This window comes from Girardinichthys multiradiatus, chromosome 5, assembly GCF_021462225.1.
Source record: "Girardinichthys multiradiatus isolate DD_20200921_A chromosome 5, DD_fGirMul_XY1, whole genome shotgun sequence".
NCBI classification, from domain to species: domain Eukaryota; kingdom Metazoa; phylum Chordata; class Actinopteri; order Cyprinodontiformes; family Goodeidae; genus Girardinichthys; species Girardinichthys multiradiatus.
Window position 1 is genome coordinate 29031180 of NC_061798.1, and position 129725 is coordinate 29160904.

General features: G+C 40.5%; 5 protein-coding genes across 7 annotated transcripts; 2 read left to right on the top strand and 3 right to left on the bottom strand.

Moving 5' to 3' along the window:
- Nucleotides 1–5748: 5748 nt before the first annotated feature.
- krt98 (keratin 98) lies at nucleotides 5749–8631 on the top strand. Of its 2 annotated transcripts, none has more exons than XM_047365790.1 (8): nucleotides 5749–6168; nucleotides 6636–6718; nucleotides 6875–7031; nucleotides 7574–7735; nucleotides 7817–7942; nucleotides 8049–8269; nucleotides 8380–8390; nucleotides 8484–8631. In XM_047365790.1, the coding sequence occupies exons 1-8, from the start codon at nucleotides 5812–5814 to the stop codon at nucleotides 8579–8581; spliced, it is 1215 nt and encodes a 404-aa protein (XP_047221746.1). In that variant the 5' UTR covers nucleotides 5749–5811; the 3' UTR covers nucleotides 8582–8631. The 2 variants fall into 2 exon arrangements, with proteins under 2 accessions (XP_047221746.1, XP_047221747.1); XM_047365791.1 differs by having other exon boundaries at nucleotides 8487–8631.
- Nucleotides 8632–12712: 4081 nt separating this feature from the next.
- On the bottom strand, nucleotides 12713–14759 carry LOC124868468 (keratin, type I cytoskeletal 13-like). The gene is made up of 7 exons (XM_047365788.1): nucleotides 14248–14759; nucleotides 14042–14124; nucleotides 13800–13956; nucleotides 13550–13711; nucleotides 13343–13468; nucleotides 13023–13240; nucleotides 12713–12925 (listed from the first exon to the last, which is right to left on the bottom strand). Exons 1-7 carry the CDS (start codon nucleotides 14692–14694, stop codon nucleotides 12826–12828), a joined length of 1293 nt encoding a protein of 430 aa, XP_047221744.1. The 5' UTR covers nucleotides 14695–14759; the 3' UTR covers nucleotides 12713–12825.
- Nucleotides 14760–32966: 18207 nt separating this feature from the next.
- Nucleotides 32967–39364, bottom strand: LOC124869049 (keratin, type I cytoskeletal 47 kDa-like). Its single transcript, XM_047366757.1, has 6 exons — nucleotides 39344–39364; nucleotides 39092–39253; nucleotides 38874–38999; nucleotides 36626–36855; nucleotides 36501–36538; nucleotides 32967–36418 (listed from the first exon to the last, which is right to left on the bottom strand). Exons 1-6 carry the CDS (start codon nucleotides 39362–39364, stop codon nucleotides 36312–36314), a joined length of 684 nt encoding a protein of 227 aa, XP_047222713.1. The 3' UTR covers nucleotides 32967–36311.
- Nucleotides 39365–44026: 4662 nt separating this feature from the next.
- Nucleotides 44027–56788, top strand: LOC124868430 (gastrin/cholecystokinin-like peptide). Of its 2 annotated transcripts, none has more exons than XM_047365690.1 (4): nucleotides 44027–44342; nucleotides 56139–56195; nucleotides 56271–56507; nucleotides 56625–56788. In XM_047365690.1, exons 3-4 carry the CDS (start codon nucleotides 56273–56275, stop codon nucleotides 56702–56704), a joined length of 315 nt encoding a protein of 104 aa, XP_047221646.1. In that variant the 5' UTR covers nucleotides 44027–44342; nucleotides 56139–56195; nucleotides 56271–56272; the 3' UTR covers nucleotides 56705–56788. The 2 variants fall into 2 exon arrangements, with proteins under 2 accessions (XP_047221646.1, XP_047221645.1); XM_047365689.1 differs by lacking the exon at nucleotides 44027–44342 and adding an exon at nucleotides 54806–55466.
- Nucleotides 56789–56848: 60 nt separating this feature from the next.
- hap1 (huntingtin associated protein 1) lies at nucleotides 56849–96499 on the bottom strand. Its single transcript, XM_047366760.1, has 16 exons — nucleotides 96487–96499; nucleotides 93572–93862; nucleotides 91217–91405; nucleotides 69190–69266; nucleotides 68926–69042; nucleotides 68750–68844; nucleotides 65645–65753; nucleotides 65437–65515; nucleotides 65224–65354; nucleotides 64953–65027; nucleotides 64580–64791; nucleotides 63439–63657; nucleotides 63023–63360; nucleotides 60810–60998; nucleotides 60538–60640; nucleotides 56849–58237 (listed from the first exon to the last, which is right to left on the bottom strand). Exons 1-16 carry the CDS (start codon nucleotides 96497–96499, stop codon nucleotides 57841–57843), a joined length of 2634 nt encoding a protein of 877 aa, XP_047222716.1. The 3' UTR covers nucleotides 56849–57840.
- Between the last annotated feature and the right edge of the window lie 33226 nt (nucleotides 96500–129725).

A 129725-nucleotide genomic window follows, 5' to 3' on the forward strand; every position in this document is an offset into this window, starting at 1 on the left:
TGAAATGTTAACAGTGATAGGCAGGTTAGAATTCTAACTATGTAGTGCACAAAACAAATAGTTTTTCACCGAAACTGCAAACTATCAGCCACAATATGCATAAGTACATAAAAATATATAAATTAACTACTTTTTTGTTAATTCATCTGAAACCTTTTGCAAGGTGGTATATAAACTCATGTTAAAAACTGAACTAAAGAGGAAGCTATGACTAATATGACAAGACCAATACTGTAGGTACAGAGAGAAAGCATCAGAAAGACACTGCAATTGCAATTTTCTATGCACTATGAATACAGTTTGAAATTAATCACGGTGTGTGTTTTTGTGTCTTGCTTTAGTCTGATCTCTAAAGGGTTCAATTGAGCTAAATGTTAATTTCAGTTAGGTAACATGCATGCGTCAGTTAGCTGTGTTTAAAACTTTTAATTCTACCTGAAAATAATTTAATGCCAATTGTTTTGCAAAAGTCAAAATATAATTTTATTGGTTCACAGGCATATTTCTACTGTTTAATTCTTAATAATAATATCGGTTTTTTTCTGTTAATATGCTCACATTAACAACTCTAATTTGATATTTAGCAGCTATAGCTTATTTTCAGTTGTTTGCATTTAAGAGTTTGCTAATTAGAATTTGGCCTTAACTGTAACCCTGACAGATGGGAATGTCTTCACTATTAAGAAGCATTTTTAATAAGTCATCAACAGTAAGTTATCGTACTTAGTCTGCAAGCTAATAAGTTTATGCTTTGTTCAGTGTGCTAGCATGCCTATACATACCTATATATTATCATTTGCACATTAGCATGCTTTCAACAGCAATACTAATTTCATATTAAGGTGTTTTAACTTGCCTCCTGTAGATTGTTTGACATTTAGAATCTTAGTTTCCTTAAATTCACACCAAGCATAAACTGTAACTGTGCCAGATGGGAATGCATTCATTGTTGCTGGAGCCAAAAATTAAAGTAGAATTTTTATTAACAGATTTTAACTTTTTTTTAAGACAAAAGTACCCCACATTATAAGTGTTTATGTTTTTGCTTCAGTAACATTGGTATGGGTTCAAATTAGCCAAATATCAATGTCAGCCACCTGAAATACACACAGTGACAACATGATTGATGTTTAACAGGTGACAGACACTTTCTGCAGCAATGTGTAAAAGGAATTCATAACAGTTGCGGAGCTAAAAAATAGTTTTCTAATCATTTTTAGATAGTACCAGCTTTCACCTATTAGTGGATCATCAGCTTCCTGACTGACCGGTAGCAGCACAATGAGGCTGTGGACCATCTTCTCCCGCTTAAGAACCATCAGCACCGGCACCCTCCAGGGGTGTGTTCTCTCCCCATTCCTCTTCTCTCTCTACACAAATGACTTTACCTCAGCGGACCCGTCTGTGAAACTTCTAAAGTTTGCAGTTGACACCACTGTTAGTGGACGGATCCAGAACAATGACGGGTATCATACAGAATGAAGGTGGATCGGCTGGTGCGCTCAGAACCACTTGCCGCTAAACCCGTTAAAGACAGTGGAGACGAGGGTCGACTTTCAGAGAACACCCCTCATACTGCCTCTCACCATCATCCTCCTCATCCTGTGTCTACTGTGGACACAGGGTTGTTGTGGACACTTTCAGTTTCTTGGGACCTGAGCTGGTTCTAACACGCTACACTGTTTAGAAGAAGGCCCAGTAGAGACTGTACTTCCTGTGGCAACTCAAGAAGTACAACCTTCCACAGGAGCTGCTGGTCATCTTCTACACTGCCATCATTCTGTCTGTTGTGTGCACATCTCTCTCTGTGCGGTTTGGTTTATCTGCAGGTTTTTGCGCCAAAAGCAAAAACCACTTGCCACGGGGACATTTTGTTCTCCACGCTGTCTCTCTGATGTCTCTCTGATGTCTCTCTGATGAACAACAGTCAGATTGCCCAGATCAATGCCATACATACAGGGGTTGGACAATGAAACTGAAACACCTGTCATTTTAGTGTGGGAGGTTTCATGGCTAAATTGGACCAACCTGGTATCCAGTCTTCATTGATTGCACATTGCACCAGTAAGAGCAGAGTGTGAAGGTTCAATTAGCAGGGTAAGAGCACAGTACCACCAAGAAGGACGAACCACATCCAACAGGATTAACTGTGGACGCAAGAGGAAGCTGTCTGAAAGGGATGTTCGGGTGCTAACCCGGATTGTATCCAAAAAACATAAAACCACGGCTGCCCAAATCACGGCAGAATTAAATGTGCACCTCAAATCTCCTGTTTCCACCAGAACTGTCCGTCGGGAGCTCCACAGGGTCAATATACACGGCGGGCTGCTATAGCCAAACCTTTGGTCACTCATGCCAATGCCAAACGTCGGTTTCAATGGTGCGAGGAGTGCAAATCTTGGGCTGTGGACAATGTGAAACATGTATTGTTCTCTGATGAGTCCACCTTTACTGTTTTCCCCACATCCGGGAGAGTTACGGTGTGGAGAAGCCCCAAAGAAGCGTACCACACAGACTGTTGCATGCCCAGAGTGAAGCATGGGGGTTGGATCAGTGATGGTTTGGGCTGCCATATCATGGCATTCCCTTGGCCCAATAATTGTGCTAGATGGGCGCGTCACTGCCAAGGACTACCAAACCATTCTTGAGGACCATGTGCATCCAATGGTTCAAACATTGTATCCTGAAGGTGGTGCCGTGTATCAGGATGACAATGCACCAATACACACAGCAAGACTGGTGAAAGATTGGTTTGATGAACATGAAAGTGAAGTTGAACATCTCCCATGGCCTGCACAGTCACCAGATCTAAATATTATTGAGCCACTTTGGGGTGTTTTGGAGGAGCGAGTCAGGAAACGTTTTCCTCCACCAGTATCACGTAGTGACCTGGCCACTATCCTGCAAGAAGAATGGCTTAAAATCCCTCTGACCACTGTGCAGGACTTGTACAGGTCCTTCTCAAAAAATTTGCATATTGTGATAAAGTTCATTATTTTCCATAATGTCATGATGAAAATTTAACATTCATATATTTTAGATTCATTGCACACTAACTGAAATATTTCAAGTATTTTATTGTCTTAATACGGATGATTTTGGCATACAGCTCACGAAAACCCAAAATTCCTATCTCACAAAATTAGCATATCATTAAAAGGGTCTCTAAATGAGCTATGAACCTAATCATCTGAATCAACGAGTTAACTCTAAACACCTGCAAAAGATTCCTGAGGCCTTTAAAACTCCCAGCCTGGTTCATCACTCAAAACCCCAATCATGGGTAAGACTGCCGACCTGACTGCTGTCCAGAAGGCCACTATTGACACCCTCAAGCAAGAGGGTAAGACACAGAAAGAAATTTCTGAACGAATAGGCTGTTCCCAGAGTGCTGTATCAAGGCACCTCAGTGGGAAGTCTGTGGGAAGGAAAAAGGGTGGCAGAAAACGCTGCACAACGAGAAGAGGTGACCGGACCCTGAGGAAGATTGTGGAGAAGGGCCGATTCCAGACCTTGGGGGACCTGCGGAAGCAGTGGACTGAGTCTGGAGTAGAAACATCCAGAGCCACCGTGCACAGGCGTGTGCAGGAAATGGGCTACAGGTGCCGCATTCCCCAGACCTGGGCTACAGAGAAGCAGCACTGGACTGTTGCTCAGTGGTCCAAAGTACTTTTTTCGGATGAAAGCAAATTCTGCATGTCATTCGGAAATCAAGGTGCCAGAGTCTGGAGGAAGACTGGGGAGAAGGAAATGCCAAAAAATGCCAAAATGCCAGAAGTCCAGTGTCAAGTACCCACAGTCAGTGATGGTCTGGGGTGCCATGTCAGCTGCTGGTGTTGGTCCACTGTGTTTTATCAAGGGCAGGGTCCATGCAGCTAGCTATCAGGAGATTTTGGAGCACTTCATGCTTCCATCTGCTGAAAAGCTTTATGGAGATGAAGATTTCATTTTTCAGCACGACCTGGCACCTGCTCACAGTGCCAAAACCACTGGTAAATGGTTTACTGACCATGGTATCACTGTGCTCAATTGGCCTGCCAACTCTCCTGACCTGAACCCCATAGAGAATCTGTGGGATATTGTGAAGAGAACGTTGAGAGACTCAAGACCCAACACTCTGGATGAGCTAAAGGCCGCTATCGAAGCATCCTGGGCCTCCATAAGACCTCAGCAGTGCCACAGGCTGATTGCCTCCATGCCACGCCGCATTGAAGCAGTCATTTCTGCAAAAGGATTCCCGACCAAGTATTGAGTGCATAACTGTACATGATTATTTGAAGGTTGACGTTTTTTGTATTAAAAACACTTTTCTTTTATTGGTCGGATGAAATATGCTAATTTTGTGAGATAGGAATTTTGGGTTTTCATGAGCTGTATGCCAAAATCATCTGTATTAAGACAATAAAATACCTGAAATATTTCAGTTAGTGTGCAATGAATCTAAAATATATGAATATTAAATTTTCATCATTACATTATAGAAAATAATGAACTTTATTACAATATGCTAATTTTTTGAGAAGGACCTGTATATGTCATTCCCAAGACAAATTGACGCTGCATTGGCCGCAAAAGGAGGCCCTACACCATACTAATAAATTATTGTGGTCTAAAACCAGGCGTTTCAGTTTCATTGTCCAACCCCTGTATCTTCACAACACATACCTTAATCTTTGGCTGGAGTTCTTTGCAGGTGTGGGTTGAATGGGTTGTGTAAACTGGAACACAAAAAAATTCTGTCTTTGAAAGTGTTTGCTATGGTTACGTTTACTCAACTTTAAGAAATTAATAAAATGCAGATTTTGTGTCACCCGGTTCAGGTGAGTTGAAGTTGTTTGATATTTGTGGTCCTTTTACTCTGAAATCAAAAAGGAACCAAAAGGCATAACTCTTAAAAGATTAACACTTTGTGTTGTTCCTAACATTTTCCATTTTAGGAATATTTTATTTTGTTAGTAAATATTTAACTTTACCTAAAAACAGTCTCTGTCATGCTGTCAGGGCAAATATCTTCCTTTTTAGTATCGCAGTCAGGAGCGCACAAAAATTTATATTACTATATATTATCATCTATAAGCTTAGATATATTACTTAAATGTTAAGATCTGTGATCTAAGATGTTCACAAAAGAAGGAACATTGATGTTTTACTTGTTTATCGCTAAAGCTTTTGTGTTTCTGCTAATAAGCAGTGGAGACAAAAGGCACATGTGGTTGGAGAGATAATTACTACTGTTACTGAGCTACTTGAACGACCATTTTCTTTCTTTCATCACCTAATCCTAAAGAGTCCCTTAAAGATATTTCCCCGAAGCTTATGTGCCTAAAATAACTGCAGCTCAACCTCTCCACCCAGTTTTCACAGAGGTGAAATTGTTACTGGTATGTGCCACTTCTGTCACTACAATGAGCAGTTGGAACACCTAAATACTCTTATAATACAAATATAATGTATAACAGTTACTTGAGTGTCGCTTTAATAAAAACATGTTTGTGGTTTACTGTAGCAACAAAAAGGCTAAAAAAGACTAATACCGGCTGCCCTTGAAGAAACAGAAAAAGTGGAATCACAAGTTTGACTTGATAATGGGCAAAATAACCCCTACCCCCAGGTCACCACACCCAAGTGATGAAGTGATTGTACAGAAGAGTGTGGGGTAATCTGCCAGCTGCATTCCTCCCTTCATCTAAACCTCCAGGCCCTTCCCTCTTTGTTCTTTGTGACAGCTATATAACCAGAGAGGTCCAGTGATGCTTTGCACTGCAGATCATCTCCAGTTATCCTTGCTGGTTCAGAACCAGACTCTCCAAGATGTCTTTCAGTTCCAGACCCTACAGCCAGAGGTCCGTCAGCCAGAAGACCATGAGTGTCTATGGTGGTGCAGGGGATTATGGCACCCGCATCTCCACACCGCTGATTGGCCACTCATACTACTCATCAAGAGGTTTAGACCTCACCGACGGGCTTGACCTCCACGTTGATGCCAACGAGAAGGCTATGCTTCAGAACCTGAATGACCGTCTGGCCTCCTATCTGGAGAAGGTGCGCAAGCTGGAGAAGGAGAACGAACGTCTGGATAGGCAGATCAGTGAGTGGTACATGAGCAAAACTGTGATCACCCATGATTACAGTGCCTACTTGGCCACCATCGCAAACCTGCAGGATAAGGTAAGAGGAAAACACCCAGAAGGCTGCATGTCAGTGCTTTATGGGTATGTAACCCCTGTCATGGACTAACAAAACCATTATGTGTACATGTTTAATGAGGAATCTGATCCCATGTTGTGTCTGTGAAGGCACCACATTTGAGAGCCATTAACATCGATAGGTGTCATTCAAAGAATGCTGTTAAGGAAGTTTAATTACTGTTATTGATTGTCACAGTTACTCGTTCATCAGTCCTTTACTGATTTTGCATTGTTAGTTTTTTTGGACAAATAACGTTTTAAAATTGGATGTACATCATTTTAAACAGTTCAATTAAACTATATTTGTGAAGGAAACACTTTATGTTTTCTACCTTTTATCAACAAGAAACACTGAAATCTGAAGAATAAAAGATGCTCAACGTTCTTAAACACCAGCAGCCTTTTTATGTCAGTGCTTTTTACCCTGATTTGTTTTTTCACCCTCAGATCCGAGCTGCCTCCACTTCCAACGCTAAGATCTACTTGGAGATTGACAATTCAAAATTGGCCGCTGAGGACTTTAAAATGAAGTGAGTTTTTCTCTAAGTGTTTGTTCCCCTGCTACTGTTGTAATATTTCACTCATGCATCAGAGCTTGAACTCTTGCCTAACTGCAAACTTTCTCTTGTGATGTGGCCCAGAAACCTCTCTGACCTGTTCTGCCCTTCTTTGTGAAATCTTCTCAGGTATGAGAACGAGCTAAGCATGAGGCATGCTGTAGACAGTGACATCGCTGGACTGAGGAAGGTGCTGGATGATCTCAATCTGAACAGAATGGATCTGGAGAGTCAGTACGAGTCCCTGAAGGACGAGCTCATCTTCTTGAAGAAGAACCATGAAGAGGTAAGGCTGCAAAGAAAATCAAGAGGCCCTGAAAGAGCAAGAAGTTCAACAGCTTTAGGGTGGCAGATAAGTCAGAATGTCTCTCCACACCATGTCTAAACAGAAACTGAAATGCATTGCTCCTGCTTTGATTAATTAATGCTAGTTTTAAATCATCCATCTGCAGCTATTTACTTTATGAGCTTGACTCATATTTCTGTTGTGCACTAAGCATAAAACACGCATGACCTCTTCCTTCCCCCTGATAAAACAGAGGAAATATTATTTTAGGTCTCTGTTAAATGAATGGCTCTGCTGCATTTAGTTTTATCTGGTTCTGGTCTCTTCTCTCTTCTCATTTCCCTGCATTGTTCTTTTCTTCCATAAGATCATTTCTGCTGTTTGTCCAACACTCATCAACACATCTACCCCACAGTAAAAAAAAAAGAAAAAGTTACTTGCAATACAATATAGCAACACTTTATCTAATCATAATACAGACAAGGAAATATTTTCAGGCTTTGAGCTTATTCAATTTAAATGTTAACAACTTCCCCCTGCAGGAACTTGCTCTGCTAAGGGCTCACATGAGCGGCCAGGTTAACGTGGAGGTGGAGGCTCCTTCTCCTGTAGACCTGAACCAGATCATGACAGAGATCAGAGAGCACTACGAGGGTGTTATTACCAAGAACCGCAAGGAGCTGGAGTTGTGGTACCAGAACAAGGTCAGACGCTAGTAACAGTTTTTACAATTTGACTCAGTTTCACTGGAATCTAATAAAATTTATTATCGTGTTTCTGCCCAGATTACAGTGGTGGAGAAGGATGCAGAAGTACGTTCAACCAGTCTTGAGGCATCCCGCCTTGAGATTAAAGAACTGAAGAGCACCCTGCAGAGGCTTCAGATTGAACAGCAGTCCCATCTGAGTATGGTATGTCTCCCCCTTTACTTGTCATATGTTTACACCAACACATCATCCAGTTTATCTTTTCATGCACAAAACATTTAAAAAATAACGCAAAATCTCTGTACAACAGAAATCATCTCTAGAGGCAACTCTGCGAGAGACTCAGGAACGCTATTCAGCACAGCTGGCAGGTCTCCAGTCCATGGTCACAGGCCTGGAAGCTCAGATGACACTTCTCACCGTCAGCATCAATGAAAACAACCTGAAGTACGGCACACTTCTGGACCTCAAGACCCGTCTGGAGGCAGAAATTGTGGAGTACAGGAGGCTGCTCGATGGGGAGGATGACAGGTGAGACCCAGCTGAAGATAAATCTAAACTAATATTACAGATAATGAGAACATTATGAGTAAGACTAAATAAGCATGAAGTAATGATTTTATTTTTCATCTTCCCTCCAGATCAAAACAAGGTGAGACAGATTTTCTTCTAAAGTCATTGTTTTAAGTATTTTCAGTTTTTAGGACCTCTTAAAATGCATTTATGAATCCTACTTGTTTTTCAGCAGTGATCACAAAGACCATCATTGTGCAGGAGACAGTTGTGGATGGAAAGGTGGTCACTTCTTCTAAGACGGTGGACGTTGATGTGGATCAAGTTTAGTAAAAATATGAAAGGCATCAGAAAAATTCTATAAAGATTTTGCAGTCAAATTGAAGTTTCTTGTGTGTTTTATAATATATATATATATATACAATCTAAACAGCAAATATATATTCTCTTGCTGACACTCACTAACAAACACACTAGAACAAATATAGTTACAAGCGTTAGATCTGCCTCCTTTTTCCAGAGTTACCTCCCAGTTCTTGTCATAGTACACAGTAAATGGTTCAATTCTTCATGACAAAATCCTCAAACATTCAGTGGCTAAAGATATAAGCATGGTTCAGGATTTGGTACAGAGAACAGAGTTTTTTTTCTTGACTATTACTACTGTGACATTAAACAGCTGGTCCAGATAATTTAACACTGGTCCTAATCCAGATTAGGGATCCCTAATTGGCTGCCTGATTTACAGTCCTAGACTGTGAACATGACCCTCTTTCCGCAGATGGAGAAACCGCATAGCAAAGCATATGCAAAACACAGAATTCCCATTTACTCATAGAATATAGCATTAAATGGTTACAAAATATCCTCCCTCACCAAGAACAGTCCCTAGGATTGGTTAACAATCTAAAGACAAAGCAACAAGTTTATCTGCTCAGCAACAGAGTCAAGACAATGTGTGTGTGTCGTTCATTACGTGTTGCAAATACCAACGTTGGGTTCCCTGAGTCATATGGTGTGAGGGAGTGTGTTAATCAAACCTATCTATGTCATTCTGTGAACCTTAAACCATCTGGTCTAAACATCATGATATATACAGAACATCTGCACTCATCAGCGAAACGTAGTTCTTCCTTCTTTGTTCAGCATGTGTCAAAACAAAAACATAAAAAATGCATTAAGAATTAAATAAAACAACATTTTCTAATGTTTCTGCTACCACAAACTCTAAGATCATAGAAGTCAAAAAAGCGCATTTCCCTCAGACAAATCAGTTTGTCATAATATTGTAGATGCCTGAATAATGTTTAAATTACCACTATCGTGTTGAATTTGTAATCTTGAGCATTGCTCTTGTACTTTTCATCTTCTAACTCAAACCCAACTATTTGTCAATATTTTCCTTTTTTTTTCTTTTTTTTTAAACACGTTTTCATTTTCATCTGTGTTGGCGTTTGCAGGTCAGGACATTATGACAATATTCATTTCCCTATACAAAGGGAAAAAAATGTGTAAAAGAAAAAAAATATGAAAGAAAGAAACCAAGCACATGACAGCTTAATTTGAACCTGAATGTCGCTGAAGATTGTTGTTACATATGGGCCATGAAATTTGGGCATCAGCACAACATACAAAGTACATACAAGACAAAAATATCTAAAATCTGGGTTCATAGTGACAATTTATATGGAAATTTGTCCAGTAAGGAAGATGAAGTCAAGGAGACCTAACAGACTCTAGCTCTGGGATTTAAAAGTGCTCTCTGGCTAGCCCAGTCTGGTAATAATTCATCATTGTGAAGAATGTGTTCAGTGCTTTATTGAGAACGCCAGTGCTTGGATTCACTCCTTCATTCTCAATAATACCCCATCTCATCCAGGCTGGTACTGATAGACTGACAGTGTTTGGCTATGAATTCCTGATATTCAGGTGGTCTCCTCACTTGGTAATTTAATTACAAATCACTTGGTTTTATTAATAAATTCCCTTGAGTACTTATTAATAGGAACTGACAGCCAAACAACGCTGTTGTTTACCAAAACTGCTATATAATCACAAGGTAAATGCTCTCAAAGCAATCCAAATTCTGTAAGTCCGTCTAAAGTTAGTTTTTTCACAACATATTATTTGATCCTATGGAGTCCCTTTAAGCTAGCTGGATCAGTACCTAAGGATTTAATGATCTTTGACTAGTTCTTAAGATCTCAATGGAATGGACCTAAAGAGGTTGGTCCACCAATGGTCTATTTCAGCCACTAGTTTATTTAAAATATTTTATTTAAAAAATGGAGTTGGGACTGGGACCAAATCCTGCCGAGTTATTGGAAAAGCTGATGAAAATAGATGAATGGAAATAATTTCTTCTGGTTCATCGTCCTTTTATCAGGATGTTGAGCTTCTGCAGAAAGCGTTTTGGACAATGTAGCAAACCCTGCTTGAATTAAAATTCATTCTAAATTCAAGCAAAACTAAGTTTATGTCACGGAGTGACATTTTTGGACTGTTTGTAGCTTTGTGTTTGTTTACCTTTTGCTTAGATTTTTCTATTTTGGTTTTTGTATCATGTTTTTATTTTCTCCTTCTTCCGCCTCCTAGTGTTTACTACTTAAGTTCTTTTATGGTTGTTTTCTTATTACTTTGTATGGTTTATTATTATTATTATTTTAATTTTATTATTATTATTATTATTATTATAGTTCTTGGTCTTCCCTGGATTCCCTAGTTTTATTTCTCTTTAGTATCTTTGTGGTTAATTGTGTTTTATTTGTTCCTTTGCACTCTTCTTGTTTACTAGTTTATTTTCTGTTTCCTTTCCAGTTAATTCAGTCAGTGTGGTTAGGTTTGTTTACTTTTGTATTCAGGTTTTCTTTATGGGTTCTTTGTTTGTTCTCAGGTTGTTATTTTCGTTCCTATGTTTTGACCTTGTAAAATAAATCTTTGAATTGCAAAGATGATTCTGCCGAGCTCTTGTCTGCACTTTGGTCCGATCCAAAACCACAACGTGACAGTTTACAAATTACTTATTCCTAATTATATAACATTGAACCCAAAATTATTCATACTTCGGATTTATTTAGGTTTGAAGCACTCTTTTAATATTACTAACAAGTTTTTTCTGACTGAAAGCCATGTTAGTGTTTTGGAATCTAGACTTGAACCTGATATCGAATCTAGGGAGGGAGCTACAGATTCGGATGATGTGCAGATGTGTTTCAACCTCAAAATATAGTTTATAGAGGCTTCTGTCATCAGCCCTCCACTGCCCAGTTGGACCTCCACCTCTGCAACAACTCCTTAGACCAGGGGAGTCCAAAATCAGTCCTCAAGGGCCCGTGTCCTGCATGTCTTAGATGGGCTACTGCATACTTTCCTTGATTTTATGGAAGGAATATCAATTTAAATTTTTGTTCAAGCATAACTTTGAAAGATTACCAGCAACTCTGTTTCTTTATCAGAAACTACAGTATATAATATACTAAAGACAAAAAACTGCAGTAATTTAATTTCCAATTTTAAAATATAAAGTATGACATTGAAAATTTAGCTTTTTATCGTTTCGAGGTCATAAACATAAGCATAAGCAGATATTTAAAATTCCTTCAGTTTTAAAATACTAAAAAGTTAAAATCACTGGCAAAGGAACAAAAAAATTGCTATTTTTTACTTTATCAGTGTGCATAATTATTTAGATTTTAAAATTAGCCCTCATTGGTGTTTTCCCACAGATCCCTAAATGTCCTGAGAGGAGCAAAATCAACTTGTCTGAAGACCCAATAATGTTTTTTTAGATATCTTAATATTATCTTTTTCCATGACTTGTTTATGTTCCAGCATGCAGTTTAACTGAGAGCTTTACTGTGAGTCATGATAATTACATTGGTGTACTGATAAAAAATATTTCCCTTCGGGGAACTGAAGAGGTTAACTTATAGGAAAGTAATGCTCAGAGAGGAAGTTGTTGCAATTCATTGTCTATGTTTTCAAGCCAATAAATTTGATGTTGATCTATGTTTTTCTGCGGTAGAAGCTAACATGTTTTCTCTCTTTGGAGTTCATAATTCATCAAACTATTAGTAAAACATCAATGATAAATGGACTGAATTTATGTAGAGCTTTTCCAGTCAGACGACTTAAAGCGCTCTACACTGGAGCCACATTCACCCAGTCTCACTCACAAACTCACACATTTGTACACCGTTCTGCAGATCAGTAGGCAAGTACAGGTTTAAGTGCCTTTCCAAGGGGCACATCGACATGTGGAAGGAGGAAGCTGGAATCAACCCCACAACTTTCAGATTGCAGGGTGACTACTCATCCCGCTGATCCACATTGGCCTCACAGAAGTACATGGGAACAGAAGTAAATTCTTTAGCTAAACATTGTAGGGAAGATCAGTTTAATGGAAGCATATTTTACTTCTGCCATGAAATCATCTAGAATTATGAAGACTCAAACAGGACACAGTGGTAAAGGCTTTTATTGAATGGCATTGGTATATGAAGGATGAAGTGTTGATTCAGATGGTGACATGTATCCTTCAGGTGTTGCTCCTTGTGTTCTCTACATGAAACAGGTTATTTGGAGGTGGTTGAGGACACCACCTTGCCATCTTTAATCTCCTCTGTGACCACGATGACCTTTTTCACACTGGTGGTTTCTGTACCACCAACCAACCTACAAAGTCAACAGAGGGATACAGTGCTTTTATGAAGACCATTATGAGGCTTTAATTTGGTTTTCATGAAAAGTCAGTTTGTCTTGTTTATCTTACCTGGCCTCTCCATCCAGCAGCCTCCTGTATTCTGCAATCTCCATCTCCAGTCGCGTCTTCAAATCGAGCAGCCTCTTGTACTCCTGGCTTTGTTGCTCTATGTCGGCACGCAGCTGCGTCAGCTGGTTCTCAAGAGATGTCACCTTCATTTGAAGCCCTTGGAGCTTCATAGAGTACCGGGACTCTGTTTCAGCCAAAGTGTTTTCCAGACCCGCTTTCTGATGAGAGGAGGAAGGAGGCAAGGATCGTTAAATTTACCAGGCAGAATAACTGCATTCTGTGAATGGTAACAGAAGTACAGCCATGTTATGATACTTTACCATGCTATATTGTGACTGTAACTCGATTTCCAGGCCTTGAAATGTACGACGGAGCTCGGAGATCTCTGACTTGGTTGTCTGCAGAGTTTCGGTGCTCTGCACCACCTCTTTGTTTAGCACCTCTGTCTGCATCAGATATTGGAAAATGTCAGATTCGTAATTCACATCAAAGATTTAAACTGCTTCTCACTGAGAGTCAAGCCTCACCTTTGAGTCGAACCAGGACTGGAGTTCTCTCTGGTTCTTGGCAGCCACACCTTCATACTGCTCACGGATCTCAGCCATAATTTTGGTAAGGTCTACTTGCGGTTTTGCGTCCACCTCTACATTGATCTGGCCACTCATCTGGTTCCTCATAGCTTCCATTTCCTGTACAATGATAATGCATGTTCTGTTGAGTTGGGTTTTTCTGGATTTATACTACATGGATGTAAACTCGCTCATGTTCTAGGCCCACCTCCAAATGATTCTTCTTAAGGAAGATTAGTTCTTCCCTTAGACCCTCTATCTGCATCTCCAGATCAGATCTGCCTAATGTGAGTTGATCCAACACTCTCTTCAACTCAGCAATATCTGCCTCCACTGATGTACGCATGCCAAGCTCATTTTCATACCTGTGGGGCAGTAAAACATATGTCATCTTCCATTTACTTGTTCCTCTACGCATGAACATATCAAATCAAAAACCCCTGTTCTTACTTGATTTTAAAGTCATCAGCTGCCAACTTTGCATTCTCCTGGGCCAAAAAGATGCTTCCATTGACACTAATGGCATCCTGGATCTGCAGGATGAAGAGGCAGCTTTCAATATTGACTGCAATTTATCCATCAGTGATTTTTTTTGCAATGCAATTTGGATGCAAAAAATTTTGGTGTTTTATTCAAAGTTACAGGATGCCACATACCTTTCCCTGCAGGTCGGCAATGGTGACCTCATAAGCTGAGTAGTCCCGGGCAGCAGGGCCGGTTTTGCCATCCAAATACTGTCGGATCTTAAGCTCCAGCTCAGCATTGGCGCTCTCCAGTTTGCGCACCTTCTCGAGGTAAGAGGCCAGACGGTCATTCAGGTTCTGCATGGTGACTTTCTTGTTGGCTCCAACGTGGAGGTCCATTCCTCCACCGGCCCCGAAGCCTTCACCACCCCCAAAGCCCCCACTGGCCCCCATTCCATAACTTCTACCTCCAGCTCCAAACCCTGCAGAAGAAACAGAAATCTTCGCTCCACTTCCACCTGCACCACCATAAACACTGGAAGCATATTGGCTTTGCATCCGGCCTCCACCCAAGCTTCCACCACCAAGGTTGCGCCCAGAGTAAGTACTGGACATGCTGATTCTTGATAGGCTGCTCATTGTTGAAGTTGCTGAGGAGGTCTGCCTGCTTGGGAGTCAAGGAGATGGCTGAGATGCACAGCTCTACTGCTGCAGCCTTTTTATGCGGCACACCGCTGCTGCCAGCGTGGGTGGAGCCGTGAGAGGATGCATGATGTCGTGAACATGATCTGAAAAGGGGTGCAGCGTCTCACCCTTCACACACTGACTTCAGATTCTTCAGTTTCTGCCATCATACAAAGGAGAAACTGAACCTTTCTTTAATGCATTTAGTAAAATTTCAAACCAGCATACAAAACTAACTTAAAAATAAATTCACACAGACTTCATTAGATTGTTTATACTGTTTTTATTTAAACAACGTTTCTATGTAAACCTTTTTGTGTCCGCAACAGGTTGAGTGAAACAGCCACACCTATACTGTCTGTTAGGTTTTACCTCGAACAGGGTTTAATTCCTGCTAAGATTTTGTCAGGTAAAGTAAGTCCCTTTGATTTTCGCCATAGTTAATATGCAGGACACACACACAGAGGGCTGCCCAAACCTGTTTTGTTACCAAGACAATAATCAGAACAAACACAGGAAAATGAAAGACCTTGACATGTATCACAAGTACATTCTCACATTACTCAAAGAAAAACTTTCCAATAAAATCTCCTAAGATATGGTGCACATCTTACATTTCACTCTCTTTTTGTTCAGCAGCAGCCTGTGGTGTTTTTATTTCTGCAACTCTTTCTGGCTTTATTCAACACTTGGCTCGCCAAATATTCGACTGCTTGTTATTTTCTTGGAATTAAATCCTGGCATGCCCGTCATAACCTGAATGAGAACAAGCTCTTGCCTGTTTGCTTCTTTCCATCATGGAGTCTTTCATAATGCACCCTCCAGAAGATTTAGTTCAACTGTGTCACATAAAACATTTGGAAATGAGTATTTAGTTTAAAAAGTGTCACAGTTAACTATTTTAATCCGGCTCTGGATTCATGATGGTAACACCGACAGTTTAAGCAACAGTACCTGTTTTCGTCTCTGAGATTTCCATTTTTCATCACCTCCAACCAATAGATGCCTGTTGCTGACTGTGCATGTACACAGCACAGGAAAACATAAACCAGATCTTTCTTTTAGTTGCTGCTTATCACTTTGAAGGTCTAAACTCAACTCCTCTGAGCTGAACAAGAAACAGATGTCAGGGATTGGATGGACGCAGTTTGAAACTGCATGTCTAAGTCATTGAAGATAAACAACATTTCACACCGGCACAATATTAACATTCCTGCACAACAAAGTTGCTCGGAAAAGCGGTGACATCACCACACAGAAGTGCCTTGAAGAACAACTAAAGAGCATTACCATTACTTCAGAGAGTTCACCAAAGGATACTAGCTTTCCTTAAGGCCCGGTAAATTGCACTTAGGAAACTGCAGTAATAAGCTAACCTGTCTGAAATTATGTACAAGTTAACTTAATTGTTCTTCCTCGGGCAGTGAAGAAATCATCCAACGTGTCTCTTACTGCGCTGCACATTTTAGAAGTGATGGAAACGTGGGAGAGCAGATTAAGAAGACAGATACGCTTTTGTGTTTGGCATTGAATTGCTGCTCTTCAGTTGATGCACTTGAATGGCATGATGTGACCTGTACAAATAAATCAAAGTGAACAACTCAACACTGCTGTCAGGCAGATGAAATGTTTGTAGAGTGTGCTTGTTTCGTTGCCTTGGGTATGTAAAGGGCTTAATAAGACGATAACAGAAGCATCTCTGTACAGAAGTCCAGTAATTGAACATCAGCAGCAAGCAGGACTGAAAATGTGCTAAAAGCAATCAGAACACTTAGGAGACAACATACAGAAATTAGCTTCTGTAGTTTCATTGGCCAGAAAGACATGAATAGACTCGACCTAAATGTGCCTTGCCTTTCGCCCAATGACCACTGGAGATAGGAACAAAACCCCCACTAAAGCTTGCATAGACAAAGGATGGGTGGATAAAATTGGATTGTTGAGGAGATCATTACTAAACAAATTATGATTGCCATTCTTTTGTTGTTCAATTTAATACAATGTGCATTTCCTTGCATTCATATCCCTTAAACCTTGTCACATTTTACAAAAAAAGAACATCAATGTTTTTGTTCGGATTTTATGTGATAGACCATTGCAAAGTAAGGCATAATTGCAAAGTGGAAGAAATAGCAAATCAAAGCAAATCAAAGAAAACATTAAAAACAACTCAAGAAACAAGAATGTATACTTGTTTTATTGAATTTACTTTATAGTGGCAACCTCTTAAACCCTACCCTCTTTTATAATGAAGGATTTATGCAAATAGAAAAAGGTACGTCAAAATCAGCAGAATATGTTATTTCTGCTACTTGCACAAAACAACCTTCTGAGGTAAACTTATAAAAACTGTTCCCACAGCAAAACATGCGCTCTCTTGGGTCACTTCAATCCCTGAGATTTATGGAGCTACACACCAGCAAACAGATGAAAATGCTCACGTAAATAAAAGTTAATAACGTTGCAAGTGCGTTCATCTGACTTCTTGCTGTTTGTTTGTCTTGCACCTTTATGTTTGATGTATGTCTCATTTAATGAGTACTGAATCTTGCACACACTCACCTTTCCTACACTCACAGTGAAGCTATTATATTTTTATGCATGCTGAGTGATTGATGATGATGGTATGTGTGGTGATAAACTAAGGTGTGGTTTTGGTTTTTGTGTGAACAGAGGTTGGAAGCTTTGTATTTGCACGCCCCTTTTGCTGAATGAAATAAATCAGCAAATTGCTTGCTAAGACAATCCAAACCTCACCACAGATTTAAATTGATTTATCACCCGTTAAGTGGGTTATTATTGCACATAAGTTGGAGATGAGCTTGCGGTTGAGGCAAGAAGAATATGCATAATTCTTTTTCACACACTTTCCTGTGCTACACGCTCCAAGGACTTGTGACCAAAGTCTTGTTATCATATGCCTTCCTGCTTTTGCCTGGGCATGAATCACCTATAGGTGGACCAATAAAAAGTAGTATCTCTTTTCTGTTTGTTCTGGAGGAGAGAGTCAGTGCCAATATGACTAACAGCCCAGTAAAGTGTTGCTTGGCAGTCTTCCCGTGTCTTTGTGTTCTTTTGCATGTCCTGTTTCCTGTAGGAGTTTCTTCTGATCCCCTGCAGGGACTGATTACACCTTACACAGGATTTCATGCAAAGGCTGCAATTATTTCAAAGGTCTGGAAAGTTACAGCTATCTGTAAGAAGTTTTTCTTCAATCATTGAGAAGTAAAGTTGATTATTTCAATAAAGAGGCCATGTGGCTTGCTTAAACTCTTCAATTGGGTGGTGCTGTGAGGTGATGATGGAGATAACTGCAATCGCCTGATGGAAAACTTTCATTTCCTGGGGATCTGCACACACACGTAAAGCCAAATACCCCATTGTGCTTCCCTTGAGAGTGGATACGCCATAGCAGAAAACATGTGTTTGACGAGCTCTTTGTATTTACTGTTTCAATCCAGGGGAAGATTCTTTGAAATTAAGAATGTAGCAATCAGAGTTTTGTGTCTGAGGGGTTTTTTTGTACCTGAGAAGTTTAGTCTATTCAAAACGTACACCGGTTTGTTTCCCCGGCTTATTGTGGTTTGCTTGTGTAGATGTGAAAGCAGAAATCACACTAGGGGGGTGACCAAAAACAACCATACCTTCCTTTAGAGGGTCTCAGAACAATTTGTTTGTGGTGTGAACGGGATCCAACCTTGATCCGACACAGCTACCAGGTGTCTGCTGCAAGCTTGAGCCAAACACCTTCCTGCAGCCAGGTTTCGCTGCATTGTTGAATACAGTAAAGTAAACAAACTAATAAACACAGGTTGAACATTTTTTCATAATACTTAAAGCCCCTTGCAACTTTTATCCTCTCAAAAGTGTTTTCAGTGAGTGTTTCCTTATTTTTTACCTCCATCTTCTTCCCTCCCTGTTGGTTGGAGTAAGGGGGAGTCAGGTTTAGCCTGAACCGGCTCAGTTATGGTTGAGGTGCAAACACACCCGCCATTTCTACTACCTGTATGACCCCCTCTCTTTTCCAATGGTTATGGTCAATCTGACAGAGAGAAGTATCCCAATCGTTGTGGTTTTTAGTATAACAATGGCCATCAGTGGGCTCTAGATGGACAAACTGTCTACTTTTAAGGCTAGGCTTAAAACTTTCCTTTTTGATAAAGCTTATAGTTAGAGTAGCTTAGGTTATCCTGAGCTATCTCTGTAGTTATGCTGCTATAGGCTTAGGTTGCTGGAGGACATAATGACCACTTTCACCCTCTTCGCTACATTCTCACACTACTCTCCAATTTTGCATTATTTGCTGTTATTTCAGCTTTTAACTTTGTTCTCTTTCTTTTCTCATCCTAGAAGCTACACCTGGCCTGACTTTGTGTCTACCTGTGACACCTTCCTGGAGAGGGGCATCGTCCAAGCTTCTGCTGGCAACAACTTAATGCTCACCCTCTACCGATGATCCACATGGCCCTGTCTTTCAGTGTTTAACCCTTTCTCTCTCCTAGACATAGCTACTGACTGAGCTTCTACTGTAACTAACTCTATGTGCTCTCTTTCAGACTCTAACCTTGAAAACTGGCTCAGAGTTTATCCGTTCTTTCTTTCTAGGTGAAACGACTAAAGGAGCTACATCCATTAACATTTACTTTTCCTTCCCATAGAAAGTACTCCTGGATCAGTGCTTCTTTGTTCTCTTTGTGTCTCTGCTCTGTTCTCTCAAACCCCCAGTCGGTTGTGGCAGATGACCGCTCACACTGAGCCTGGTTCTGCTGGAGGTTTCTTCCTGTTAAAAGGGAGTTTTTCCTCTCCGCTGTCGCTACATGCATGCTCAGTATGAGGGATTGCTGCAAAGTCAACGCCAGTGACTGTCCACTGTCTCTACATGCTCATCCAGGAGGAGTGAATGTTACAAGTCTCTGACTGGATGCAATCTGCTGGGTTTCCTTAGACAGAAAAACGTTTTATCCAATTTGAATAAATAACTGAATCTGACTGCACTGTTCAATGGTTAGGATTAATTGGAATTGTTGGACCAGCAGGGGTTCCAGGGACAGGAGGAGAGACAAAACACCTTTTGTGTTCAGACACATTTCCCTTCAGCTTGTAAATGCCTTGGGAAGACCACCCAGAGGGGGCAGAAAGGAAGGTGAAAGGTATTGTCATTTCAAACTTGGTCATCACCTCAGAAGCACAAAAGCAATTTACATTTTTACATTACAATCCCACACTTTTTTATCATAAATGAAACGTGTTTCATGTGTGATCAACACCAAGTTAAAGGAAACAAAATAAAAAATAAAAAACTAGAAAATTTCGGAAGAAATTTAGACGGGGCCTGCCTCTTGGTGCGTGCTTCTCGGACCGGAACTTGCTATTTTTTCATTGTCTATGCTATTATCAGCTTAAAATATTACTAGTGACTCTGGAAGACTGAGGCTTTTATTTTGAAATTTTCAGTAAGCCTTATTTTAAATGGGCAACACTGGGTGAGCTCCAACATTAGTGTGAAGCCCAGTCCTGAAATGATCTATTGTTTAAAATGCAAAGGCTTTTATTTTGTAGAGCATGTTTTGTCTTATTTTGAAAGTCCAGCATGGTTGTACTTTCAGGTCTGGGTTAGTTCCATTAGTTAAATAGAACCCGCTTGCTATTTAAAAATCATTTTCTATGCTCTTGTCAGCTCACAGTATCCATAGTAACTCTTGAAGACTGAGGCTTTTATTTTGAAAGTTTCAGTAAGTCTTATTTTAAAAGGGCCAACATAGTCCCATTTCCAACACTTTCTGAGCTTCAAAAATAGTGTAAAGGCCAGTCCTTCAATGAATCTATGGTTTAAAATGTAAGGGCTTTTATTTTGTAGAGCATGTTTTGTCTTATTTTGAAAGTCCAGCATGGTTGTCCCTTCAGGTCTGGGTTAGTTCCATTAGTTAAATAGAACCCGCTTGCTATTTAAAAATAATTTTCTATGCAGTTGTCAGCTCACAAAATCCATAGTAACTATGGAAGATGTGGGCTTTTATTTTGGAAGTTTCAGTAAGCCTGTTTCAAAGGACCAGCATAGTCCCATTCCCATCACTGGGGGATCTCCAACAGTAGTGTGAAGCCCACTCCTGCAATCATCTAATGTTTAAAGGCTTTTCTTTTGTAGAGCAGGTTTTGTCTTATTTTGAAAATCAAGCATGGTTGTCCTTTCAGGTCTGGGTTATTTCTATTAGTTATATAGAACATGCTTGCTATTCTAAAACCATTGTGTATGTTATTATAAGCTTTAAATTATCATTAATAAGCATGGAGGGTTGATGAAAGAAATTGACCTTTAGGGTCAATCACTGTTGTCTGGGTGTTGGAACACCAGTACATGCTGTTTAAGTTCCCCACACAACATGGCCGCCATGTAGTTGCCTCCTATGAAGATGGTCAAAGGGTTAGGGGTCGGGTCATGTTTAAGCCATAGAAATGAATGAAAATCAATGAAAGTCAATGCAAAGTCCCCAGAAAGATAGTAATCCATGTATGTGTATATGTCTGTGGGTGTGTGTCTGTGTGTGTGTGTGTGTGTGGGTGTGTGTGTCTGTGTGTGTCTGTGTGTGTGTGTGTGTGTGGGTGTGTGTGTGGGTGTGTGTCTGTGTGTGAGACACAGAGAGGCAGAAAGAAAGACAGAATCACATCCAGACATATACAGTAGGAGATACACAGAGCTATAAATAGAACAGTGAGGAATGAATCAGCCAATCAGCAAAGAGCGTCAGTGTAACTTGACACCTGCTGTTTCTCACTCACGCAGCACCTCACTCTCTGTCTCCCCTGGTCTAGGCTTTATAACATGGAGGCGCATGCTCCCGAACGACTGGCCATAACTCTGAAACCGTAGGGGCGATCGATGTCATTCTTGGACCATTTTTATCAGAACGGACAGGGGAACATTAATATTCATCCTTTATTTTTGAAAATATAATAATAAAGGCACAACACAAGGTGAAAAGAGAGGGAAAATGGAGAAAAAGACAAAAACGCCTGAACATGCTCCCGAACACAGTCTAATATCTCGGAAACCGTACATGGTATTTGAAATTTTTTTAAACTATGGGCGACAGCTATCCCTCGTCCCCAATCATGGAGATTTTAGTAGCTCTATGTCATTCACAGTATAAAATAGGATGATGGAAAGAAATGGTGTCACTCATGGATTACTGGTCAAACTCATTGAAAATACATGGGAGGCCTACAGAATTCCTGTGACTCTTGGCGATCGAGGGGGTTTTGACAGAAATCTACGAAACCTAGAACAATTTTAAAGTTATTGTGTGAAAGCAGAGGCCCGGCCCTACAAACTGACCGAAAATTGTGACTTTAGAGCGAAATTTGTGGCCGTGAGTGCCAGTTAAAAATCATTTTTCCTGAAAAAATCCCCTCTTTTTACACTCTAGTAACTGCCATCTCCACTGTTAGAGTGTGATTTTGTCGCAAACTTTGTGTCGCTTGAAGTCCAATTGTAGAGAAACCGTAGCAGTTATCAACAATCCGTTTTCATTTCTGAAGAGCCGGCAGATTTTTCTACAAACTGAAAGTCAAACTGTGTTTCTAGGTGAAAGTATGGCGATACAGTAGAGCCTCAAAAACAGTGAATTTTGAGGATTCCTCCGCCCCTGACTCCATTCATTCCTATGGGGATTTTGGGGGGGCGGTTTTTTGTTAATTACGTCGCCATGGTAACTCGAAACGCCAATAAAAGTAATAACACACCTCCCGGGACCGAGCCGGACGTTTTGATATATATATTGTGGGGGTGCACGCTGCGGTTCGGGCCGCATTAATCTGGACGGAAGAAAAATAATAAAGAGTCCAGTTTAGAGGTGAATAGTAATAGGTGCCTCCATGCAATGCTATGGCAGGAGGCAAAGGAGCGCCTAGTAGCCACCAAATATTAAGAAATTATGGAGAATAAGCATCGTGACGCATGTTTGACAGTCTCTCTGTTGCAGACGTCGCCAGTCCATCATCCAGAGAAAGGTTATGTGCAAATGTGTAGAGGTCTTCCTTCTATGTTTCCTATGTGTCTCTCACAGTGGTGTGTGTGCAGTGAGGCAAAGGACCTTATGATTTCTAACTTTCAGGCAATGTGATGGCCTTAAGTAGATTCTGAAATAACGTTGCACTGCCCAAGGAATTATTGTGCCCTTGTAAGAACAATGTTCTTCAACCACCTCTTCAATCACTCGCCAGTGATCAGCTTACAGTTCTTTGTCTTGTGGTGGTCCGCTGTCCTCACACCTTTTAGACCGTGGATGATCCAGTTGGAAGATGACTTGTCCTGGAAGCCAGATGAAGCTGGAGGAGCTGGAGATTTCCTGCAGTGTGATGCATGTAACCAGGCAACACACTCTGCTACCTTGACAGCGGTGTGGGTGACTAGTAGGATCTGATATGGGCCCGTCCAGCGCCTGGCCTTCCAGTGTTTTCTCCTAAAGTCTCTGACCAGGATCCAGTCACCGGGAACAAAGGAGTGGAGGGTGGAAGCGGCTTTTTCTGGTAATACAGCCTTCACCGTCTGTGAAATTTGAGAGAGTACAGTGGACAGGATTTGACAGTAAGACAACATCCTATCTTCACACAGAGATATGGAAGGTAATGGTCTCTGCAACACTCCCATGCCTAAATTAGGAGATCTGCCAAACAGCACTTCAAAAGGACTGAGGTTTGCTCGTGCCCTTTGTCTCATTCTCATGTAAGTGAGAACAATAGGCAGGGCCTTTGTCCAAGGTAAAGCAGTCTCTTCGCAACACTTGGCTAATTTTTATTTCAATGTCCCATTTTCACACTCCACTGCTCCACCACTTTGTGGGTGGTATGCACAGTGTGTTCGTAGGGCAAACCCCAGGAATTTTCCCACCTCCTTCATTGCTGCATTCACAAAATGAGTGCCACTGTTGCTGGAAATCTTTGAAGGAATACCCCACCGGGGAATTATTTCTGTTAAATGGGCTTTTGTGACAGTATGACTGTCAGCTGCTTTGCTGGGGAAAGTTTCAATCCATTTGCTAAACATGTCAACAACAACCAATACATACTTTTTACCTTCAGATGGAGTGAGTTCAACAAATCCATCATGAGGGGTTCAAAAGGCCTGGCAGGTTGTGGATGTGCAGCTTGAGTCATCTGTTGTGTTTTGCCTGCATTGTGTGTTGCACAGATCATGCAGGATTGGCAAAACTTTTGAGCATATATACTAAATCCCCTTGTGAACCACTGAGAAGTTAATGCAGCTATCATTCCACTCTTTGAACAATGATCTAACCCAGGTGTAAGTTTTGCAAATGTGGGAAAAAATATTTGGGAAGGCAAGGTTTATCGGTCGGGCCGATCCAGACACCATTAGTGTAATGTGCTCCTGCAGAAGACCACGCACGCCTCTCCCCCACAGAAGCAAAACTCTGTAGTGCTTTCAAGTCATGCAGGGGTGGGGAGGGGGAAGTGTCCTTGTGTGTATGTAAAGCTATGAAAAGAGGGGCAGAGGAAGCTGCCCACTTAGCTGCCAAATCAGCCTTGTTGTTCCCGCGAGAAACCACGTCTGTGGAGGATGTGTGTGCTGTGCATTTGCATACTGAAATAGCTCTAGGGAGAAGAACTGCTTCAAGCAGGTGAGAAACCGGAACATGGTTCAAAATAGGCTTCCCATAGGATGAAACCCTCTGTGCTTCCACAATGCCCCGAAATCATGGATGACTCCGAAGCCATATCTGGAGTCAGTGAACACGTTCACAGTCTTATCTGCAGCTAATTTACATGCTTCGGTTAAAGCAACGAGCTCAGCAGTTTAGGCAGAGAAATGTTTGGGTAATGAGCCAGAAACAAGTGTTTCATGTAAAGAACACAGCAAAACCCACTTGATTTACACCAGTATCAGGATTTTGAAAAGCAGAACCATCAACAAATAAAAGCATTTCTGGATTCTCCAGAGGAACTTCAGAAAGATCAGGTCGGGGTGTACAGACTTCTTCCAGCACTGATGCACAGTTATGATGCTCTCCATCATCTGGCATAGGAAGAAGCGTTGCTGGTTTAAGGACTGTACACCTTTGACTGTTATATTTGGCGTGTCCAGAAGAATAGATGTGTATCTCAGCCAGCAAGCAGCAGAAAGGTGTGATGTTTTTTGTTCAAGGAGAATAAAGGCAACGGAATGTGGAACCAAAACTGTGAGGTCTGCATAGCCAACAATGTCTCGGGAAGCCAACACAGCTTTTTCTGCAGCTGCTACAGCACGAAGACAGCCAGGTAGTCCTGCAGCGACAGAATCTAATTTAGCAGAGAAATAAGCAACTGGTCGCTGTGTACCTCCATGATCCTGTTGAAGAACTGATGTCATGCATCCATGTTTCTCATCAACAGCTTGAACAAATGGTTTGTGAGGATTTGGTCATTCTAAAGTTGGAGCTTTCTGCAAAGCTAATTTAAGTTGTGTGAAAGCTGTGTCTGCTTGAGATGTCCAAACAATGTTGTCATGAGATTGAAGACCATTGCCATGTATGAGAGCTCCTAACGGGGATTCCATACAGGAGTAGTTAGGAATAAAATTCCTGCAATATAAAGTCATGCCCAGAAAAGACATCAACAGTTTCTTTGAAACAGGTTTAGTAATATTTTGCACTGCGGTCACACGCTTTGAGGAAAGCGTTCTACCTTCAGCAGAAATGACATGACCTAAAAAGGTTACTTGCAGTTGTGCAAATTGAAGTTTAGAGAGAGAGGCCTTGTGCCCCTCTGAATGCAGATGTCCTAGTAGTGTGACAGTGTCTTTTTCACAATGTTCCTTAGTAGGGCAACACAGCAGGATGTCATCAACATACTGTAACAAAGCAGAGCCTGAGTTCAACTCTAATGGCTCGAGACTAGCTTTCAATGCAGCATTATATATAATTGGGCTCTCACAATAACCTTGGCACAGACGAGTAAACGTGTAAGGTTCCCCTTCGAATTCAAAAGCAAACCAAAATTGGCTCTTCTCATCAACAGGTACACTAAAAAATGCATTTGAAAGGTCGACCACCGAAAAAAACTTTGTATCTGGAGGAACTTGTGACAAAATAGTGTGCGGGATCGGAACTGTAGGTGCTCTGGGTTGGACCGAAGCATTTACAGCTTGTAAATCTTGCACAAATCTCCATTCAACAGGTTCCCCTTTGTTTCTAATCTTTTTAACAGGAAAAAGAAGAGTTCTTACTGGAGAACCTTCACAAGGAACAATAATTATTTCTGCCAAAAGTGATTCAAAAACAGGTTTGATCCCAGCTGTGGCTTCAGGTTTGAGTGGGTAGTGTTTTACACAGGGTCTGTAATTGGATTTTGGAGTCACACCAACGGGTTCACACCCTTTTATGAGTCCCACATCATACTTGTTTTTTACCCACAAGCCAGGGGGCACCTGGGCTAACAATGGGCGTGTTGTGACATCAATTTCAGCAAATGAGCCATGCTGGGAAAAAGGATCACCTTCTAGGATCAACTGAACAATTCTTTGACAATACACAGCGCTTAGAAAAGGCCTTTTAAATGCAGAGAGTTTCTCAGAAAACATAAGATTAGAATTTTGTTGTACCACTGCCCAATCAAATTCTTTTTTGCACTCTGACACAAAATAACCAACATCTATCCAGTCCTGCAATACAGGTTTTGCCAAAGGGATGTGTGGGACAGAGTCTCCTGTTTTGAAAAACTGCAGCTGTTGTGAGTTCAGACAAACAGCGAGCGCAGCTGTATTAGCATTCCAATACAGCATAGAAATGGTTAGTTTTTCACAAGAAATGTGGAACCAAGCTTTCTCATATTCTTTGTCAGGACCCAAAGACACATGAGCAATACAGTTTAAATCAACAAATTGCATAAAATCAGAGGAGGGATTAAAAGCTGATTCAACCTCCTCCAGCAACTGCTGTGAAAACAAGGAATTTTTAACTTTCCATACATAAGCATAATGTAATGCTTGTGTAGAAGACTGTATTGCAGTAAACACTATTTCAGACTGAGTAGAGACCTTTACTCCCTCTGGAGTAGAGATTAATGTTATTCCAAGCTTGCACATGAGGTCTCTCCCCATCAGATTAATGGGACACAGTTCTGAGAACAGAAAACAATGTTTGAAGGAAAACCCGTCAGGTGTTACGCATGCGATGGGTTTTGTAACATGTTCCTTCGTAGTCTGCCCTGATGCTGGCATAGAGAAAACATAGTTTCCACTGAGTTTAGGGGGTGTTGGAAACTCATCCCCCTTAACAACAGAGGAAGTTGCTCCTGAGTCTACCATGAATGATATTTTCTTCCCTGAGACCATAAGATCAAACATTGGAAAAGCTTTATATGCCTCTGAGGTAAACTGAGCATAGGTTGGAATGTAATTCTCAAACTTCTATACGGTGGCCGGGGGGTGCAAACCAACATTACAAAATCTAAAACACTTTTACAAACCTAAAGACAAATTAACATTTCAGAAAACAATTTAACAAGATGCAAAACACTTTTACAAGCCCTGAAACAAATTTACATTTGACAAAATCAACCGGAAAGGGAATGTACCAACGCCGAGGCTGACCCGGAAGTCAGCCTCAGGGGCTGCATCCTTAGAAGGACCCGGTCTACGTGGGCTGGGTCCTTCGTCGACCGCTAAAACCAGTGCCATAGAAAGAGAAAGGGTCTTTCTATGGCACTGGCTAAAACCACGGAGCCCGGAAGTGAGCAGCTGCGGATTGGGACGGTCTAGCCTTTACCAGCTGTTCCCGCCCTCACCTCAGCGTAACAGCTGTCACCTAGCAACCATTGTTGCGAGGAGAAAAAAGCAGTTAAAGCAGAATGGAGCCAAACTTCTGGTAGTTTTATTTTTAATTTTTGAGGAACTTCAGCAGTTTTATCGTCGTCGCAGACATCTCCTTTATCTCCGGCTGAGAGACAATCATGTTCAGGTAAAAAAGATGTTTGATTTAACTTAAAGCTTCTAGCCAATAAACAAAGAGATAGCAACTTTATGGCTAATGTATGTCGACATATTTTATATATATATATATATATATATATATATATATATATATATATATATGTATATATATATACAACAACTTTCAATTTTAAGATAGATGGGAATTATAAAGTATTTGATCAGAAGCATACCTTAAAAATAATGTGTTTTTCCATCTCCATTCTTCCCTTTTCAAGACCAGACCCCTTTACTGCAGGATCAACCTGAGTGTCCCAGTCCTGATCGCTTCTTCAACCAGGAGGACACCAGGCCTGATTTTCAGCTGAGCAGGGAGTCTCTGGCAGTGCTGCTTAATGTTTTGCACCAGGATAGGCAACATGGATGGGGTGCTACTATTGAGACCTTGGTTTTTCTTTTCTGGCTGGCAAGTGGCACATCCTACAGAGTGGTCTGCAGAGTGTTTGGGATGCCTCGCTCTACTGTCCATCGCATCGTCCACAGCGTTACAGAGGAGATCGTGGCTATTCGTCACCAGGTCATCTACCTTCTAAAGACCCCTGAGGACTTAAGGCAGTGTCCCGTGAGTTTGCAGGGCTGGCACGCCAGAGTTTTTCTTAAAGCTGTGGGTGCAATTGACGGCTGCCATATCCGCTTCAGGTGTCCAAGCGACCCTGATGGTCAGTGCTACAGGAACAGGAAACTCTTCCCTTCCATAATCCTGCAAGCAGTTTTTGACCATCTGGGCCATTTTATTGACACGTATGTGGGCTGGCCTGGGTCAGTGCATGACTCTAGGGTGCTCTGCCATAACCCACTGTACAGTTTATCCTCCTCCAGGGCATTTGATCCTTGCTGATGGAGGGTACCCATGCCTCCAATATCCACTCCCCCTCATCACTCCCTACAAGAAGACAAGACAAGGTGTGGGAGCCCAGCGCTTTAACAGCCATCATTCCAAAAACACGTTCTATAATAGAGCGTGTTTTTGGAATGATGAAAACCAGATTCAGGGCCATCTTCCTGCAAGCGCTGGAGGTGCACGACACCTTTGTACCTCACGTAGGTTTTGACCTAGATCCATTTTATATATACATTATAAATAATATATACACATACACACATATGCACCCTCTTTTAAATTGTTTTCAGGTCATAACAGCATGCGCCATCCTCCACAACATCTGCCTTGGTGATGGGGATGTCATGGCCCCAGAGGATGATCCAGAGGAGGCTGTAGAAGAGGATGAGGGTGAGGTTGGGACTGAGACAATCAGCGTTGCTCTCTGGCAGGACCAGCTTTCAGCTGAGGTGTCTGCCCTGGAGGAGGTAAAGTATAATATTATAGATGTGATAAATTTTTGAGGGGTATAAGTAATTGTAATATTTTGTGAGCACCATCTTCTAATTCTGCATTTTTCCTATTACATCATAGTGATGTGGCAGCCGTCAATTCAGCCAGCCCTTTAAACCCACTTGATGGACGATGACGTGGACAGCGGAGAGAGGCATCACAAACATCTGCAGACCACCTGTGTGATGCTTCGCTCACCATCCAGAAAGACAAACCACAGATCTCAGTTGCAGCATCCCATCCAAGTCTCTGACCTTGTGAGAGATTTAGCCACATCGCCAGAGACTTTCTGTTCAGAAAGACATCTGCCTCTTTGTTCTGTTGAAGAGGTTTTTCCAGGAACCGGTCACTCAGGTTGATCCTGCTGTCGCCATTGTAAATATTTGTACATAGTTTTATTTTATGCCTTTTGTCTTGTAATCTTGATCTGTTTGAATGTTTTCTTCCCCCATTCTGTTTAAAGTGCTGTTTGTATTTTTCATAATAAATTCTGTTTATAACTTTAAATGAAGTTGATGTATTGTTGGGTCAAATGTAAATAACATTAGTGACAAAAACAATTTAGAAATGTATTAGAACACCTTAAAACTTTAAGAAACAATCTGAACAAAACTTATTATTTCTTATATAGCACCTTATTTCAGTACCATTCTTTCTAAGATGGAAAAATGTCTGTCCATTCTCTGTGGCCTCATGTCCTCCCTGATCAACTCCATCATCTCTGTCCCTCTTTCTTTTCTGACCTCTTCCTGCTGGCTCAATGTCTTCCTTCTCCATCTAGTTGCCCACCGCTCTGCTTGGCCCTGGAGTGTCCTCAGGGATGGAGGCAATTAGGACAAACCAGGACCAAGTAGCAGCAGTGAGCTTTTCACTGACTCCCTCTCCTGACCATGGATACTTACAATCCTAAAGTTAGAAGGAAAAAAAAAGAGTTGACTAAACAGAGAAACCAACAAGACTTTTAGAAATAATTTTTTATTTGTGTGTAACATGAGAACTTCTGAACATACTCTAAATTCTTTTTTTTTCAAATTGTCCCACATTGTTTTGGCCTGCAAAGGGGCTGACCTTCCCCTGTTGGTCCATCTTCTCCAGAATTGTCCTAAACCGAAAGAAGTATGTTAATCACTGGATGGATATTTATGAAAGTTAGAAAGATAGGAGTTATTGAAACTGGACAGAAACTGACTGCAAAGAATGTTGTTATTGTACCTCCAAGCCACGGTGGCTGAGTTTTTAGCTCCAGTAAAAAGGTGGTGGTTCTCACCCCTGAGCTTCATAAACTGGCCCTTCTGCTCCTTTGTACCTAAAACAAATATGAAAATACCAAAAAAAAAACATCTTGCTTAATATCAGAGCAAAAATAAAGCCTTTTTAAATTTTACATTTGTCTTAATTTGAAGAAAATATTAAAATATTTCTATGCAAATGTCTAAAACAAGCTCTTTCAAACTTTTCACTTCTTTACTGAGATTCACTTACATTTGGAGGTGTATTCCTCGTCAGGTTTACCTGGAATCAGAAATTATAATGCTAACTGAATTATAAATAAACTTTTAAAACATATAGCACATTTCTTCATTAAAAATTCATATTGAAAAGCTTATTTATTCTCAATCACACTGTCCAGCGATACAGTTGGATTACATAAAACTGTCCATTTATTCTGGTTAACCTTAATATCACCTGAAATGTTAAATCGATTTTCAGTAACAATTAAAATAATAACATAAACTGTTAGAAATCACTTGTGTTAAACGTTCACTGTGATGACTGCCAGCAGGAGCTTAGTGCCGATAGTCCGGTCAGATCTCTACCGGGCTAGCTCACCTCACCGCCGGTAGGGCTGGCGAGGCGAGCCGGTTACTACGCCGGGAACGGAAAACTCCGAACACGTCGGAGCACGTTTGAAATTAAGCGATGTCTAGATAAATCAAGCAGATATTTCACGTCTACATAGTTATATTCCTGCACTAAAAACATTTTAGAAGTTAATTTGTGGCACAGAAAGTGTAATTTTCCACAATTTACTCACAGCTTTTGTTGCTATGGTCCGCCATGGCTTCCCCTGCTTGACCAATCCGCTTCGACCCGCAATGAATGATGGGAAATGATGGGCCGCGAAGGATACTCACAACCCATCCTTCAAATCGGGCAAAATAAGGACACATTTGTCGGCCGCATTTGAAGGAGTTGCCGCACTGTAACGTAATTGGCCGACAAATACGGCCTTCGAAGGATGCAGCCCCTGAAGGACACAAATGAGTGCAACCGTTATCATTTCCGGGTCAGCCTCGGCGTTGGTACATTCCCTTTCCGGTTGATTTTGTCAAATGTAAAATTGTTTCGCATCTTGTTAAATTGTTTTCTGAAATGTTAATTTGTCTTTAGGTTTGTAAAAGTGTTTTAGATTTTGTAATGTTGGTTTGCACCCCCCGGCCACCGTACTTCTGTTCCAAAACTGAAATAGCATGTTGTAATTCAGTCAAGTCATGATTACAGTCATTCCAAAGCAGATTTTCATTGCGAGAAACAGGAAAAGAAAGGGAGGTAGTTTGGATTTGTGTGTGGGTATATGTGTGTGTATGCAGGTGGGAAATGGGAAGAGAAGAGAGAGTGTGTGGAGCAGATGTGTGTATGTCAGAGAGGTGTCGTGCGGTACCTCTTTGACGAGACGGCTGTCGCTGTGGTGGCCCAGCTTCCCCTGCTCTGACTAGTCAATCAGCCTTGTAAGGTGGAGCAGTGGTTGGATGGGGACAGTCATCTTGCAAGTGCCCCTTTTGGCCGCAATTGTAATAAGCCCAATGGTCTCTGCCACGTCCACCACGTCCTTGTCCTTTCCATTTTCTTCGTCTTCCTTGATCTCTCTCTTGTCCTCTCTTTGTGGTGTGCTGGTATATTGTAATTGCAGCAAGAAGCAGTTCTTTTTCAGATTTGTCCTTTTTAATTTTCTTCTGTTCGTCGGCCATGAGTTGAGCATGTCTGGCATATCTGCAAACATTAGAGAGGCGAGGTTGTTCTGCCCAGTCTGTGCTTTTTGGTCCATATTTTTTTACTATGTAGTCAAACATTTCTCCCTGAGGAGGAGGTGTCTCCTTAGAACTCGTCAGACCCTTTACACACCGGTTAATGGGGGAATATTCCTTAAAACCTGTAGACGTCTCCACAGGAGTTCAAGACTTTCTGGCAGCCTGACAGCCTTCCTTCCAGCCAAGTAGTCAGGAGAGCCTTATTCGATCACCTAAGGGCTCCTAATCAATTGGCCAGAAGAGCCTCACTCAACCACACAAAGGGAGGGGACTCTGCCAGCGAGCTACTGATCAGTTCACTGTCATAACCACCAAGGGAGAGGACATGGACCGAACCGTTGCTCAACCGCACACAGCTACGTCCTTTAAGCTGTATGTTCTAAGGTGGAACAATCCTATAACACTCACACCCTCATCCTCAGTAGAAAGGTTTTATAAATTTAAGCTTTCAATTTAATTAGTAGGGCCTTTTCAATTTGGTAGAAATTTTAAATGTTGAATCTGGATATTTTGTACTAATTTGTTTTTAGGTTTTAAACCCAAGCTTGGTAAAACAAATAATGATAGTAATTATTAAATTATGCTGATTCAGGATCTCACCGTCTCTGAGAAAAAATAAATCAGGTTCTTTCCGGATTCCAGTGCTGAGTCTCCAAGAACCTCGACGCAGAAGTCCTCCTTCCCTGTAACAGTAAATCGGGGTATGAGACAAGGAAACTCTTCCAAGGCTGGCCTAGCACTTCTCCGTCGATGTCCTCAAAGGAATTCAGTCAAGGAATCCTGTCAGCAATGCCAAATTGTTGTAGAAAACTTGTATTTTCCAAAGAAAGAGAACGATGATAACCATTCAACCAGCTTTATTAATTTAGCATTATAAGGGAGACAGATCTTTCAACATCAGACGTGTTACTGAACAGAGCCGAGACCAAATCTGATGAGACAAGAGCTGACCCCTCCTTATATCAGTCTGGTCCTGACACCCCCCCTCTAGGAGAAACAGAGGTGAGAAATCAACCTAACTTTCTCGCAGACATCTCGGCTCCTCTGCGACTGATTGTTTGTTGGACCAGTAGGGGTTCCAGGGACAGGAGGAGAGACAAAACACCTTTTGTGTTCAGACACATTTCCCTTCAGCTTGTAAATGCCTTGGGAAGACCACCCAGAGGGGGCAGAAAGGAAGGTGAAAGGTATTGTCATTTCAAACTTGGTCATCACCTCAGAAGCACAAAAGCAATTTAAATTTTTACATTACAGTTTATAAAGCACTTTTCCAGTCACACTGACCAGTCAAAGCACTCTACACTAGAGCCACCTTCACCCAGTCACACAGGTTTTGGTTTGCTTGGAGTTTTCTTTGTGTGAAAAGAAATCGAACCACCAGAAAAGGTCACAAGCTAACAAACTCATTAAGTGATTCTTACCTGAACTCAGCCTAAATATACAACAGCAATGGTGTTTTTCAACATCTCTGTGCTTTTCCTGACTTCATTTTAAACAGCCAACACTGAGTCTTCACTCAGTAAAAGCATCCAACCTGAAGAGTGTCATTGTAAGCACTCCCTGGTAGGACTTAGTGTGGTTCGTTAGATTTTTGAGTTTTGAGCTGACTAGTCTCCACTGAGGGGTGAGCAAACCAGTCTTCTTAATGAATTTACTTATTTGCCAGAAAATGATTACTATTTGTTGAAGATATGTGTAAATTCCCCATCTTGGGAACAATGGCAGTGTATATCCCATTGTCAGAGGATCTTCAGTCATTGGGACTTTTAATTGCAAATATTGAACACACAGCACTAATCTGTCCAAATGGCTGAAGCATGGAAAATATCACTGAGCATATTATAAACAATCCCACGATTTTTAGGAATTTTAAGCTGCTTTTTGTTACTTAAGCATCTAAAAGAAGGATGAGAGGCAGAAACCCTGCCAGCTTTCAGGATAACACTAAAAGCCTTTGTTAGAGTGGGTTAATAATTATACACTCCAAACCTCCAGCTGTGAAGAGATCCTTCATTTATATATGAAAATTTTTTAAAATAAATCTTCAGAGTTTATTGCTTGATGTTTGCTGGAGAACAGACTAGACTTACGATTAAATGCTTTTATTTTGACTTAAGTAAAAGACCAGATATTCACAGAGAATATTGCTGCTCTTTTCTATCACAGCCACATCATTTAACTTTACCTGTAGCTCAGGTGAAAGTTCCTCATCATGACCCTGATGAGAGTGAACCTCCACCTCATGTCTTGCTGGGTGAATCAGTGATTATCTGTAACTTACAATTAGCCCATTCTGAGTCAACATTCAGGTTTTACCGCTATCTTCGTCTGGGTTATACCGCTCGGCGTCCACCTGTTCCTGAACACACCCACCCACCAGCCTCCCTCTCTGGTTGGCTCCGAGGTTGCTCTAAAATGAGTCCTGTTTGAGGCGCTCAGTGTAACTTTTCAGGTAATGAAGGAGGCAGGTCGACCTGGAGTAAACTGCTGTTCTGGGCTTCTCCAGAATAGAGTCCGTCTCTACTTGTGCGCGTAGTTGCGCATTCGTGGGGCTGCGAGTGCGCAAATAACTATGTTTTGTCTTCTCCTTTTAACTCATCGTCTTGTTAGGTGGAGCGGGAGGTGATTATATGGAACACAATTGAAAAAATCAGATTGTTTTTAAATAAAAATGTGAAGTCCAATACCATTTTGTGGCTGCATCTTTTTAATACTTCTAAATTTCTTCTATCAAGAAGTCCGGGGCTATTCAGAAAATATCCCGGGTTTCCGCCCCGGAAGCCCGGGTCTAACTACACGCCTGCAGGCAGGTATCCAGACATAGAGCGGGTAAAAACAGGGAAGTCAAGGTAAAGGACATGGAGCAGGTAGTAACCAAGAGGAACTAGTGATGAACAATGAAAACCAGAGGGTATTAATACAGAGGTGGGGTGGAGAATAGACCAATGAGCAATGGGAGCTAATCAGGAGAAATCTGGAGCAGCTGGTGAGGAGCAAGAATGCAGGACAACTGCAGGAAGGTGGCTAATTAACACAGATGAGCAGGTAGTCCAGGGGAATAACAAAACATCTAAGCACAATAATGAACCTAAACTACAAAGAACAAAAACTAATAACAGCAACAGCAAGAACAGAACCAACGGGGAGGAAAACATAAATTTACACAATTACAAGAGCTCCAGCAGTCCACCTCTACCTGCACCAATGATCATTACAGGCAAACCTAACATTAGAATTTCACCTTAAAACATAATTTTCTGCAAGTATAATAAAGATGAGTTGTACTGCTTCAACACTGGTGGTTTAACATCTGAGATGTCTTGGTGAAAAAGCTTCACCTTTGTTGCCTTAAATTTTCACAGCAGGTGAAACAGTGTCGAAATTCTTTTGACAGAGGATTACAGATGACAGCACTGAATCTAAACGACTTCAGCATGTTGAAGAATGCAGCAACACAAAAGCAGTGAAGGGAAGGCAGTCCCTAAAGGCTGAGTCACGTTTACCAAGTGAATCGCTCCACTAATCCTAAAGCTTTGCTTGATTCAACTCCACTCTGACAAAGAAATCCTTGATGTCTCCAAAATGCCCAGCTAGATTTTACATCTTAGAGCACTATTAACCTTATATAATTTATGTACTTAGCAGAATTTTCCTCTGCGTGTTTCTGTGCCAAATCACTTCCAGCGTTGGCTCCTTTTCCTCCAAGGCTTTTAAAATGCCACCGGTAATAAGCTTCAGTTTTATGTATTCAACAGATAATTAACTTACTGCCAGTAAATCAAACTAGTCATATCTGGAAAGGTCTAGTTTGCAGTAAAATCTGTTTCCAATTTAGCAAATTAAGGTTGTGCAATCAGAAGCTGTGCCTATGTTCACAGAGAGACAACAGAGACACCTGGTGGTCAGAACTTTGTCAGGATCTACAGGAAGGACACCTAAGATATTTACTTTGAGTTTATGAAACCTGTACAGTTTAACGCTATTTTTCGTCTTTGATGACTATGGTTAACTTACAGGGGAGCATGAATTATAACTATGATCAAAAGTATGCACATTTGAAAAAAAATTTATTTAAGTTTTAGGTCAAAGCAGAGCCTACATAAAGACAAGCACATAAATCAAGTTTCTTAGATATTTCAAGTCAAATGAAAAAATCTAAAGAACATCTGGAAAACTACAAAGTACAGGTAAATTACTAACTTAACAGGTTTTAGTGGAGGCAGATAGATTACTGAATGGTTTGCACTTGAGTGTCAACAGAGGAAGACACAACTTTGCCATTAACAAGTTGCTCCACGATGGTCCTTACTCTCTGTTCTATGTGGGGTTTTTGCTCTGCAAAAAACACAAAACGTCAATGAAATGCAGAAGGAAAACACATTTTCTTGATTGCAGGGTGAAAGGTTGGGATTCTTACCTTCAACTTCCTCTGTCACTTGCTTGATGATCACAGCCCTGTGAAATAAGTTAAAATTATAATAAGTTATAAGTTTTACTGCTGTGAATATGTTCAGCAATTAAGTCTGGGTGAAAATGTCTCACTTCTTTTGTTCATATGCCTCTCCTCCCAGCAGCCTCCTGTACTCAGCGATCCCGCTCTCCAGCCTGGGCTTGAGCTCCAGCAGCACGGTGTACTTGATCTGCAGCTGCTCCAGGGACGCCTTCATGTTCTGCAGGTCCGTCTCCAGGGTGGTGATGATCGACTGATACTGACTGAGCTGAACAGAGTACTGGCTGTTCACTTCAGAGACGTTCTGCTGCAGGCACTGAATCTGCCGGACCGAAAGGAGTAAATGTGAGGAAGGGCTTCATTTCAGGCTGATCGGTGGAGACTCCAGACACAACTCCTGAAATATTTACCACAAGCTCATTCTACCGAAGTGGAAGCTAATTTTAGTACGTGTGTTCACTGTCTCACAGGCAGTTTTATTCATCATGTCAGCCCTTATAAAATCCTTGACATTTTTATGACAGAAACATATTTATCAACTCAAACAGGAAAGTTTTCTCCTTTGCAAATCCAACACCAAACGTATTTGCATTTAGGATAGCTGTTGGGTAGTTTATAAACTACTCTTGCTGTCAAAAGTTGGTTTAGAAGAAAACGAAGTTTACATCGACCCATCATGGGCATGACTGTCATGTAGGTTTTGGTCTTTTTAAATGATGCACTTGAACTGTACCTTTTTGCGGGTGGAATAATATGGTGCACAGGTTTGAACTTATATTGTTCCACACAGGGTAAAAAATTGTACAAACTAATATTTGATTAATGTTCTTACCAACTTGCACTTCCCAGCCTCCCAACCCACAAGCTTCTGGCTGAATTCTGGCTGGATGTATGATCGGTCTTATTGGCAGAAATAGAAGACCTTGTTTAAACTGTTTGGCTTCTTGGCACTGATTCAGCTTTCAAGCATAGTTCTTACATTACTAAAAGCATGTAGGTTTGGGCTTTAGGAAGGTCATTGCAGAAGCTTAATGTTAATCTCCTTTGTTTATTCCAAACCATGTCAATGTGTTTTTGGGATCGCTGACACCCGCTCCTGTCCAAGTTTTCATCTGAGCCATAGCTTCACCCTCAGATGAGAGGAAATTGGTTTGGCTGTTTGGAATCAACGTGGGAACATCAAGCTGAAGTCTATCATGAACCTGGAGTTGCTGGAACACCAGTGTCACTGTCCGTAGTGAAGCAAGTTTAACATTAACTGAACTGAGAGCATGCTGACCTAGAAATTAGTCTATCCTCTAAAGGTCGACCATTAAGGTCAACTAAAACGTGCAGCTGCACACATGGACAAGCCATGTGTCTTTTGGGGAAAAACATTTTGTTTAGACGAAACAGAGATTGAGCTGCTGGGACAAAATGAAAAAAAAAAAAAATGTTTGAAGGAGCCAAGGTGAGGCTTTTAAACCAAAGCAGCATGGTGGTGGTGGTATCATGCTGAGGGTTTGCTTCTTTGCCTATAGTACTGGTGATCTGCACAAAGCAGACAGAATATTAAAACTAGGCCTCCCTCCCACATTCTTTAACTACACCAAGTAACAGCGAGATGGTTAAAGTTGGACATCTCTGGGATTTCCAACAAAGCGATGATCCCAAACACACCTCAGAACTGGTCTTAGAATGGACACCTCATCAAAGACCTTGCTGATGGTTACAAAATGTGTGTGGTTTCTCTGCTACTTGCTGAGGAACATTTCACCGAATTTCATTGGAGGTCCGTGTATAATGTTGACCCTGCTTGGATAAGAGAAAATCCATAATTATCCTGTGCAACCTAATTTGTGTTGCTAAAAACCATTGACGTTGTATGTTGTATCATTATAGCCTAGAAAAGGACTGGTTTAGCATTATTAAAAACCTTAAAATTAATGACATTAATTTAAAACACACCGTTCTGTTTTAAACACACAGAAAGTCTCATGCTAAGCAGAAACACTGCTGTAAAGAACCAGCTTCCCTTCATTCTTATGGATTTTCCTCTCTATAAACAACAGCTGTTTAAATTATAAATCGTAACCTGACATGTTCATCTAAATGCAAACAATATTTTCTCCACTTTAATATCCTCCCCTGACTGCAGAGTCTGCCTATATTGTAGAAGGTAGTAGTTAATGTCTATTTCTTATTTTGAAGGGATATTAATAAATCGTCACAATGCTTTATTTTATCAAGAAAATGTATCATAATGATCTCAACTTGTCACGTTTTCCATCAGATTAAAAGAAATGTTTTATCTTTTAAACTGGGGTGTTTTTCTAATCAGTTCAACCATCTGTGGCTCACCTCGGCATGCAGAGACTGGTGGCTTATCTCCAGAGACTGGTAGGTCCTCTTCAGCTCTGAAATCTCAGAATGATATGTCTTCACCTCTGTCGTGCAGGTGATGATTTGTTCTTGGAGGGTTTCCATCTTTTTCACAAGCACAGAAGAACAAACACAATTAATAGTTTTTCATTTTCTTTTTATTTGTCTGAATTTATGGGATATTCCCACTGCCTCACCTTGGACTGGAACCACTTCTCGACCTCCAGCTTGTTGTTTTTCATCACGGTTTCATACCAGTGCCTCATCTCCTCCAGAACCTCCATCAGGTTGGTAGAGCCTGTGCTGTCCACCTCCACGTTAACTTTCCCAGAGCCCTGGAGTTGCAGCTGCTCAATCTCCTGCAGGCAGGCCACACAGGAAAGGTTTTATTTTTATCTCCACATCCTCCTTTTCAGACACTATTTTGTTGCATCGTTTGAAGCTCTTACCTGCTTTTGGCTCCTAGCCATGCAGATCAACTCTTCCTTCAGCTCCTCCACGCTCATCTCCAGGGTGCTGATGGTGAGAGTCAGGCTGTCCCGAATCCTCCGGAGACGAAACACGTCAGTCTCCACCATCCTCTGCATTTTTATCTCCATCTCATACCTACACGTCACATTTAGTTGGTGCATTTCTCATCATTATGAAAGCTTTAGCATGTAATCAAAGAGCATTTAATAAAATCCTACTGTCAGGCTTCTGATAAACCAGAATCAGACTATTTTTTAACTTTAATCAATTAATTATATTAAACAGATCTTATTTAAGAGCTAACTTACTTCATTTTAAAGTCATCTGCTGCAAGTTTGGAGGTTTCAATCTGAAGGAGCATGTTTTGGTTCTCTGAAAAGGTTCTTGCAATCGGAAATGAAGGAAAACAATGACCTTTATGCCACAGTATCAACACACGATTGATTTGTATCCTCTTTAGAGCTGTAAGAAGTATTATTCGGCTGTAGGTGTTCCGTTAGGTCAGTTTCTGACCTGACGAAAACATACTCACTCTGGTTGGTTTGGATCTGGTTACCATATAACACTTTAAAATAATTCAAATGAGCCTCATAGATGCTTTAATAAACAAAGCTGAAGCTAAAACATTAAATCTGTCTATAAACCAAAACTGGAAGCAAAACTGAGCACGCATGGAAACAAACAGATCATGATATCAGGAGAGAGCTGCTCTCAGCTGTACTTATTACAGAGAAGATAAAAACTATACGGTGTTTATCCTGTGTAGAAAACATTGCAGATGGAAGTATTTTAGGAAAAAGCAAACTGGAAATAAGATTTCTGGCCCCTGAAATACTCCAGAATGCTCCTAGGATGGCATTTTGTGGCACAAGGTTTGCAGTATTACAACTTAACTTATTTCTTGTCGAAGGGAAGTTAATCTTGTGAAGCGCTATCCATTTTCTGTTTTTAGTTGATACTATGACCCCTGGATACATATGAAGGTGAGCCTGACAGCATGCATCTATGTTTATTTGGAAGCAGGAAAGCCTCCACCACTTTTAAACCATCAACTTGGCAGCACTTTTGGCTTCCTGTTATAAAAACATAAATAAAGGTTCCAGACTAATAAATGGTCAACAATGCAGAAGTTGGTATCTGATTCATAGCTTTCTGTTTGAGGAAACTAAAGGTCTATTTCACAGATCGTTTAAGAAATCTGGACTGTATTTGACCATGTATTTGTATTTTGATTACACAGAGACTGATTACACTGACATTTCCTTTCAGGGCTTGACTAGCTATCAGGACAGCCTTAGATTATGACAAGCGTGAAAATCTCAATACCTGGGAGAGCCAGATCTGGAGTGAATTTTTCTACTCTGACTACAGATGTGTAAAACACTGTTTGTAATTTTTGAAACTTTTCTTTCTAATCATTGTTTATTTTTTTCATTTTTTTTTTTTTTCCAAGTGTTTCCTAATAAACATTGTTGAGCTGTTTTCTTCTCAATTTCACCATCTGTTGGGCAACAGATGGATTTTATAAAAAATGAAATTATTTTATTCATCTTATTAAAGTAGTGTTTATATTACATCCTGAACAATTTGCCTAATTATTTTTTGTAATTTATATCCTATGCGCTCCATCAATTACATCTAATTGGCTGATTAAACTATAAAGCATTCACTTCTGTCTTCATGTGACGACGTGCTGCGACCTCTTCGTTCTCAGTCTTGTGTGTTGTTAAGTGAAAAGTGAACATTACCTCTGCTTTCAGGTCAGTGATGGTGGAAAAGTAGGGTCTGTAGTCCTTGGCAATGTATTTGGTCTTCACACAGAACTCCTCAATGTTCAGCTGCAGCTCCCTGTTCTTGTCCTCCAGAAAGCGCACCTACAAAACACACATGAACCAAGCTCAGTAAATAAAGGCTCAGTAAAGGTTAATGAAGACCCTCTCTGTTCCCTGTTGGTGATGAAGGACAAGCTATATGGAAAACAAATTAAGAGAAAACTTCAACTATTTTCTGAAACCAGCATCTCAACATATTTGACATGTGATTAAAAGTCAGGATTGATTCACCACTGAATGATACTGATATATGAACTCTTCCTGTTGGAGAACATGTGTTGGTCAAAAATTAATATGAACTTGTTTTCTATGTATCGTTTACTGCAAATCAGTCCTTGAAGTGACAGTTTTTTGTTTGGAATCTAGGATAAATGCCAGTAGTTTTCAGATTAAAGCTAAATTATTTATTTTACTCCTAGAAACAATAACATTTTTGCAGTGGTCTCCTTTGCTCAGAGTTATAAAAGAGCAACATCAAAATTTTACAAACAGAAATTGCAGATTTCTTCTGATTTTGGATTAACTGTCTAAAAACAAATTCATTCAGTATGAGGGATTGCTGCAAAGTCAACGCTAGTGTCTGTCCACTGTCTCTACATGCTCATCCAGGAGGAGTGAATGCTACAAGTCTCTGACTGGATGCAATCTGCTGGGTTTCCTTAGACAGAAAAACTTTTTATCCAATTTGAATAAATAACTGAATCTGACTGCACTGTTCAATAGTTAGGATTAATTGGAATGTATGTACCTGACATGAAATCTATATGATTTGACTGAATTGACTTAGCCCATTTTAAAGGTAAGGTAAGGTAAGTTTATTTGTATAGCGCTTTTCAGCAACGAGACACTCAAAGTTAACCACCTTTCACACAATGCAACAGGAAACAACACTCTCCAATTATTCCTACCTCTGCCTTCCTCCCTCCCTGTTGGTTGGAGTAAGGGGGAGTCAGGTTTAGCCTAAACTGGCTCACTTATGGTTGAGGTGCAAACACACCCTCCATTTCTGCTACCTTTGTGACCCCTTCCCTTTTCCAATGCTTATAATCAGTCTGACAGAGAGAGGTACCCCCAATCCTTGTGGTTTTTAGTATAACAATGGTCACCAGTGGGCTCTACATGGACAAACTTTATCAGTTTATTATTTTACTTAGCGCCCCTACACATAGCCCATTCTAAAATGGCCAAACTCTAACACTCAGTAGTTTAATCTAACCTCCTTAACAACCCTTTACCATTCCAAACCCTTTGTGAAGTGCCTTGAGACGACACGTGTTGTGAATTGGCGCTATATAAATAAAATACTGAATTTAATTGAATTCTGGAATAAAATGAAGATAAACTTAACAGTTTTTTATAAGAATGATTGTCATTCATTGTGGAATTGATTTTTCCCCTTAAAGTGCATTTTAACAAGTGCTTCCATACAGGTTCGGGTAACTGGGTTTGCTCATCAGAAACCAGTAATAAACAAATTTTTTATTTTTATTTTAAAACACAAAATATTAAAGTAAAATACGATAAATTTCTCTCTTTAATTGATCAAAATCGAATGATCAGAAATTTTAAATTTTGTTAAAGATTTTCTCTGAATGTTTAAATTAATAATTATTCCAAGGCAGGAACCTAATCCTGCAGCCTTAGTGACAGTAGGGGGCGCTGTTTCTTCTGTACACCTAATATGTGTTATTTCATCACTAAACAAATATAAATAAACTGAAACATAGAAAATGAGGATAAGTAGTTTTGTTGCATTTTGGTATTACATCGTAATGAGGATGTCGAAAACAATCCCACCTATTAAATATGGGCAGTGACCTCACTGGATGGATAATTAATTTTATTAGCACAAGTTGAGGGTGTCACAATATGAGAAAAGGGGCAAATGTTTAATTTCAATTCAATTCAATTTCAATTCAATTTCATGCCTTTAATTAATTCAAATGCAGAAAAAAAAAATTAAAACAAGTTTACATTTCTTCTCATTCGTTTTTGACCACAATCATATTTTAATAAGGTAATTATTATTTTAAACAAATAATCAAATATCTACATTACTGGTTCCTGATTAGAAAATCTAACAACCAAAACATGCTTGGACCTAGATACTGATCACCTGCAGTAACTTATTTGATAAGTTTTATTAAAGCCGGGGGCTTTTAAGGTATCTGCTTGTTTTAATAAAAACTTTTTTATTTAAAACCCAGTGGGAACTGCAGGCACTCACCCTTACCTTGTAAGGTTAGTGACGTCACATGGTGAAGCATCTACTTCTATACTTTACCAACAAAGGTTTAGGTGAGGTTTCTCATATCAGAATATGAGAAACCGGATAATTATTTGTCTACAATTTAATGTTTTTATAAATTTTTTATACAAACAATTCTAATTAAAATTAATTCTCATCTGTTTTTGACCACAAACAAAGGAACCATGTTGTGAACATCAATTTAATGTTTTGTAATTTAACACAAAAATAAAATATCCATCTAGTGTTCTGTTTTTCGTTACTGGCTGATGAGAGCTTCTCCTGGAAAAAAAGCATAAAGATAAGATCAAACATCAAGAGGAACTGCAGGTTGCCATGTTTCAAACATGAAGCTATAAAATAGTTCAGATCTGTAAAGCCACTTGTTTTAAAGAACCATTTAGATACATCTTGTCTTCATGAGCTACATTCGTTAAATCTGCAGAAAGGTGGTCTATTGCAGGATAATCTCAGGAATAATCAGGTCTTACCCTCTCCAGGTAGGAGGCCAGACGGTCGTTGAGGTTCTGCATGGTGATCTTTCCTCCGTTGATTACAGGACACTTGCTCTCTGTGGTCAGTGAGCCTGATGAGCTGAAGTAAAAGGAGGAAGATCACCGGAAGATGCACGTCTCGAAGCCACCTGCTCCTCCATAGACGCTGGGAACGCGGCTCTGAGACCCGCTGGAGGCGCGCTGCAGCATCCATCCGCCCACAGCGGAGCTAGAGCTGAAGCTTTGCTGGCTGACAGACACAGACATGATGCTGCTGAGCTGGAGGAGGAGGAGATGGAGAAGGAGCGGGCCTGCAGGAAGGAACTGGTCTGACTTTGCTGTGGACAGCCAGGCGCTATATAGAGAGGAGAAAGCGTCAGGCCCCACTGCATAACAATCAGAGGTATGTGCTCAGGATAATAAATATTTACAAGTAAATGGTTGTGTTTAAAGGCGTGTTTGTCCCAAACAGGTTAAATGATCTCGTTCTGCAGCTCAAAACTGACAATTAGACTGATGTCCAGCAAGATGCTAGTGCATGGGGGCAAATATTCTTCTGGAGCTTGCGAAAAATCTGACGGCTCAGTTACCTCAGAATCCGAAAGAGGGGACAAGGGTGAAGCTGTGGACTGAAAACAAAAAGATAAGCAGTTAGTGGACCAGGACTCAATGCGACCCTCCTTCCAGTTCAAATGGGGTTGTGATGATGTAGCCAGGGAAATCCTAAGACCAGAAAGCTCTGAGAAATGGGGAAGACAAAAAATTTTATTTTTTCACGGTTGTTACCTGAAATGATGATTTCGAGAGGTTTGGTACGGTGAGTGACTTGGTGGAGTATTTTTCCGTCCAAGGCGAGGACCTGATGGGGTGGATTTAGTGGTTTGATTTTGATTCTTGCTTGTTGAACTAAGGTTTGATTGATGAGATTTTGTTCACACCCACAATCAATGAGGGCAGACAGACTTATCTGATCCTGGTTAAATAAGAAAGTTGCAGGCAAGGTTAATCTAGGGATTTTCAGGATAGTTTTTTGGTCCGTCAGCTCCCCCTTTAAAGGTGATGGACCTTCTCTTTTGGTCGGATTGGGCAGGCTGTGACAAAGTAATCTGGAGACCCACAATAAAGGCATTGGTTAGATTGTCTGCGTCATTGTTTTTCTTCTAGGGTTAACCGAGTCCGTCCCAGTTGCATAGGCTCTGGTTCAGGCTGACTAGAATTATTTTGTGGACGAGGTCGTTGGGGTGACACAGGAGGTTGAGGCCTCACAGCCGTCTACTCTAGTCGTAAGCGCCTTCTTTCTTTGATCCGATATCCATTCGAGTAGCGAGGGCAATATATTCACTTAAGGTCTTGGGTTCCTCTAGAACAGCAAGTTCATCTTTTAAAGATTAATCTAGGGCCTGGAAGAAGGCTGACTTCAGTGCACACGAATTCCAACTGGAAGCTGCTGCTAGTGTGCGAAACTCTATGGAGAAACCTGATACTGGTCTATTTTTTTTGCTTAAGAGCCATCAAGCGACGAGCCACACTTGTCTGATCTAAATTTAAAAAAAAAAAGTCTGTTTAAACTCCTGGATAAATTCATCATAGGAACAATCAAAACTGTTGTAATCTGTGATTTTATTTTGGTTTTGTTTGTGGTGTGGACTGAAAAAGTCAAAAGGTACTGTAGATGCAAACATGATGAAGCACCTGTTCATCCGTACAATTTATGTCGAGGTCACAGATCCTCGCCTGACAGTTTCTGAGAAGACTGTTTTCATCTGTGAAAACAATCTAAAAGCAAGAGACAAATTTCTGCTGCCTTTACTGATAAAGAGGGTGTGTGTCTGAATGTGTGTCTTATGTGGGAAACTAGTCCTGCGAGAAGGCTGTCTGTCTGTGGGCCATTATCAGATTAGACTGATGCATACAATGTTGCACACATAGATATTTGTGATTATTGCGGCAACACAAGATTAAAAAATAAAACATTTTGTGTTGTCTTGATGTACTTTCTGCAGGTAAATATTGTCAAATTTAATGAATTAGAAAATATGTTCCAATGAGAATTGTTGGTCAGATTAAGTATTTTTTTTAAATAATCTTTAAGCAGGTTTAAAACCACCCCTTCAAAAAGTCCACATTTCTGTATTATTTTTTTTATTGGTCTGATATATCCTAATCTTAAAATGTTGTTTTTTCATTAGGCTGTAAGCAGAAAATTATAATTAACAGAAATAAAGGCTTGAAAACATCAGTTTGTGTGCAGGTAATCTGTATGTGTTTCACTTAGTGAGCTATGTTAATAAATTAACTTTTAAATAATATTCTAATTGACTGAATTGCTCTGTATATGTATGGGTCACTTTTACTAGCAGCTACTGACACTTTCAGTTATTAGTTGAAATGGTTTCCCTTATGTTTCATCCAGCATGTTGTGACTATGAATCTGAATATATTATTTAATATTAATACTTTAATATTTTATCAAATAATATTTCAGTCTGTTAAGGGTTGTCCTGTGAATACCAGCCCAGTAAGGCAGTGGTATTAGTACAACATCGAAAAGGGTGAGCCAAGCTCTGTCATTATTGAACAGTAAAACTCTGCACACACATGGAATGAATTCACACAATTTCTTAAAATACAAAAATTTATTAACAAAAATAAGTCAACTCAAAGTCAAACATATTTCAATCAACAAACTCTTTTCTATGCTAAAACAATCCAACTAAACTACCAAGCAGAATTAAAGAATAACGAAGACTAATGGGCTATGTACAATATAAACAAGTTGATTAAAAATGATTGAAACCATGACAAAAAAGAGTGATGCAACATTAACATGCAATGTTTATATTTGAGAACCAAAGATTAACTAGAATTCAATTCAATTCAGTTTTATTTATACAGCGCCAATTCACAACACATGTTGTCTCAAGGCACCTCACAACAGTCGGGTACATACAGGGGTTGGACAATGAAACTGAAACACCTGGTTTTAGACCACAATAATTTATTAGTATGGTGTAGGGCCTCCTTTTATGGCCAATACAGCGTCAATCCGTCCTGGGAATGACATATACAAGTCCTGCACAGTGGTCAGAGGGATTTTAAGCCATTCTTCTTGCAGGATAGTGGCCAGGTCACTACGTGATACTGGTGGAGGAAAATGTTTCCTGACTCGCTCCTCCAAAACACCCCAAAGTGGCTCAATAATATTTAGATGTGGTGACTGTGCAGGCCATGGGAGATGTTCAACTTCACTTTCATGTTCATCAAACCAATCTTTCACCAGTCTTGCTGTGTGTATTGGTGCATTGTCATCCTGATACACGGCACCACCTTCAGGATACAATGTTTGAACCATTGGATGCACATGGTCCTCAAGAATGGTTCGGTAGTCCTTGGCAGTGACGCGCCCATCTAGCACAAGTATTGGGCCAAGGGAATGCCGTGAAATGGCAGCGCAAACCATCACTGATCCACCCCCATGCTTCACTCTGGACATGCAACAGTTTGGGTGGTACGCTTCTTTGGGGCTTCTCCACACCGTAACTCTCCTGGATGTGGGGAAAACAGTAAAGGTGGACTCATCAGAGAACAATACATGTTTCACATTGTTCACAGCCCAAGATTTGCGCTCCTTGCACCATTGAAACCGACGTTTGGCATTGGCATGAGTGACCAAAGGTTTGGCTATAGCAGCCCGGCTGTGTATGTTGACCCTGTGGAGCTCCTGACGGACAGTTCTGGTGGAAACAGGAGAGTTGAGGTGCATATTTAATTCTGCCGTGATTTGGGCAGCCGTGGTTTGATGTTTTTTGGATACAATCCGGGTTAGCACCCAAACATCCCTTTCAGACAGCTTCCTCTTGCATCCACAGTTAATCCTGTTGGATGTGGTTTATCCTTCTTAGTGGTATGCTGACATTACCCTGGATACCGTGGCCCTTGATACATCACAAAGACTTGCTGTCTTGGTCACAGATGCGCCAGCAAGACGTGCACCAACAATTTGTCCTCTTTTGAACTCTGGTATGTCACCCATAATGTTGTGTGCATTTCAATATTTTAAGCAAAACTGTGCTCTTACCCTGCTAATTGAACTTTCACACTCTGCTCTTACTGGTGCAATGTGAAATCAATGAAGACTGGCTACCAGGCTGGTCCAATTTAGCCATGAAACCTTCCACACTAAAATGACAAGTGTTTCAGTTTCATTGTCCAACCCCTGTACATTACAATTAGTCCTAACCATTGAACAGTACAGTCAGTTAGTTATTTATTCAAATTGGATAAAAGGTTTTTCTATCTAAGGAAACCCAGCAGATTGCATCCAGTCAGAGACTTGCAGCATTCCCTCCTCCTGGATGAGCATGTAGAGACAGTGGACAGTCACTGGTGTTGACTTTGCAGCAATCCCTCATACTGAGCATGCATGTAGCGACAGCGGAGAGGAAAAACTCCCTTTTAACAGGAAGAAACCTCCAGCAGAATCAGGCTCAGTGTGAGCGGCCATCTGCCACGACCGACTGGGAGTTTGAGAGAACAGAGCAGAGACACAAAGAGAACAAAGAAGCACTGATCCAGGAGTCCTTTCTATGGGAAGGAAAAGTTAATGTTAATGGATGTAGCTCCTTTAGTCGTTTCACCTAGAAAGAAAGAACAGATAAACTCTGAGCCAGTTTTCAAGGTTAGAGTCTGAAAAAGAGCACATACAGTTAGTTACAGTTAAGCTCAGTCAATCGCCATGTCTAGGAGAGAGAAAGGGTTAAACACTGAAAGACAGGGCCAAGTGGATCATCGGTAGAGGGTGAGCATTAAGTTTTTGCCAGCAGAAGCTCGGACGATGCCCCCCTCCAGAAAAGTGTCACAGGTAGACACAGAGTCAGGCCAGGTGTAGCTTCTAGGAAGAGAAAAGAGAGAGAACAAAGTTAAAAGCTGAAATAACAGCAAATAATGCAAAATTGGAGAGTAGTGTGAGAATGTAGCAAAGAGGGTGAAAGTGGTCATTATGTCCTCCAACAGCCTAAGCCTATAGCAGCATAACTACACAGATAGTTTCAGTTCAGATTGTTTAGTTAAACAGCAATTATTTACAACAATGTCGTCTCAAGGCACCCCACAAAGGGTCCCTCTGATGGTCATTGTTATACTAAAAACCATAAGGATTGGGATACCTCCCTCTGTCAGACTAATTATAACCATTGGAAAAGAGAAGGGGTCATACAGGTAGCAGAAATGGAGGGTGTGTTTGCACCTCAACCATAACTGAGCCGGTTTAGGCTAAACCTGACTCCCCCTTACTCCAACCAACAGGGAGGGAGAAAGGCTCTCTCCCTGATAACCTAAGCCACTCTAACTATAAGCTTTATCAAAAAGGAAAGTTTTAAGCCTAGCCTTAAAAGTAGACAGGGTGTCTGCTTCACGGACTAAAGCTGGGAGCTGGTTCCACAGGAGAGGAGCCTGATAACTAAAGGATCTGCCTCCCATTCTACTTCTAGAGACTCTAGGAACCACCAGTAAACCTGCAGTCTGAGAACGAAGTGCTCTGTTAAGAACATATGGAACAATCAGATCTCTGATGTATGATGGAGCTAGATCATTAAGGGCTTTATATGTGAGGAGGAGAATTTTAAATTCTATTCTGGATTTAACAGGGAGCCATTGAAGGGAAGCTAAAGTAGGAGAAATATGATCTCTCTTTTTAATTTTCATCAGAACTGTTGCTGCAGCATTTTGAATCAGCTGAAGGCTTTTAACTGCATTTTGTGGACATCCTGATAGTAAAGAATTACAATAGTCCAGCCTTGAAGTAACAAATGCATGGACTAGTTTTTCAGCGTCACTCCTGGATAGGATATTTCTAATTTAGGCAATGTTCCGGAGGTGAAAGAAGGAAATCCTAGAAACTTGTTTAATATGGGATTTAAATGACATGTCCTGGTCAAAAATAACACCAAGGTTTTTACTTTGTTACCGGAGGTCAATTTAATGCCATCCAGGTTAAGTGATTGACTAAGCAATTTCTTTTTTAAAGACTCCGATCCAAAGACGACAACTTGTCTTGTCTGAATTTAGAAGCAAAAAATTTAAAGTCATCCAAGTTTTTATATCTTCAAGACATGCTTGTAGTCTATCTAACTGGTTGGGTTCATCAGGATTTATGGATAAGTAAAGCTGAGTGTCATCAGCGTAACAGTTAAAATTTATCCTATGCTGCCTGATAATTTGACCTATTGGAAGCATATATATAGTAAAGAGAATTGGCCCAAGTACTGAACCCTGTGGTACTCCACAATTAACCCTGGAGTTGAAAGATGATTTATCATTTACATGAACAAACTGGAATCTGTCAGACAAATAAGATTTAAACCAGCCTAGCGCTGTTCCCCTGATCCCTACAGCATATTCCAGCCTTTCTAAGAGAATATTGTGATCGACTGTATCAAATGCAGCACTGAGATCTAACAGGACAAGTACAGACACAAGTCCATTATCTGAAGCCATAAGAATATCATTAGTGACTTTCAGCAGAGCTGTTTCAGTGCTATGATGAGCTCTGATGCCTGACTGAAACTCTTCAAACAGGTCATTGCTGTGTAAATGCTCACATATTTGATTAGCAACAATTTTCTCAAGAATTTTAGATAAGAATGGAAGATTGGATATAGGTCTGTAATTTTTCAAGTCATCTCGATCAAGCGAAGGTTTCTTACCTAAAGGTTTAATTACATCTAACTTAAAAGCCTGTGGTACATATCCATTTACTAAAGATAGATTAATCATATCTAAAATGGGGCTGGTAATCAGAGGGAACACTTCCTTAAATAATTTGGTTGGGATTGGGTCTAACATACAAGTTGAAGGTTTAGATGAAGCTAATATTTCTGATAACTCAGGAAGCTTCACAGGATCAAAACAGTCCAAACACAAAACAGGTTCTGCAGTTATTTCCAATGTTGTCTCACTTGCTGAGGATGAAGTAATCATCTTCGGGAGTATGTCAAAGATTTTATTTTTAATCAATTTTATTTAAGAAGAATCCCATAAAGTCATAACTGCTAAGGGAATGGATGGCTACAGTTTAGCAACTGTACTAAAGAGAAACCTAGGATTATTCTTGTTCTCTTCTATTAATGATGAGAAATAAGCTGTTCTGGCTTGGCGAAGTATCTTTTTATACAACAGTAGGCTATTTTTCCAGTTTAAGTAGGAATCCTCTAGGTGTGTGGAGCACCATTTTCTCTCCAATTTTCTAACATTGTGCTTTAAAGTACGTAAATCTAAATTAAACCAAGGAGCTAGCCTCCTATGAATAATTACCTTCTTTTTCAATGGGGCTGCATTGTCTAATGCACCACGCAATGATGAAGTAACACTATGAACAAGAGAATCAATTTGTGAAGGAGCAGAAACAAAATTATTGCCCTCCACTCTGCTTTTCAGTGATAATGAGGAAATTAAAAGTGGAACAGATTCTTTAAAGGTTGTTACAGCATCGTCTGATAATGATCTACTATAATGAAATTTAATTTCAGGTGTGGAGTACTCTGTTAAATTAAACTCAAAGGTTATTAAGAAATGGTCAGACAGGACAGGGTTATGAGAAAATATTGTTATGTCTTTACACTCAGCGTCATATGTCAACACAAGGTCCAGAGAATGAAGACAAATGTGGGTAGGTTTGTTAATGTTTTGAGCAAAGCCAATTGAGTCTAAGATAGCATTAAACGCTATATTTAGGCTATCACTTTCAGTGTCAACATGAATGTTAAAATCCCCCACTATAATAACTTTATCTGTATTTAACACTAAATCAGACAAAAGGTCTGAAAACTGATCTAAAAATTGAGAGTAAAGGCCTGGTGGACGGTACAAAACAACAAACAGAAGTGGTTTTAGTGCTTTGCAATTTGGATGAGGAAAACTAAGGATTAAATATTCAAAAGAGTTGTAGCTATTGATTGGTCTGGGACTAATCAATAAATCGGACTGAAAGATGGTTGCTATTCCTCCTCCTCGCCCAGTATTTCGAGGAATGTGAAAATTTAAATAGTTAGTAGGAGTTGACTCATTTATAGTAACATAATCCTCTTGCTGCAGCCAGGTTTCTGTGAGGCAAAATAAATCACTGTCACAAATCAGGTCACTACCTAGCAATGTCTTCGAAGAGAGATCTTATGTTCAGTAGGCCACATTTAATTGTTTTTTCTTTTCCGTCTGGGTTGTGTTTATTTTTATGAGATTTTCCTGATTTCCTCCTTTTAGATTATTTTTTAATCTATTCAATTTTGGCCGTGGGCGAGACACTGTCTTAATAGGGTAATGGTTGGGTAGCAGTACAGAAGCTGCAGAGAGGAGTATTAAACTACGACCCTGCTTCCTGGTCTGAACCCTGGGTTGTCAGAGTTGAAGAATCTGGAAGTGAAGTGAAGTTAGTCTTAACTAACTTAGGCAATAATCAGCATACCTTTAGACAACCATTCACAATGCAAGATCAGATAAAATATTATTTTATTAAAATGTTTTAAAGAATGATCTGCTGAATAAAACCAACCTTCTGGATGACTAATTGTCAACGGTGTCTCATTAGCTGCCTTTATTTATTAAACTAATATTTAAGGAAATATTAAGGAAATGGTAAAATATTTAAGGGAACATTTTGGAAAAGAGCAAAATCTTTCTGGAGAGATGGGGCTTAATGGTGTTTACTTAGTTATCAAGTTTAGTAAAATAATGTTTAAGGAAATATTATTTACTGGATTGAAAATTAACAACCTTTCTGGGTAAATATTCTTTATGGTAAGGTAAGGTACGTTTATTTATATAGTGCTTTTCAGTAACGAGGCACTCAAAGTGCTGTACATACAATTACAATACAATCACAAAGAACACAGAAAAACAAATCAAATGCTAAGAAATCTAAAAATCTATGAATCCTTCTGAGAAATCTAAAAATCTCTGGTCAATATTACAATGATACAGATAACATTAATAATCCTTTGGGTTTTACTGGTAAGAGCTGGTTCTAAACCAATCTTTCTAAAGAGGTAATTATATCATTAAGTCCTATATGTAGGGGAAAGCATCTTGTGCTAAGAAGTCTCATCATTCCACTGAATTCTAACTAGTGAAGCTGAGTCACTGGTACAAAACAGCTTTAATCCACATTTTCAGGTGCTAATAATTTATTGCTTTTACTGGTGCTGAAGTTGAACTAAGTAATCTAATTAAGAAACCTGGGTCATTGGTGTAAGAGCAGCTAAAGTCCAAGTTACTAATAATGTTTGGTTTTCGCTGGTAAAATCTATGAAAAGTAATGAAATCACACATTTAGGTAAAGTAAGATAGGAGGGGAAAAAAATCATATTTCAGACTATTTTTAGCAGAACAGAGTCTGAAACGGTACAAAAAAACCTCAGCAGGGGTAAGCAACACATTTAGCAAGGGTACGGTGGAATCTTGAGGGTACGAATATGTATAAGTCTGAGTGTTTTTGCATGAATTATACTGTCAACACTGATAGAAGTGCCATTGTCTTTGAGAAGAGAGGTGGACGTTTTATCAATCGGCTGCATAGTCCTATCAGCACACAGCTGGTAGGGGAGTGCTGGGGAAGAGCGTCGGGTTTATATAACATCCAGGAGATATTTTGTTGATAGCCAGTTAGCAGAAGTTGCCAAGGCCACGTTGAGGAGCCAGATTTAGAAAAACAATAAATGTTGTGGTTCAGGCAGTTGTGAATTTCCAACCACCTTAAGAGTTTTACTGGTATGTCTCAATTGCAAATCCAAATAGCCAAATTTCGTGTATTTTCCGCAGATCTCGAGCAAACAACTTCTCCAAGATTATATCCTTTAACCTCTGAATCCAACCGTTGCCAGGCTGCGATTCTGTTCAAGAATCATATCCAGCTTACGATTCTGCTCTCTTAACATTTCAGTCTGAGTGTTGATCGCTCTACAGACTCCATCCAACATCACAGGCAGCTTTGGAACGCTTTGAACAGCTGCCCACGTTTTGCGAATAACTCAATAAAGTCAGGTAACCACCAACTCCAAAAAGTAGAAATCCTGTTACCAAAGTCCAAATATGTACACATTTTCTACGTCCGCGACCGATATTGTAGTCAGGCACATAATCTTCCACTGCTGCCAAGAATCCATTGTGTTTCCAGAGAAAAACGTCACGCCTGGACAAGAGGGTCTCCTTTTACCTGTCTTCCCGTAGGAAAAAAAAAAAAAATTGACCAATTACGTTGAGTCTCCAGCTACCAAATCCATAATTTACATGTTTGGAGGATATGCAAAGCGAGGCTCTGAGAAAAATACAGAAAAAAGCAGAAGCAGGGATCAGCTGGGAAGGAGGGAGAGAAAATGCGTGTGTCTTCCACCGAGAGCAAGAGAAAAACGTGCTAAAGGCAAGCATGTGTTCTTAGCTGTTAGCAGTCAAAGCTAACAAAAGAAGCTGATAGCTTAGCACCAGAAACAAACACACACCTTTAAAATACCGTTAATATAAGGGTTAAAATGCAAGGTGGCGTGGACGGATGATCAATCTTCTCTGTTTAAAATCATCTTTTAAGTAAAGTTTGTCTTAACTTTAAAAACACACAAACACAGAACACAACATGAGCACGTGGTGCTGAGCAGACAGCCTGCTAGCACTAAGATAGCAGAACACCCCTTGGGAGGGTGCTTCAACAACGTTAACTGCCGTAACCACGGTGATGTGTTCCGCTGTCCCCCCCCCCCCTTTTCCAAATGTGCTGGAAGTAGGTTAAATGCAATTTATTTTGAAAGTTGCAGAAAAGTCTGTACCGCGTCTTGATGTTTTAATCCATGGCTGTGGGTCCTAACAATCATTATAGAGCTTATTTAAAATCTGAAGGCTCTTTAAACAGAGACAAACCCAATGTTTCTGTTTCAGGAGAAACATGTGAGTGGAAAAAAACAGATGTGAGAGGGACGCCTGACTGGCCAAACCCATTAATGATGAGGGGACGGGAAAAGAGCAACAACAACAACAACAACAAACAGTGGGGCGGGTTAGCTTTGTAACTACATAACAAAGACATGAAGTACGAGAACAACCTGCAGGTTCATAGAGAGCGAAAACAAGCACAAACAAAATTTACTGATTTGCAGAGGGGGAAAACATCTAGACCAGTTTTTCAGTATCACCGTGGGATAGATGACAGGATGCAATTCCAGGCTCGGCTCACGTCTGAGTTTACAGTCCTGTGTTCCTCCTGCTTTACGAGGATGTAAATCACACTGACTCACGGAGGAACTGGACCACTTGAGAAAAAAAATCTATACCCAGTGTAAACAGCATTAATGCCTTCTAACCTAAGGTGGAGTCACTTGAAGGCTGGCAACTCATCATCTGGGAGGTATAGACAGCCGCAGCTTACCTCCAGCTGATCGTTGAGAGACTCGTCTTCATCCTGTCAAAGCTGTTGTAAAGATAACGACACACTTTCCCACTGAGAAAGGAGTAAAACATCTGAATCTCACAAATACATACATTTACTAAAGTAAGTAAGTTTTGGACCGTGGCTGGGCCGCTCCAAAGTTTTGGTCTGAAGAAACACCTTTAAAATTAAAAGATTACCTTTAATCCAAATCTGCCAGGGGTATGAATAATGTTGGACTTAACTGAGCATGGATTTAATTGGGAAAATGAATACAATATTTCAGTAAAGACAAACATTTTGAAAATGCTAATTTCTACATTACGAAACCAAAAATAACTAAAAACAAATGTATTTCTGTATTTTATAAGAACGCTCATTTGAAATTGTATAAAATAATTGCCTGCTTTTTTTATTCTTTGATTTTCAGTTTTATTACTTTGATTTATGTTTGTGTGTTTTTACACATTAGAGCCTCTGTAGCTCCTTTAAAGCTGAACCCATAGTTACAATAGATGCTTTGTATTGGTAAGCAGCTCTAAAACATTATTGAATTTCTTCTTTAAACATATCGACATGTTTTATTGTTATTGCAGTGTGAAAAAGGTCTTTCCACAGAGGTGAAAAGCATAATTACGGGTTTCAGACGTGCTGTTTACTTTACGCACTTCCTTCCCAACCATCCGTCTCCCAATCCATTGAATGTTCCACATGTTACACTTGTTATCAGTCTTTGATTTTAGGCTGTGCTGCGTCCAGCCACTCTGAGGTATAAAAGAGTCGACCTGTTCACAGATCTGCAGCACAGGAAGCACTCTTTCTCAGCGCGAACATCTCATCCCATCCTCACAGGTACTTTTTATTTCCAAATGCATGAAAAGTATCTAACATGTATTTCTAATTTACATTTCTCTCTTCTTGGTGCAGACATGTCTGGGAAAGTAATCTTTGTCTTTGCACTGCTGGTGACGCTGCTCGTCTCTGACTCAACGTCCTCACCTGAGAGCTCTGCAGTTGGGGAGGCAAAGGGAGCAAACGTCCTGCAGCGGTTTCTGGCCAAGAGAGAGAAAGTGAGAGGGGCAGTGGCTCGGGCGGAGAGACGGGCGCACCTGTCTGAGGACGAGAGGGAGATAATGACCAAACAGATTATGCAAGCCATCACAGGTATGCCGCAAATGTTCCTCCTGATTATCTAAAACAATGGGTGAATGTGCAGAAAGGGATCAGATCTGTACACTGAAGTGTTGTGTGTGGTTCAACGTAGGAATGGTTTGTTCACAGAGGTGATGAACTCTGAGTGCATGTCGGATCGGGACTACCAGGGCTGGGTGGATTTCGGACGCAGGGATGCAGCAGACTGAGGAAGGACAGCCGGAGAGTGTTTCTGTTCAGACTGTACAGAAAAGTTGAAGTTTGACTATAAATAAATTACTTTGCAGAATCACCACAGTAGTCTGGACTGATTTCAGTTTGGTGAGTGTGCTGAAAGACATCCAAAGCCATAATTGATGGAGATGCATGGTTTTATTCTCAGGTGGTAAAACACACACTGATACATAGCTGGCAGACAACAGTGAAGAGCAGTGCAGAGGAACAGGAATTTGGTGTATTTAGGTGAAAAACTACTTATAACCTGCATTTATGATTTCTTCCCTTTTAAATCCACAATATCCTATGCCGTTTTTTTAATAAATTTGATTATTCTGAATGAATCTCACTACTTAAAAACTAACAAACATTGAGAAATCACTCTTAATGCCCGGAAAAACGGTCATGATCAGACAGAAACCCCAGCAGTTAAACAGATTCCTGATGGTGTGAAATACAGTAGAGTCAACTTGATCAGTTTCTGTGATGCTGACAGTGGAACCCGTTCACTCGGGCGTGGCTCAGATTTACACAATAGTATGAGATAATAAGGTATGCAGGGCGTGAGAGCAGGAGAGGGGCGACGTTGCAGCACGTCTGTATCAGCATACCTGGATCTTCTGTACAACATGAAGCTTTTCTCAATGTAGCAGCTCTAAAATACAGGAACACCAGTGCTGCAGTTTTACTGTATCTGGATGTTCTTCAGTGTCACAACTTCAGTTTTTACTGCATGTAGTCTTTTTTTTTTTTCTTAAATATCAAACAAGAATGCAAATATTTACACTTTGAAAACTAAAAAAGAAAAACAAGCGGTTACATTTTTAAAACCAGCCATGGAGAAAAATAATAAAATGATGCTCACAAACACAATATAAAAGATTCTGTTTGCTGTTCTGTGTGTGTGTGGTGGAAAGCAGTGGTAATTAGCTCCTGAGATGAGCACTAGCTGAATGAAGATGAGTTCGTCACTTTACTCAGATAAGGTGTCAAGCATGGCTCCAACACATTCAGTGGCATTCTGTCTTTCAAAACACGGGTGCTGTGGTGGGTCGTGAATTGCACTGTGGGGAATCTCATGGCTTAATGCGAAGTCACGGTGGTGAAGAGGAGTAGTCAGGTAAGCCCCTCACAATGTGGCAGGGTGATGGTGTCTCTCATTCCCACTGCACCCCATCATTCCCCAGGCAGCCACCCTGTGCAGCCCAAGGTTCTGAAGCTTCTCCACCAAGTTCAGACTGAAGAGGCTTCTCCCCCGGTTTCTGTCCGAGGACAAGCTGCGTCCTCCTCTCTGTCTCACAGGGGAGGAAGGAGGAGGCGGCGCTGCATGGTCGTATTGCAGGTTGCTGTAGGGGTCGGTGGAGGCGGAGATGCCGTGTTGCTGCAGCAGCTGCAGGAGTCCCAGTGATGAGGTGGTGCCGGCGGTGGAGGTGAGGCTTGTGCGGTAAAAGTGCTGGAGGTGGGAGGAAGATGAGGCACTCACGTGCTCACCGTCCCGACGAGGTGGCAGGCTGAAAGAGCGAAGGCTGCACACCAAAACACAAAAAAACTATTAATATTGCATTAAACATGTTTTTTTTCTGCTTTACAAACATGCACATCGATTCTCAAACAGTACTGTGCAAAAGTTTTATATTTTACTTCCAAGGAGCCAGACATTTATTATTTTTGTTTTTTAAATCTCGATCTTTAGCTCAGCACTATTTTATAGAATAAGTTTAAGAAATTACAACAAAATTTGTTATTTTGATGGTGCCGAAAGATTAAACTTGAAATACATTTTTACTATGTATTAAAACTAAAGTAATACAAACTAGAATAGAAAAAACAAACATTGAATAAATATAGAAATAATAAACAAGGGATAAAATCAAATATATTTAATCCAAAACATAAAATATTTTTATTAGAATTATCAAAATATAAAAAATAACTAAAGTATTTATTTTATTAAAATCCAAAATATAAATAAAATAATAATAAATAAATACTTGAGATTATTTTTTAAAATGGATAATAAAAATAATAATACATTTAAATAATTATATACAATCTTTTATATTACAAAAACAAAAAATGAATAAAATGACATTTTTATAAATATTTCTACACAAAACACATTAATATTTTATTAATAAAATCAAGAATATGTTGTACAAATAATATATTAGGTCAATTTACAAAAAATAACATTTGCATTAAAAATGTGACCAAAGTCCAAATAAAAAGTTGCAGAAAAAATTTCAGACAATTTTAAAAGATTAAAACTCTGGCTGCTTCAAAGGAAAACTGAACTGAGACATGAAACTTTTATACAGTACTGTAAAACCAGTGAAAAACAAGCTTTGGTTAGTTGGGTGAATGATCTCTAAAAGATGGAGAAGAAGGTAATTTTGTTGACAGTAATAAGAAAGCATCTGGTTAATAAATGGAAACCAAAACATTTAACGTAATGTTAAATGTCTGCTGAGACTTTGATCAAATTATTGTTATTTTAACTTACTGTAACTGCAGTAAATACAACAATAATACAAGCTGTTTAACACAGAGGCAGGCGACATGGGCTTCTATAGGACAACACACAGACAAATAATAATGCAAAACTATAGTGTAAAACAACAAGTGTTCAGCACTACACTATAAAGAAAGCAAGATGTCTACAAGTGCAGGAAATTTAGGACTGTCATATCTCTGTATAGAGAAGGGAACCATGAAAAGATCAGACCTAGAGACTGCAGCTTGCAAAAAATCATAATTCTAGAAAGAAAGGAGAGTAGAAAGAAACTGCATCCCTCCAGTTACATTAGTGGTATTTCTTCAAGTTGCATTCGAGAGTCTAGATGTCTCACTACATCCTCTCAAAGTAATATGGACTTATAAAACAGGAAATTAACCTTTAGGACAAAAATCTCCGTTGCTCTGGTCGTACTTCAAAAAGGCCTCTGGCAATGAGAGAGTAACCTCATCTAAACTCTGAAGTGTGGCGGAGGTTAGTCTCTGCATGTCTCATATTTAATGAGAGAGAAACCCTTTAATTAGGCTGCTTAAAAAACAAGTTTGTCTGAAACAAAATAACAGGAGAAACTGGAGAACTGATGCCAAAAAAGGGTTGACGAAGCTTAAAGACAGAAACCCAAAAGCAGCAGGTGAATCAATCTAAAGTGGTTTAAAAAAGAAGAGAAGTCTGTAACCACATGACGGCTGATGAATGACTGAGTGAATTATCCAAACATCTCCCATGCAGGAAACATCTGATCAGGGGTTTTAAACAACTACATCGAGTCGTGGAGCTAGATTCAGCCTTCAGTCCTCAACAGCATAACATCTTGACACTGCAAGTAAAAAACTATCTTTGTCTCATTGGCTTATTCTGCAGTTGAGACTTCCATGTCTGTGAAACGACATTTATGAAACGCAGTTAACTGTAACAGTTTTCCTGCAGCTGTAACGTCTTAATGCCTGTAATGCTGCACAAACATGCTATTTTGCCTGTGTTGTTAATAAGTAGGATGCCAACGAGCATTTAGGTCATCAATCAGTCGTTATGAGGTCGTCCGTTAAATCATGCTCTTACTTTTCCCTGAAGGCTGCTTCTAAAGTTTGAGAATGACCCTCGACAGACGTTTTCTACCAGGGAAGGGGTAAAGAGGAAAACGTCAAGACAGGGAGAACAGCAGGAAAGAAGACAGGAAAACTGGAAATAACCATTTTGACTTGATGGACAGAAAAAAGAAGGGGCTTAACTTTATCGAGTATGAAATACATTCAGTGAATGTAAAAAGCAACAGACAGGAACAGCCTAATTGGATTTCTGCTGAGTTCTTACCGATTGGAGAAGGAAGGGATGAGAGGGGAGGGTTGGAGGACTTTGCAGGTGGTTTTGGGATGTATGGGGAAGGTCTGAGGGAGGTTGGGACCCAATGAAGAGGCTGTCCGTTCATGGGAGGAGACACACATATTAAACCTTGCATGGAGGAAATCCCACACATCTTATTAGGCTCTTAAAAGGCTAAGAGGACTGAGAAATTAGAAGATACCGAACCTTGAAAATATAAAAGGAATCCAGAAATATAAACTAAAATAAGGCATAAGTCTTACCCAAACCATGAGCTGCAGAAAGCTGTGACAAGTCAGGCTCGTCCTCCTCCAGGTCGTTCAGGCTGTAGACATGCTGTACGTCCACCTCCAGCTCCTTGAAGTCTTTGGTCAGGACTCCAGGGCGAGGGTGGAGGATGCCCCCCAGGTTTGGTTTCGCTAGCTGCTGCCAGTGGTGCAGGGTCACGGAGCCTGGCGGTGAGACAGAGAGAGGACTGTTGCTGAACCACAAAAAACAAACAAAACAACAAAAAAACTACAAATAACTGAGCTGATCCTCACTTGACTGGAGCATTTTTCTACGGTTTTGTTGCCAGTACTTGTCACTTCTTTGGGGTAATTAGCAGTAGTAAAAGTGCCAATAATAAAACACAACAATATTTCTTGTCCAATTGAAGTCCATGTTGATAGGCACAAACTAGCTGCTGTTAGCAGGTGATTTTTCTGATTAAATACAGTCAAACTATTATTATGGGCTCCAACATTAAGGTGAGAGTCTTAAACTTGACACCCTGGTGAATCTATGTTTGAGACTTTTATTTTGAACAATAAAGGAAGTAGTTCTTGAGTTGTCTTGTTGTGCTGACTGATTCGACTAATAAAGACTGCTCGACTGGCCAGACTGATAAAACCTTTAAACTATCTGGCAGCATTTTCTGAGCCAAACAGAAGTTTTATAATTTTATAATTGTTTTTATAATTATTCAGGACTGCATTTGATCATCTCTTTTTTTAATCTAAAATACTTTGATTAAAACTGAACTAATTTATTCTAGCCTGAGGAGAGATTCATTAAAACACAGTTTAAGATTTAATGAAACCTTCAAACAATTAGTGATAAAAGCATAAAACCTGCAATATTTTAACAAGTCAAACTTTGATTGAAATAAACTACAGAATCTTCAAAACAAAATTTCTAATTGGGGAAACTTCTAATGTAGTTGAGGAAACAAAAGAGGCTCTTTGTCTTCCCAAATATTTAGCCAAATTTTTATCTTCATCATCTCGTTCTCGTTAGCACAATATCGATTATCATCCCTCCTTGTGAGCTGGATGTGTTGTTACACCTCCCCAGTTAGTCATTTGCATTTAGTACTGCAAAGGTATTTTATTTATAAAATAACTCACATTTCTAGTGAGTCTAGTCCAGAATATAAACTTAAATTAGTCCAAAATTCATATAAAAAGCAAGTAAATTCAATGCTGATCATTCATTGTCGATTTCAAACGTAGTTAATATTTCATCACCACCCATTTTGGATTAATCAAACCAGGGTCTGAAAATTACATTTATCTTGGTTCAAGTTTAATTTAAGCTAAAAAAAAAATAAAACACTCAACCTATATGGTTTAGTAAAAATTCATTTTCAAACCAATGTATTTAATTTCAAATGATACAAATACAAATTCAGTCAGAGCAATTCAAATTCAGTTTCTGATGGCACAAGTTTCTTCCCATAAAGCAATAAATAACTGCTTCATATTTATTACATTTAGTTTTTGGTAGTACACATTTTGGTGTAATTTTGTTCTTGAGATCTTTTTTTTTCTTTAAAATAACTGCAATATGCTACAACAACAAAACTAAAGTGCTTGATCGAACTGTACTTATTCAAAATTAGAAGTAAAACAAAACAATACGCGTTACAAAGTCAATCCGTGCAAAAAAAAACCCACCAAACTAATTTATAAAAACGTCAACATTTAAAATCATTATGGGCAGCATAGTCAATTAGTAAAATATGCATATAATGCAAAACAAAAGAAAAAAGCTTCTTGTAATGGCACTGGGGCTCCACTATGGGGCGCACTCAATACTTTGAGAACCACATTTAAACCAGATGATCACAAACAGATCTGGCATTTATTTTTTTCACCTGCAGAGCTGTTTTCTCTTTTTAATGGCAACACCCACCATAGTTCACATTCTCAGACAAAAATGTGTCTTTAAGCATTTAAAACATTCAACCTGTGAACACAACACATGTCAGCATTTAGAGTAGTCTTTGTTTTATGCATTCCTCAGTGAGATTCAAATAGTAAAGGAAAGTTTTCAAGCATATTTTAATCCAAATATTTTAAAATACAGAGCTCCAACATTTTTTATGTTGACCCTCCATTCTATTCTCTAAAGATTTAAGGATACAATTTTAAGAATTTATTTTGTTTTCATCCGAGTACCTTAAATCATGCTTGGAGGTTTAACTTTCTTTTACCTTCTAGAGGTTTAACAATCTGCAGGCGGTCTGGCAGGTAGGACCTTGAGCCTCCTGAGGAGCCACAGGAGTGCCGTGAGCTCCCGTTGGAGTAGTTGGTGCCCGTCGATGCAGCTGAGCTGGAGGCCAGGCTGTCGTTTGGTGTCAGAAAGCCACTGGAGCCGTCGCCCTCCTCACAGTTTGCCGCCAAGGCACGGAGTTTCCGTTCCCTCTCCACGTCGAAGAAGGGCCGGTCAGAGGAGTGGCTCTGCTGGCGAGCTGAGAGGTTGCGCAGAGCAGCTTCTAGGTCCTGACCTCCAGGTGTGCCTGGCTGACCCAGGCGTTTTGGCCCACCAACACTGTGGCGGGAAAAACAACAGTGATTTCCATGAAATATAACAAAGTATCAGCCACTTTATGTAGCTATGTAAGCTCACTTGCTGTCCTCTTTCTGAGCTGTAGTGGAGCTGGGCTTGTCCTCCAGGATTAAGCTGGCATTATCAGAACAGTAGTAGCTGGTTCGAGGGGTGCTGGTGCAACTGGAGTGTGCAGACACAGGGCTGGATCCTGGCAGCCCTGGTGAGTGACACTGGGACCGCATTCTCCCTGCTTTGTTTACCACCTTCACTGTTTCAAACACACGCCATGGGTGGTTCCTGTTACGAGAGACCAACAACGTCACAGACTAACCCTAACCCCCAAATACCTAACACTGAAATCTGGAATCCAAGTTCTGAAAATAAATCAACCAAACTGAATAATACAATCTTGTTATTTTAACATGGAGAAAATGTTTTTTATTTTTTATTTTACAGATTGAATAAATAGATTGTTTTATTGTACTTATTTGTTTTCAGGAATTATGTCCCCCAGCAATCACAGCTGTATTTTGAGGGTCTATGTGGGGTAGACTCATTTTTGTACCCATTTTTCTTTGCAAAATACTTCAAGCTCAGTTAGTTAAAATCTTAAAACAGTTTCTCAATAGGATTTAGGTCTGGACTTTGACTGGACCATTTCTAACACAGGAATATGCTTTGATCTAAGAAATTTAATGTAGCTCTGTCTGCATGTTGAGGGATGCCTTTCCTGCTGGAAGGTGAACCTGTCCCCCAGTCTGAAGTGTTTTGCTTCTAACAAATTCTATTATTGTCCACTATTTAGCTCCATTCATCTTTCCATCATCTTGCCTCCACAATCTTTTACCATGACAAAGGTGTTTTAATGGTGATGCACAAAGTTACTTTTCTGTCACGTTTAGGACTTTACATGTGGGCTAAAGAGTTCAATTTGGTCTCATCTGATCAGAGCACTTTCTTATGTGTGTTGTTCTCCTACATGGCTTGTAGCAAACTGCTGCATCTTCTTATGGTTTTCCTTCAACAAAGGCTTTTATCCTCCTCATCTTCCTCAAGGGCCACTAAGTCAGATAATTCATTCTTTTTCACAACCTTGCAGTTTATTCCCATTTTAGTTTCTAGGCCAAGTAAAACTCAACTACCTTGCCACCTTGAAAAATAATCCTTTTAGAGAAACTCAGGCTGCGAGAACGGTTATTGTTCGTGATGACAGACTCACTTGTACGCCGAGGGAGCGGGAGAGTCCAGACCTTTGCGGAAGGTGCCCTCTATCTCCGCAGCCAGAGAGTCCATGGGGAGGACTGAGGCCAACGCAGTGTACCTCTGCACCGTACTGTTGGGCAGACTCTTATTTCGCAGGTTTTTATTGTCCTTCTGTGCCTCGTGCAGCATGTCCTCACACTCAGAGTACTTGTCCTGCAAGTCCTTGAGCTGCAAAATACAGAAAAAGTTTTATGTTACAGGAAAAAACTGAAGAAAAGGCCCATCAAATAATTAAGACAAGATGTTAAACAGACATCACGGTAACCTAATATACACTATTCATAAATAAAAAGTCAAAATATGAATTTTAGTATGATGGAGACAATTACCTGTGATTTAAGTTTTGACTCGTTCTCTCTGGAGGCACTCAGTTGGTGGTTCAACTCCTCGTTCTCATGACCAAGCTAAGGAACAGAATGAAGATTTCACAAAATGTATTCACACAGAATAGAAAGGAAAATAATTATTTTACTTGGTGAACCAGAATAAGGAAATAATTAGAAAGTTTTGGAGCTGCCAGGAATATTCAGGTTATGTCTTCCAAAAGCAATATTTAACTCCTCCTTTCACAGAAACGGGCTGAGTGTTTCTGCGTCTCACCCCTTTGCAGCGGGCCTGCAGGTCGACAATCTGAGCGAGCAGTGAGCTGATTTCTTCCTGCTGTCGGACAGTGTCCTCTACTTTTCGAGCCAGCTCCTCTGACAGGTCCACCACCTGTTTATTTGCAGACGCTAAAACACATAAGTGTCATAAATACAACTGCGGAGACTGTTTACACCATTATTTATAAGTGAAATAGGGAGAAAAACTTACAGAGTTCCTCCACACACACCATCATCAGCTCCTGTTCCTGCTCCTCATAGTTAGTAGTCTCTGTGGAGAGCTCAGTGGCCTTAGGAAACAACATTCTCATGTTACCATAAAACAGCACAACATCTCCTAAAAAGAATAAAAAGCATTTTATTTATCGTAAATGGTGCTAAATGGTGGAGTTTCAGTCAGTGCGGCCCTCTGTGCATACCTCTAATCTCAGTTTGCGGTTCTCCTCCTCCAAACTCTTCAGCTTCTGATGCAGAAAGTCATAATGGACAAAGTTGCTGAGAGAACTGCTGGATTCATTTCTTTTCATTCTGCAGAGAACATAAATATTCTCCTTTAAAGAAAATCACTTTATAGCCTTGCATAAAAATGTGTCACCTTAAAATATACCTTAGATAGTGTAAAAAATAAATATCTAACTCAAATGTTAAACGTTGCTGTGTAAAAAATAAAGATGTGTCTGTTTGGTTTGAAGTGCTTTAAGTAAATACAGTCAAATGTGACGCAGGTTCTGTGATTTATTGGTTTATTACAGAGTTTTTTGGGTTCCAGAGAGAAAAATAAACATTCGAAGTTGACTCACTCATATTATGAAAGCAATGCAGCAGTTTGTTAATAAACAGCATGAACAGGTCACTGTTTGGTGTTGGTGAAGTTAGTTGGTTAGAGTAATTTCTCTCTTCCAGGATTAATAACATTTAAATGAAGAATTAAACCCCTAAAAGAACCACAAACATCATGTCTCCTCGACATAAGAGAAGCAAACCCTACACTGCAGCTCCTGCTGCTTAATTTCCTTAAAAAGGGCCAAACCTGTATGAATTGGGAGAAACCGTCAACAAATTAAACAAGGAGAACATTTCTCCAACATAATCTAAACTGATTCATAAATGTCTACTGTGATTTTAATGACATGCTGCTGTCAAGAACCATAACACCCAATTCGTAGATGGTCCCTTAAGACAGTTTTGCAGTTTATTTTCTTTGAAGGAAAACATACAATTGCAATGACTATATTAGTTTCAATTACCAACGCTTTTCCTTAATTTTCTCTTTCTTTTCCATTATAACAAGGCTTCCTCTGCTTCAGACGCTTTGGCTTCTTGTTTGCTCAGACCTATATCAAGTGTAGACATCGAGAGCAGTTAAAACCGATCCAACTGGCTAAATATTTGGTTTGCATGCAGAGCAGTAATGCAGGAATTAAAATAAATGGTAAATGGACTGAATTTCCTAGTCATGACGACCTCTCAAAGAGCTTTACATTAGAGCCACATTCACCCAATTGCACTCACACATTCAAACACTGATAAGTAGTTTGGAAGGTGCCTTAGGTCAATGCCTAGCCTGGAATTGAACCCACAACTTTTGGATTGCAAGATAACTCCAGTTCCCACTGTGCCACAGTCAACCCAATAGTCTCCTGTTAGACTGTTAGGGCGACACAGCATCCATGTGTTTAGGTTGATATAACTAATAAACACCACTTGTTATTATAAATACGTATTTCTCAGAAAAACCATAGCTATGATTAACTGCTGACAGGAAGGAAGTTTCTAGAAAGCTAAGCTGGAATCATTAAGAGGATTAGAAGAGCTGCTCTGACGTATGTTTTCTCACAAACAAGCTCGATATAAAGAGCGGTTAATTTACCTTCGTTAGAGCAGGAGGATTGTGCTTACACTACTCTGTGCTGAATCATAAACTGCAGGTTTAGTAAGTCAAACTACCTCAAAATGTTCTAGAAATAAAATATTAGATGCATATTTTATTTATGTTCTGCAGTCAGCATTGGCTGGGATGAGATTCTTAAAGTATGATGACCTTGAGTACAAATGCCAAGGTATCAGGGGTTTAAAACAAATTTATTAGAATATATGTCTTCTTCCTATAATGATGCACTCTGACATTTATAATTTTGATTTTGACACAAATTAATAAAAAATACCTACCTTTTAAAATTAGTAGTAATTTCCAAGGGCTTTTTGTGTAGAACCTCAATCCTTTTTATTGTTCTGCTCTAATAGAGGAGCACAGCACTAATCAGCACTGCAAGCTGATTAGTGCTGCTATCTGCTCAGGTAGCTAGCCAGGAGTTGACTACTTAACCTACATGTCACTTGTACCTTATTATATGTAGTTTTTCAACTGTGTCACCTTAATGAGAATGATAGGTGGTGCTCATTTAGATTCCACGCCATAACTGTGTTTTTCTGCAACCACACAGCCAAATCTGTCCTTTTTGTAAGTGAGGGCAAAGTTTAGCAGCCTTCATTGAGCCAGCTGGTAGGCAGTGCACAGTAACAGGTCATTGAGGGGCAATGCTCCAAAAAGCTGGAGAAAACTCCAGTCATATCAGCACTCTGGCATCTCTTTGAACAGACTTTAAACCACATGAACGATATGATTGAGATGAGGTTTGAAACTGCAACTGCTGATCTAAGCAGGATCTATAAGGGTTTCCAACGTGTGGCCCAGGGCCTTTTGCAGGTCTTGGCATGACTTTGCTTGATTCCAGAATGGTAGAAATTTGCCCCACCAGCACAGGAGGAAGTCACCACTTTTTCTCCAGTTTTTAGGATGAAATTAAAATGTAAAATATTAGAGTGTCTCAGCAGTAGAGCAGACAGTCCATGAACAGAAAGTGTGAGTCCTTGATGCCCAGTCTTGGGATCCCCTTCAACCCCCGTTACCTGTGTAGTGACTGTGAATAAAGGATACTAGTGCCACAAAATCTTTAAAAAAGTGTTTTGGTACAACACAAAGCCTGTGTGTTGAATTTACCATGCTCTTTGATTTCAAGTAGTTTCACTATAAATAAAACATCACCATTCAGGTACTTACTCCAAAGCAGACTTGGACACATCCACTCACTAACCTTGGCTAAATAAATCAGGTGTTTTTGAAGAAAAAGTGACCCACAAGCCATTTTGTTGCCAAGCATAGACAAAAACATTTTCTAAACTGGGAAAATAGAAACTGGTCAACCCCAAAGAAATTGCCTTTCTTTTAATAATGCAAATATGAGAGATCCTTTTTGAGTTTCAGATCAACAATTAGTTTCAGATTCCCTTTATAGTAAAATCAGTAATATTTTATTTTCAGTAAAGCACTGCATGTTTAGTATATTGTTGAGGAGAAAAACAAATCCCAATAAAATCATTTTTGACGTCTAACAAAAAAATATGAAGAATTTTTGTGGTCTGCGGGTAACTTTAACTTGACCATATTGGTCTGCGGGTATTTTAGACTAATCATCAGCAGCACACATGAATGCATCCATGTGTGTGTCTGTTGATGTACTCACGGTGAGAGGCCCAGAGCACTTTCTGTCTCCTCAGTGCTGGCGTAGAACTGCAGCAGGTCGTCTCGCATTGACAGCTCATGGCGAAGTTGAGCAATCTAAAAGTATTTTACTGATCAGTAGAGCTCAGCAGACAGAGTTTCTGCTCTACACATGTGCATGATTAGGATCACTCATACCTCTTCCTTTGCAATTTCCATCTGTTCATCCAGTGTTTCATTGCGAGCTGTTAGCTCTTGGTTCTGCTTCAGGAGGGACTGACCGATTCGAGCTGCTAACTCCAGGTCACGCTCTTTCTGCACAGGGATTCACAAACACACATATTTGGTATGAAGTTGATTGAAACACACGTGCTGAAAAATGGTGGAAAACAGAGCGGGGAGGGAGGAAGATATGTCTAATCCTCTGTAATCCAGTTCATCTGCTGTGTGTCTCCCTGTTACCTCCTCCAGCAGGTGGGTGACCGCCTTGAGGTCATGATACGTCTTGGTGACCTGGCCCACTCTGTCTGAGCACAGCACTGAGGAAAGAAGGAGAGGAGATTTTAAGGAATGGAGGTAGAGGGTGATGTATTTCTATGTGAGAATGTAGCAGATATAAAAAAAATGACAAAATGATTGATTTATTTATTCATTCATTCATTCAATTGAAGAGTATTAAGTTTGTCTCCTCCCACTGAAGTTTTAGGAGCGACACCAAAACATCTCCATGTGGTCCACCATTTACTGATCCTCTTAGCCTCATCCCTTTTAGCCCAGTTAAGATGCCAATAGAGACATCGCTCCCCTGGATCTAGAATAGCTTCATGCAGAAGACTGCAGGGTAAACCTGGAGACGTAAGGAGGGACGCTAAAAGGCTACTGACGTAAAAATCTGTTTACATCCTGAACAATGGTTTGGTCGTCTGGTCATGGTTGTTATGGCAGAACAAGAACAAAGGATTAATGAATTAGTCAGTTTGTAGGGATTTAGCCTTGACGTGGACGACGTTTGGAGCAAGGTCACTCATGTCCCCATTGTTATTTCTAATTCTTCAGTTAATTTAAATGTTGATTACATTTTATCTGTGCTGAACACCCAACTTGATTCCAAGAAAGTGTAGCTCATTTAAAAAAATTTTAAGAAATATTAAAGTATTTCATTTTGATTTAACATATGTTATATAAACATTTTTACACAAGAATTTCTTTTTTAATTTCTTTAAATTTCTTTGATTTAAGATATTTCTTTTATTTTAATACTTATGTTTGGGAAACCAAAAACATTTAAACGACTGGAGATTTTTTAATGAAGTTACGTCCATTTTTACCAAGGGGGAATTTACTTATTAAACTTTAAAACTAAAGTATTGAACAAAGTAAGGAAAGCTCAGCAAAAAATAAAAATTCCTGCCTACAATATACCTTATGAGACAGATATAAACATTTTTACATGTTTTGGGGAAAAGTATTTAGTGATTTTTGACTCAAAAATGGTTTTGCTTTTTTTGTTTCCCACTCTACAGACAAAACAATCTTGTGAAGTACTTCAAAATGTAATATTTTCTGATACAAAACAATCTGTGAAAAATTTAATTGTGAGAACCCTGTATTGTTGCATAAAAGAAAATAGTCCTAACTCTGGACCTAAAAAATGCAGCAAACACAGAACTCAGGCAATATTTAAAAATCGGGTTCAGAACGGTTCTGAACTGATGTATCCTTCCTGTGTTTACAGGCTGCTCCTTTACTTACAAATCTTACATTGGTCACTAAACTTAGATAAACTAAACGTTTATCTAAGTTTAGTGATTAGATTGAGGTTTGATTTGGCCTGGAAACACAGTGATTTGATACTGCAGCCATTTTTAATCAGCCTAATGGAAAGAAGCCCGGCCAGAGTAGCACGAAGTACAATGTCAATGAAGACAGCAAAAGCCAAGATTATTTTGTCAGCAACAAAAGTGTCTGTAGAAAAGGAAATAATGAGACCTTAAAATGCAAGTGTTAAGCCAGATGCTAGGAGTAGAGGGGGTCAAAGGGTGTTTAAATTTCAGTTGTAGGACTGTTACAAACAGTGCTGTGAGCCATCTGTGTTGATTCTACCCACTAACATTGTTGTGTTGGCAGGTAAAGAAAGAGAGTAAGCATGATTATCAATTAGAAGCCCCTTGCTCAGGGGTACACCAACAACAACAACCCTAATGCATAATAAAGGACATCCTAAATAATGCAGGATTAGGATCAAACACACAAGTCTTCCTGAGCTCTAAACTCTGAACTGAGACAGTCTATAAATTCACAAAGCTTAATGAGATAAACGTTCCACAAATCCTATTGTTCTCAGAGTGGATTGCAGCATTTCCTTTACTAAAATGGCAGCCTGCAGCAGGACACTTGGCAGGTAAACACATCTACCTACACGCACCCAAAATAAGATCCATTACTTTACTAAATTAACTCAAACGATCATACAAAGCCACTAACAAATACATAAAGTTGTTTCCAGCTACCCTACATCACACTGTTATTACAGATTAGGTTACATTTCAAGTACAATTCCCCCGTATGTATTTTGTTTAGTTCTGGATAAATGTATCCCATTAGATATGATGCAGACTGAACATCCATTTAGGTTCCACCCGGTGAAATCCCTGACCTTTGACCTGCTGACCAGGCTGCCAGAACAGAGATAAAGTTGCAGGTTTTACAGTATGGGTGAAGCTAAACCCAAGCAGGTGGTTTGAACTGTTACCCTAATATTGTTCCTGCAGATAAACCTCGTTGACTTAGGTGTACTTATGACGTCTGTTATATTTAGGGGACTAGACAGATGAAGACGAGCTTTGTTGCACTAAGAAGCGGCACGGTGGAGCAAAACTGGTCTATTTTTCTAGAAATAAAACCCTCTTGACAAGAACATGGTCTGCTGTAGTGTGATACTTCTGCTGTAAATGGCCACAGACTTCACAGAGGAAACAATTGCAACGGTAGACCATTGAAGGTGTCTGTGGATGATAAAAACTTCCCATTGATACAATTAAATCTGACTATAAATATCAGCACCTAGGCAAATGATTACAATGATTACATGGCAAAGAGACGTTCATCACGTCTTGGTTTCTGGAGGGGTGCCAGTATTTTTACCCTCCACGTGTATTCAGACAAATGCCACCTCAGAGAGGAGGATAGAGGCTCACAGCTATACTACAGCAACTTAAGGATGAGAGCTCATTATAAACTTAAACATGTGCATTAACAATCATATAGGCTGTCAACACCAACTGGTCACGATATTGCAAGAAGTTCAATAATTGGTACATTTAACAATTCAATTCAATTCAATTCAATTCAAAGATACTTTATTGATCCCCCGAGGGGAAATTAGAATTAGAATTATTAACAGTGTGGTGATTAAACCTATTTAAATACAACATTTAAATAAAGCAAATAACTACTTTAGTATTGGAAGGAAAGCTGCATCAAACAACATGCACCTTCAGTATTTGTTCATCAAAACCACAGTAACTGGAGCACAACTGTTAAACATCCAGTCCCTCAGTCTGAAATGTTATAACTACTTCCAAATTTTTTAATTATAGTTGTTGCAATTGAACAAAATGTGCCAACTTTGCAGATGCCATTTGTTGAGAACAGATTTACAGCAAAGATAATAAGAGTTTAATACAGCTTAGGACTTCCCTGTGTAGCAGCAGACTGGACGCACAGGCACACACACACATTTCAGTGACCTTCAAGAGACTAAAAAGAAACAAAAAAAAACTGTATTTCTTTTCCAAGCTTGTAACATCTTTTAGAACTCATATATTTAAACATGCTAGGATGAGCATGACAAGCTTACTATGAGCGTTGATATCATGATGAGTTCTCAATGACGTCTCTGCACCCTGGGCTATGTGCACTATTAGGAATTAAAGCTCTTAGATAACAGACCTCCATCATGCAGCTCGCCTCAGTGAACTTAAAACAACATAATTTGACACAGAGCTGTTCAAACAAATCCAACTGCTTTTTATAATCCTGCATGTTCTGAACCTCCTTTCCTGCAGTGATATGATCTCTGCACATCTCTGCATGCCTCAGTCACAACGCCCTCTGCTGAATCTCACCTTGTGTCACCTCCTTGCAAAGGCTGTCATTGTTGTTATTGTTATTATTGCTATTGTGGCAGATTCTTTCCTCTTCAACTATTTCCTCCACACAACTGGACGTGCTCTTGTCGTCTTCCTCCTCCTCAGATGCAGAGGAGCTCCATACCTCCATGGTGACTGCAGAAAAACTGCCCTCTCTTATTTGTCCGAAAGTTAAATCCTCTTCTCTTTTAATTTCACTGTGTGCTGGCTGTGCTGTGATGCTCTGCCTGTGTCTGCCGCATGATTCTGCTGGCTTCTGTGCGAGTCTACGCGAGGCTGTTTGTGTGTGAGAGAATCTGAGCTGCTGGGAGTTAATATATAATCCCTCAGACTGTGCGCGCCATCTGTCGTCATGCCTGCCTCCGTTCACCTGGCCACGTTGGACTACCGGGTAGGAAAGAGCAGGGAGAAGCTGAGGAGGGAGTGAAAAACCAATCAAGCTCTGAACCTTAGGACAGAAAGAAGGATTTTAATCGTTCTGGCCTGAAGCATTCACAGGAAGATAAATAGGATGCAAAAATAGAGGAAGAAAAAATTCAGAAGATGATGCAATTGAAAAGGATGCTGCACAAAGCCCACCCACCCCCATGATTTAAAGGGGGATGGTATGCTCCCAGAATGCCAGCAGCTGCTCTCATCTCATATCATACGTAACAGAAGAGGCTCTGCATAACTCTGCTGCAGACAGAGCCACACCCACAGGGCTGTGATGGAGGCAGCAGCCTGCATAGATATTTCAGCATCAAGCTAATATTTACCTACCATTCCAATTAACTAATAAAAGCAGTTTCAAAACAATGAGGCTGAACAAAGTGCTCTACAGTAAGCGAAGAATAAAAACAAAAAAACTACAGATCACGTCTGGCTTTGCAGCACACCTTGGACCTTTAAATGCATCTTTAAAAGGTATCTGATCTGCTGACCTGAATGAGCAAGTTCGTACATAAAGGCACAGCAGTCCAGAGAGATAAAATGGAGCAGGTCTATTTGAAGGCCTAAACCTTTATAAAAGATTCTTAGAATTGATCCTAAAATTAACTTAAATAAATGTACCAAAATATTTATCCAAGTGGTTCCTCTATTGGTAGAAGTCTGAAGACAATGGAGGGTCGTTATTTTTTCATATACATTTTAAAATCTAAACCATCAGACAAAGCACAGACATTACAATTTTCTATCTTTAGCTTCTGTTCTCGTTAAAAATCAAGTCAGGTGAATCTCAGAGAATTTCTACCTACAAATACATTTGCTGCCCAGTCTGAAACCAGCCACAGGAGCTTATATCAATCAAATATTAACCTCTTCATTAAAATTTCAGTGATCATGCAGAGTATCAGCCTGATGGTCACAGACACAACTTTCAGCATGTCTGGTGATAACCTTGTCTCATCTTTGCCAGTATGTGTTTGTTTCAGCCAGAATAAACATTCCTGAATAGCTCACTATATCAAACTGATCATTATAGCAGAATTACTTAATGACTACAAGAGAAACAGGTGGTTCAAAGGAAGTAATGGACAGAGGACTCTGACTTTAACATCAAATAAACAAAAGTCACATGTTTCAAGTTTATCACCTGCCAGTAAAAAAATAAAATCCACAAAGAGAAACATTTTAAAAGAGTCCCATGGGTTTGCATTTAGGCTTTACTCTGATAGCCCTAAACAAAACCCAGTGTACCCATTTGCTTTTAAAATTGCCTAATTACTAAACACCCGTGTATAATTTAGAACAAACACCCTCATGAAGACAAAGGAACAGAGCAGAAAGGGTTAGGATATAAAACAATATCCTAAACTTTAAATATCTCACGAGCTCTGTTCAATCCATCATCTGAAAATAGAAAGGGGATGGCACACCTGCAAACCTACCAAGACATGGCTGTGCAGCACCTGTGCTGCACAGGTAGTGACAGCACTACCACAGTGAAATCAACTTAGAGTTATGTCAACTTAAGATATGGTTTGATATTAACAAATTATCATTAAATTTGGAAAAAACCAAGTTTATGTTGTTTGGAAACTGCGGAAGAAGAACAGATGTTCAGATCCTGATAGATAATATAGCAGTAGAGAGAGTTAAGGAAATTAAGTTTTTGGGAGTAATGATAGACAATAAGATTTGCTGGAGACCTCATATAAAATACATTCAAACAAAAATATCCAGAAGTATTGCTGTTCTCAGCAAAGCTAAATATTTTCTAAATTATGATGCTCTTCATATTCTGTATTGTTCACTTATATTACCTTACTTGAGCTATTGTGTGGAAATATGGGGCAACACCTATAAAACCTCACTGCGACCGTTATGCACATTACAAAAAAGGGCCATCAGAATGGTTCATAAGGCAGGATTTCACGACCATACTAACATACTATTTATAGAGTCCTGCCTCCTCAAACTCCCAGATCTGGTAGAATTTCAAACAGCTCAGCTGATGTATAAAGCTAGAAATAAACAACTACCAGAAAATATTCAAAAGCTGTTCACTGATAGAGTGGGGGGTTATGACTATAGGGAAAATCTCAATTTCAGAACCTTGAGGGTTCGAACCACCATGAAGAGATTGTGCATTTCAGTCAGTGGTGTGAAGGTCTGGAATAAACTCCAAAAAGAGCTGAAGCAATGTCCAAGCATGAGTCTGTTTAAAAAAAGACTAAAACTGATGTTTTTCAACATGTACTGGGATGAAGAGGTGAGGTGAATGGTATCTCATCTGAGCACGGTATGTATGTGTGTGTGTGTGTGTGTGTGTGTGTGTGTGCGTGTCTGTGTTTCTGCTGTGTGTCAGCATGGGGTGCATGGGGGTGCTGGGCCCTCTTCTCTGCTTCTGGTCCTCTGTGGCTGCAGCCTGACGCTGCAGTTGTTGCAGCCTGGCTTCTCTCGCTGCTCCTCGCTCTGTGCCTCGTGGTGGTGGGGGGCAGGTCGGGGTTCAGGGGACTCTTGTGGACGGCTCGGTAGTTCAGGATATATTCTGGATATTTGTTTGTTTGTTTGTTATAAGCATTTCTGAAATTGATTTATTTATTTACTGTTTGTCATTGTCAGAAATCATTGTCTGAAATAAATAAATAAATAAATAAAAATTGAAGGAGGATTTCACTCGTCTTCTGAATATTGTTGGAGGTCTCAATATCAAGGTGTTTCTCAGCGGACCCTGTGCACCAATTTTCTGTGGTGATGAGGTTTTTTCCAGACTTCTGATGATTAATAAGTGGTTGAAAAAAACATGTGCCACCACACCTGTGAACTTCATCGACAACTTTAATATTTTTTGGGAAAAAAGACAACTCTTCAAGCAAGATGGTTTCTGTTTGAACAAGCCAGGAGCCAGACGTCTTACATCTAATCTCTTCTATTCAGTAAATAATCCGCCTGCAGCTTCGACCTTCAGCAGAGAACATGGAGTATCAACAACAATGATAACGCTGCCTCCAACAGCTCTGGCAGAGACAACTGGTCAGTTGGCTGAGAAAGAGAGGTCATCACAAAAGGTCTCCCCATCAAAATCCACAGGAGAAGTGGACCCCCCCATTATACCCCCCTCTCCCCAGACCCCAACCCAGACCGCACAGAACTCTCCCATCTCCCCACTGAGCCTGCTTTTTGCTGTACTGGATTCTGATAACATAAAAGGAGCTCTTAAAATCGGGACCCAAATGGCTCTGACATTTTTTCCATTCAACACCCCTCGTGGCCGAGGCCCTGCTACTAAACCAACATCTTCCAAATGCCGCAGACCTCCACCACCTCCTAATCTATCTCCTCCTAATAAGGACCTTCAAATCACTTCTCTGTGACACAGTCTCGGCCCCAGTGGTAACTCTATCAGAAATGAGCATGTCCATGAAAAACTCTGTCCCCTAATAGGAGATAGTTGTAAAATATCTGTGGTTATACGTGACAGAAAGAACAAAGCCAAAAGAATAAGAGACAGTAATAAACAATCAACGAAAGCCACAAACTGTCAGGTACAACCAGACACAGAGTTAATATCAGCAACTAAGTCAAATAAACTGGCTTTATTGAACATTAGATCTCTGTCAGGAAAATCCTTTTTAATCAATGACTTCATTACTGACCACGGTCTTGATGTTATGTTTTTAACAGAAACATGGTTACATGAATTTAATGAAGCTCCCATTCTGATAGAGTCGACGCCTCCGAACTACAATTTTCTTTGTGAGAGCAGACAGCAAAGAAAAGGTGGAGGGGTGGCCACTTTGTTTAAAGATTTTAAAAAAAAGTATTTCTGGGCAAATTTGACTGTTTTGAATATTTGGCTCTCCGGGTAAAGAGCCCGGTCCGAACAATGTTCTTGAATATTTATAGGCCTCCTAAGTCCAAAACAAACTTTATCAGTGATTTTAATGAGCTTTTATCTGTGATTTGTGTTTATTATGACTGTTTAATTATTGTGGGAGACTTCAACATTCACATGGACAATCCTGAAGACAGAAGTGCAATAGATCTATGTGACACTCTTAGAAATTATGGTTTAACTCAACATGTTAAACAGAAAACGCACAAACAGGGACATATTTTGGACTTGATCATCACTAAGGGTCTAAACATTTCCAAGGTGTCTGTAACTGATGTTGCCCTATCTGACCACTTTTCTGTTATTTTTGAAAGCATCATCTGCAATGACTCAGTTTGCCAAAGACACATGATTAGAAAACACATCTTTAAGGACAGTGCTGCTGAAACCTTTAACCAGATTAACTCTTCTACCTCCACTTTGCCCTGTAACACTGTAGATGAGCTGGTAGATAACTTTCATTCTAAATTCTCAGACATCATTGATTCAATTGCTCCAGTTAAAGTGAAAGTCGTTTCTGGGAAGAAAATGTCTCTGTGGAGAAGTGCTCTACCAGTCAGAAGTGAAAAAAAGGAGTGTCTAAAAGCTGAACGCAGGTGGCAAAAGACTGCACTCCATGATCACTATATCATCTATAAAAAGAGACTATACAGATATAACCTACAACTGAAAAATGCCAAGGAATCTTTCTTTTCTGAGATCATCAGCAGAAACATTAACGATGCTCGTGCATTATTTGCCACGGTCAACAGGTTAACAAACCCTCCTGTAACTGTAGCATCTGAACTCCACTCTACCAGGGCCTGCAATGAATTTGCTCAATTCTTTACTGAAAAAACCCAAAAGATCATAGAGACAGTCAGCACATCCACATCAACCCCAGTACCAATGTTGTCTCCAACTAGAACTGATTTTGACAAAATTTCCCAATTTCACCAAATAAACTGCAAAATCTTAGAAGAAATCGTACAGCAACTAAGCTCTTCTTCCTGCTGTCTCGATCTTTTACCCACAGCTTTCCTTAAGAAAGCTTTGCCTGTAATAACATCTGATTTAACACAAATAATAAACACGTCCCTTTTGTCAGGTGTTTTCCCCCAGGCCCTAAAACCAGCAATTATCAAACCTCTATTGAAAAAGAGCAACTTGGACAAGCTGCTACTACAGAACTACAGGCCTATATCAAACCTCCCCTTCATCAGAAAGATTATTGAAAAAGCTGTGTTTCAACAGTTAAACAACTTCCTAACAACGACCAACCGCTTCGATGTCTTCCAGTCAGGCTTCCTGCTCACCACAGTACAGAGACTGCTCTTGTCAAGGTGTTCAATGACATCCATATAAATGCAGAATGTGAAAGAACCACGGTGCTGGTATTATTGGACCTTAGTGCAGCATTCGACACTGTTGATCACTCCATTTTATTAGAGCGCCTAGAAAACTTTCTAACTCAGATTTTAATAAACAACAACGTAAGTTATCATAACTATGAAGACGACACACAGCTATACGTTACGATGTCACCAGGTGACCATGAACCCATTCAATCGCTGGGTAAATGCTTAGAAGAAATCAATGCATGGATGGGCCTAAATTTTCTTCAGCTGAATCAAAACAAAACTGAAGTAATAATGTTTGGATCAAAGGAAGAGCGTTTAAAAGTTAGCACACAGCTTCAGTTAATACAGCTAGAAACCACCAGTCAGGCTCGAAACCTGGGTGTAGTGATGGACTCAGACCTGAACCTTCAGAGGCACATAAAGGTAGTAACTAGGTCGTCCTTCTATCACCTAAAGAACATCTCCAGGATTAAAGGACTAATGTCTCAGCAGGACCTTGAAAAACTAATTCATGCGTTCATCTTTAGTAGAATTGATTACTGCAACGGTGTCTTCACAGGTCTGCCTAAAAAGTCGATCAGACAGCTGCAGTTGATCCAGAACGTTGCTGCTCGCGTCCTCACTAGAACTAAAAGTGGAGCACATCACCCTGGTTCTAAAGTCCTTACACTGGCTCCCTGTAGCTCAGAGAATAGACTTTAAAATACATTCAGTTTATAAATCACTGAACAGCTTAGCACCAAAATACATTACAGACTTGTTGTCAGTGTATCAACCACCCAGACCTCTCAGGTCTTGTGGCTCAAATCTACTCTGCAGACCCAGAACCAGAACCAAACATGGAGAAGCAGCTTTTAGTTTTTATGCTCCACTAATCTGGAATAAACTGCCAGAAAACTGTAAAAGCGCCAAAACCCTAAGTTGCTTTAAATCAAGATTCAAAACGTATTTGTTTAGAGTGGCCTTTGACTGTGCCATCTAGGCATGATCAGTTGCGTTTTCAGTCCAATTTTCCTTTCATTTTCTTGTCCATCATTCTATTCTCTTTATTTTATTTTATTTTACTTTTTTAAATTACCTCTGTTGTTTGATTTTATCATTTGATTTGATTTTATGTGTCTGTATCTGTTTATTTGCTTTGTGATTGTATTGTAATTGTATGTACAGCGCTTTGAGTGTCTCGTCGCTGAAAAGCGCTATATAAATAAACTTACCTTACCGTAAAAAAGTATTTTTATTAATTTTACCAACCAGTTTCTTCTGACTGGTAGTAATATTAACATATTGGAGTTGACCAGCCTGAGACCTGACCTGAATCTAATAGAGAATCAGGGGAGGAAGCTAAATATGGTTAAAAAATGGTTTGGGATTTAAGCTTTCAACCTCCGAGAAACAAACAAACTTCTTGGCTGAATGAAAATCTAAATCTGCCAGGGGTATGAAGAATTTGTGCCTTAACTGTGAAAACAGGGTAATTCTGAATGAAAACCTGTTGGAGGCTGTAAAATAGGCTGGAATGGAGGATCAAATACCAGCAAGACAACAACCCTGAAGCCCAGCCAGATCTATGATGGTTTAGATAAAAACATATCTTGAGTTAAAATGAGCCACGAATAGAAATGTACACCAAACCTTTTAGATTTTTATCTATAGAACATTTTGAAACATGTATTATTCCTTCCACTTCATAGTTATTCTCTATATTGTGTTGGCGCATTAACACATCTATAATGCTTTGAATGTATGGTTATAGGGCCTTGCTTATTTTTCTGCTCTCTGTTAAAGTTACTTCAGAAATCCAATCATATAAAAAAAAAAATCACAGCTATATCTTCAAAACAGTTTAATTATTAGACATTCACTCAATACATTGTCACATAAAGCTTACAAATTATTTATAAATGTATCAATATTTATTTTGATCTGCCTCACTGGCACAAGTTCAAACAACACAGCTGATCTCGATAGTATTTCTTTGTGAGGGGAAAACTAGAAAGGTGTTTTGCTTCCTTGTCCACAGCATCCAAAGAAAAACACCCAGAGCAGCTACGTGCCTTTACTAAACTTAATACATAACCAGTGAATATGTGTTAAAGATCAGAAGCTTCGCCTGCAGCCAACTCCCAACTAAACAAGCAGAACACCCAGCATGATAAGGGTTGTGATTTACTCAGAAAACATTGCATACCTCTGTTCACAAATGAAAAGGGATCGTTGTTGACGTTGTGCCCTCTCCTTTTATACAACATATTGTATTTTCATTAATTCAATTTGTTTATTTGACTATAAAGTTTGATAGAATGGGTGTGACATAATTTAAATTAATTAGATTTTGTAGAGATTGACTTGAGATGTTAAATCTGACACTCATTTCTCGAAGAGGTTTCAAAGCTTTGTTGCTGCAATGAACTACACGGCTGCTAATTAGAAAGGTCTGCCTAAAAACCTAAAAACAAATCACCCAGCAGAATCTGTGGAGAGAGATGTATTATACTCCACTTAAAAAAATCCTGAATATGTGATTGTTAGATGCAATTTTACTTTTCTAACAGTAAACATAAATTATTCCAGCTCTAAGGCACCTGCCTGCAACAAAGCTGGTGTATGCACCGGCTCCAACAAAACCAATACATAGTTGCTACTGTTGCAACTGTTGTGCGACTGCTACTATTGTAAACACAAGACAGATTGTTTTCTAAAAAGGGCTTTTCTAATTGCAACATGTTGAATTGGTTGGACGGAAAAGTTTGGAGTGAGCATTCTTACTTTCCCCAAAGACCCTCTATGCAGGAAACGCATAGAGGATCTATGATTCTCTCAGAACAACATTTTGACAGCTACATTACTGTAGTGAAGTGCAGTCCGGCTAATTTTATTTCACACATAAGATTCAAAATAAACATACAATAAAAGCAAAGGCAGAAGTGTTAGCTTATTTTATTTACCCTTTATTCAGGTGAAGAACTCAAATGTCAGTGTATTAAAAAAAATTAAAAGAAGGCTAAAAAATTACTTTAAGGTTTACCCCGGTGGATGAGAGGATCGCATCCCTTTGCCTTTGGGTCGGGGAGAGGTCTCTGACTGTCGTTTCCGCCTATGGGCCGAGCGGTGGTGCAAGGTACCCGGTCTTCTTGGCGTCCCTGTCGGGGGTGCTGAATAGTGCCCCTCTCTGGGACTCAGTGGTTCTGCTGGAAGACTTCAACGCCTAGGTGGGAAATGACAGTGACACCTGGAGGGGTGTGAAGCAATGGTCTAGCATCAACCTCTATTGTCGATGCAGTGGTCGCAAGGTCTGCAGTGCCTGTCGCGATGGCAATGCCTGAACCCGATGGTGGACACCGGCAGCAAAGGATGCTGTCAAACTGAAGAAGGAGTCCGATCAGCTGTGGTTGGCTTGTGGGACTCCTGAGGCAGCTGACGGGTACCGTGAGGTCAAACATGCTGCAGCCAGGGCTGTGGCAGAGTCAAAAACTCTGGCCTGGGAGGAGTTCCAAGGAGCCATGGAGAAGGACTACCGGTTGGCCTTGAAGCGATTCTTGCATACCATCCAATGCCTCAGGAGCAGGAAGCAGTGCTTTGCCAACACTGTTTACAGTGGGGGTCGGGAACTACTAACCTCAACTAGGAACATTATCAGGCAGTGGAAGGAGTACTTCGAGGATCTTCTCAATCCTGCCGTCACGCCATCCTGGTGGAAGCAGAGAGTGGCAACTCGGAGCTGGACTGTTTCATCACCCAGGCTTACGTAAGTCACCGAGGTGGTTAAAAAGCTCCACGGTGGCAAGGCTTCGGAGGTAGATGAGATCCGTCCAGGGTACCTCAACTCTCTGGATGTTGTGGGGCTGTCGTGGCTGACACGCTTCTTCAACATTATGTGGCGTTTGGGGACAGTGCCTCTGGACTGGCGAGGGTGTGTTCCAACTATAGGGGGATCACACCCCTCAGCCTCCCGGGTAAGCCCTATGGCTAAGGCATTGGAGAGGAGAGTCTGACCGATCGTTGAACCTCAGCTTCTGGAGGAGCAGTGTGGTTATTGTCCCAGCCGTGGAACACTGGATCAGCTCTAAACCATCTGCAGGGTACTCGAGGGTTCATGGGATTTTGCCCCACCAGTCCACATGTGTTTTGTGGACCTGGAGAAGGCATTCGACCAGGTCCCTAGTGGTGCTCTGTGGGGGGTGCTCCAGGAGTACGGAGTCGGGGGCCCTTTATTAGGGGCCATCCGGTCAGGAGCAGAGCAGGAGTTTGGTCTGCATTGCCAGCACTAAGTCAGACCTGTTCCTGGTTCATGTTTCACTCCGGCAGGGTTGGTCTGGGTCACCGGTCCTGTTCATAACTTTCATAGACCGGATTTCTACGTGAAGCCAAGGGCTGGAGGAGGTCCAGTTTGGGGATCAGTGGATTTTGTCTCTTCTTTGTGCAGATAGCTAAGACCTACAGCATGCATTGGGGCAGTTCGCAGCCGAGTGTGAAGCAGATGGGACGATGATCAGCTCCTCCAAGTTCAAGGCCGTGGTTCTCGATTGGAAAAGGGTGGCTTGCCCTCTTCAGGTTGTAAGGCAGTTCTTGCCTCAAGTGGAGGAGTTCAAGTAATCTCGGGGACTTGTTCACTAGTGAGCGGAGACTGGAGCGGAAGATTGACAGACAGATTCATGTGGCTGCCGCGATAATGAGGACGCTGTGGTGGTCCATTGTGGTGACAAGAGAGCTGAACCAAAAAGCGAAGCTCTCAATTTTCTGATTGGTCTAAGTTCCTACCCTTACCTATGGGCATGAGCTTTGGGTCATGACAGAAAGAACAAGATCCCGGATTCAAGCGGCTGAAATGAGATTCCTCCGGAGGGTGAGGGTGGCCTGACACTCCCTCAGAGATAAGGTGAGGAGCATGGCCATCCGGGAGGAGCTCGGAGTAAAGCAGCTGCTCCTCCACATCGAGAGGAGTCAGTTGAGGTGGGTCGGGCATATGTATCGGATGCCTTCTGGACCCCTCCATTAGAAGCTGTTCCAGGCATGGAGGGACCATGCCTATCGGCTGGTCAGGGCACACCTTGGGCTCCCCCCCGGAGAAGCTAAAGGAGGTGTTTGGGAAGAGGCAAGCCTGGGCGTCTCTACTGAGTCTGCTGCCCCAGATGAAACGGAAGATGACAAGTATGAGTATGAGATAATTTCAATATATGTCCCCATTCCAGATATGAAAAACTGTGTTACTATCGTGATACAATCCCCAAACAAGGAAAACTTGTTAAACAAAAAAAATATGCCTTTGAAGTTTTTACAGAAAACTTTTTCTCAAATTGAGACCCTTTTCTTAAGACAAATGCATGTATATTAGATTGATTTATTAATCTCTGCTTGAAGTTGTATTTTTAACAAAACCATCCCTCTTCAGAAAAGCTTGCCTGCAGTGAACTTTTTAGGACTTCCTTATTCTACAGTAGAATCAGTAACTGACCAAGAAGTTTGCTCTAGTGAAAAAACAAACACCAAATACCGATACATGTTCATGACTAAATGAACCGTTAGACAAAAAGGTGTGACAAAAGCATTTCAGTGCCTAGTAGTTTGAATCTAAAAGCAGATCACAAACAGCGACAGGGAAATAGAATACCAAAGGACTCTACAGAACTGACAAACACCACCATATGTCAACAGTAGCACAGTGTGGCACAGTGTGCATCAATCAGGTTAGTCTGTCCTGTTTCTGATGGCAACATGTGGTTTGGCAGCGGCTTGGTACAGCCTGTTTGGTATTAAAAGGACATACCCCTACAATCTCACTAAATCCTCACTATAAGCCAATTTTCTTTAGTGGACGGTTTTCCTACTAAAACATATAAATCTTGATCAATTCACATTAACAGATTTGCTGAAAGCCTATACAAAATCTGGCTAAGCTGCAACTCTGATAAGCTCTTAATATTTACATTTATGGCCCTAATGTTTGAAAGAAGGCACCCAAAAAGGGTCAAGTCACTGAGAAGGATCTAGAAAATTATGTATTAGTCACTGTCAGCAGGTTAAAATATAAATATGATCTATTGTATTTGCATATTTCCCTTGGTATAAATCAAGTCCTTTTATTTAAAAGAAAGGGTCTTTCATTAAATAATTTTAAAAATATATGGCCTAATGGATATTGGGTTGTTAAAATGTACATAGAAAGCAGAACCTCTGCACCTCACCTTCCAGCGCACATACCTTCATCACCCTACAAAGTCTAGACAACCAGCGAATCTAAAAATAAACCGTCTCTGAGGTGCTGCAGCGGCCAGCATGCCAACCCTGTCATTTGATGTGAGAGCGGGATACAGTCTGCTCGTCTTCAGCATAAACTGCTTACAGTGGCAAAGGCACAGTAGGGTAATTGGCTTGATGGTATTTGACATCAATCACTTCGAAATGAAGCCCTTAACCTAGAGGTGTATGTCCAGAAAGTCTGGGACTTGTGGGCTTTCGTAGAGTCCGCAACAAAACACGGGAGTTAGTTCTCTATCTCAAACTACACTGGGAGGTTTGAACCAGCAACCCACCAGGTACAGGACGAACCCTTAAAACCGGGCGCCGCCCCGGCATTATTCACTTTGAAGAAGTCAGTTAAAAATTCTCCACAGATTTGGGTTTATTTATGTTCAGAGCCTGTGTGTTGATGCTAGACTTCTTCCCAGAATACTAGTTTTCCCTTTCCTCATTCACCACACCTGTAAGCTACATGGTTAGGTTCAGCTTGAGGTCACGGCCCAAATAAGAATCCAAACCGAGTTAACCTCTGTAGGATATTGCAGCTCAGCTAACTGAATGTATTTGTATGTTACAGAAACATCAGCAGACCTATTAACAGCCCACTTTGTGACATAACCACTGTTTATTTGCATGTAATCCAGGTAAATTAGATCTGATCATTCAGGACAGATGTTACTATGAGGTAAACGGAGCCTGAGAAAAGCTATGGTTTTTAACTTATTAACCCATCATGAACATCACTGTTATGTTAAAAGTAAAAGTACTAATTTCTTCTGCAACAGGGAGCTTTAAATCTAATCAGTGAAACGACCCGTTTAATCCATAGGAACCTGCACTTGTAACTGTTTTAAAGCAGGATGTAAAAAATAAAACTGGACCTGGTAGGGACAGAATAAATATGTTCGTTCGTCGTCTTCCGCTTATCCAGGACCGGGTCGCGGGGGCAGCAGACTCAGCAGAGACGCCCAGACGTCCCTCTCTCCAGACACCTCCTCCAGTTCCTCCAGGGGGAGCCCAAGGCGTTCCCAGGCCAGCCGAGAGACATAGTCCCTCCAGCATGTCCTGGGCCGTCCCCTGGGCCTCCTCCCGGTGGGACGTGCCTGGAACACCTCCCGAGGAAGGCGTCCAGGAGGCATCCGGTATAGATGCCCGAGCCACCTCAACTGGCTCCTCTCGATGTGGAGGAGCAGCGGCTCTACTCCGAGCCCCTCCCGGATGGCCGAGCTCCTCACCCTATCTCTAAGGGAGTGCCCGGCCACCCTACGGAGGAAGCTCATTTCAGCCGCTTGTATCCGTGATCTCGTTCTTTCGGTCATGACCCAAAGTTCATGGCCATAGGTGAGGGTAGGAACGTAGACCGACCAGTAAATTGAGAGCTTTGCTTTTCGGCTCAGCTCTCTCTTCACCACAATGGACCGGCACAGCGCCCCCATTACTGTGGCAGCTGCACCGATCCGTCTGTCGATCTCCCGCTCCATTCTTCCCTCACTCGTGAACAAGACCCCGAGATACTTAAACTCCTCCACTTGAGGCAGGAACTCCCCTCCAACCTGAAGAGGACAAGCCACCCTTTTCCGGTCGAGTACCATGGCCTCGGACTTGGAGGAGCTGATCCTCATCCCAGCCGCTTCACACTCGGCTGCGAACCGCCACAGCGCATGCTGTAGGTCTTGGCTAGAGGGGGCCAGCAGGACCACGTCATCCGCAAAAAGAAGAGACGAAATCCACTGGTCCCCAAACCAGACCCCCTCCGGCCCTTGGCTGCGTCTAGAAATCCTGTCCATAAAAGTTATGAACAGGACCGGCGACAAAGGGCAGCCCTGCCGGAGTCCAACATGCACTGGGAACAGGTCCGACTTAGTGCCGGCAATGCGGACCAAACTCCTGCTCCGCTCGTACAGGGACCGGATGGCCCCTAATAAAGGGCCCCCGATTCCATACTCCTGGAGCACCCCCCACAGGGCATCACGAGGGACACAGTCGAATGCCTTCTCCAGGTCCACAAAACACATGTGAACCGGTTGGGCAAACTCCCATGAACCCTCGAGCACCCTGTAGAGGGTATAGAGCTGGTCCAGTGTTCCACGGCTGGGACGAAAACCACACTGTTCCTCCTGAAGCCGAGGTTCGACTATCGGTCGGACTCTCCTCTCCAATACCCTGGCGTAGGCCTTACCAGGGAGGCTGAGGAGTGTGATCCCCCTGTAGTTGGAACACACCCTCCGGTCCCCCTTCTTATAAAGGGGGACCACCACCCCAGTCTGCCAGTCCAGAGGCACTGTCCCCGACCGCCACGCAATGTTGAAGAGGCGTGTCAACCATGACAGCCCTACAACATCCAGAGACTTGAGGTACTCAGGGCGGATCTCATCCACCCCCGAAGCCTTGCCACCGCGGAGCTTTTTAACCACCTCGGTGACTTCAGCCTGGGTGATGAAAGAGTCCAACCCCGAGTCCCCAGCCTCTGTTTCCACCACGGAATGCGTGATGGCAGGATTGAGGAGATCCTCGAAGTACTCCTTCCACCGCCCGATAATGTCCTCAGTCGAGGTCAGCAGTCTCCCGCCCCCACTATAAACAGTGTTGGCAGAGCACTGCTTCCCCCTCCTGAGGCGTCGGACGGTTTGCCAGAATCGCTTCGAGGCCAACCGGTAGTCCTTCTCCATGGCCTCACCGAACTCTTCCCAGGCCCGAGTTTTTGCCTCTGCCACAGCCCGGGCCGCAGCACGCTTGGCCTCACGGTACCCGTCAGCCGCCTCAGGAGTCCCACAAGCCAACCACAGCCGATAGGACTCCTTCTTCAGCTTAACAGCATCCCTTACTGCCGGTGTCCACCACCGGGTTCTGGGATTGCCGCCACGACAGGCACCGCAGACCTTACGGCCGCAGCTATGGGCAGCAGCATCGACAATAGATGCAGAGAACATGGTCCACTCTGAGTCTATGTCTCCAACATCCCCCGGGATCTGGTCGAAGCTCTCCCGGAGGTGGGAGTTGAATACATCCCTGGCCGAGGGCTCCGCCAGGCGTTCCCAGCAGACCCTCACTATGCGCTTGGGCCTGCCGAGTCTGTCCGGCTTTCTCCTCCTCCAGCGGATCCAACTCACCACCAGGTGATGATCAGTGGACAGCTCAGCCCCTCTCTTCACCCGAGTGTCCAAAACATGCGGCCGAAGGTCTGATGATACGACAACAAAGTCGATCATCGACCTCCTGCCTAGGTTGTCCTGGTGCCAAGTGCACTGATGGACACCCTTATGTTTGAACATGGTGTTCGTTATGGACAATCCGTGACTAGCGCAGAAGTCCAATAACAAAACACCACTCGGATTCAGATCGGGGAGGCCATTCCTCCCGATCACGCCTCTCCAGGTGTCACTGTCGTTCCCCACGTGGGCGTTGAAGTCCCCCAGCAGAATAATGGAGTCCCCGGGAGGGGCACTATCCAGCACCCCCGACAGGGACGCCAAGAAGGCAGGGTACTCTGCACTACCACTCGGCCCGTAGGCTGAAATGATAGTCAGAGACCTCTCCCCAACCCGAAGGCGCAGGGATACAACCCTCTCATCCACTGGGGTAAACCCCAACACGAGACGGCTGAGCTGGGGGGCAACAAGCAAACCCACACCAGCCCGCCGCCTCTCCCCGTGGGCCACTCCAGAGTAGAAGAGAGTCCAACCCCTCTCAAGGAGATGGGTTCCAGAGCCCACGCTGTGCGTGGAGGCGAGCCCGACTATTTCTAGTCGATATCTCTCGACCTCCCGCACAAGCTCAGACTCCTTCCCCCCCAGCGAGGTGACATTCCACGTCCCTAGAGCCAGCCTAAGCATCCGGGGATCGGGCCGTTGAGGTCTCCACCTTCGTCCGCCACCCAATCCTCTTTGCACCGGTCCCTCACGGTTCCCCCTGCAGGTGGTGGGCCCACTGGAGGATGGCCTCGCGTCTCTCGTTCGGGCTTGGCCCGGCCGGGTCCCGCGAGGAGCAACCCGGCCACCAGGCGCTCTCCGACGAGTCCCGACCCCAGGCCTGGCTCCAGGGTGGGACCCCGGCTCCGCCGTACCGGGCGACGTCACGTGCCTCGATATTGTGTTCTTCATGAGGGGTTCTTGAACCATTCTTTGTCTGACCCATCACCTAGAACCTGTTTGCCATGGGAGACCCTACCAGGGGCATTTAGGCCCCAGACAACATAGCCTCTAGGATCATTTGAGCACTCAAACCCCTCCACCACGTTAAGGTGACGGTTCAAGGAGGTACTTGAATAAATATGTTCCAATTAATAATTAATAGGTTAACAATAAGACTGCAGGTTGGTTTATATGAGCCAAGCTTTATCAAATTAAACCTTGAATGCATTGATTAAGCAGTGAAGAATTACCAGACTTCAAACACAGAGCTGTAAAAAAGTATTTAACACCCAAAGGATGTATTCAGTTTCTTCTTTGTTGTCCCACTTAATGTTTCAGATCAAAAAATAAACTTTAGTATCAGACAAAGATAACCTAACTAATTATTAAAGAAGTTTTCATAATGATGATTTCATTTATTAAGAGCAAAATGCTACCCAAACAAGCCTGGCCCTTTGAAAGAGGAAACTGCTCCTGAAACCTGAAAACAGGTTGTGTCTCAGCTACCATCAAGCATTTATTATGACTGGCCATTAGCCTTTAATGTCGCTATGAAAGCAGTTTTGCATTTGTTTTGCAAATTGTTTTATATCAGTCATAATGAAGGGCTTTTGAGCATGAATGGCGTGGTTAAGGTCATGACATAGGATCTCAATTCAGTTTAAGGCCAGACTTTGACTAGGTCATTCCAAAATCTTTTTTTAACCAATTCAGAGGTAGACTTGGTTATATGCATCACATCATTGTCCTGCTGCATAACCCAAACATGCTTGAGGTCAACATCAAAAACTGATAGCTGGACATCGTCCTTCAGGATTTTCTGGTAGAAGGCAGAATTAATCTATTCATCTATCTAAAGTCTTTCAGGTCCAGGTCCTGATTTGTGGACCAGGTTTCCATTTGTGGATAATGGCTCTCAAAGAGATAGGACCAAGGAAAATCGCTTTGTGAATATTTCCAGACGGATAGATGTAAATGACTTTCGTTTCTCATCTGTTCTTAACTTTCCCAATTTTGGGTCATGATGCTTTGCTTGTTAAGATTTATTAGCATGCTTCATGTTTCAGACATGTTCTATTTAGGTCTTTTCTTTATATCAATAATCAGGCTTGGTGTTGGGAAAATGTATATAAGTTATCATTGTTTAGTTAAATCATGTTTATGTCTGAAGTTCTACTATAGTTAAGATGATTCCTGTGATTGCTTTTTTTAGTGAGAAAAAGTGTTTGTGGAAGGTTAAGGAATGCGGCCTGGAGTGGATCAATCTCTGGACATGACAAGCTTATACCATATATGGGAATGACTACGCTTTTAGGTTGAAATCTCTGTAAGAATTGGCTGAACCAATTCCCGCTATATGCTTGTAGGAATGTGAGTTGTAAATAAAAGGTTGGTACAAGGATTTCTCCCTTTGTGAGAAGGAAGTCGCTGTTCTGGCAGAGGACTGTCTCACCCTTGCAAGTCAAACTTACTTGGTTCACTTGTGTCTTATTTTACACTTGTCTGTGTTTATCAGCTTACTAACTCTATCACTCTATCTCTATGGCTAGAGAAACTGACCTCAGCTTTCTCAAACCATGAATTTAACTTTTCAAGAAAAAAGTTAAATTCATGGATTGACAAAGAGGGGATGGGGTTAGTTTTTCACATAGGGGCCAGGGTGGTTTAAGCTTTTTCCAATTATCAAATGAAATCTTCATTTGAAAACTAAATCTTGTATTTAATCAGGTTATATTTCTCAGATATTAAAATTAGTTTGACGAACTGAAACATTTAAGTTTGACTAAAAAGCAAAAAGAGAATAAATCTGTATAACGGAAACACATTTTCAAAGCATTATGAGTTTTAATTGTTTTACTGATATTTCACAGAGGTGAATTGAAAAAAGAAAACAAAAATACGGCATGAATGAGATTTAGTTTATAAATGTTTTTCTTCATATATGATAATTCAACTATCGAAGCTAATATTTTGATCAGTGCATTAGACTGATTTCTAATAATAAATACTACAAATAAAGAAAGAAACTCTTTGAAACAATAGCAGGGACAGGCTGCATCATTTTTTATCATTAGTGATTCATATTATGAAACCCTGCAGATTACCACAGATAACCTGACCAAAAGCTTTTAGCAAATTAAATTAAAGTGATTTTTCCAACTCTGCAATAAAATGTTTTGGGGGAAAATACCAGCTGAAAAAAGAGATTATCTGAATGTTTGACTTTAGATGTTAAAGGACCTTGTTTTAACAATTCCCGAGATATCACTTGCTTGCTGTCTCACAATAGATACAAAGAACAGTACTCACAGAAATATTTGAAGGTCTCTTCGATCTGTTCATATGTGAGTCCCAGTACGACCTCATGTGGCACCAGAGGGGTGTGCAGCCAGTCGTCATTGTCATATCCAAACACCGTGTTTGCTCGAAGAGTGTACTTGGGCTGACCTTCTGACAGCAGACTCACTATCTCCAACTCCGGCAGGTCTGAGCAGAGGTCTGAACGTGCCAAAGGTTTAGGTGATTCATCATTGATTAGGAATGAAGGAAGAAGAAGGAAGAAAAAGAAAGCGAAATATAAGTAGACACAGCAAAGGGGATCTGTCACTCACAATGTCATACTGCCTTCTAGTGGTACATGTAGAAATTCAATGAGCTCCATTATTATTTTTTCTACAGTCAAGTTTTGGCAGCGTGTGCAGTAACAAATATGTTCCATTTTGTAAATGTTCATGCTTTTGTGTGAACAATTCAGTGGAGAATGATTAAATGCATATTATTGTAATGCAAAGAGCTGTATTAGCTGCATAAGATTAAACTAAAACCACATTTCACCGTCACTTAATTTCAGGATCATTAGCAGAGGTGAAAGAAATAAAAGATTAAAGATGAAGAACTATGAATCTCATTAGCAGACTTGGTGCTACTAAAGAGTGGGCGATGAGCTTGAAACCATGTCTACTTGGGTTAGCAGTGGTTACACCCAAAGGAAAGTAAGCAATAATTGTCATGTTTCATCAAAAATGGCCTCACATATTAGGTTAAGGATACTTCAACAGAGAGAACGGTTTTTCAAATCGTCCAGACAGGATTGATGGACTGAAGTAAGTTTCAGGACATTCAAGAGTGTAAAACAAACTCCAGAACCATTTCAGAATGGACTTGAGTATTCAGTACAGAATTGTGTTACCTGTGCAGAGCTTATTTAAAATCAGCAGCAGGCAAGTATGACCTATCTCTTTGCCCAATGAGGAAAGGAGTATTGGACTCATTGCCTCAATGCTATCTTTCTTGTGACATGAATAACAACAAAGAAGCCCATTCTGATTAAGAAGCACCTCAAAGACAAAATTAAATTCTGCAGGAAGTACAATGGTGAAGACCAGAAAGCTGAGGCAAGATGTTTTCACTGATGAATGATCCTTCTAATTGTTTGGGACCACTGGAAAAATCATTAGTTCAGAGAAGAAAACAGTTGCCCCACCACTGAGGTGTCAGCCAATACAATCAGTGTGTGGATAGTGAGAGTTGCTTTTCATCCAAGAGACTGGACTTACTCACAGTTCATCCCAAAAACACAACCATGAATGGGATTGGATCACGACAACTTCCAGGAGATGGACCGCAGAGTGAAGGCAAAAGGGCCAACAAGTGCTAAACATCTCTGGGAACTCCTTCAAGACTGTTGGAAAACCATTTCAGGTGACTACCTCTTGAAGCTCATCAACAGAATACCAAGAGTGTGAGGAGCAGTAATCAAAGCAAAAGGTGGCTACTTTGAAGAACCTTGAATATAAGACATATTTTCAGTTGTTTCACACTTTTTTGTTCAGTATATAATTCCACATGTGTTAATTCATAGTTTTGATGCCTTCAGTGTGAAGCTACAATATTCATAGTCATGAAAATAACTCTTTGAATGAGGTGTGTCCAAACCTTTGGTCTGTACTGTATGTGCGTCTGATCAGCTGATTTTATGTCTGATCAGCTGATTTAGGATGCTATAAATTACAGCAAGCTGCCTGATGTGTGCGTTTTCTTTTCTTTCAGCTCTCAGGCATGATTTATAATTTGTAAATAGTAAAATGTTATTTCAGTATGACCCGCTGAGGCCATTGTGGTCATTAATATTATTGTAGTCGCTCTTGAGTTTTAATAACTGTTCTCTACACAGAATCCTCAAAAACCTTCTTATTTCTCCTCCTCCCATGGCCAATCAGTGAACAGCAGTCTGTTCACGTCACGTAGTCCCAACTCAGCCCCGGTCGGACCTGCTCAGGAGCAGGGAGCAAAAAAGTAGGTACCAGTACGGAAAAAACTTTAACGGAAGCCGAGTGGAGTCCAGTAGGTCCAAATCGAGGCGGGGGAACAGAGAGAATTGTGATAAACTCCAAGCAATGAGACAAGAATGGGTCACCATCATACCCCAAAGATAATATCCAGAATGTCAGAGCGAATTGCAGAAGTTATAACAAAGGTTATACAGTAAATACTAACTCTTTACATAAATTTGGTATATATTACAAAATTACCTTTAAACTTATACATTTTTTCCTAGTTATCCTATAGAGACATGTACATAAATCTAAACATACAATGAATGACTAAATGTTTGGTCATGACTGTATGTACAATCATCAAGCCTTTAAACATAAATTGGTGTACCTGTTATAGTAGATGCATCATGGCGGGACTGCTGCCCCGAGTCACGGACATTCCTTGGTGTAGAATGCCGAAGAGGCTGGGGATCCACATCCGGGCCTCCCGGTTCATCCCCCTGCCCCTCATTGGGGTAGAGGGTTGACTGGGAGTCCAGATGGGCCTGTGGATGCCAGGAGGGAGGAGAAAGACAAGCTGAAGGAGCTGAAGAAGGAGAGGGTGCAGGCTGGGACAGCTTGCCTCGGGGTGGAAGGTTCAGGGTGAACAGGAGCTTAGAGCTGGGTGCCTCGTTGGTTGCTTAGAGACTATGAAGGTCATTGGAGCCTCGAGAACCTGCAGAGGAAGCCTAGACAAGAAGAAAGAAACAGATCATAGATGAATGATTAGAAAGATTCAGGAGTTATTTGAATGAATCTAGACACTGGACTTGGATTCTCTTCAAAGACAGCCGACTTTTGATAATCGTTTTGAGTTTTGTTTGATCTCGTGTAAAACCATATAAACACATTTCATACAAACTGATCTATAACTTTTCTATCACAGAAGACAATTAGCTCTTTTACATCTATACAGCATCACATTTTACTTGCTGTTGTTACTTTAAAAAACAAACAGCTCCACAAAAAGCTGCACATAACGTATTAAACACAGAATGTATTTTTTGTCTCATGTTAGTTTTAATTGTAAGTATCTTTCACATTAACAGCTAACAAATTAAAAGGTAATAACTGGTTTGACCATCATAAAGTTGAACTACAGTACATGGCAGTCTCTGATTCAGCTGTTGCAGAGAAATTACTGTAGTTTGGTTCTTATAAACGCTGTGCTTGATAATTGAATATAACTACATTTATTCTTTATATTTCTCGAGTATTTCTTGATATGTTATATTTCTCATGTGATCTGAACTGTAATTTATTTAATATCCTCTGGCGATTAAAAAAGTATTTTGGTTGTGATTCTGATTCAAGCCTCTCTGGACATCAAACCTTTCATTGGACTGAAGAGTCCTTTGCTATTAAAGCAATGCCTCGACTCAGTGTGTTTAGGGCCACAAAGGTAGAGTTACAACAACCTGGAGCAACAGAGATCAGGTTAAATAACAGAGCATTTTACCACTATAGACACCATGCAAAGCCAGGGGTGGAGGATGGCGCATGAATGATACAGAAAACAATTGCTTCCTGAATCTACATAGAGCATTAGAGAAGTCAAGATCTCATCTGAGGGTCCTACATACTGAAGCAGGAGGCTACATTAGTTATAGATGTTAGCTGGACTCAGAGCTTTTTATTGTGTTTTTGATATTACAGTAAAATAAAAATACCTAATTTAATTTTTAAAAAGTTTCTGTTTATATAAGCAATGCAATGCCAAAGTCTTGAGTCACCCCTTGACTCTTTTTATTTTGATTCCATGGATCCAGAATTTGTTGTAATATTTGAAAAGTTTATCCATCTGATATGTATTTAGGCTTTGTGAAGGGTTTAAATTGTTGCTTTTTCTCTTTTAGGTTTGGCAGCTTTTTGTGTTCAGTTCAGTATCTGACCACCTTCAAATTAATGTTTGTGCTCAAGCTACATAACTGAACTATAAATCCCTCAGGAATAACAAGACTCCTAAACTCAAAGGCTGTGCCTTTGTTGGGTCTACACATTATGGACAACTAGGCTAGGAACCAGTTTAGTACCTCCTCACTCAAAGACGAATCTCCCATTTCTCTATCTGGATGTTTAAGAAATTCCAGTAAGAACACAGTTTGATAGATACAAAACTGAAAGTTAATTAGAGATGCAGCAATAAGGGTTTTTCTAGCCGATACCAATGATTGGTTTTCTTTTAGATCTGTTGATTCTGACTTTGACCATCTGATCCTTTTTTTTTTCTGGAGGACAATAACCGGTAGAAAAGTAAAAACAAATGTTGGGATTCTTTGATAGAGTTTGTAGATTTGAATATGACAGAAAATATCTCTCTGTTCCCCATTTTGTTTGCATATATCCCACACCATAATCAAACTCAATAAAAGGGAATTAAAGTGCATGTTCTGTGTTGATTTAGAGCCAACTAGGGGCGATCAAGGGAAAACTGGGCGATTCCGATCACTGGCCAATCTCTTGGCTCATCTGTAAATTTAAACACCAGTAAGGTGTGGATTATGGCTAATGGACTACAGAATGAAACAGAGTCAGATATTTGTAGAATTATTTTAGTTTCATTAATGACTTGTCTACTTTCTTGTCTACTTTTCTTCTTTTTATGCAGTTTTTACACAAACCATATAATGTAAATTAACTTTAAACCATTTTGAGAATAATAACTTTCAGCTCAGTCTTTAAATAACCTAGATCTCTAGATCTCATCTTGTATAAACCCTCACTTTGTTACAGTTGCTGTTAAAAACTAAACTGTTCTAGCCATGGACAGGCTTTATTTAGCTTTGTTTTCTAAATTGCTCAAATTTCCCCTTATGCTGCTACTACGGTTTAAAGTCCTTTTAAGCAGATGCCAGAGAGAGTACTGGAATGACTGAAGTAGTTCTCTTTAGTTGTACAGAGTTTAGCCCCTTAACATTTGTCACAAAATGTCTACAATCCATGTCAAAGCCTTGTTTCTCTGTAAAGGTAACATTCAATATTTTGGAAATAAATTGCGACATTCTGATGCCAAAAAGAAAACTTCATACGTTCACCATCTGGGGGCCCGTCCACGTGATAAGATGAACCAGTACAATTACTCCAGTCATCAAATTGAGTTGCCAATTATTCCAAAGTCAAATGTTAGTGGTAATATAATAAAGTGGAAGTGATTAGAAATGACAGTAACAGCCAAAACGTGTATAATCAGAGCAGGGTCAGCAGCTGCTGAAGCTCATAGTGCACAGAGATCACTAATTCTCTGCAGAATCAATGACTACACACCTCCAAACTTCATGTGGCCTTCAGATTAACTTAACAATATGTAGAGAGCTTCATGAACTGGGTTTCTATGCCCAAGCAGCTGCATCCAAGCCTTAGATCACAAAGTACAATGCACAGCGTCAGATACAGCGGTATAAAGCACTCCGTCAACAGACTCTAGAGAAGTGGAGACATGTTCTCTGGAGTGACAAATCAGTCCTCTCTGTCTGGCAATCCAAAGGATGAGTCTGGGTTTGGCAGTTGCAAGGAGCACGACACTTGTCTGCCTACATTGTGACAGAGAAAAGTTTATGTAGAAGGGATTATGCTGTGGAGCAGTTTTCAGAACTTCCAACTTCGTGGGATTAATTTAGGGGTGGCCGCTTCCTGTTAATACTTGACTGTGAATTGGTGCACAAAGCAAGATCCTTAAAGAAATGAATGAGCAAGTTTGGTATAGAAAATTTTGACCAGCCGACACAGAGTCCTGACCTCAACCCAACAAAACACTTTCAGGATGAATTGGAGCCGAGATGACCACACAGATACTCTGCTGAAAGAATGGCAAGAAATTCCTATAAACACACATCTAAGTGTTTATTCTATATTTTTTTGCTTAAGTTACTTAATTAAAATCAGTCAGTCAGTCAGGCATTTTCTACCGCTTATTCCATAGTGGGTCGCGGGGGGGCTGGTGCCTATCTCCAGCAGTCTATGGGCGAGAGGCATGGTACACCCTGGACAGGTCGCCAGTCCATCGCAGGGCAACACACAAACAACCATGCACACACTCATTCATACACCTAAGGACAATTTAGAGTTAACCTAACAGGCATGTCTTTGGACTGTGGGAGGAAGCCGGAGTACCCGGTGAGAACCCACGCATGCACGGGGAGAACATGGAAACTCCATGCAGAAAGACTTAATTAAAATTAAAATATCAATAAATAAATGTTACATATAAACATAATTATAACTGTAATATTCAAATTGTTATATTATTTTGGCCACGGTAGTAAAAAAGTGTTGCTTTTCTGTTTTAAATAAAACTGAATGTCCATGCCTATCCATGTTTTATTTGTTTTTAATTTCACATAGATTCAGTAATACTCTGTAATGTTTCTACTCAAAGTAATGAGAATTACATACTAGCACCTAAACTGGGCCCACCTTTTGGACAGGTAACCCCTTTATTCTCATCCAGTTTAAACAGCTGAGAACACAGTCGTGTTTTATTATTAAAACGATGCTTCTTATTAACTGAAGTGACATAAAGACCTGAAACTTTGCCCAGCATGGTAACAAAAGGACACTTGATAGCTCGACCCAGTTATTGCAGTCAATAAAACATGCAGGCCAGAGGCTAAAGGCCTAATTAAAGCAGGTGCCACAAGGCTGTCAGGGTACATACAATGCAAGCACAGACACATGCATATGCATGGCATCTCAAATGTAGTTGTGTGCATTTTATACACCTGCTTGATTTGACAGTATTTAATCCCTTGTATCATTACTTATCAGCATCAGCCTCTCCTGCAGAGGCTCGTTTTGCTTCGTCACTCCTTGCTTCCTCTGTACATGCTTTCAATCAGCCGAATGTTGTGGTTTTTGGCCAACACTTCACCATTAATACTGTTTCTCCTGAGAGAGGCTCGGTAACTGACGCTACACATAGATTTATGCTGTTGTATTTACCCCCATCAGACTGATCTTTTATTTAGCAACTGTGTGGACGTTTGAAATGACAGCAGAGCTTCTCACGGACATCCACAAGGAAGTGAAAACAAAGAGACTTTGGGGATGAAATATCCTAATTCAATTCAATTCAATTCAAAGATACTTTATTGATCCCCGAGGGGAACACAACAGATGATGTCTAATCTTTTCACATCAACACAATGCCAGCTTTTATTTAGTGGCTGATCACACCCACCGATGATTCAATAAACATATAGCTAAATGAGAAGCTAAACTGTCAGTCCCTTAAGGGTGAGAGGAAGTGATATAAGTTACTAGCCTTTTTACCCTGCTAGGCAGCACGCCAGGAGAAATAGTCAGCTGAGTAATCAGCTTGGACATCTCTCAAGCAGAACATAATGGAGCTCCAGAGAAGATTAGTGCAGCAACCCTAAAAACCGGCAACAGAAAAACAGACTTAAATGCCGTCGGGTAATTTCAAAAGCATATCCCACAATGGGGCTTGGTGTGACATTTCATTTCATTACACAAATCACATATGAGATAGTAAGAATGGCTGAAGGTTCGGGACGCTGGTTTGAAGTCATATCAGAGCTGAACCTGTAAAACACAAGCAGAGAAGCCTGTCGCTGACCTTGGAGTGTGGACTGGAGCAGCAGAGGTTGGTACTCTGTGCAAACAATGCCCTTCCAGGAGGGTGTGTACGTGAGACAAGGCACACAGGACGCTGAAAGAGACACAGCCGGGAGGGGGAGGGGAAGGAGGACGCGTGCATTCATGGATTTTCAGGGGGAGATGGGACTTTTTATTCACTTTCTATCCACCATCACCCTCACTGAAAATTAACACGCAGTCTGCCTGCTGGGAAAACTATTTACTTCAATCTCTTAGAGCCAGAAAGGTCATCAAACTCTGACCTCAAACCTATAAATGATGATTGAGTTTGAAGCTAAATCTAAATGGTGTTCAGTAACTGGAAAATTGAGGTAGTTTATATGGATCTTCAGACTACTGAAATCTACAAAATGTTCATTTTAATACCTTTGTAAAGATTTCACTTCATACAAATACATTTATCAGCCCCCTCATTTATCTCATTTACCCAGCAGCTGCTCATCATTAGCCTTGTTCACACTCTCTTGACCTCTGCCTGACTACAGATGATACGTTGCTCCAGAGACGAACCTCGCCCCAAGTTCCCTGACAAGTCTTCTTAGGTTTATGATGATGAATCAAATCACTCTCTTTCAGTTATCTCTTTTACTTACGAGAATTTACAAGATAAGTCATGTGACAACCACAAACGTGAAGGTTGTTTCTTAGGATTATATGTGGCCAACATAAATTAGGGCGTATTAGTAAAGACTGATGCCAGGCAACCTTTTTTTCTAAATAAAAACATGAAACGTGATGTTTCATGCTCTGCCTACGTGAGTCCGTACCACCTTACTCTGCAATCGCAGCTGCAAGTAGAGTTGGTAGGTCTACACTCATGCCACACTTTCCATTTTCAGATGATGGATTGAACAAAGCTCAGTCAGATATATAACCTAAATTTGCTTTAAACGTCTCCACAACTTTCTCCCTGACCTGTCTGCTTTGTTGTTTGATCTTCATGGTACTGGTCTTTAACTAATGTTCTCTAACAAAGGTCTGCAGCTTTCACAGAGCAGCTGGATTTATAATGAGATTAAACTACACACAGGTGGACTTTCTTTACTAATTAATTAACTTCTGATAGCAATGAACTACATTTTATCAAAGGATATCAAAGTAAAGGGGATAAATATAAATGCACACCACACTTTTTAAAGCAGAGTATACAACCCCAATTCCAATGAAGTTCAGATGTTGTGTAAAATGTAAATATAAACTGAATACATTAATTTGCAACCTATGTGCAATATAATAAACTAAAAAAACATGATATTTAATGTTCAAACTGATAAACATTATTGTTTTTTGGCAAATATTTACTCATTTTAATTTGATGCTTGCAACACGTTCCAAACAACCTGGGACAGGACCGACTGGGAATAGACTGGGAATGTGCAAAACCTCATATTCTGTTTTTATTTACATTTTACACAATGTTCTAGTGTCATTGGAATTGGGGTTTTACAAGAATTTAAAAATATTGAAATAAAACTCATAATTTTTCAGTGAAAGTTCATGAAAACCTTTAGTGTTTCACCTGATAAAAATAATGTTTAGTATTACCTTTCTTCCAACATTCCCCCGTTTTGTAAGCCTGTTTATTAAAGCTTCCATTCAAGAACTGGGTCAAATTAAAAGGAAAGAAATTTCTGCTACAAGACTCTCTTTATTTTTCCTGAACGTTTCTTATTCTGTAAATATAGCATATTATTATAACAAGTAAAAATCACAATAATAAATGAAATAAAATTAAGGCTGACATCTTGTAGTGTAGTGGTATAGACCTTAGTTTCCCAATGCACAACTAAAGAGTACAGCTACGTACTACTTTGTTTGCAAAGGGTCACAAGCCGAACTAGTGCCACTAATGTAAGGTTTAACAAAGTAACAAGCAGCAATTGTCAAAGATGGCACAGGATTCTCATCCATTTACCAAGACGGAGACTTTTTCAAGAGTCTGATTAGACCTTAAATTACTCTGTAGCCAAACAATAGCGAACTTTACAAAAAAATAATTAGCCAAACTCACAATTTGATACAGAAGAGCCAGATCTGAAAGAGATGTATGTACTGTATATGCCTGTTTATTGATCCATCACACAGGGAAAGTGAACAAGATGAAGTGAGATGTCTTCACTTCGATCAGAAGCTAACAAGCATTTTCCCTTATCATGGAACAACTGCAGTAAGAAGACTTGAAATATAAATTCCTGCTTTTAAAGCGGCAACCCAGTTTCCATGTGAAGAACAAGGATCTATTAAAAAATGGCTTCAGGCCTGTTGTTTTGGCATTGAAGCAACTTGTAGTTTCCTAGTGAATTCACCACCTTACCACATCTTTTAAAGCATTTTATGCTGCATTATACAAAAAGTGTCACCAAACATATTTCAGGCACAGATATCCTGAATGCAAGGTACTTAAAAAATTACCTAACATTTATTGTAGTCTAAGCAGTCCCTCATGATATGCATGTTGCGCAGTGACACTGAGATATATTAAGCACTCCTAATGCTTTTTATTACACAAATACTATATTGTTCACTTTCTACTATTTATAGTAAGAGATTTAAAATGTCTAAAACAAAGACAATACTTCAACGAGTTTCTTTTACTATTAAGAGTAGAATGACAGAGTTCATTTCATTTTGTGAAAATTGTGATTCTCAGTTTAATAAGACTCTATGCCCAAAAACATTTAAACTTTACAAGTTTTAAAGGACTACCTGTTGGCTGCACTCACCAATACGAAACCCTCCTTGATTATCGAGGTTTCACTGAAGGTAAAATACTAACTGGTGATAAATTACCCCACTAGACCAAACGTTTAAAAAAGGCATTTTTATGAGGCCGTTTATCAAAACAAGCCAGAAAAATTAGATGATAACATCTATTCACAAATAGTTATTCATACATTCACTTTGTGTAACACAGTGTTCTATGTCATGCATTCTGTGCAGTATTGACAGCGAGGGTGCACCTGAACACATCATCCGTCCATAGACGTGCAAAAAGACATCTAGATGGTTGCAAGGAAAAAGGAGACTCCACTAAAACATAAAAAACAGGGTGATCATGGTACCAAGTGCTGAACTGAGCCAGCATTGGCATCAGTCAACATTAGGTATACACTATGTTGCTTCATAAAAATGGCATCAACTGTCCAAAATATCTGATACACTTTAAGGTGATTTAAATTCAGAAGCCAATGTCTGAATATTGATTGCCATATTTTTCCATAATATTAAAGGTAAATCCATAAAAAAAACTGTCTTAGAAAGGAACAGCATTAAAGCTCATTAAAACTGTTATTAAAAGGTATACCAGAAAACAAAAGCAGCTTTTACAGAAGCCTTACATTAATCTCAAGTACTGTTTAAAAGTGTGTCTACATAAAATATAGATAAGATTTTTTTTTAAATCAGAAAAACAAGTAAATACAAGTAAATACAAAAAATAAAATTCAAATGATTTCAGTAATTAAAAGGGAAAGAATGTCAGGCTAATTGCCTCCTAAACCTAATAACTGGTTGAGCCACTCTTCATCATCTCCCATCAAGGACTTGAAATAACTATTAATACGTTTTAAACATCGCTGTAGAGGATTTTTTATTAGCAGGAAAAGTCTGTTTAAGGTCATGCCACAGGATCTCAATCAAATTCGAGAACAGGCTTTGACTAGGCCACTCCAAAACCAACCATAGCCAATCAGAATCACTTTTTGGCTCCACAACCATAAGTGTGCTTGAGCTTTACAAACTGATGGCCAGATATTCTCCTTGACGATATCGCTGGTGGATAGCAAGTTTCATGGTTTCTTTATTTACAGTGATGAAACCACAGTCAATCAACCCACCACCATTATGTTTCACTGTCAGCATGATGTTCTTTTATTGAAGCACTGTTTGTTTACGCTAAGTGAAGATGATGCACACCTTCAAAAAAATCCCACTTTTGTCTCGTCATTCAACAGAATATTTTCACAAGGGTCATCAAGACATGTTTGTTGGGAAACAGTCTTTTGTGTTATTTTTGGTCTTCATCTGTTTTCCTCTAGGAAGTCTCCCATTGATGACATTTTTGCCCAGTCTCTTTATAGTGCTGAATCATAAACACTGATCCTGACTTTGGTAGCAGTGAGGTCTGATGGGTTAGGTGTAGTTCTGGGTTTATTTTGAGACCTCCTTTCACATGGCCAGGTTGGTTTGGAAAGCTCTTTTCCCCTAATAAATAGATTATCACTTGAAAACTGCTTTTGTATTTACTCAGGAGAAATCTGTCAGGGGGCAAAAACTTTTTCACATAACTGGATGTGACCGAGGTCATTCAGAAAGCAGAAAAGCCAACTATACTGAACAGAAAATCAGGCTTAATTTGACTTTGTTTTCCTTTTTGTTTTCAAAATATAAAACAAACCTGAGGTTGAACAATAGCAGTTACAGCTGAGCTTTAAATCCGCTGGAATCCAGACAAACTCCAGCATGTACCACCGTTTATCCTGTTGGCCTTCAAACAACAAGAAGTATGTTCTGTTTAACTGAGGAGTTTCATGATTTCTGAGGTCTGAAAGGTGAGCTAAGAAACTACACAACACAAAATAAGAAACTTGTGAAATTTTGAAGCATAAATTAGACTTGAAAATATTAATGAAGTAAGGGACATTTGCATCGTGTTGACATTAACTGTAATTATCAGCTTAATCAGTGCCGAAAACCCATTTAAAGATGATTTACATTGTTTTTTAATGGGATATGAAGATATGCGGCTTTAAATAAACTCTTAGATTAACTCTTAGATCTGAGAGATATGAATAAAAAAACAACTTTAATCAGCAAAGTTCTTTAAAATGTTCTAATTATATCACCGTGGTTTTACCTAGCTCTTAAAATGAGCCAAGAGCCTCACATTGTTATGGAATAAATATTTTACCCTCATCAGTTAGTAGCGCAAAATGACCCAACAGTTGGTCTGCAATATGTTGTAGTGAACAGATAACACAATGTGCATGGGCTCACGACTGCAGCGCACCATGAAATCCATACTGCAGCCTGATTAGACAAAGATCACAAGACATTTATAGTGTAATTAAAGTGCAAGATACTGTTTGTTAACAGATGAAGGCGTATCTGTGTTTCCAAGAAACCCAAACACTTAACATAAATGTCACACAGAAGGACGTCTCACCAATTTAACTGTACCTAAACCATAGAGAGTTAAACATAAATTATTAATTGGATTTATGTAAAAATAATAAATAACAGTTAACAATAGGAATAAGATGAGGTGGAAACATTTAGGCTGAAATTAAATGTTTGAATTTGAAATTTTCTCAGTTACCATTTTATGAGCTGCATCTACCCAAAACATTAAAAAACAAATACAAGTCAAATATTTCAAAATGAAACTGCCGTTTTCGAGATATGACATCATCACGTAGGATACGGATGATCTCTGAGACGTCACTCTCCTCTGTCCGTTTGGTTAATCATTAGTTACGTACACTTCCTGCAAGGCTTCCAGAAGGAAACACTGTTACCTTGATGTCCCTCATAAAAAGTACTCCAGTTTGTGCTGTTTTCAAACTCACAGGAAGAGGAAATAAAGATTGATTTCTTCTCATCACGTGGACAAGGATCAATGTCAAAGGAAGGTTGTAAAATGATATCCGCAATGATCTTTAGCATTATTGATGATGTATTTGTTAAAAAAATGAAACACACCTGTCAACACATTGCAAACAAAAAGCCAACATCATGACAGAAGAGCCTAAATACAAAACCAGGTTTTCTGTGTGTTCCAAGGCAATGTAAACTAGCAATTATGAATGTTTCTGAGTGAAAAGGGCATGAGAAATAACAGAGGAGTTTACTGAGTTCAAGAATGTCTCCCTGACAACTGGCAGAGCTAAATCTGGACAGCAACTCCACGTGAAAAGAAAGTGGTCTCAAAAACCTAAATACCAAGACACTCACTCTTCTAAAGTGAAATCCACTCATCCAGCACAGCGTAAATCCAGTTCATGGCAACTAAAAAACCTGGAGATTTAACTTTAATGCATCAGAAACCTACAGGATCGCAATGTTGAGGCATGAGATTTGGCCAAAGAAAATTCTTCTCTTAACAGAGTTTCTGACCTTTAAACCGCAAATGAAACTGCCAGTTCGAAAGACACAGCTTAAAAATTTAAACCTGAATTTTCGTCAAAGCTGTCAAAGGTCCAGACTCAAACGGTAAGCAGGATTTAGGGTTTAAATGATGTTATTATGTTGCTAAAAAAGTACGTCAACTGTAAGGTATTGTGTTCTCTGAATATAGTTTAAACGGCATATTGATCTCTCTACTCATAACATCTATTGTTAAAAATGTAATGGAACCTTGTTTGACCTCTGATGAGATTTGTACAGGTTTCCCACATGTCCTGTTCTGTACCGCTGATCTACTGCGGACTAAAGAACTCTGAATGCGTAACTAAAAGCACAAATTTAGAATATTATTAGATTTAGCCTCCAGTTTACAACCATTACCTTGTGAAAAATGAGCACAGGAATTAGAAGATGCCTGCAGAATCCTTCGACCTAAAACAGTGTTTGGGGATACCCGATTGGAAAATGTGACACTTTTCACCCCCTGGCTTTAATATTTTCTCATAAGCAGTCACATTTACCAATCATACAACTCGTAAAGTCCCTTTAGGACCATAAATAGTGGATAAAACTGATCAAATCTAATTATTTATTTCTTAAATGATTTGAGGCAAACAATCAGATCACTTAACAAAAAATGAAAACAAACCTTAAAGGAACAATTAAGTATAATTATATTGATTTTAATAGAACTAAATGTGCAAAAGTCAGCACAGATCCATACATCTGCTACATAAATAGATTTACATGACTAGTTTTATTGTGTCTACAAGTGTCAAGGGTGAAAAAACAAGCAGATAAATGATTTGGTGCTAACTGTAATAAATACATACTTACCACAGCGGTGGAACAAGTGAAGAAAAGTGCACACACTGCACCTGCTTATACTGATGATGTAAAAGTAACAAAAATGACTTACTGTGCTGTCAAAGTAGTTCTCTATGGTTTTGTTGGTCTGTGTAAGGATAGTGCAGCGTGTTCCCATCAAAACACAGGCTGTCTGCAGCTGGTCTTGCTATACCGGCCGGCTCCTTCCCTGCACCCAGTGTGTCCTGCCAGAAAGGGAGGAAGCAACAGTGAAGCAGGGTGGAGGTGGGGCCAACATGGGAACAAGACAGGAGGAGGAGGAGGGGTGTCCGGGGAATAAGGCGTGCTGCTTTATCACACCGTAGGGTGGAGACACAATGGACAAAGTGAAGCTACTTAAAAGATGTGAGGCTGGGAGTCTGTGATGGTCAGAGGCTATGATACAACATGTCGCAACTTCCCGCTTCCTCTTGTGCAGATTTTATTTTCAATCCAACCGAAAGGCAGGCTCTGCTTTCAGCTGTATTATTGAAATTAGACATTTTGCTGTGGTTCAACCCTTATCACAGTGCCATAGCCCAGCTCTGTTTCCCCACACTGCTGGTCGCTGATTTACAGTGTTATCGGTGATTAATTACACACCATCTTCAAACAGACCAACAGTGTTTTGCAGACGAATCGGTCTCTGTCAGCTCCTGTTGTGAGTGCTTTCTTTGCCGAAATATAGCAATACATTACCTTAAAAGGGGGAAGAACTCTACTGTGCTTTGATTTAAACTGGACTGACATGGATTTACCTTTTAAAAAATATAACAAATAAAAACACTGACTTATTTTTAGGACAAAAGTGGGAGATGGTTCCGTACTTGTGTAGTTTAACAAGAAGCTCACAGAGGCCACTGCTGTTTGTCAAATCTGGTTAAACATGTGAGGAACAATGCAAAACAAATACACTGAACTGATTCAGACTATTTTTGATTGCAAATAAAAGTACTTAAAAACGTGTTAACGGTCTTGTTTTGCTTTGTTGTCTTCAATGCCCTATTCCAGGCTGAAAATCTTTTTGACGTTTTTAAGTCAGTCCCTTTAATATGCAAAGGAAAAGTGCACAGTACTACCACAGTTGTGATATTGCAGGAGACAGCTAAGCTATTTGGTAATGTCAAACACAACACGCTGTTGAAAACAACTTACAGATCATGAAAACCCAACATTCAGTGTCTCAGAAATTTAGAATATTAATAATAATAATAATAATAAATTTTATTTATAGGCACCTTTCTAGGCACTCAAGGTCACCTTACATAACACAGACATAATTTAAATAAATATTAAAATAAGTACAAAATGGTGTTAAATAAAACAGTGAAAAATTACAATCACAATGCATAAGCTAATTTACACAGATATGTTTTGAGTTTAGATTTGTAGATTTGCTGAATGCTCTGCTCCCCATAGCAACAAGACGGGCGGGGGGAACGGTGAGATGGATAGAAGAGGAGGATCTGAAGGTATGAACAGGTACAATAATGTGAAGAAGGTTTGAAAGATATGGAGGAGCGAGGTTGTGAATAGCTTTAAAGGTAAGAAGGAGTATTTTATAGTTGATACGATATGAAATACAGTGCCTTGCGAATGTGTTCGGCCCCCTTGAACTTTTTAACCTTTTGCCACATTTCAGGCTTCAAACATAAAGATATAAAATTCTTGTTTTTTGTGAAGAATCAACAACAAGTGGGACACAATCGTGAAGTGGAATGAAATTTATTGGATGCGTCAAACTTTTTTAACAAATAAAAAACTGAAAAGTGGGGCGTGCAATATTATTCGGCCCCTTTACTTTCAGTGCAGCAAACTCACTCCAGAAGTTCAGTGAGGATCTCTGAATGATCCAATGTTGTCCCAAATGACTGATGATGATGAATATAATCCACCTGTGTGTAATCAAGTCTCCGTATAAATGCACCTGCTCTGTGATAGTCTCAGGGTTCTGTTCAAAGCGCAGAGAGCATCATGAAGACCAAGGAACACACCAGGCAGGTCCGAGATACTGTTGTGGAGAAGTTTAAAGCTGGATTTGGATACAAAAATATTTCCCAAGCTTTAAACATCCCATGGAGCACTGTGCAAGCAACCATATTGAAATGGAAGGAGTATCAGACCACTGCAAATCTACCAAGACCCGGCCGTCCCTCTAAACTTTCATCTCGAACAAGGAGAAGACTGATCAGAGATGCAGCCAAGAGGCCCATGGTCACTCTGGATGAACTTGAGAGGACTTTGAAGCAAAGCCCACTCAACACTTTGGGGGAGATTTACAAGGTGCAGACTACAACTGTAGTCAGTGCTCTAAAAGCCACCACACACAGATGTATCCAGCACTAGGCTACAAGTGTTGTATTTCTTGTGTTAAACTACTCCTGAACCAGAGCCAACGTGGTCCAAAGTCCTCTTTCAGACAAAAGTAAAGTTTGCATTTCATTTGGAAATCAAGGTCCCCGAGTCTGGAGGAAGATTGGAGAGACACAGAATCCATGTTGCTTGAAGTCCAGTGTGAAGCTTAAACAATCCGTGATTTGGGTGCCATATCATCTGCTGGTGTGGGTCCACTGTGTTTTATCAAGTCCAAAGTCACTGCACCCATCTTCCAGGGAGTTTTAGAGCCCTTCAGTTTTATCAGTTATCTTCATACATCGTGTTTGTAAACAAACTATAGTAACCAAATATAAGCACGAGTCACATCAGCACACAAAGTAGTCCAAAACGAAACCACCGTACTCAAACTGAGCCCTCCAATAAAATTATATCATCATGTAGGAAGTGGTTTTTTCCTCTGTGATATGTCCTAAATTACAAGAATTGCTCAGTTAATCATTAGCTGCCTATACTTACTCCGAAGTTTCCAGAACGAACATGTTGTTTGTCATCTAGTGCAGTCAAACTAACATGAACAAGAGCATTCTTAGCAACTTTTAAAATGCTACAATTATTTTTGAAAGAATTCAGCATCACATTGTAAAATTGAGCTGTAAAGGCACAGTAAATATTGCATTATAAACACTGCCACCCTTCCTGTTGTCTTTATCCATTTGAACTGATAACTCTGTTGATGTGAAAGCTGCTGGAGGATTACAACAAACAAAGAAAGAACCAAAAATGAGACTAAAACTGATTAGCTGTTCTTTCTTTCTTGCATAACATTGAGATTTACTTTATATTCTGCCTGTTTGCTACGCAGTATTTCATTCCCTTCTGTCTCTGGATAATGCGTTCATTTGACAACTCATTCAACACTGTTGAATACATGGGGAACTCAAAACCGAATAACACACAAAGGGGCTATTCATATCCCACTAGTTTGTGTACAGTGCAGCATTTGAATCCATCCGTGAGTCACCGTGGTTAGACCCTGCAGCAAAACTCAGGTGTGTACCCAGTGCCTAGTTACAGTAAAAATTGCTTTTTGAAAGTTAATTTAAATGATTCCTTAGGTGCTATTTGGAAGGGCAAAAGAACAAAAGAACTTTACAGAATTAACACAGCAAACAGTTTTTAGTACAAAAACAATATATTTTTGGTCCTCATATTAAAGACAAAGTTCTTATGATGATTGCATTTTCTTATAACTCCTTAAAAAATGATGTAAAAAAAGATGTAAAAAAAGTCAGGTCACAAAAGGTTGAAACTCACATTGTCTCATCAGATACATGTGAAATACTCAATACCACTGCATTGCTTCAAGTTCTAAACCCCTCAGACTCAGGTCCGAGGTCTTGGGTTTAAGTAAAGTCTCAGGTTTTATTGCCTGGTTCTTCATAAAATAATTTAAATGCAACTACCATTTGACCTCAGTATGAACGTACCAAGGCTCTAATTTCCCTTCACCACTGGCTCATTTTAGGCGGCGGCGCTTCGTCCCATTTGGTCTCTCTCTACTTGACACGGTACCTGTTGTGTTTTCACTGACCCGCAGAATGCTGGAGCTATGGTGGCTGAAGCTACGCCTCTAGCCATCGGTGTAGTGTCCTACGGCGCTCCTAACGTTACTGTATGACATTATCCCATTAAAGTAATCTGAGTGAAACAATAAAAAATAAATAAGATATTGAAAATAAATACATTAATAAACCTATTACTATTATTGTTTTTATCATTAGCTGGGTACCTTTAACTTTTGAACCGATACGGTACCTGGGAATCGATATCGGTACTCAACCGTACCACAGTCGCCTGGTACACCCTGGACAGTACTTTTGTGTGTTTATGTGGTAATAAATGTCAGTCAGTCATTTTCTACCGCTTCTTCCATAGTGGGTTGCAAGACGACTACTCTTCCTGCTGAACCACAGTCGCCTGGTACACCCTGGACAGGTCGCCAGTCCATCACAGGGAAACACACAAACAACCATGCACACACTCATTTACACCTAAGGGCAATTTAGAGAAACCAATTAATCATGCTTTTGGACTGTGTGAGGAAGCCAGAGTACCACGGGAAAACATGAAAACTCGGGAGTCAGGACCTTCTTGCTGGAAATCTCAGTTATTTCAAACATTTCTCCTCCCATGATGCTGGCTGCAGACAACGAGTCACTAACGGTGCCGAATGCAGGAGTTGTAGCCGTAGATCTGAGGCTGATGAAAAATATTGTGCTTAATCAGGAGTTTCCTCAGATTAGAACTATTCTGGCCGATGACCTTGCACTTTGTGTCTTAAATATTGCAGTGAGCATAATCTCACCGCATTTTGAAAAGTGGAGCCATACTTTCAAACGCTTTCTATCAGCTGTGCGTTGATGACCGTACCAGCGGTTACTGATGTGATTACGTTCTTGTGCATGCAATGCTGTGTTTATGTCCACCATGGAAAAATAGGGTACTCTTCCACAAATTTCCAAACCAAACACGCTGCTTCATGGGGATGTTGTTTTGTGTGTTTTGAGGGAATTGTTTGCGTATCTGAACAGCTGATTTTATGTGATCAGCTGATTTAGGATGTTATTAAATACGCCCCACCTACATTCTGAAGGCTTTTTCTTTTCTTTCAGCCTTCAGGCATGGTTTATAATTTGTAAATCGTAAAATAAAATTTTTGTTTGACCCGCTACGGCCTTTGTGGTCCTTATTATTGTAGTCGCTCCTGAGTTTTTTCTGCACTACCTCAAGGGAAACCTTCTCCTTTCTCCTGGCAGTCTGTTCACGTCACATGTAGTCCTTACTGAGCCCCAGTCGGACCTGCTGAGGAGCAGGGACCAAAGAAAGTATGTACTGGTACAGAAAAAAACTGTACTGGAAACACTCACAAAGCCGGCCGAGAGGAGCGGAAGCAGGCTAAACAGAGCCAGTGGAAAAGGGGCAAGAACTGACTTGCATGTGCAGAAAAGACGTAGGTTCACACATGGGATGCTACATAAATCCGTGTGTGATTTAAATCTAATAAAATGATCATCAACAGTGTTTGCTGTGATGTTTATAAATACTGCTGTGGCAAGACATGTTTTGAAGGAGATCAACTCTAGTAACAGGATGTGGGAGGCCTCTGTGATTAGCTTGATGCACATGTGAAAGCATTGTTCTGAACGGAGAGTAAAGACGCAACTGAAATCTGCAGCTCTGAACAGCAGTGTGTAATTCTTAAATAGAGCCCCATTAACAACATCTGCCATGCTCGTTGTCCATTGTTTATATTAGAACGTACATCTTTCTGCCTCGTCTGCAAAACAGTGAGTCTGTCATACAAAATGCCATAAAAGTTGGATGAAATGCGTCTTGACAGTTCATATTGAGGTTCCTTTAAAACAAATCAGACCAGGGGCTAATTTAGAAACTACTCTGACTGTCCATAAAAACAAATCAGCTATAGATCACATATGGGAAAAACAATCAGATTTTGGTCCAATTTTGCCTGCAGTCTGAACACGGTCATGTCTAAATTCTGTGTGTGACTTGAGTCGCTGAAGTCTCCACCTTTTTCACTGCATCAGCAAACATTTGTGTAAACATGTGAAATTATACGACATCAAATGATCTTACAGGAACTGCACGACCTAGAAAAAAAAAAACTCTAGCCTACGTGTCACTTGTCAGCAGTTCAAATTCCTACAGTACAGTGGAGATGTATGTCCATGTTTTTTTAACTTCCAGTTATCTTCCAACATAGCCTTATGTGTATGTGATAGTTTTTAGGGATTCAGGCAAGTATTGATCTGATTAATATTATAGAAAACTAGAATCGTGTGACCACTACCAACACCGGCTCCAATTTCTCTCAAGCTGAACCCATAGTGGGAGAACTGTTAACTGACACCAAAAACATATCAGACACTGCAGTACTGACATGTGCCGATACCAAATCATGGACTATAGCTATGAATAATTCGACGTGTAAAAACTGAGCAGCTGATATTTAGGGTACTGCTGTGCATACATGGGCAGGTGTTTTGGTCTTTAAAGGAACCACCAGAAAGTCACTGAGGGTTATCATGGTTTTATTGCAGGTCATAATCTGCCATATTTTGTATATGTCAGCTGGCATAAACGCGGATCAATTCCAAAATATATAGAAATACATTTTAAATGAGATTTGAGTATTTATCTTAAAATACCTGTTGATAGCTGGATTTCTGCAAGCTTTGCTAAGTTACATATAAGAGTTTTATAGGACCCTTTTAAGAACATTATGATTTCAATTTAAGCACTACATAAATTATGAGAAACAATATGTAAAAAATAATCTGATAATTGAAGTCAAACACAACTTTGTAAACTTAAAATGGTGCTTCAGAATGTGATCTGAATGCTTTTACACCTAGGTTACCTTGCTTAAAAGCCTGCAGTACAGGTCCTTCTCAAAATATTAGCATATTGTGATAAAGTTCATTATTTTCCATAATGTCTTGATTAAAATTTAACATTCATATATTTTAGATTCATTGCACATTAACTGAAATATTTCAGGTCTTTTATTGTCTTAATATGGATGATTTTGGCATACATCTCATGAAAACCCAAAATTCCTATCTCACAAAATTAGCATATTTCATCCAACCAATAAAAGAAAAGTGTTTTTAATACAAAAAACGTCAACCTTCAAATAATCATGTACAGTTATGCACTCAATACTTGGTCGGGAATCCTTTTGCAGAAATGACTGCTTCAATGCGGCGTGGCATGGAGGCAATCAGCCTGTGGCACTGCTGAGGTCTTATGGAGGCCCAGGATGCTTCGATAGCGGCCTTTAGCTCATCCAGAGTGTTAGCTAGCTGCATTGACCCTGCCCTTGATAAAACACAGTGGACCAACACCAGCAGCTGACACGGCACCCCAGACCATCACTGACTGTGGGTACTTGACACTGGACTTCTGGCATTTTGGCATTTCCTTCTCCCCAGTCTTCCTCCAGACTCTGGCACCTTGATTTCCGAATGACATGCAGAATTTGCTTTCATCCGAAAAAAGTACTTTGGACCACTGAGCAACAGTCCAGTGCTGCTTCTCTGTAGCCCAGGTCAGGCGCTTCTGCTGCTGTTTCTGGTTCAAAAGTGGCTTGACCTGGGGAATGCGGCACCTGTAGCCCATTTCCTGCACACGCCTGTGCACGGTGGCTCTGGATGTTTCTAGTCCAGACTCAGTCCACTGCTTCCGCAGGTCCCCCAAGGTCTGGAATCGGCCCTTCTCCACAATCTTCCTCAGGGTCCTGTCACCTCTTCTCGTTGTGCAGCGTTTTCTGCCACACTTTTTCCTTCCCACAGACTTCCCACTGAGGTGCCTTGATACAGCACTCTGGGAACAGCCTATTCGTTCAGAAATGTCTTTCTGTGTCTTATCCTCTTGCTTGAGGGTGTCAATAGCGGCCTTCTGGACAGCAGTCAGGTCGGCAGTCTTACCCATGATTGGGGTTTTGAGTGATGAACCAGGCTGGGAGTTTTAAAGGCCTCAGGAATCTTTTGCAGGTGTTTAGAGTTAACTCGTTGATTCAGATGATTAGGTTCATAGCTCGTTTAGAGACCCTTTTAATGATATGCTAATATTGTGAGATAGGAATTTTGGGTTTTCATGAGCTGTATGCCAAAATCATCCATATTAAGACAATAAAAGACCTGAAATATTTCAGTTAATGTGCAATAAATCTAAAATATATGAATGTTAAATTTTCGTCATGACATTATGGAAAATAATTAACTTTATCACAATATGCTAATATTTTGAGAAGGACCTGTATGTAGTAAGCTTCAAAATTGTTGGTTTTCAAGAGGTTTACTGCTGCCTTGTATCATGGGTCTTGTAGTTTTGTCCCAGATAATGTCAGACACCGAATTCCTTAGATAGAACTACAAATCACAGAACAAATTAATGCAGCGTTCCTAATATACTGTATATGAGTGCTGTAACCTTTACCGTTTTGAGCTGCTAGTCTCACTCTTGACAGACATTTTCAAGGGAAAGTGTTCAATCTGCTGATCAATACAGGTTTATAAAAAAATAAAAATTTTATGGAACCCACAAAAAGCTAAGCCTCAAAGGTCAGCAAACAAACAATAACTGGCTAGCTATAACATAAAGTTATTAATTTAATGTTTAATCTAATGTTCAGAGAATGAGTGTAGTTAGGTTTTTACACACATTGTTGGGAAGCTGTTAGAGAGATGACAGCTTGAATGGCAGCATCCACTCATCCTCCCACAGTGATGTTATCTTCACACCTTCTTCTTCTTCCTGAGGCGCTGTGGACGTTTCCCCCCATGCTACGTTTTGACGGTTCAAACACAAACAAACCTCAAAGCGAGCGAACAACTACAGATCGGTTTGTGAAAAGTGAGGTGTAGTAAAGAAAGGAGGAAAATGCTAAACTCACTCATGTTAGCTTGATCCTATGCGGTTCAAGGTCGTGTTCTCCTCTGAAGTTTCCACCGTAAACTTGTTGGAGCTCAGCTGTCACAAACGGCTGGTCCGCTCCGCGTTCCATCTGGTCAGCTCGGCAGCGATGCACCATGGGTAATGTAGTCCTTTCGCCGAAGCAACTCTTATCTCTGATACAACAAGGCCGTGAAAACGGTGAGAGATACGAAATAAAAGGTTTCCTGTTGGCCATTTCCTAAAATCAGATCAGATTTTACATTTACAAACACATCTGTCCTGTCACTTTGACTCTGCCTCATTATGTTTCATGAATAATATAGGATGAAACTAGACTCTTTGCTCGCTGGTTAAATTATAAGCAGACTCACATATGTACTACCGCTCAACAAATGAAAACAGATGACTTAATTATGCGATTGACTCTAATTTTAAATAATACATCTCAGATTAAAACGTCTTCGAATGTGCTTTCTCCCGATGTGTCTTTAAAACAACATCTGGAGTTGGATGTTAATTTTAGCACCCTCCCTGGGTTTATTAGCATCAAACTATTAAGCATTCCCACGTGTAAATGTAGCAAATGCTGTTGAGCTATTTTAACCCACATGACAGCCAACACTCGGGACATGACCGCAGACCACAGGCTCCCGGACAACCAGAGAGGTCTGTGTTAGGCTCTGTCTCCCTCTAATGGCAAACCGAAAAGTGTTAAACGAAATTCATCTTTTTTAGCAGCAGCAGCAAACAATTTAATCCAGCCTTTATTTTCAGCACATTTATTCAATGTGGGAGGAAGTACCACATTAAGGAATAATTGTCTTTACAATATCACCAATGGCACGCTTTTAGGCACTTTTAACAAATATAACTGAAACTAAGGCATACAATTATTTAAATACTTTATTTATTTAAGGTAAGGTAAGGTAAGTTTATTTATATAGTGCTTTTCAGTAACGAGGCACTCAAAGTGCTGTACATACAATTACAATACAATCACAAAGAACACAGAAAAACAAATCAAATGCTAAGAAATCTAAAAATCTATGAATCCTTCTGAGAAATCTAAAAATCTCTGGTCAATATTACAATGATACAGATAACATTAATAATCCTTTGGGTTTTACTGGTAAGAGCTGGTTCTAAACCAATCTTTCTAAAGAGGTAATTATATCATTAAGTCCTATATGTAGGGGAAAGCATCTTGTGCTAAGAAGTCTCATCATTCCACTGAATTCTAACTAGTGAAGCTGAGTCACTGGTACAAAACAGCTTTAATCCACATTTTCAGGTGCTAATAATATATTGCTTTTACTGGTGCTGAAGTTGAACTAAGTAATCTAATTAAGAAACCCGGGTCATTGGTGTAAGAGCAGCTAAAGTTCAAGTTACTAATAATGTTTGGTTTTTGCTGGTAAAATCTATGAAAAGTAATGAAATCACACATTTAGGTAAAGTAAGATAGGAGGGGGAAAAAATCCTATTTCAGACTCTATTCTTAGCAGAATAGAGTCTGAAACAGTACAAAAAAACCTCAGCAGGGGTAAGCAACACATTTAGCAAGGGTACGGTGGAATCTTGAGGGTACGAATATGTATAAGTCTGAGTATTTTTGCATTAATTATACTGTCAACACTGATAGAAGCGCCATTGTCCTTGAGAAGTGAGGTGGAAGTACTCCCCTACCAGCACATAGCTGGTGGGGGAGTGCTGGGGAAAAGCGTCGTGTTTATATAACATCCAGGAGATATTTTGTCGATAGCCAGTTGGCAGAAGTTGCCAAGGCCACATTGGGGTGCCAGATTTAGAAAAACAATAAATGTTGTGGTTCAGGCAGTTGTGAATTTCCAACCACCTTAAGAGTTTTACTGGTATGTCTCAATTGCGAATCCAAATAGCCAAATTTCTGGTATTTTCTGCAGATCTCGAGCAAACAACTTCTCCAAGATTATATCCTTTAACCTCTGAGTCCAACCGCTGCCAGGCTGCGATTCTGTTCAAGAATCATATCCAGCTTACGATTCTGCTCTCTTAACATTTCAGAGTGTTGATCGCTCTACAGACTCCATCCAACATCACAGGCAGCTTTGGAACGCTTTGAACAGCTGCCCACGTTTTGCGAATAACTCGATAAAGTCAGGTAACCACCAACTCCAAAAAGCAAAAATCCTGTTATCAAAGTCCAAATATGTACACATTTTCTACATCCGTGACCGACATTGTAGTCAGGCACACAATCTTCCACTGCTGCCAAGAATAAATTGTGTTTCCATAGAAGAACGTCCCGCCTGGACAAGAGGGTCTCCTTTACCCTGTCTTCCCGTAGGACAAAAAAATTTTGGCCAATTACGTTGAGAGTCCAGCTGACCAAATCCATAATTTACATGTTTGGAGGATATGCAAAGCGAGGCTCTGAGAAAAATACAGACAAAAAGCAGAAGCAGGGATCAGCAGGGAGGGAGGGAGAGAAAATGCGTGTGTCTTCCACCGAGAGCAAGAGAAAAACAGGTGATCAGAGTGTCAAGGATGTTTTAAAGAGTAAGCCAGGACTTCCTGTTGCTTTAAAGTATAAATATGATATGGCTCAGAGGCCCATTTCTTTACTCTACAAAATAGAAAATACAAGAAAACATGTTATTCAAGTAAGTCAGATGTGTTTTGATGTTCATAAGTTCAGAATTGGCTACATGAAAATAGACCCCTCCCTAAACGTCCTCTAAATTTCTACAGTCAGAGCAATAAATAAAAGTTTAAAACAGCAGGAACTATGACAAACAAGGCTGGACAAGGAGCCACACACAGCAACAAGAATAGTAAGGGAGGTAAAAACCATATTCAAAATGAAAAGAACTGCACCAATATTTGTAATGCGAGATTTGGCATCTTGAATAACAGATTAATACATTTTAAAGCTTTAGAACTATCTTCACCAGAGGTGCCAGTAAATGTCCTGTAATATGCTCAATAGCTTTAGTACACAACAATGAACTTTTAGCACTCAGAGCCGATTTGTAGCTTCTTTTTATGTTTTGCGCGTAAATTTGACTTTTCAATAAAAAAATATTCTCCGAGGAAGAGGTAAACAGGCTCTTTCAGCGCATGAAAACAAAGAAAGCTGGAGGACCTGATAACGTCTCCCCATCATGCCTGAAAGCCTGCGCACATCAACTCGCTCTTCACAAGAATCTTCAACAAGTCACTGGAGAAATGTGAGGTCCCCTCCTGCCTCAAACGATCCACCATCATCCCGGTTCCCAAGAAACCCACCATCATAGGATTAAATGACTACAGGCCTGTAGCCCTGACGTCTGTGATCATGAAGTCCTTTGAGCGGCTGGTGTTGAAGCACCTGAAAGACATCACAGGCCCCCTGCTGGACCCCCTGCAATTTGCTTACCGAGCAAACAGGTCGGCAGATGATGCTGTTAACTTAGGTCTACACTTCATCCTGCAACACCTCGACCGTCCAGGGACGTACGCCAGGATCCTGTTTGTAGACTTCAGCTCGGCCTTCAACACCATCATACCAGACATCCTCCACCAGAAGCTCACCCAGCTCAACGTCCCGGCCTCCACCTGTCAGTGGATCAACAACTTCCTGACAGACCGACAGCAGCAGGTGAGATTGGGGAGCATCTTCTCCCAATCCAGATCAATAAGTACTGGTGCCCCCCAGGGGTGTGTTCTATCCCCACTCCTCTTCTCTCTGTACACAAATGACTGCACCTCATTGGACTCGTCTCGTCCGTGAAACTCCTTAAGTTTGCAGACGACACCTCTGTCATTGGACTGATCCAGGACGGTGATGAGTCTACATACAGACAGCAGGTGGATCGGCTGGTACACTGGTGCGGTCAGAACTACCTTGAACTGAACCCACTCAAGACTGTGGAAATGGTGGTGGACTTTCGGAAAACACCACCCACATACACCCCCCTCACCATCCTCAACAACACTGTATCGGCCGTGGACCACTTCAGGTTCTTAGGAACCACCATCTCTGAGGACCTGAGATGGTCTTCACACATAGACACTGTTCGAAAGAAGGCCCAGCAGAGACTGTACTTCCTGAGGCAACTCAAGAAGTTCAACCTTCCACAGGAGCTGTTGGTCATCTTCTACACTGCCATTATTCAGTCTGTCCTGTCTTCATCCATCTCAGTGTGGTTTGGCTCATCCACAAAACAGGACAGGTCCAGACTGCAACGAATAATCAGGAATGCAGAGAGAATAATCAGGGCTGAGCTTCCCTCCATCCAGGACTTATACAGATCTAGGGTCAAGAAAAGAGCTGCCAAAATCTCTGCAGACCCCACACACCCTGCACATAAACTGTTTAGAGTTTTACCTTCAGGCCGCCGATACAGAGCACTGTTTACTAAAACCAGCCGCCACAGAGACAGTTTCTTCCCCCAGGCTGTTTCTCTGATGAACATTCAATAGAATACAGAACAACAGCATACAGATGTTGCAAATGCACCTTTTTTATTAGATATGTGTATATTGTACATTGTAAATTGTAAATTTGTATATTCTGTAATGCAGAATATTGCATTGTACATTGTATGTTGCACATTGTAAATTGTAAATTGTAAATTGTAAATTTGTATATCCTGTAATGCAAAAACAGAACAAAAGAGCAAATTCCTTGTTTGTATGTACGAACTTGACAATAAAGCTGATTCTGATTCTGATTCTATTGCTGTGTCACATAAATCCTGATATACAGTGCCTTGCAAACGTATCCGCCACCCTTGGCCTTTTTGTTTCAGCAAAAACTGAAAATTGGCACGTGTACATGTATCCATCGCTTTGCCACGAAGCCTCTAAAATATTCTGGTGCAACCAATTACCTTCAAAAGTCACGTAATTAGTGAAATGAAGTCCACCTGTGTGCAATCTAAGTGTCACGTGATCAGTCAGTATAAACACACCTTCCTGAAAGGTCCCAGAGGCTAAAGCACCACTAAGCAAGAGGCATAAAACCATGAAGACCACGGAGCTCTCCAAACAAGTCAGGGACAAAGTTGTTGAGAAGTACAGGTCAGGGTGGGGTTATATCTTTGATGTTCTTTCAGAGCTCCATCAAATCCATCATCTTTAAATAGAAAGCACATTGTTGGGACCCACAGCCATGGATTTCAACATTAAATTCCGGTACGGACATTTCTGGAACCTTCAAAATAAAGTGCATTAACCTTCTTCCGGCACAGCCAGGAAACGGGATAACTGCGGACTTCCTGTGACGCCACTACCCGAATAAAAACACAGCTGTTGCTACATCCGCTCTCTTCCACACGGCCTTGCAGAGGGACCGGATAGGGGAGACAAAGCGCGCTGTCTTTTGCTGGCAAAAAGACATAAACTCTTCAACTGGATCTAAGGAAGCCATACGATCATCGATCATATGCAAAGTTAAGTACGGATGAAATACTGTCTGTGTATGCTGTATTTCATTCATGAACGGGGGTAATTAAGGTACAAGCATTGCTTGACTGTCTCTCCGAGCCCCCGCAGACGCAAACGGTATTCGAGAGAAGCCTCTGCAAAGACGCGGTCTCCCAGCCTGGAAGGAAGACAGCAGAGACTGTAGCGGACAAGACAAGCCGCCCAGCTACAGCTCCGGAGCTAACCCTTCTGTTCACCTTCAACCCCCGAGGTTAGCTGAAAGCTAACCGCTTGTTGACTGTGGACGTTTCTTCAAGTTTCCTGACCACGGTTCATGAGGTTAGGTGTTTTGGGCAAAGACAGATTTAGGATGAAATGATCTAAACGTTTTTCATTTTATGAAGTTTGTGTGAAACTCGGCTATCTTAGTGCTAGCAGGCTATCTGTAGCACATGTGCCGGTTTGTGTTCTTTGTATGTTTTAAGGTTAAGATAAACTTTATTTAAAGGGTGATTTTAAACAGAACATTGCTCATAACGCGCCGTCTGCGCTTATGCATTTTAACCCTTTTATTAACCCTGGTATTTTAAAGGTATGTGTTGATTCTGGTGCTAAGCTATCCGCTTCTTTGTTAGCTTAACTGCTAACCGGTAAGAACACGTGCTTGCTACTAAAGAGTATTCAACAGAAAGGATGTTGGTTTTCAAGCTAGTGAATAATAGTTCCTAAACATCATTTACTAAATTTGATAACTAAGTAAACACCATTAAGCTTTCTCCAGAAAGATTTGGCTTTTTTCCAAAATACTCCCTTAATAATATTTCTTCAAATATTATTTCAATAACTAAAGGCAGCTAATTAGACACCGTTGAGAAATGGTCATCCAGAAGGTTGGTTTTATTCAGCAGATCATTATTTAAAACATTATTTTATTGAAATAATATTTTATCTGATCTTGCATTGTGAAGGGTTATCTAAACACTTGCTGATTATTGCCTAAGTTAGTTCCAAGACTAACTTCACTTCACTTCCAGATTCTTCAAGATAATCCTTGGTTCTCAAACATAAACATTGCATGGTAATGTTGCATCACTCTTTTGGTCATGATTTCCAATCATCTTTAATCAACTTGTTTATATTGTACATAGCCCATTAGTCTTCATTATTCTTTTATTCTGCTTGGTAGTTTAGTTGGATTGTTTTAGCATAGTAAATAGTTTGTTGATTGAAATATGTTTGACTTTGAGTTGACTTATTTTTGTTAATAAATTCTTGTATTTTAAGAAATTGTGTGAATTCATTCCATGTACAGGGGTTAGAAAATGAAACTGAAACACCTGTCATTTTAGTGTGGGAGGTTTCATGGCTAAATTGGACCAGCCTGGTAGCCAGTCTTCATTGATTGCACATTGCACCAGTAAGAGCAGAGTGTGAAGGTTCAATTAGCAGGGTAAGAGCACAGTTTTGCTCAAAATATTGAAATGAACACAACATTATGGGTGACATACCATAGTTCAAAAGAGGACAAATTGTTGGTGCACGTCTTGCTGGCGCATCTGTGACCAAGACAGCAAGTCTTTGTGATGTATCAAGAGCCATGGTATCCAGGGTAATGTCAACATACCACCAAGAAGGACGAACCACATCCAACCGGATTAACTGTGGACACAAGAGGAAGCTGTCTGAAAGGGATGTTTGGGTGCTAACCAGGATTGTATCCAAAAACATAAAACCACGGCTGCCCAAATCACAGCAGAATTAAATGTGCACCTCAACTCTCCTGTTTCCACCAGAACTGTCCGTCGGGAGCTCCACAGGGTCAATATACACGGCCTGGCTGCTATTGCCAAACCTTTGGTCACTCATGCCAATGCCAAATGTCGGTTTCAATGGTGCAAGGAGAGCAAATCTTGGGCTGTGGACAATGTGAAACATGTATTGTTCTCTGATGAGTCCACCTTTACTGTTTTCCCCACAACCGGGAGAGTAACGGTGTGGAGAAGCCCCAAAGAAGCATACCACCCAGACTGTTGCATGCCCAGAGTGAAGCATGAGGGTGGATCAGTGATGATTTGGGCTGCCATATCATGGCATTCCCTCGGCCCAATACTTGTGCTAGATGGGCGCGTCACTGCCAAGGACTACCAAACCATTCTTGAGGACCAACGACTCTGCGTCTGTCTGGAAAGGGCTCAAGCAAATCACCAACTACAAGCCGAAAGCCCCCCACTCCATCAACGACCGACGCCTCGCCAACGACCTGAACGAGTTCTACTGCCGCTTTGAAAGACAAAGGGACAGTCCTGCAACCTTCTCCCACGACGCCCCCCAACAGCTGCAGCCACAATCCACCACCCCCACCTCCCCAACCTCAAGAGGGGCCTTGGCACCTCCAACCCCCACCCTGAAGTTCCCCCCCACCAGCCCCCTACCCACGCCGAGGACGGCTCTTTCCATCCAGGAGAGGGACGTCAACAAACTCTTCAGGAGACAGAACCCCCGGAAAGCTGCTGGTCCGGATTCTGTCTCACCAGCCAGCCTGAAGCACTGTGCTGATCAGCTGTCTCCAGTCTTCACAGACATTTTTAACACCTCACTGGAGACATGTCATGTGCCAGCCTGCTTCAAGTCCTCCACCATCGTCCCTGTTCCCAAGAAGCCAAGGACCACAGGGCTTAATGACTTCAGACCCGTCGCCCTGACCTCTGTGGTGATGAAGTCCTTTGAGCGCCTTGTGCTCTCACACCTAAAAGACATCACCGACCCCCTCCTTGACCCCCTGCAGTTTGCCTACAGAGCCAACAGGTCTGTAGATGATGCAGTCAACCTAGCCCTTCACTTCATCCTCCGGCACCTGGACTCCACAGGAACCTACGCCAGGATCCTGTTTGTGGATTTCAGCTCTGCCTTCAACACCATCGTCCCAGTTCTGCTACAGGAGAAGCTCTCCCAGCTGAGTGTGCCCGACTCCACCTGCAGGTGGATCACTGACTTCCTGTCTGACAGGAAGCAGCGCGTGAGGCTGGGGAAGCACGTCTCTGACTCCCTGACCATCAGCACCGGTTCCCCCCAAGGCTGTGTTCTCTCTCCTCTGCTCTTCTCCCTGTACACCAACAGCTGCACCTCCAGTCACCAGTCTGTCAAGCTTCTGAAGTTTGCGGACGACACCACCCTGATCGGACTCATCTCTGATGGTGATGAGTCTGCGTACAGATGGGAGGTGGACCATCTGTTGGACTGGTGCAGCCAGAACAACCTTGAGCTCAACGCTCTAAAGACAGTGGAGATGGTTGTGAACTTCAGGCAGAACCCAGCCCCACCTGCCCCCATCACCCTCTGTGACTCCACAATTGACACTGTGGAATCTTTCCGCTTCCTGGGAACCATCATCTCCCAGGATCTCAAGTGGGAGCCAAACATCAGCTCCCTCATCAAGAAAGCCCAGCAGAGGATGTTCTTCCTGCGGCAGCTGAAGAAATTCAACCTGCCAAAGACTACGATGGTGCACTTCTACACAGCCATCATTGAGTCCATCCTCACCTCCTCCATCACCATCTGGTACGCCGCTGCTACAGCCAAGGATAAGGGCAGGCTGCAGCGTGTCATTCGGTCTGCTGAGAAGGTGATTGGCTGCAGTCTACTGTCGCTCCAGGAACTGTACACCTCCAGGACCCTGAAGCGGGCCGGGAAGATTCTGGCTGATCCCTCCCACCCCGGTCACAGACTCTTTGAGACTCTCCCCTCTGGCAGGAGGCTGCGGTCCATCCGGACCAAAACCTCACGCCACAAGAACAGTTTTTTCCCATCTGCCACCAGCCTGGTTAACAAAGCCCGGAAACCACCTTGACACTCTCCCTTTCCCCCACACCCCCCCTTTTTTTGCTGACAGGACACTTGTAACCTGCAACTCTATGCGTTACATTAACGCTCAGCTTGGACTCCTGCTTTACTTGCACTGCTTTACTTGCACAATGATCACCTGCACTGTTGTATTGCTCTTGCATCTTATACTGCTCTATATTTACTCTCACTCACTTAAAACTGTGCACATATATTTATATTATATTGTAGATATGTTTATACTGTTTAATTTGTACTGTATTGCACCGACTACGCCAAAACAAATTCCTTGTATGTCCAAAAACGTACTTGGCAATAAAGCTTTTCTGATTTCTGATTTCTGATGTGCATCCAATGGTTCAAACATTGTATCCTGAAGGCAGTGCACCAATACACACAGCAAGACTGGTGAAAGATTGGTTTGATGAACATGAAAGTGAAGTTGAACATCTCCCATGGCCTCCACAGTCACCAAATCTAAATATTATTGAGCCAATTTGGGGTGTTTTGGAGGAGCGAGTCAGGAAACGTTTTCCTCCACCAGTATCACGTAGTGACCTGGCCACTATCCTGCAAGAAGAATGGCTTAAAATCCCTCTGACCACTGTGCAGGACTTGTATATGTCATTACCAAGACAAATTGACGCTGTATTGGCCGCAAAAGGAGGCCCTACACCATACTAATAAATTATTGTGGTCTAAAACCAGGTGTTTCAGTTTCATTGTCCAACCCCTGTATGTGCACAGTTTATGCTGTTCAATAATGTCAGAGCTCGTCTCACACCTTTCTATTTTGTCCTAATACCATCGCCTTACTGGGCTGGTATTCACAGGACAACCCTTAACAGACCGAAATATTATTTGTTAAAATATTAATATTAAATAATATTCTCAGATTCATAATCACAACATGGTACCACAACACAACACGTTTCCCTAGAGATGGCTGCTCACCAAAACTCAGAAACTGCACAAGAAGGGCATTCACCAGAGAGGCAGCACTGAGACTAAAGGTAACCCTGAAGGAACTGCAGAGTTCCACAGCAGAGACTAGAGTATCTATCCATAGGACCACAATGAGCCATACACTCAATAGAGCTGGGCTTAATGGAAGAACGACCAGAACAAAGCCATTGCTTTGTGTTAAAAATAAGAAGGCACATTTTGAGTTGCCAAAAGGGATGTAGGCGACTCCCCAAATGTACGGAGGGGGTGCTCTGGTCATATGCGACTAAAATTAAACTTTTTAGACACCAACGAATACGTTATTTCTGCGGCAAACCCAACATTTCCCATCACCCCAAGAGCACCATCCTCAGAACCTTTGTTCTGTTTGTTGTTTGCTTCACAATAAAAATTAAATAACACATCTTCAAAGTTGTAGACACGTTCTGTAAATAAAATGATGCAAACTCTCAAACAATCCATTTTAATTTAAGGTTGTGAGGCAACAAAACATGTAAAATGCCAAGTGGTGTGAATACTTTTGCAAGTTAACTGTACTTGTTTCTTTACACTCAGACTACTGCTCTGGTCAAACAGGTTTTCGGCCGCAGCACTGCTGTTCATTGTTCTTCAAACATTCCGGTGAAGACGTCCACCGGCAAACTGTATGTATGTGTGTCTCTTCTCTTTGTTAGTGATGATTAATAATTTACCACAGTCTCCATCTAGTGAGCGACTGGTCTGCTCCGGGCCACTTCCTCTCCCAGGGACAATGGAGCCCTTTCCTGTGGGGCACGAAACCAAGTACCAAACAAACTGGTAGAAACAGACAAGTATTGTAAAGCATCATATCACTGCGTCTTGCTCTGGAGTAAAAGTTATACTGAGCTTTATGATCTTTTTACTAGGCAGGAATGGAAACCAGACAAGCAGACAGTCAGCAGAAGTGAAAGAACATCCATACATTTAGTAACACACCTGAGGCTGCTGAGCAAGTGTTTTACTACAGACAGCCTTGCAAAAATATACCATACCAATTTGACTTTTTCACATTTTGTCTCATTACAACCATAAACTTCATATAAAACTTGTTTTATATAGTAGGTAGAAAGACAGTATTTAATTTCTATATTTAGACTTAAAAATGGAACAAATATATTTTCTTAAATGGAACATTGCCTATTTATAGCGAAAACATATAAAAGTATGTCATTTATCACCTTAAAAATGTGATTCCTCATTCTATTACTTATGTTCTGCTGTGTAAATTCTAAGCAGATTTGCATGAAAATCCCTAGAAAACGTGCAAAAGTTGTCAGCATTTTAGTCACAGGTTATATTAGAGCCACTTTGGAGACCATGAAAGAGCCACACGTGGCTCCAGAGATGCAGGTTGCACACCACTCTAACAGTCAAGCAAACAATGAATACGTAATTTTGAAGTGGAAGGAAACTGATACATCCGTCCATCCATCTATTGTCTATACCTGCTTGTGTTAGTTTTAGTTTTCCACCACACATTGTGTTTTGCAGGAAGCCCAAACAGTTTAACTTAGTCTTACCTGACCAGAGCACCATCTGTAACCTCTGCTGTGTCCCAACATGGCTTATAGCAAGGAGCAGAAGGGACTCCTGGGTCTTTCTTTCAACAATTCTGCAATCTTGTGACTCTTCAGTAAAGGCCAGATCTGTGGTGTGCACAGCTAATAGTTGTCCTGTCAACAGAGTCTTTCACCTGAGCAGTGAATATCTGCAGCTTCTCTAGAGTTACCATGAACTTCTCGACCACTCTTTGATTAATGCTTTCTAAACCCGGCCTATAAGATTCGGTGGATGTCTATGTATTGGTAGATTTACAGTTGTACCACTTTCTTTCCATTTACAGATGACTGACTGAACAGTGTTTTGTGAGATCTTCAAACCTTGAGATATTATTTCATAGACTTTATCCCCAACCTGTGTGTTGTGTCCCTTGGTCTTCGTGTTCTCTAATAAACCTTTGAGGCTTTCCCAGGACAGCTCAATTCATACAAAGAATAAATTAAACACAGGTGGACTCTATTTATTACTTAGGCGACATATGAAGGTAATTGGTTGCACTGAATTTTATTTACGGTCATCAAACTTAAGGGAGCCCACCACACATCCGTTTCAGATTTTTCTGTGTAAGAAAAACATTTTGAAAATCATGCATCATTTTACTTCCACTTCAAAATGATGCACCTCTTCAAAGACCTTAATAAATGACATTGAAGTTTGTGGCTGTGATGTGACAAAATGTGGAAATGTTAGAGGGGTGTTAATACTTTTGTAAGGCAGTGCATGCACCCAAGTAGGTTTTACAATAACCAGAGTAATTGTGAGCTGCAAGCGCGTTCTTTCAATTCCTGGCAAATTTTCAAAATAAAAAAGCTGCTGTGTTCCAACAATGGCTCCATTCAAGCCAGTGGAGCCCCTGTGTTGACCTCTCAGGGTTATCTGATGAAGCACAAACCAAAGCCAACAAATTATAAATTCAAATGGTCCAGTTTGGCAACATGAAGCCACTGTTCCGTTCAGTAAACAGCCTAATCTTCATTGAGCCTCCCTTCCCCTTCTGCCCCCCTCAGAGCGACATATTACAACCCAAGAGTGTCAATTAGACCCGGAGCTATTTTTAAGAGTCCACACATTCGCTCTGACAAATATAATGGCCTATATAACCAGTGGTGACCCGGCCTGGCCCGTCCCTGCTCTGCCTCTGTCCCTTTCATTCGGTGAGCCACAGATGATGCCTGTCACAATGGCTGCACAGGAGAGAGCTTGGATGATACAGCCTGAGGCGGGACACAGAGAACAGCCTGACCTATCTGCGTCTATCATCCAGCATGGTGTATCATACAGGCAGTTAGAGAAGCTTTGCTGCACACTGTGCTGATGTGTTTTACCTCCCCATGTGTTCAATATAAATTTAATCTCTGTGTGCTTGTTGCTTTTTTAAATATGTATGACTGGTACATTTAGATAATGCATTTTTATGTGTGCATTAATGGCAAGTAAATGCCATTACTCTCTGTAAGTCTGTGGGTAATTAGGATATTAATCTCATTCTGACCTTTACTGTTTGATGTCGAGCATACGGACACATGCGACAGAGTGCAAAACCAGCCGGCCTGAATTCTGTGCAACTGCATATGATGGGGTATAACACAGGCTCTTTAACCTTTGCCATAGATGCAGCTGGAGAAACATTAGTACTGAAAAAAGCAGTTCCTCCTATTCTTCATGCATCACTACACCATTAGTTATAATGATACAGCTGATCAGTGTACAGAGCCAGGGGAGCAGTGTAAAAGACACAGAAGTCCTGCAGAAAAAGTGAAACAGCAAATCTAACAGCAGCTAAATTTAGGGTTTGATCATCCCCCTAATGTGCCTTTATATAAGACATTGTTATATTATTAATGCTGAAGCATCAGTGGGTTATTACTGTCTGCTTGAGGTGCCGCTGCCGCTTTAAATATAGGGACAAAAAGAAAATGCATAGCTCTGCTGAATTATTTTGCTTAATTTTTTGTCTGTCTTTCAGTAAGTGCAGACAGTTAATAGAAGATTAAAACATGCCTGAGAAGTACAATATCTCAACGCACAAAGGTTTGTAAGATACCATCACCCATACATTGGTTCATGTGACACTGGTAAGGTTACTGTCTATTTTGTTAGTGTATGCGAGTCAGCTTCTTTTGTTTTGCCTTTAATCTCACTTAAATGTTTCACATCACCAAACAAATTTGAATATTGCTGTTGAATTTGTTTGAGTTAAGTTGATGAAATGTATAGGTAATATTAGTTAAAATACAGCAAACCTTTTAGTAGAATATATGGCTAAAATCTAAAACATAGGAGTCTGATGATTTGAGTTAAAGAAATGCAAAAGAAACTGTAATGGTTAAAAATAAAGTATATTTATTTTTTTGTTTATAGGTTTTTCACCTTTCCTCCAATTCACAACCTTCCTGAAAATAAAACAAAAGAACAACTGAAATCCTGAGTTTAAGTCCTTTTTTTAAGTGTGGAAAGCCATGATTTTTTTAAAGACACTTTGGATAATTTTAGAAAATGCAAAACTTTGTTTCTAAAGATGAGCTCATTTAATAAAATGACAAAACTATCCAAACCAACTGGATCCTATGATGAAAAAATAATTGTCATCTTAATTTAGTAATCTTACACCACCCTTAACAGCTGCTATTAAGCCTTTGTAAATACTGGCAATGAGTCTTTTACTTTGGATGAGTGCTGGTTGACCTATTCTTCTGTGCACAATTTTTTTTCATTTTGTACAGTCACACTGGTGGATTTTTGAGAATGGATGGCTTTTATATTTGGATTTATGTCCAGACATTGATCAGGCCAATCCAAACATTTGTTTAATTATTTTTGAGCTATTCAGAGGTGGACTTGGGGTGCTTTTGATCATTGTCCTGTTGCACAAACAAAGTGCACATGAGCTTAAAGTCACCAACTGATGCCATTCTCCTTCTGGATTTTCTACTAAAGAGCAGAATTCATTGACTTGTCAATTATGGCAAGCTGTCCAGGTCCTGAAGCAGTTATGCAGCCATTCATTATCATTCATAGACTGTTTAATGATCTGAAACCCATCTGCTTTACATTATCTGCACTCAGAGCAATAACTAAAACTGTTAAAACAACTGGAATTGTGTCAAAAAGATGGCTGAGACCTTTGTTAACTGGTATTTGTAAAGGATGTAAAAAGTATCACACACTAACTGTTAAAGAGAGGCAGCCCTTCTGTGAGATTATGCTACTGCAATAAAAATGTTGTATTTTAAGGCTTTACCCAGGGTACCTAACCAATATGAATAAATTACAATCACCAGTCATTTATTTTTAGGACTTTTTTTTCCAATGGTACATTTATGGAC

Bases quoted from the DNA above. Each gene is read 5' to 3' on its own strand.
- hap1 (XM_047366760.1), bottom strand. The intron at 91,406-93,571 runs GTACACCAATTT...TGGCACGTTCAG, and splicing joins TGATGCATCTACTATAACAG to ACCTCTGCTCAGACCTGCCG. The intron at 65,516-65,644 runs GTATGCACAGAG...TTGTTTCCTAAG, and splicing joins ACCGCAAACTGAGATTAGAG to GCCACTGAGCTCTCCACAGA.
- LOC124868468 (XM_047365788.1), bottom strand. From the start codon at position 14,694: ATGAGCAGCCTATCAAGAATCAGCATGTCCAGTACTTACTCTGGGCGC. The intron at 13,469-13,549 runs GTGAGGCTTGAC...TATCTGATGCAG, and splicing joins AGTCCTGGTTCGACTCAAAG to ACAGAGGTGCTAAACAAAGA. The intron at 12,926-13,022 runs GTAAGATAAACA...TTGACTTTGTAG, and splicing joins CTGCTGGATGGAGAGGCCAG to GTTGGTTGGTGGTACAGAAA.
- LOC124869049 (XM_047366757.1), bottom strand. From the start codon at position 39,364: ATGGCTAGGAGCCAAAAGCAG. The intron at 36,856-38,873 runs GTGAGCCACAGA...TCGGTCCGGCAG, and splicing joins ACCAGTCTCTGCATGCCGAG to ATTCAGTGCCTGCAGCAGAA. The intron at 36,419-36,500 runs GTAAGAATCCCA...TGTTTTTTGCAG, and splicing joins AGTGACAGAGGAAGTTGAAG to AGCAAAAACCCCACATAGAA.
- LOC124868430 (XM_047365690.1), top strand. From the start codon at position 56,273: ATGTCTGGGAAAGTAATCTTTGTCTTTGCACTGCTGGTGACGCTGCTC. The intron at 56,508-56,624 runs GTATGCCGCAAA...GTTTGTTCACAG, and splicing joins GATTATGCAAGCCATCACAG to AGGTGATGAACTCTGAGTGC.
- krt98 (XM_047365790.1), top strand. From the start codon at position 5,812: ATGTCTTTCAGTTCCAGACCCTACAGCCAGAGGTCCGTCAGCCAGAAG. The intron at 6,719-6,874 runs GTGAGTTTTTCT...AAATCTTCTCAG, and splicing joins GCTGAGGACTTTAAAATGAA to GTATGAGAACGAGCTAAGCA. The intron at 7,736-7,816 runs GTCAGACGCTAG...GTTTCTGCCCAG, and splicing joins AGTTGTGGTACCAGAACAAG to ATTACAGTGGTGGAGAAGGA.